At 45.9% G+C, this 144179-nt stretch overlaps 1 protein-coding gene and 1 non-coding gene across 2 annotated transcripts; both read right to left on the bottom strand.

The window, feature by feature from the left end:
* Nucleotides 1–39300: 39300 nt before the first annotated feature.
* Nucleotides 39301–135320, bottom strand: ZC3HC1 (zinc finger C3HC-type containing 1). The gene is made up of 10 exons (XM_085653628.1): nucleotides 135118–135320; nucleotides 124709–124820; nucleotides 123887–124037; nucleotides 119444–119527; nucleotides 105565–105692; nucleotides 103600–103757; nucleotides 81177–81426; nucleotides 48546–48764; nucleotides 41985–42194; nucleotides 39301–39838 (listed from the first exon to the last, which is right to left on the bottom strand). Exons 1-10 carry the CDS (start codon nucleotides 135252–135254, stop codon nucleotides 39770–39772), a joined length of 1518 nt encoding a protein of 505 aa, XP_085509754.1. The 5' UTR covers nucleotides 135255–135320; the 3' UTR covers nucleotides 39301–39769.
* Nucleotides 84413–84552, bottom strand: LOC146855723 (U4 spliceosomal RNA). Its single transcript, XR_014959039.1, has one exon. It is a non-coding gene; the product is annotated as a U4 spliceosomal RNA (small nuclear RNA).
* Nucleotides 135321–144179: the final 8859 nt, after the last annotated feature.

Below are 144179 nucleotides of genomic sequence, written 5' to 3'. Positions count from 1 at the left end.
TCAAAAACCAGTGAAGCAAAAAGCAAAGATTTGGGGTGACCATAGGATAGCAGACCCTACTCTCCTACACAACCCCCCCCCCCCCAAACGCAGGGACATTAAACTAGCCTTGACCAGTCTCGTCTTCATATCCTAAGTGGAAGTACCTGGAGAGACCATCTGCATTCCCATGGTCAGTACCTGGCCGGTGCTCCACTGTAAAGTCCATCCCCTGTAGGGAAATGGACCACCTAAGCAGTTTGGGGTTTTCACCCTTCATCTGATTTAGCCACAAGAGGGGCTTATGGTCGGTCTGAATCTTGAAGTGAGTGCCAAACAAGTATGGCCTCAGCTTCTTCAGGGCCCACACCACAGCAAAGGCCTCCCTCTCAATAGCTGACCAATTCTTCTCTCTGGGGGTCAACCTTCTGCTAATAAAAGCAATGGGTTGGTCTTGACCATCTACATTAAGTTGTGACAGCACAGCTCCCACACCCATTTCAGAAGCATCTGTTTGGACAATAAACTCTTTGGAGTAGTCAGGACTTTTCAGGATAGGTGCAGAGCACATGGCCTCCTTCAGGCCATCAAATGCCTTTTGACAGCTTACTGTCCACTGAACCTTTTTGGGCATCTTCTTGGATGTCAGATCATTAAGAGGAGTCACAATGGACCCATAGTTCTTAACAAACTTCCTGTAGTACCCAGTCAAGCCCAAGAAAGCTCGAACTTGAGTCTGGGTGGTTGGAGGAGACCAGTCCTTGATGGATTGTATCTTACTCTCCAGTGGTTGAACTTGGCCTCCACATACAAGGTGGCCCAAATACGCAACCTTACTCTGCCCTATCTGGCACTTAGTAGCCTTGATAGTGAGGCCTGCCCTTTGCAGAGCCTCAAGAGCCTTCTTCAGGTGGATCAGGTGATCCTCCCAGGTGGAGCTAAAGACAGCAATGTCATCAAGATATGCTGCGCAAAAGTCATCCAACCCAGTAAGGACTTGGTTCACCAGCCTTTGGAAGGTGGCAGGTGCATTCTTCAGACCAAAGGGCATCACCACAAACTGGTAGTGCCCACCTGGGGTTGAGAATGCTGTTTTGGCCTTAGACTCCTCAGCTAATCTGATTTGCCAATAGCCAGCTGTCAAGTCAAATGTGCTCAAAAACTTTGCAGAAGCTAGTTTGTCTATGAGCTCATCTGCCCTTGGAATAGGGTGTGCATCTGTCCTGGTGACAGCATTGAGACCCCTGTAGTCCACACAGAACCTCATCTCTCTCTTGCCATCTTTGGTGTGAGGTTTGGGGACTAGAACCACTGGGCTAGCCAAGGGGCTCTCTGAGGGTTCAATGACACCTAATTCCAGCATTGTATGTACCTCAGCCTTTATACAGTCCTTGACATGGTCAGGTTGTCTGTAGAGCTTGTTCTTTACAGGCGGACTGTCACCAGTGTCCACCACATGGGTACACCAGTCAGTTTGGCTAGGTATTAGGGAAAACAGATGTTGAAATGATTGTAGAACTTGTCTACATTCAGTCTGCTGATGGGCAGTGAGGTTGCCTCCAAGGGTCACTCCTTCAACTGAGCCATCTTCAGGGTTCTGAGACAACAGGTCTGGGAGAGGGCCACTCTCTTCCTCCTGTCCCTCATCTGTAGCCATGAGCAAGCCCATGTCTGCCCTGTCAACATATGCTTTTAACCTGTTAACATGGAGTACCCTGTGGGGACTCCTGGGAGTTCCTAGGTCCACCAAGTAGGTGACCTCTCCCTTCTTTTCCAGGATTGTATGGGGTCCAGACCATTTGTCTTGGAGTGCTGCTGGGGCCACTGGCTCCAACACCCATACCTTCTGTCCTGGCTGAAACTCAACCAAGACAGCCTTTTGGTCATGCCAAGCTTTCTGTAAGGCCTGGCTTGCCTCAAGGTTTTTGGATGCCTTCTCCATATACTCAGCCATCCTGGAGCGGAGACCAAGTACATAGTCCACTCTGTCTTGCTTAAGCTTTTTGAGAGGTAACTCCCATCCTTCCTTCACCAAACACAGTGGGCCTCTTACAGGGTGCCCAAACAACAATTCAAAGGGGCTGCAGCCAACTCCTTTTTGTGGGACCTCTCTGTAAGCAAACAGAAGGCAGGGTAGAAGGATGTCCCATCTTCGCCTGAGCTTTTCAGGTAATCCTTTGATCATACCCTTTAGGGTCTTGTTGAATCTCTCAACAAGCCCATTGCATTGTGGGTGATAAGGAGTGGTGAACTTGTAGTTGACACCACATTCCTTCCACATAGCTGTCAAGTATCCTGACATGAAGTTGGTACCTCTGTCAGAAACTACCTCCTTAGGAAACCCCACTCTGGAGAATACTCCCAGCAGGGCCCTGGCCACAACAGGTGCTGTAGTGGTCCTAAGGGGAATTGCCTCTGGATACCTGGTGGTATGATCCACTACCACCAGTATAAATCTGTGCCCAGATGCAGTGGGAGGATCCATGGGACCCACTATATCTATTCCCACTCTTTCAAAGGTGACCCCCACCACAGGTAGTGGTATTAGGTGGGCCTTTGTTGTGCCACCTGATTTGCCACTGGCTTGGCAGGTCACACAGGAGCGACAAAACTCCTTTGTATCTTCATTCATGTGAGGCCAGTGAAAGTGAGGGACAAGCCTGTCCCAAGTCTTGTTCTGGCCTAAGTGTCCTGCTAAAGAAATATCATGGGCCAAGGTAAGAAGGAAGCCCCTAAATTGCAGAGGTATAACCAACCTCCTGGTAGCACCAGGCTTGGGGTCTCTAGCCTCTGAATAAAGGAGCCCTTCATCCCAATACACTTTATGGGTACCTTGAGCATTCCCAGCAGCCTCAGCAGCAGCCAGCTGTCTGAGGGGTTCAAGAGAGGGACAGGATAACTGAGCCTGCCTCAAGTCAGCCCTTGAAGGTCCCCCTGTCCCCAGAAACTCAACCTGATCAGGTTCAAGCTCTTCAGGGACAGTTCCTTCAGGGTCCTCTAGATCAGCTTCCTGGGACGGCTGATCATCACTCTGAGGCAGGGGGGAAGGCACAGCCTTGACCCTCCTGTTCTTCTTCTTGGTAGGTGCTTGGTCCATTGTTCCAGGATCCAAGACCTGAGGTTCAGTGAGGCACTTTTTGGCCTGTGACCTGGTCACAGCAAGGACATGTGATGATATACCTAACATCTCTGCATGAGTCCTGTACTCCACTTCTGACCATAGAGAACTCTCTAGGTCATTGCCCAACAAACATTCTACTGGGAGATCTGCACTAACCACAACCCTTTTGAGGCCAGTTACCCCTCCCCATGAGAAGTTAACAACTGCCACACTATGTGAAGTAGTGGCATTGCTGGCATTGGTCACCAGGTAATTCTCACCTGGTATGTACTGTCCAGGGTCCACAAAGCCTGGTGTCACCATAGTGACACTGGCACATGTGTCCCTGTAGGCTTGAGCCACTTTTTCGTTAATTAAGGAGTCTGTCTGTACTTGCCCAGGTTACTGGGGCTCACAGTCAGGGACAAATCAATGTCCCCATCACAGATCAAGACTGCCTGTGTCAGGGTTCTGTCTAAGTCAGAATCTCCTTCAGTTCCCATAGTGATTCCCACTACACCCTTTGTCTGGGGACCAACACTGCTAACAGTAGTACTGGGAGCAGGTGCCTTAGGGGCAACAGTGTTGGGGGCTCCACCCTTCTTACAATCACTAGTCCAGTGAGTTGTATTCTTGCAATGATTGCACCAGGGTTTCTTTTGACCTTCTTTCTTCTTTCCCTTGGATTGTTGTTGGGACCCACCCTCCTTAGCAGTAGTTTGGGGCCCTGTTGAAGACTTCTGGTCTTTAGATTTCTGATCTCCACCCTTTTGGTCTGTTTTCTTCTGATCACCCCCTTGGCCCTGGTTCTGGTTCTTTTGCTTAACCCTGGTTCTGACCCATTTGTCTACCTTCTTTCCCAATTCTTGGGGAGAGGTCAGATCAGAGTCAACCAAGTGTTGATGCAGTTGCTGGTTTTGACAGTTATTTAAAATCTGTTCTCTCATCATCAAATTGTACAATCCTGTATAATCAGATACCTTACTTCCCAGCAACCAACCCTCCAAAGCCTTAGTGGCACATTCAACATATTCAGACCAGTCCTGAGTCTGTGTCTTCTGGGTGTCTCTGAACATTAACCTGTACTGCTCAGTGGTTAAGCCTAACCCATCAACTAGGACACTCTTCAGGACTCTGTAATTTCTGACATCCTCTTCTCTAGTAGTGAGGAGTCTGTCTCTGCCTCTTCCTTCAAAGGAGAGCCAGAGGATTGCTGCCCACTGGTCTTCAGGAACCTGCTGCACTTTGCAGGCTCTCTCAAGAGCAGTCATCCATTTGTGGACGTCATCCCCACTTTTGTAGGGGGGCACAACCTTAGACAGGTTCCTATTATCAAAGACCCTATCTTTGTCCTTAGGGACAATGCTGCCACCAGTGGGTATAGACCCACTCTCTCTAGGTTGCCTAGCTTTGTTCAGTTTCTCTTCCATCAGGGCTACTTCTAGCTCCTGCTTCCTGATCCTCAGCTGGGCTTCCTGCATTCTGGCCTCATGCTCCCTCCTCTGAGGGGTGGTCATCCTTTTCCTGGAGTGACCTTGAGAGCCTCTAGAGGCATGAGAAGCATTAGAGTCACCTGAGCGATTCCTTTGCCTCCCAAGCCCCTGGTTAAGTCCACTGGGAGATCCAATGGGATGATCCCATTGTCAGTCCCCAATAGCCTTAGTTTAGCTGGGCCAAGCATAACACTTGGCACTGGGCTAGTTCTCCCTTCATCCTCACTACTTTCCGTATCCTCACCACTTTCCTCCTCTGTAGTATGATTCTCATCTAAGGGATGGCTATTGGAAAGGGGTACTTCTGTAGCAACTTCAGAAGGGGGGCCTCCTGTTCCAGTCCCTAAGGGGCCTAACTGGGAAGCTTTCTTGAGCTCTCTCTGATTTTCATCATTTTGCAAGAGTTCTCTGAGCTCAGCAGAGGTAGGGTTCTTGGGCTGTTTAAGGCCTCTAAGAGTTGCCAAATGCCTGAGCTCATTCTGGTTAAGGGTAGCAAAGATGGATGGTGCCCTCTGGGGGTCACTCTCAACAGAGATAGGTACATTGGACCCCTCTGCCCCAGCCATTGCTCTTAAGTGTGGGTGGATGTGTTGCAATCTACCTACACTTGGGTTTACCTACTAAACCTATCTAGTAGTTGTAGTCAGGGTGTGCTACTCCCTTTGCTCTACAACAACTAAGTTCAGTAGAACTTATGTATATCTAATCTTGTTTTATATGTACCTACAGGTACCTATGTGATCTTTCAATTGGTAACCAAGAGATTACAATGGTAAAACACAGCAAGCTCAAATCCAACCGCTGCTCACCAATGTGAGAAGTTGGCCTGGTATATGATGCTCACTAGTTAAAGTGATCACCTTGTACCATGCCAAGCAACCCTTATGGTGTGGTTGTAAGTCAACCTTTTCGGACTAGCTGCCCTAGTGGTAGCGTAGGCTAAGCAGTCTTTGAGGCTAAACTCGTGAAGCGTGTTAAGCCAGCTGTTTTACCAAATGCAACCCCCTTTTATACCAATGAAAGGACACCACACAGATATATATTCAAAATATATATGTATTTATTTCTCAAAGTAACCCCTAGTCTCTTTATGAGCACAGGAGCACAAATCGTCAAACAAGATTACAGTAGAATACACAGAAGTTGCACTTTATATGGATAGGCCCTGGTGGCCGCTCAAACCATATACTAAAATAGTGGTATAAGTACCACGAACAGAAAAGGGAAAAGGCCTAGGGCCTCTAGAATCGCTGGGCCTACAAGGAGCTAACTTCAGTTAGTGACCAGGAGGTCCACGGGTGGCGCGTGCAGAGCAAATAGTCACACGCGTGCTCCCATAGGTTTCAATGGGTGCGTAAAAAGTACAAAGTTACTGCAAAAAGGATCTTCCGGATGGACTAGGAACTCAAGATTGGAAACACAGACACTAGAGATGATACTCTACACTTGGGCACCGGAGTGCCAACTTTACCTCACCCACAGGAAGCGGGTGCATAGGTTTTGAAGTGCGTCGGGTTTCTTCTATCTGTTCCGTGGAGCCTGTGGACAAAGATGCTGCAGGCGGTCGGTCCGGGAGAGATGCGGTGGATCCAAGAGTGGATTGGTGTTGTAGAAGACCTGTAAGCAGAGGGGACAGTGTTCACAGTCACTAGCCAGTGACCAGCGTGGCACCAGGTGGGTACCAGGCAATGTCGGGTGCAAACAGGAAGAAAGGTGTAGCTTGTCTCTGCAGCCACGTGGTCCCTGGAGGTCGACGACGTCCAGGAGTCGGTTCACGAGCTGTCCCACGCAGGCTCTCGCTGTCGGCGGTGTCGGCGACTTGATCGAAGCAACCAAGCCTTGGCAAAAGCAATTGTTGTGGAGAACAAGATAAGCTGATTGTTCTGACCAGCAAGGTCAGAGGGACTGCTCCTTTGGAGGGGAGCAAGGACCAGTCTGGAGCAACCAGACCAGCGGTGTATTTCTTGAAGTTCGTCGCCAAGATGGCTACTAGCCAGCGGGCCAGCAACCGGTTAGGCGCGTCGAGTGGCAAGATGCAGAAGGGCCCCACGTAGATCGTGGAGATGCTGGAGGGCTCACCTTTGGTGCAGATGCTGCTCGAGGGTTGGGCTTCTCAGATCCCAAAGCACAACTTGGAGGGAGCCTCGGTTGTTGCGCTTGCAGCTTGTCGTCGTCGTTCCAAGATGGCTGGCTCCACGTGCCTCCTCTTTTCAGGGACTGTGGATCGGGCGGTGAGAGGTCTGGAGGTCCAGGTCTTGTCAGTCTCTGGGCTCGGGCGGGAGGCGGCGGCAAAGCAGACGTTGATTCGCTGGATGGTGCTTGCGTTAGCAAGGTGGTCACTCCCTGACCACAGGGGAGATTTCCTTCAGTCTTCTGTGCAGCAGAATGTCGAAGTTCCCGTCTTCTTCTTAGTTTCAAGTTGATTCCAGGATGTCTGAAGTCTTAGGACACAGCTCCTTTAAGTGGATTCTAGGGGCCGGACTACCTGCTAGGTCCCTCCCTATGGGTGGGACCAGGAAGGGGGGTGGTTACACCCCCAATCCTTTGTCCAGCTCGCCCCAGGCCCGGGACTGGTGTGCCCCAGGACCGGATTGAACTGGCATATGCACCGAGGCTCCTTGTGAGCCACAGGCATGTCTGGTTTCTTTCAAGCCCTACCTGACCAATACACAAAATCCTGTCTGGGGTGGTGCACGCACCTTCCCTGGCAGGAAACCCTTTGTCCACACCTCCCAAGCTGGAAGGACTCCCAGCAGCAGGAGGGCAGACTTGTGTCTCTGGTGGCAGCATCCATTTTGTGGAGCTGAGGCTATGTCTGATTTTACCCGGGTTTCAGGTACTGTACATGTCGTGTCCCTCTAGAAGGGTGGAATGCTAACCCCGTCGCCAGAATTGGCGAGGGGTTAGTATTCCAATTCGTATGACACCTTACTCGACATGTTTTGATAAAGCCAAACCAAGGATAGCATTTAACCGCGAGGTTCATAATGCACTTAAGAGTATATGGTATGACGATATCTGGAAACAGTAGAAGGAAGTTGTTCCGACCACTGCAGACAGGCTCAGCTCATGCCAGAGCACCATCTCACATGGAACCAAGCACTCTGCCTTCAGGATTGTTAAGGCCTGCCATAGGAGTAACTTATAGGTTACCAGGTGTACCATTTAAGGTTAGGTATAGGTATACTACACCTAAGTAAGAGGTGATTACACCAACTTACCCCAGCTGAGTGATCAGCCAGTTGTGTCAAATTGTTAGGCCAAGCCTGGGGTGGCATAATACATGCTTCAGCCCCTGGCAGGCCTTGGGTACACCAATGCCCTGGGTACCTAGTGTACACTGGTACAGAGGCTGACAGGGTGATCCACTTCCAATTGGTTATGCACCTAGGGTGCATAGTTTTAATTTAGTAGAGAGAACAGCAGGCTGGGGGTCTGATTGGCAGGCCCACAGCCTCAATATGTCAAAAACCAGTGAAGCAAAAAGCAAAAATTTGGGGTGACCATAGGATAGCAGACCCTACTCTCCTACACGGGTCCACCCTGGACTGGAAAAAAGCATCCTGGGAACGGTTTCTGGGTATTACCCTTCATCAGCCAGGCTAGCTAGATTCCAGTGGCACAGTGAGCAAGGGACCCATGTCTGGGTATACCCATCCCACTTAGGGTGAAAAATGCTACGCGAACAAATGATGGACGGAAGGCTGAATAAATCATACATTCACCCCCAGTCAAGAGATCTGAGTTAAATCCATTGTTCTTTTGCTCACCCTGCCACCCCAGTTTAGACCCAGCCATACGCAAATCAGTCTTGACCCTGTGCCTCATGGGAACAGTCCAGACCAAACTGCCAAGCCGGATCCACCCTGGACTGGAAAAAAGCATCCTGGGACCGGTTTCTGGGTATTACCCTTCAACAGCCAGGCTAGCTTGAATCCAGTGGCTCAGTGGGACTGGGTCTGGAGAACATAGCCTGTGCATGCTGTATCTCCATGCAATAGCGGGAGATATCTAAGTGTGCATGACGGTTTGGCCATCCTAAAACAGCCAGCCAAACCACTCCTCCTGCTGCAAGAGGATGCCCTGCCCTGAAGACTCTGCTCCAGCTGCAGCTCCGTCATGTAAAATAATATGACAATAAATCGGCTTTACTATCGTTTTATTTGACATGTTTTTATCTGCAGGCTGTAGTGGGATGACGCTCCTCCGCCATAAGGATGGAGCGGTGGCTGGAAAGCAGGCAAATGTGAATTACAAACCACAAAGCCAATGGTAAGCAGTGGGTAGAATGCATTCCCAGGGAAGCTTTTTAAATGTCCCCAAGATGTTAGCAAACCAGACAGCTGAGCAGTCTGGTAGGCTTCGACCTAAAAATGTGTAGTGTGTGTGGGGAACACAGGGTAACCACAGTCCTGAAGAAAGAGTGGGTAAAGCACATTTATACTGTTGGCATGGGAAGCGTGTGTGTGTAGAGTTTCCACATTTCTCCTATCTATTTTTAGGTCTGGCCTTTGAAACAGCTATAGCTGTCTCACCAGACGATTGTGCTTTCAAAAACACAATATAGCGACAAAGAGGCGCTTTTGGTCAAAAGGTTTCATCCATCGGTCTATTATATTGTCATTCACATTTTGCTGCTGCACATCACAGAATACAGCATGGGAATATAGGTCAACCAACTTTACCCATAGGCTCTCTTCTTTGAGTGACCACACAATGCCTGTGTACATTGTTCACATCGGGCTAAAATTAGTTCCTGTCTCTTCAGAATGAAACCCAGTTTCATGTGTGCTTTTTCATTTTATTTCTTTTTTAATTAACAATTTAACAGAGCAGCAATTTATTTTACCTGCATTTTGGGTCCCCAGTTAAATGGTGATGTATTTTTTGTCTCCTTTTAAAGTTATGTAGTGCTTAAGTGAAATTGCGTTGTAGCGGTCTTTGAGTTGAATACATGGTTAGCTAGTGATTTATTTTTGTGCCCTTCACAAATAGTATATATCAAATTGAACGGCACAACCGACATTGCTTTTAAAATAAAAAACAATAGAAAAATTTCCATAACAGCGAATGTTTTTTACATTGTTAAAGTTTGGGAGGCCACATTTTCTTTTTCCCTTTTTGTAGCACATTCTGGCAATAAAAAAAAACTATTAAATTAATCATGACACCAGCCTGCGAAGGCTAGAACTATGGGCTAAGCCAATACCTTTTCTTGTAGGAAACTGCATAATATATTCAGTCAATAAAAAACAGTCCACGCTTTAGGCACATTAACTCTTTCTACACGAGTCTCTGCAGCAGTTATACTCCGTCGGTCATCCACTAACCACAGGAATGAGGGTGTTCTGCGGTCTTCAAACAAATGACTCCTGTGTCTGTAGGGCGCGTGCCCACACATCTGTGCTGCTGCCCGAGAAAGCCAGGCTTTGCCCGTTCTCGGAATCTTGGCGCTCTGCCAGGAAAGCTCCTGTTCTCGGTGACGTGTGTATTATCCGAGACCTATACTTTTACAAGGAGCGTATCACATAGTTATTGTCACCTGTCTTTCACTGCGTACGTTCTCCGAACATTTCTACAATGACTCATACATTGTTATACACACATTTCCATTATATCTCCATGGCAGTCACACAAGTTTCTCACATAGACACATTAGTTCTGTGTTTCGCACATGTTCTTCCGGTTTTTCTCCGAGTCGCCCAGGTCGCTCCCCTCCCAACATTGCTCACACTCCAAGTTTTGATTGAGGTGTGCAGGTGTCATTAATTACCCATCGCCCGGTCCGTCCAAACAACACTATTTTTAACCGTGATACACGCCTCAGCCTTCAGTGGAATCACTCGCTCCTCATTGTTTTGTGCGTCAGAAACACCACCACACCCGGAAAGAAATGTGCGACTCCGAACAGGTTTGAGGAACCAAGGTTCTTGAACAGCAACTCGCCTGCAAAATGGAGGATGCATTTACATCCCAAAGACCAAAGTAGACAAGCAGTTGTTTAAGTGCGGATGAAAAAAGTGGGAGGGGATTCTCTGAAGGGGCGTGCCTTGGCCTGCTGGCCTGAGAAGCATAACTAGGAATCCTATTCAAGAGGTCTGCTACATAGAGGCGAGGCTTAACACGCGTGAACTGCAATCCTGTGCGTCCCTTTGGGTACCAGCCGACCAGTATTTGTTGCCTCTCCGTGAGATTTCTGTTATTGTACCCAAATACTATGCACCTAAAACAAGCCAACCCTATTAGCTTTGCCAGTGCTTGTTGGCAGTTTTACATAAATAAGTACCCAACAATGATTTTGTTGTGGATCATTAGAGACGTTTCAGTTCTGAAATTGTGAGACAGTGAAGGGCTGTGGAAGGGGTAGTGTAAGAAATTGGGTTATTGGTTGAGGGCATAAGCAACAACCGCTATCCTTGTCAGGGTGAACAACAAAAGTCGTTAATCAACCTTTGCTTAACCCTCTGGTAGCCTGGCGCAAAGCAGTCGAGCTTAACTTACAAGCAATGTGTTAATTATAAAATAGTAATAAAGTAAAAACATAATGCAAGAAATATCTCAAACCAATGTAGAAAAATAGTGCTTTTTAATAAATAAAGTGATGCCAAAACGACAAACTAAACTGGATTTGTATAGCGCGGCTAATCACTCGTGTATTCAGGCACTGAGCATCCTGCTGCAGGGGGGCTCATTTGAACAGCCAGGTCTGGAGTTCTTTTCTTAATTCCAGCAGAGAGGATGTGGTTCAAAGGTGAAGAGGGAGTTCGTTCGCAGCGAGGTAGGAGGAGCGTACTCCACTTTTGCTGCGGCCAATGCAGGGTTGTAGGTTGGGTCCTGAGGTGAAGTGAGGAAGGCAGATTTTCTGGGTCCTTCAGGTGATGAAGGAGGCAAACCACTTGTGGGTGTCTCCTTGGATTCCCATGTTTGGAAGCCCTTTGATCAGGGGTTGGTGTGATACTGTGTCGAAAGCTGCTGTGAGGTCCAGGCGGATCAGGGCCACCGTTTTTCCTTGGTCAAGGAGGGTTCTCCAAAAATCCAATCAGTGGATCCGGAGATAGGCAATTAACATTTTTATAGTGAAAATAGTGCCTAAAAGCATAAAGCACTACTCGCCATCATCTGGTCATACTAGACATGGGGAAAGTCACAAGTTAAAGCCGACAGAGATGGAGTGTTGAAAAAGTTACTTTCTCAGAATACGGAGTGAAGAGTTCCATTCGTGGAGGAGACCTCAAGAAGCAGGTAGAGCGTTGCAGATGGTCATCACTGAAGCACAAAGAGTCCGTTGGGCATTGTGGATGGTCATTGCTTCGCATTGATGGTTACCGCAGGCTGTTGTTGTACCACAAAGTGCGACCATCATGTTGCTGGTCATGGCTGGAGGTCGCTATATGCGAATAGCATGTCCAACTGGCATTTTGTGTTGGAAATCGTCGTGGGCAGCAGAGTCTTGGGCCTAATATGCCCATTCGCAAGGAGCCCTAACTTCAGGATTCTCACCTTTTTTAGGGAAGGAATACACTCAGATGCCAGTCAAGGGTCCAGGATTAGGGGATGTACCTTTTGGGGATCAGGGACTCACTCGAGCAGTGGCCAGCAGGGCTGGGTCAGGTCCAGTTGCAGCAGATCCAGTTGCAGCAGCTCAGCTGGGCAGTTCCAGGGAGGCATCTGGGGCCTGCTGTGTCCCTGTGGCTTACTCAGGAGATTAGAAACCTGACCCTTGGAGTCACTCATTTTAGCCTGGGAGGAAGGTAAACAAGTCCAATCTACCTTCCCAGACAGCAAGGCAGCCCTCAAGCAGCAGGGCAGTCTTAACCTAATATATGGTTCCGGAAGGCTTGTCACCCTTCCACTGTCAATGCTCCAAACTGCCTAGGTTGACAAAAGGCACGGCAGGCCTGGGATCAGATTCCTTTGTGTGTGTGTGTAGGAGGCAAAACCCTTTGAAATGTAAGTTGGTCTGGGTACAGCTCCCCTCAGTCATCCTGCCAGGGTGGCTTACCCTGTCCACACTAAACCCGCCTTTGTGTTAATCTTTGGAAGCAATGCTCAAACCCCAAAAGCAGAGCCATACAGTCATGTGACCCAAAACACTGGCACAAGGCACACATGGTTAGGACAAGAAAATGCCAACTTTCTAAACGTGAGATAAATGACAGAATGCACTCCTATCCTTAGTTGCTTGTTTTCAAATGTAACGTGTAGTTGCGTGCGATCTGATTCCGTGATCCGTCCCCAACCACGGTATTTGTAGAAAATGACCCAAAAGGGCACGTGGATCACGCGCCAATCAGTCGCACTGTGGGAATTTAAAACCTCACACAAACTGCTGCACTTCTAATTTTTCAAATTTAATCAAATGTTGTAGACCAATACTGTAATTAAAACCTTCATCCAAAGTTCATCCAAAAGCTCAAAATCACTGCGAAGACAGCATAATTCACCAAAGTTCTTAATTTTATTATCATTTTCATATTACTTCTGCGTGCCCGACCAGGCTTTAACAGCGACACGTGACAGTGAATTAATCCAGAGTGGCCTCATGTGCTTACACCAATGCATTTCGGGCCGAGAGGCCCTTCATCAGGGGTAACTGCAAAGAAAAGAAAACATCTAAACCAGTTGCTCAAAGTACGTAATCTGCAAAATATAGTGTGAAAACTGCTAATTTCCCTTACGATCCACCCCAAAACATCCCGCCTCACTCCCTTGAGAAACCATGATTATGTACACATACTACCCCCAGCTAATTTAAATCCTCCAACAAAACAAAAAGTACTATAGCGATAATGACGTGCCGATAAATCAAACTCATATAAAAACACCCTTCCATGTATTACAAAAGATCACCATATATCTACCGTCCTGGAAACCCCTGTCCGCACCCCTAAGTTCCCCTGTGCTCAACCCAATAACTGCTCTTAATCACCCTTCCCTCAAAACGCAATGAAAGTCAGTGCCAGTTTACCTTGAAAACACGGCCAGCAGCCTGTTCTAGTGGCTACGCGCCCTTTCTGACTCATGAATGCGCGTTCCCTCGTCTTCCAGCACCACAAACTAAACACTCCCCTGTGTGATCCATCTATTTAACCTAGAGCAAAGAGGTGTGACCCATAAACTTTCTAAACGTGGCATTTTCAGAATTTTGACTTAAAATCCGACTTCACTATTAAAGGGGCTTTGAAATTACAATTCCTTTCAGTGTTAACAGTATATTTCTACCTGCTCCCATGCTAAAGTTATCACTTACTAAATGTAATAAGAGAATTCAATGTTAGTCAATGGGAGAGATAGCTCTTACAACAGTGGAAAAACGACTTTAGGAGTTTTTCACTGCCAGAACATGTAAAACTTAAGCACACACTACTTTTTAAATACAATGCACCCTGCCCTTAGGGCCTACTTAAATACAATGCACCCTGCCTTAGGGCCTACTTTAAGTGTGATTTAAAAGTATTAAAAGGAGGGCTTAGGCCTAGCAAATAGCACATTTTGCCAGGGCAAAATGACTGTTTAAAACTGCCTACATGCTCCAGTGACTGACCTGAGGCATATTTTAAAGGCTACTTTAGTGGGTGGCGCAATGAGTGCTGCAGGGCCACTAGTAGCATTTTATCTATGGTCCTGGACAAATGTAGTACTATTTACTAGGCATGTACAAGTGAATTAAATGTGCCAATTAGATGTAGGCCAATTTGATAATATTTGAAGGAGAGAGCACATCCAACAAAAACAAATACAGCAAGTAGGAAGAGTGAAGGCAAAATGTTTAGGGGAATAAAACGCCAAGGATGTCAGGTCTAAGAGGTAGTAATCTTTGGAGTTTCTCAATTACTCCTGTTCTTCCCTTTATACCGCTTTCCTCTGCAGTCTCTCTGTTCAACACTTATGGCCTTTTTCTCCTCACAAGTTTCTAAACTGTACATCTCACTCCTCATCTCTTCCTCTTCAGCACCATTATTTTCACTCTCTCCTGCATGTACTTTCTTGCCCCTCCTTCGCTTCACCACCCCCTGCACACACTCAAAAGCGTTGGGGCATGGCCAGAGAACCATGACTGACTCTGATCTAGCCTTATAAACCCATAGGAATCTCCCACTTGTTCCTGAAAGCCATACACTATTGATTCAAGATTCTTACTCTATGAAGTACCACGCAAGCCCAGGAGAGCCTGGAACCTTTTGAATGAACTTTTCAGTTTCAAGTTATCTATTTTCTGGAATTTTCATCCATATTTGTTTTTGCATTCTTTATTTAACTTTTTTCAAGTTTACAGATACAGAACATCTGTGGGGAACCCTGGCATTAATCGCACGAATTACACGCGTTGTGAATTAGGTACTAGAAATAATACAATGTGTATCTAAAAGCATAAGGGCAGGTTTAAAGGAAATGTATCAGAGCATATACCAGTTTTACCAACATTAAATATCAAATACCCAAATATTAATTCAAAAGACTCAGTGACTAACAGCTCCCACTGTAGGGTGATGATCAAGCTATCGATTACACTTCTATCCTCATTCTCTGTCCCCACCTCAGTCAGTGGTTTTGTGGCATCATCTAGATAAATCACAAACCAACTAGTAGGTCTCGTTAGCTTGTCCTTTCTTAGTTCCCCTTTTTTTGTTACATCCCCTTCGTCAAACTAGTTCTCTCAAGCTTAACGATGTTCGGTTACCCTTCTTATCTGAACCCTGTAACATTCCACTGCTTCTTCAGACATTCATTTTTAAGGTTGGCGAAAGGTTCCCATGTTTGGTCATACCATTACATTAAGTCATTCATCCTATAAACAATCTTTTCGCAATCTGCTATTTTGGACGGCTCTGAAAGCCAGAGCACCGTTCTCAGGGACTATCAGTTTCCTCCAGTACCTCAGAATGCATAGTTTTGCTGCTGCCAAACCAGTAGCTACCCATCTTCTCCTTTGTTTGGAGGGAACAACACTGTCAATCATGTCGTGTCACTGCCCCCACTCAAAGGGCTTGATTTCTGAATCAATTTTAAGGAATAGTGTGCTTGGTTTGGAGATGGGCAACATACCTATGACAGTCATAGCACGGGCAGTGATAATTTTAACGGCCTGCACTTTGTCCCGTAAGGGCAGCTGAAACCGTGTCCAATTCATCAAGTCAGGTTTAGTTTTAGCCATGAGGAGTTGAGTATTGTCTTCCACCATATGTGATAGTCTGTTCCTTGTTAAGTAGGATACCAAAGTATTTAATTCCCTTGCGGACCCACCGCATATTTCTGTCCATATTTGTCCACACATACCTTTCTCGTCTTATTGGACTTTCTCTGTATTGGTTAGTGGCTGTGCTTAATTTGAGCACTTGGTTGTAGGTAGGGCACATTGGCGCACATTTGTGGGGGCCAGCACTTATTTTTCCAGATCAGACTTTCACCAAGAGCAAAAGAGAACAAGCATTGGCACAGCGAAGAGATTTCGCATACACAGACGCAAGAGCTATTGGCTTTGCTGATGTCTTTTGGCAATCTTGTACAGCAACGTGGAATGGCAGGGCATACAATGGCGAGGAGTGGTATAGGGTGAAGTGGTGTAGGAGGCATTGGTTTAGAATGCAGTGGCGTTGAGTGTCAGGATGTAGAGTGGCGTAGAGTGGGGTATTTTGGAGTGGAATAGAGGGGCTTGGAGAGGCGTAGAGTGAAGTGGTGTAGAGAGGCACAGAGTAGAGCTGCATTGTGTGGAGTGGCATAGAGTGGTACTGTGTGGAGGGATGTAGAGTACAGTAATGTGGCGTACAGTGGAGTGGCACAGAGTGGTGTGGAGTGGCATTTAGTAAACTGGCATCGAGTGCAGGCTTAGAGTGCATTGACGTAGACTGCCTAGAAATAGAGTAGAGTGGCATAGAGAAGAGGGTAGTGACGCAGAGCACAGTGGTGTAGAGTGATGTTGAGTGGCATAGAGATAAGTGGCAATGAGTGGTGCAGAGTAAATTAGAGTAGCATAGAGTGCAGAGTGGCATAGAGTGCAGAGTACAGTAGAGTGGTATAGAGTGCAGCTGTGTAGAGTGTTGTAGAGTAGAGTGGCAGAGAGTGCATTGGCGTAGAGTAGAGTGCAGTGGCCTAGAGTAGAATGGTGTAGAGTGCAGTGGCGTAGAGTGGTGCAGAGTAGACTGCAGTGGCATAGCATAGAGTGTAGGGGCGTAAAGTGCAGTGGCGCAGAGTATATTGCAGTGGTATAGAGTGCAGGGGCATAGAGTGGTGTAGAGTAAAATGGCATAGAGTGCATTGGTGTAGAGTAGGGTTCTACAGAGTAGAGTTGTGCAGAGTAGATTACAGTGGTGTAAAATGCAGTGGCGTAGAGTGCAGCGGTGCAGAGTAGAATGGCATACGGTGAAGTACAGTGCAGTGGCATAGAGTGGCATAAAGTGCTGTAAAGTAGAGTGCAGTAGAGTGGTGCAGAGTACAGTACGGTAGAGTGGTGCAGAGTAGAGTAGCGTAGCGTAGAGAGCACTGGCCTAGAGTAGAGTTGTGTAGAGAAGTGTGCCGTACAGTGCAATGGCATAAAATACAGTGGCGTAGAGTGCAATGACAGAGTGGAGCAAGTAGAGTGGCATTAAGTGTAGTGTCGCAGAGCAGAGATCAGTGGCGTAGAGTGGTGCACCGGCCGCGGGGTTCTAAGCTAAACTTTGGGCCCTAAGACTAATTCATTTACAAATTAAGCATGGTTTAATGATCTGATAAAAAAATAGAGTTGCAACGAGTATAGTTCCATATTTATTTAACTGATACATGTACAAGTCTATGTACTCTCTGTTGCTGTGATTTATGTTGCTTTCTACATCACTTGTGTGCAGGCTTTCCCACGTCCACGACCTGTAAGAACAATACAGAGTAGAACATTGAAGTGTATTTTAGTTTTCAGCCAACTACTAAATAGTCAATTTTTGGCCAAAATCAAATATGAAGCCTTTCTGAATTGTGGATTTTTTAAATAACGTTTCAAACTTGATAAATACACTTCTTTGAAGTCTGCAGAATGTTAGGGTGTTTCCATCGTGGTAATGGGGTACGTACATATCTGCAGCCATTTAAGCCGCATTCGAAAATGTCACCTTTTTTTTTTTACTCTCCACGTTGTCAATATGTAGCACTATTGGTCGAGAAGTCATGACTGCCTTACGGAAAAGCACCCAAAAGAAGACCTCATTTTTGCTCTTCTTTACAATTTTAAAAAAGAAATATAGATGGGGATACCAATAGCTTTTCGTCTTTCTTAATGCATAAAAATCCGTAAAAATGAAAACCAGGAGCCCTAATTTTGAGTTACTTAGTTGGAATTAGGAACTATGCTGGTCTTGATGCCTTTGGGCTGGTCAGATTAATGGGTCATGTAATAAACAGCCTATGCGAGGGCAGATAAGTGGTCTGCGCAAGAAGCCAATAGACATGAGATTGCCTAAGGGGCAGCGCCCCAGTGTCTAGGGAATCAAGACACACAAGCTACGTTTTGTTATCACGAAGAACTTTAAGTTAGCTGCAATGAACCTAAAATGTGGAGCAGGCTACTTCAAAGGGCTCGAATTTATTGTGGAAGTGAATTTCGAACTGCTCTCCATACCACTCCTGATCCACACCCTGTAGGGTTGTTCCAAGATGTGGCCTCATGTTGAGATTTGCTGAATTCAGATACTCATCTTTAGCTGAATAATTTTGTATTTATCTATTCGATGCCAAATAACTTAGGAGAGAGTTCTTCAAACAATGATTACAAAACTCTTAATTTTTCAGCATTTCACAAATCAAAATCAAACTGCACATTTTTATACTTTCATATTTTTTGGTCTTTAAATCTTCAATTCCACAAGCTGCCCTGATAATAATAGAAACAATAAAAATGCGGAAACACAGAAGCACAAGCGTATTTTAAGCGCTTACAAGAAGTGTATTTATCAAGCTTGAAACGTTATTTAAAAAATCCACAATTCAGAAAGGCTTCATATTTAATTTTGGACAAAAATTGACTATTTAGTAGTTGTCTGAAAACTAAAATATACTTCAATGTTCTACTCTGTATTGTTCTTACAGGTCGTGGACATGGGAAAGCCTGCACACAAGTGATGTAGAAAGCAACATAAATCACAGCAACAGAGTACATAGATTATGGCAACACAATGTTAGCAGAAACTCCAGCCAACCATCTCATCCCCGTGCTACAGCGAGATTACAAACAAAAAATCCATTCGACGATGTTACAACAACTCTAAGATCTGCAACTGGCTCTCACCAACACAATCGACTGCCTAACTCAAAGCCATACACCAAAGAAGACCTCACTACCTAGCTAATATCTTGACACCTTCGGATGGCTCCAAATACTTCAGAAGCAAAATCACCCTACTACTAAAGCCGGCCAAGGAAAAAAAAAAAAAAAGACAAGCACACATCAGAACCCTCACAGGAGTGCCAACACGCCTCTCTACCAACTTACCTGAAACAGCAACGGAGACCTACTCTACTGTTGAAGGGGTTTACGAACGTTTATATTCAAGAGACACTTGCACTATATACTATTGAATCTTAGCACTTTCTACCGGGACAGAACCTGCAGCTTCACCCCCACCCACTATTCTTTCAATTCACTTATCTAAAACCTCCCTTCCCACCCCTATACCATTCTTAATGTGTAAGACTATCCAAACCTCTTGATGCAGTTGCTGTTAAATGTTTAGAACACATGCTTCTTTTTATGTTCGTTAAGATTGTAAATCACACTGTTTGTTGGTGCAATTGCACTATATAACAATTTCAGAATACTGCTTAAAATGGCTGTCCTGGATTAGCACAGATGCGTGGCCTTAGCAAGTGACGGGCCACAAAGGTGAAAGAAGTTGCCACCCCAGCGAGTTGCAAATTTAGACCCAAGGCACCCAGTTCACAATTGCGCCCAAGTGGGCTGGGAAAAAAAGTATTACCTTGCTGCGTTCCCTCATCATACCAATTGGTATGCAGAAATCATAAATAAGGAAATGCTGATTCGAAAAATATTCAACATATTCAGTTGGCCTGAAAACTGCAAATCCTGCCCATGTTGCGCATGGACTATAAAGCAATCCACCCACAAGCAGTTGCTAGCCTGAGGATGTTGCAGAAACATGGAAAAGGAAGGACAGCCTGTCCAACGCTCGCTTGTTTACAAGCAAAAATATTCACACAGTAATGTTTCGTAAATGTGTGGGGGTTAGACTAGGTAGCTGCTTTGCAGTTGTCAAGTATAGGAATATTACCCAAGAAAGCCATAGAAGCTCCTTTTCCCGTGGTGTGAGAGACTGGTAAAGGGTGTTTGGCTTTTGCATAGCAGTTCTGAAAGCATCTGACTAGCCAGCATGCTATACCTGCTTTAGACAGAGCACACCATTTGTGCAGCCTGGGGAAGGAAATAAAAAGTGACTGTCTTATAGAAGGGCTTTGTCCAATCAAGGTCATACATAACTGCTCTCTTGACATCTAATGTGTGAAGAGTTCATTCTGCTACTGATTCTGGATGTTGAAACAACACTGGAAGTTTTATGGTTTGATTGAGGTGAAAGCTAGTGACCACATTGGGTAGGAATTTGAAGTTTGTCCTGAGGAACTCTCTATCGTGGTGCACTTGGAAGGGTTCTCCTAGGGTAAGAACCCATATCTCACTAACAAGTCCTGAGGCAAGTGAGTGCTACCATAGAAGCCACTTTCCAGGAAAGACATGGTAAGGAACAACAGCGAAGAGGTACAAAAAAAAAAAGGGCAATTAGACTAGTGAGAACAATGTTGAGGTCCCACATATAAGCAGATGGCAACAGTGTTGGAATAATCACTTTGAGCCCTTCCATGAAGGCTTTGAGAACAAGCACCCTGAAAAGCAAAGTGTGCTGTCTGTTTGGAAGATAAGCAGTAGCCACAGCCAAGTGAAACCTGACAGAATTATAAGCAAGACCTGACTTCTGCAAATGAAGCAGGTAACGAACAATGTCTTGGACTGTTGCTTTGAGAGGATCAATGTGTTTAGACAGTAGCGTACAGTTTCTACTTGGCCGAATAGCATGCTCTGGTAATAGGTATGAGTACCTCTTTTACCTGGATTTGCGACGCCATTAGGGGACTGCCGGTGTGCTCTTTGCGTTCTACTTGCTCACTGGGTGCAGGTTTCTGCTGCTGTGAGATGCAGCCGCTAGGGCACTCCAACATCCACGACTTCCTGCGTAACTCTCACCTGATATGGATTAACTCTATTTAAAGGCTTCTGAGTCCTACTGTGTGGGGGACTTTTACCTGGATTTGCGACGCCATCAAGGGACTGCCGTGCTCCTGGTGTGCTCTCTCTGTGTTCTACTTGCTCCCTGGGTGCTGGTTTCTGCAGTGGGTGTGCCGCTGCAAGACGCAGCCGATGGGGCACTCCAACGCCCACAACCCCCAGTGTGACTCTCACCTGATCTGGATTAACCCTATTTAAAGGCTGTCGAGTCCCGCTGTGAGGGCTGCGCCTGGGCCAAGGGCGGGCCCGTCCACGCCAGTCAGCAACAGGAAGATGCAGGGTTGGGCCCCCCTCTTGGCTGGTTGTTTCGATACTCTTTTTTGTTCCCTTATGGCGTGGAAAACACTAAGTCCGTGGTGACCACTGCCAGCAGCCTTTCCGGTAAACTGCCTTTGTTTCTCAAAGCCTCCTTGACTTAGGCTCTTGGGGCAGTGGTGTTTTTTTTCATTTTTTTTTTTCACTTGGTTTTCCTTTGTTTGAGCTGATTTCCCTTGTCCCGGTCCCCCTTTGCCTTCTTGGGTTTCCTGGTTCTAAATTTCCAAAGGAGTTCATTGTTGATTAGGTTATCTAGCTAACCAGTCTCTGCCCATATTAGAACAAGGGGAAAAGGAAACACCAAAGCTCTACCTTAGCTAAGTCCCATTCAAAATCTTGTTTGTCTATTATGAATTACATTAGAGGGGCAATGGGAGCTATAGAGAAACAGATCCTGTGGAGAAGTGTGGCTCAATGGTTAGAGCGGCAGACCCTGATGCAGAGGTCTGGCCCCGGACCAGGGTTCAATTCCTGCCTCGGCGGCTCTTGGATTCAATTTCCCCGGACCTGATAATTCTCGCCTCGGTGCCTATTCTAATCATGGGTCCCACTGTGTAACTCTGGGCAATAGCTTGCTTAATCTCCACAACGGCCCCCACAGCACTAGGATGCCTGGCTTCACCTTGGGGGGTGTCCAGGAGTGGGCATCTCACAGGAAAACCAGGAAGGGTTCCACAGCGGTATGAATACAGCGCTACGAGACCTCTGGGTAGAAGTGCGCTATACAAGTACAAATACATTTACATCCTCAGTGTGGAGGAAACACTAACTACCTGCACCGAGGGGGGTCCAGATTTGATAAATTCAAGCTCAGCACCCTTAATCGCTGCTCAACCCAGCCCCCACCATGCTGTGGGTCTTGGCACACTCGACAAAGATAAGAGTATCCCGAACTCCACCTCAAACTCTCACCGCCAACTAAATGCCCAAAAAATCCCAGTAGTCGTATTGCTGATCCCACTGAGGCCCCGTGGGGTGGAACTTTACGGGCTAAAAAAAAAAAAAAAAGGCATGTGCGCCGAAGAAGGCAGCTCTCACTAAGCCACTTGGAGCCTGACTGCACCCCTGGACCACACCTCATTGGGGACTTCAGTACAGGTCCTGACAGACTTTGTTAAGGCTTCTTACTGACAGACTTAAAGCTATTGAATGTATTGTACTAACCTGTGTAGACCTACTGGGGACGATCAAAAACCACTTTCCTGTAGCCATTCAGCACAGGGGGAGGTTATAGAAGTGCCGCAAGATCACCCTAATAATAATATCGGTTTAAATTTTAGACAAACTGTTAACCTCCGATCACAGCCGACTGCCCAAAGGAATACCAATCTATCTAATCGTCTTCTGGTAAACCCAGCGTCCCAGACCCAACAAGCACCTGTCTGAGTAGTAAGTAAGTCTACCAGACGTCGCCTTACTCACAGACACTTGGACCAATTCCAACTCCGCCACTGACACTGCCACCGCCATTCCAGACGGATACAAGATCCAGAGGAAAGACTGCCCCAACCGCCCAGGAGGAGGACTAACCTTCGCACACAAGAGCTCCCTCCGACTCACGACCTCCAGCTCAAGCGACAGCCTTCCCACCACCTAACACCTCCATTTCCAGACCAGCCCCAGAACGACCCTAAGAGGCACCCTCACATACAGACCTCACCGACCTCGACCTGCATTCACCACCTCCATCGCCGACCTTATTGCACCCCACGCCATCGCCTTCATGGACTACATACTCATCAGAGACCTCAACTTCCACCTCGACAACCTCAACGACCACAACTCTGCCACCTTCCTGGACAACCTCGGACTGAAACAACTCATCACCACCCTCACCCACAAGGCTGGACACACCCTCGATCCCATCTTCGCAGGAGGTAACAACATCCACTTCAGCCACACCATGCAACCCCCAAGGACGGACCACCACTGCGTACACTTCCACGTCAACAAACTCACAGCACCCACACCCGCACCCCGCCCTCCTCGAAGAAACTGGAGCAAGATAACCAGGGAACAGCTCAACTCCACCCTCAGCCGCGACGCCTCCGCCACCTACACCAACGCCAACCTCGCAGCCAAGGAACTCCACAGATGGATCTCCAACTGCGCAGACGAGCATGCACCCCTACGTAACCCCAACAGATAGCGCCCCAGGAAGGCCACCTGGTTCACCGCCGACCTCCAAGCCTCCAGGAGCACCTGCAGACGTCTTGAGAAGAACTGGAGAAACAGCAAATCTCCGGAAGACCTGACAACCTACAAGAACACCATGACAGAATAGCACCAACGCATCAGATCCACCAAAAGGACCTTCATTCAGAACAAGATCTTTGGCAACTCCAGCAACTCAAAGGTATTTTTCAGCGTCATCCAGGAATTCACCAAACCTCCCAGCGAAACCACAGACATCACCCCCTCCCAGAACCTCTGCAACAAGCTGGGCTCCAACTTCCATCTGAAGATCAAGGGCCTATATGACAACTTCAACGACCGGACACCAGACTTCGAAACCAATGCATCCTCCAGCAACGCCAGCCAGCCAACCATCTCCTCCTGGACTCCAGTCCACACCGAAGACACCGCATCGACCGTGAAAGGCATCCACTCAGGAGCCCCCACAGACTCATGCCCCCACACATCTTTCACAGAGCCGCCGTCATCGCTCCGGAACTATGGCGCACCATTACACCACCTTCAAAACCGGCATCATTCTGGATGACTGGAAACGTGCAGAAGTCAGACCCCTACTCAAGAAGCCATCATCAGATCCCACAGACCGCAAGAACTACGACCCATCTCCCTCCTCCCCTTTGCGACCAAAGTCACCAAGAAGACAGTCAATGCCCAGCTAACTAAATTCATCGAAGAAAACGCCATCCTCGACCCCTCCCAATCCGGATTCCGCAGCAACCACAGCACGGAGACTGCTCTACTCGCTGCCACGGACAACGTCCGCACCCTCCTTGACCAAGGACACACCACAGCCCTGATCCTTCTCGACCTCTCTGCAGCCTTTGACACCATCTCCTACCGCACACTCACCGCCAGACTCCACGATGCTGGCATTCAGAGAATCGCCCTCAACTGGCTCCGCTCCTTCCTCGCTGGCAGAACCCAGTCAGACTCCCACTCTTCCTCTCTGAACCCACGGACATCAACTGTGGAGTACCCCAAGGATCGTCGCTCAGTCCCATGCTCTTCAACATCTACATGGCCCCCTCGCCACCATCTTAAGACAGCAGGGACTCAGCATAGTATCCTACGCCGACAACACCCATCTCATCTTCTCCCTCACCAAAGACCCCATCACCACCAGACTCAACTTCCAGGAAGGAATGAAAAACGTTGCATCCTGGATGAGCAGCAGCTGTCTGAAGCTCAACTTAGAGAAGACAGAGGCCCTCGTCCTATCCTCCTCTGCATGGGACAACTCCTGGGGGCACACCACCCTCGGCAACTCCCACCCCCCCACGGACCACGCCTGAAACCTCGGCATCGTACTCGACTCCTCCCTCTCCATGACCTGACAGGTCAACGCCGTCACCTCCACCTGCTTCAACACCCTCCACATCCTCCGAAAGACCTTCAAATGGATCACCACCGAATCAAGGAAGACTGTCACCTACGAACTCAACCAGCAGACTGGAATACGGAAAAGCCTTCTACACCGGGATCAACAAGTCGCTGCTCCACAAACTCCAGATCATACAGAACACCGCAGCCAGACTCTACCTCTGTATCCCTCGACACGAACACATCACCCAGCACCTGCGTAACCTCCACTGGATCCCCGTCGAGAAAGAAGTAATGTTCACGATACTCACCCACGCATACAAATGCCTCCACAACACCAGACTCCAATATCTCAACGATAGAATCTCGTTCCACGTACCCAAGAGAAACCTCCGATCCGCCGACCTCGCCGCCCCCGCGCATCCGCAGAGCAAGAACTGGTGGAAGAACCTTCTCCCACATCGCGGCCAAGACTTGGAACGAGCTGCCGATCAACATCAGGCGTGCCCTCACCCAGCACATCTTCAGGAAGACCCTCAAGACCTGGCTCTTTAACTGACCAGAGCTGCTCCCCCCCACCTTCCCCCAGCACCTTGCGCTTACAATTTCCCTGACTGATTGACATTGAGGGCTTCATCCCTCTCCCCTATTAACAAACACTCTAGGGGAATCGCCCCGAACCACTTTTTGTCCAAATACGATCGACTAGACCTTCCCCCAGCAGCGACCCCCTATGTGATCATTCTGGCCAATGTGCTGACTCTTCCCTTTCCTACCCAAGAACCCTGGGATTCTTTAAGAAATAAATCTCTCAACTGGCTAAATACAAGCGTGGGGTTAGGGGTAGCCCTCTTTGCAGACATTAAGATAGCTAGACAGGTGAAGTGGGTAGGCAGAGGTCCCAAACTCCTCCAGGGAGACTGCGTGGTGCTCTCCTTTAAAATCCCAGAATTGGTCAAAACCATACTAGGTGGAGCAAGCACAGCGTTTCTGAACCCAGACAAAATCACTGAACTACCCCTTGGGCTTTTCTACCAACCCCCTCCTCAAATCCCTATAAAATTCCATTCACTGACACAACCATTACTTCATCCATCAACATCTAACCTGAATTATGCCCGCCCTCTTATATACCCCATTTTGATTTCTAATAGGTTTGATTGTCTCTCCTCCCTTACCGGTGTGAACTGACTGAGGGTAGACCGCCAGAGTGGAGTGAACCTCAGTGTAACTCCCCCTATAACTCCCACCCATGCTATTAACCCCCCACCGAGAGATGATCGTCCAAGGATTTCTCAAATAGGTGTCAAGTCGGCTTCTCCGAGTGGCGAGGCAAATTTTGTCCATGCAACCCTAAGTGGACGTGCCATCACTCTCCTATGCTGGAATGTAGCAGGGCTTCACAGTAAGAACAATTTGTCAGAATGGTTAGACTTCACGACTGGTTTTAATATTATTTGCTTACAAGAAACTAGGGCGGTCGAGCCAATTCATCTCAATCGCTTCAAAACATGCCATTCCTTAGGCACTCCTTTGAGATATGGTAGGTCTAAAGGTGGCCTTTGCATTTATGTTTCCAATGTACTGGTTTCCTCCAAAATAGCTGCTAAGTCTACCAATTCATTTTACCAATTGGTGCCGCTTGTAGTCGGGACTTAGTGTTTTTTTTAGTACTGCCAGCACTTTGGATTTCCACCAGTTTCCCTGGAACTTTGCCTGTTTTGGGGCTGATTTGTGCTCACCTTGGGGCTGACCTGGAGACACCTACGCGAGCGGGACTGCGAGGACCAGCAGTCTTTGCGGCTCTCCATCTGCCGCACCTGGAGCCTCTTCCCGCTCTCGCCTCCTCCTATTTAGCTACGCCCTTATCCGTGTACCGCGGGACGCGAGCTGGCAAAGCCCGGGCCAAGGGCGAGCCCGTTTAAGCCCGTTCAAGGCCGGACCGGGCCATTCCTCTTTTGCCTGTGAAACCGTAGCTATATTTATGCGGTTGTAAATATTATTTATATAGCAAACTGTGGTATCAACCCTTGTGTTTGTCAAAAAATGTCTACACGTGAGAGCAGGAGTAAGGTTGCACTGGGAGGGCCCCAGCTTACAGGCACCTTAGACAGTTTCATAATACGGGCTAATTCTGTAATAGACCAAGGCATCAGCCTAATGGAACGGAGGGTGTCACAGGATCTAGCATTGGCCAAATGATCATCTATGGGCCATATTGCTAATGCTCGTACCCCAGAACACACTAATAGAGTGAATCTTATAGAGACACAAGCAGTTGTGCACAGTATGCCTAATCTATTAGTGCAACCACAAACACTGCTTCCAATTGACCCGCTTCCTCCAGCTATATTGGAAAATATTCCAGAAATTACAGTAGCCGAGATTCAAGAAGAAACAAATAGTAGACAATTGCGGGAGAGGCGGGAGGGTGCCATTTCGAAACGTAACCGAGCTAATATCACTGCCTCAGGTGGCAGAAAGCCCAAGGTAGCTAAAGCCCGGGGCGTCAGTGATATATCTAGCAAGCATGGGGGTGAACAAGGGCATGCCATGCAGAATGGCCAGGAAAAATTGCAATTAGTCACACTGACTGAAACCCTAGACCGAAGAGCTTTAGATGATACCGCAGATGGTAATTCAGGTATACTTGACGAAGTGGCCGGCCCTTTTTTAAACAACATGGGGAAGCTGCTTAAAACTCTTCTTACTCCCCTGGAAAACAGATTGCTAGATAATGAAAACAAGCTGTATGAGTTGGAAAAGAGCATAAGAACTCTGTATAGTGCCAGGGTGGAAAAAGTGCCTCTCAAAGATCCTCTGAGTATAGTACCGGAAGGAGAGGTAACAAACAAGCCTTCGCCATCGACACAAAGACCACATTCTAACCCCTCAAAGGACCCAGCAAGGAAACCGTTAGAAAACCCCCCCGTAACTAATGACCATCTCAGACAAGTAATGACTAGTCCTAATACCAAGTCCTCGACAGAGAGGACGATAAAAGGCGGTCTTAATATCAGTTTACCGCCAGAAGCTTGCCCATATGTAGTGGTATTGACAGGGGTTCCGGAATTGGGTAAATCAACTGAGGAACCTTTTAGGGCACTTAAAAACAAAGTATCACATTGGTTAAATACCAACCGACCCTTACCGCCAAATGCAATGAGTAAAATCTTAATGGTGCGTAGGGTGTCTTGGGTGGGATACAATAGGAAAACAACCGATGGGGACTGTGTGGTAGTGAACTTTAAGGACCCACAAGCGGTAAATGATATCTGCTCGTGGAGACCACAAAATAATAGGGCTGTCATAGAAACCAGCCCGCTCTCATACTTTTACTTCCCAGATGAGCGACCAGATTGCGGAGGGACTTGGACCAGGGCCAAACATCATGTGCGGGGAGGGATGGAATGTGGGAGCTATAGATGCATTAACAGCGGGAAAGGGGTACCTATAGCTAATAGGTTTCGCTGCCTAGATATGATAGATTGACTGCAGTTGCCCAGGGAAAACGTAATTGACATTAGTGAGGGGCCCCTTATGCGAAAGGCCATGATTAATAATGATTTTAAAGCAGGAAGGGACGAAATAGGAATCACTAATGATGATCTCGGCGGGGGCAAGTTAAGGATAGATCATGACCAGGGAGGTGTGACACTCGGCACTGTACAAGACCTGGATAGTCGAAGGTGGCCAGGGGGCTTAGAGGTATGCCCAGAATCTGTGTTATGCGGTACCAGCATAGGTGCGTGCCCCAATAGAATAGAGGGTAGGAGTCCCATCGGTGTGTCTTGTACAGAAATTACATGTAGGAAAGTTGACTCTCAAACTTTTGAGCAATCGTCTAATTGTAATAGCATAGTCACAAATATGAAATTGATATCTTGGAATATAGCTGGGCTAACCAAAAATTTGAGTGACCCTGAGTGGTCCAGCTATATCGAATCAAGTGAACTGTGCTTTTTCCAGGAAACATGGTCCCTTAACACTCATCATAGAGTAGGTTATAAGACATTTGGGATCAATGCAATACCTCCCGTAAGGGGCAGGGCCTCGGGAGGTCTTATTATCTGGGTAAAAGTTACCCTGAAAATTAAGATTGAAGTAATTGAGACTGACTCTATGGACATATTGGCACTAAAAGTTACCACACATGATGGGAATGTATTATATCTAATTAATGTTTATAACAGACCTTCTGCCCTATCAAAAGAATCAGTGACCCTGGGGAAATTGGACACTTTCCTAAACAGAATAGCAGACAAATATTCGGTAATAATAGCCGGGGGATTTGAACTGCAACTACGAGCCAATCTTAGGCTTGGGCGATGTATTTGAAGAAGAAGAGCATAAAACATTGGCTTGTTAGATAATATTGCTCCAGTATATTGTTCAGTTCTGGCTGTCCAAATAATGAGGTTGACTGCGGAGTTTGGCTTGAGGGCATGTAATGGCCGCCTCCCGGCAGATTTAGCAAAAAGCCCGACTTTTGTAAGGAATAGTTCAAAAAGCAACCTCGACTATATAATTGTTTCTTTAGATATTTGGCAATATATGACTGACTTTGAGGTAAAAGATAGGTCTGAGAGCGACCATCGTCCCCTGGACTTACTATTTAATCCTTGTATGCTTAATGGGGTTGGTCATAACAACAAAATAGACGTCCAAACTGGAACGAGCGATGTAATATTGGTTAGTAATAATAGGCGCTCTTTAAAATGGTCCTATATACTGGAGCACGGTGAAGTTTTAGCGGAAATTTATCTACTCTTAGTTAACACGTTTTCTTCTCATGCAAATATATCATTGGAGGTTGAAAATCCTACTAATTTTATTAATTTGCATAATGAGTTTTTTAAAACACTAAAATTATTGGTAACTAAAATGCCCCAAAAAAAGCATCAGAAGTTAAACAATCTATCCCATAGTAAGCCATGGTATGGCAAAATCTGTCGTCAAGCAAAAGCCAGTCTCCTGTTGGCAGTAAAGACTAAAACCCCAGTTGAAATCAGGTTAGCGAGAAAAGAATATAAGCAAACCCAGAAGATTGAGAGGAGAGCCTGGGAAGAAGCATGTTGGACTGACCTGCTGGTAGCGGCCCAGACAAAGGATAATGTCGGGTTTTGGAGACTGGTGGCGAACGGGAACCACGTAGGTAGAGTAGCAAAAGATGTATATCTTGATGAACTTACTTGGGTTAACCACTTCACTACCTTATTTAAAAAACCCGATTTGGTAACGGTTGTTGGTGAGGATGCCTAGTGGTTTATCCCTTGTGAAACAAAATTGGATTTTAGTCTAGAGGAAACAGAAATGGCCATTAATGCTGTTAAAAATGGCAAAGCGCCGGGCTTAGACAAAATTCCCGGCGACCTGTATAAACAAGAGCTGAACGTTTGGGCGCCTTATATAAACTATTTATGTAATACATTAGCATCTGGGGTTGACTTCCCTGATAGCTGGAGGGGTGCTGAAATTGTTTTAATTTTTAAAAAAGGGGATCGGTTTGATCCATTTAATTATCACCCGATCAGCCTAATGGATATTTAGCAAAAAATGTATTCCAGGCATATTTTAGCTAGGGTGAACCTGTGGATGGAAGACAATTCGGTACTTAGTAAGTTTCAATCAGGGTTTAGGAATAGAATAAGTACCGTAGATCAAGTTTTTAGACTCTGCTGCCTCTATTGGAAGTATGTGCACATAAGGAAGGGACATCTCTACGTCGCGTTTGTAGATCTTAGAGCGGCGTTTGATCTAGTTCCACAAGATCTCTTATGGGAATCTTTACATTCGCAAGGGTTACCAGCTTGCTTGCTGCAACAGATAATAAGGTTGCATGCAAAGAATTTCGCTAAGGTGCGATGGGGCCCAAATGGGGAACTTTCACAAAATATATCAATTGAGCGTGGGGTTCACCAGGGATGCGTGTTGGCCCCCACGCTATTCTCTTTGTTTGTGAATGATATCCCCAAATATTTGGCAGACTGCAATAACGATTCCCCTAAATTGAATGGTGAGAGGGTATCCGCGTTATTATTTGCGAATGATACAAATACTAATCTCTCAAGAACTTCTATATTCATTTCATCAGTATTGTACTAAAAAGGGACTAGAGATAAACGCGAAAAAAACCAAATGTATGGCCCTAAATCCCCATAAATCTCAGAAGGGAAACTTGGTACTAAATGGACAAAAATTAGAATCAGTTCAGAGCTTCATTTACTTGGGGGTTTCCCTTGATTCTAAATTTTCATGGAAAACCCAAGTAGAGAAGAGTAAACTGATGTTTACGCAGAACACCATACCCATCATAAAAATGCATGGTGCGAGCTCTTGCAAAGCAGTTTCGCCGGCACTGGAGATATTTAAGTGTAAGGCTCAGTCTGCTGCACTGTACGGGGCTGAAATTTGGGGACCAATGTCCAAGAATGCCTTCACAATGAATGAAAATACATTTTTGAGAAGTCTTGTGAGGATGCCAAATGGCACCCCTTTAGTACCACTAATGCTGGACTTAAATATCAAACGAACAGACCATTATACTATTTTGCGGCCCTTGACTTTTTGGGTGAGGCTTTGGTCTATACCAGAACTCATAGATTATAGGGATGGCTTAAAAGAAATAATGAGTCTGGATGTGCTAAACTCTAATGCCTGGCTCAAACATGTTCGTCTTTGGTTTACGAAAATTGGCTTGTCCAAGTTTTGGGACGAACCGGAAAGCCTACTTCAAAACGCAAAAAAACTGGTCAAGACTGCTTTTTGGGGCTATATGGAAAACACCACGATTAATGAGCATAGAGGAGGAACTTTGACAAACAATTTCTTGATCTTCAAGGATAGCCCCAGATTTGAGAGCTTCCTTGAGGAGATCGAACCACCCCTAGCTAAAAGTCAATTTATGAAATGGAGATATGGTAATCTTATGCATAATTCAACTCTGGCTAGATGGTCCAGGGAGGGCAAAATGACACAATGTTAAGTGACCTCTGTACTATGTGTCATGATAGTTCCAAGGAGGATGATCGCCACATAATTTTCTTCTGTCCGGTCTATTTGATAGCGAGGAGAAAATGGATTAAGCCTTTATGCAATCTTCTTGGTGTAAGAGCTTGTAAGGAGGCTCTGAGAATTATTAAATCAGATACCAGAAGAACGATTGCTTTTAGTATTAGTAGATTTCTTCTCTCAATATATTTTGTTCGCAAAAAGAGTGGTCTTAAATTGTAAGTTTGGATCATCAGGGAGTCTACTTGTAGTTAAATTCAATCCATTCCCCTGCTCATTTTTAATTTTTGTTGTAGTCTAGTTCAGTTTTAAACTTTGATATGATGTGTTTAATATTTTTATAAATGTTTTCGTTGTTTTATGATCCCCTTCTTTCTCCTCCAGCGCTGTATTGCTCACTTGTATCTGTTCTCTCACAAACAAAAAATGTATTGTGTTGGCTAATTCTATTATGTATAGTTGAATTGTGTATCTTTTCTGGCTCAAACTGTGCTGAAATAAAGATAAATAATAATAAATTGTCTCCATAAAACTCTCTGTGTCATCTTTGTTGGTATTAGTAAACTTCTATAATAACGCCCGAGACCTATAAATATTAATGTTCTATGTCAACTGGACATCAATTTGGAATTAACAACATCCAAGGAGTCAAGAGAGAAAATTATTTTATGGGGGGAGATTTTAACATTCAACTATGCCAGTTGCCAGCCAATAAAATGTGTGGCATGGTTACCCCCACAAATGATGATGTCACTCACTTTTCACACACAGAGTATGGAGAGAAACTCAATGAGTTCCTTTTTAAATAAGACCAGGGCTTTTGCAATGAATCTGGACATAGCCCAGTTGACGTACCTTGTACATTTAATGGTAGTGTGGGGAATAGCGTATTGACTGCCTGCTGTTCCCTAACCTCTATTTCGCCTTAGTCAATAAATTTACTCTACATGACTTTGCAATGAGCGATCACTTCCCCCAGAGTTTAGAGTTGGATAGTAACCTTGCTAAATATCAAGGGGTCTGTCATCACACCTCATCAGTTGAGAGTATTGAACTCTCTTGTTTAAATGGTTTCACTATGCGTTGGTCTATGGTTGATTCAACTAAATTTTTAGAAGAATTAATCCAACAACAGAGAAGGACTTTTGACACCTGCCTAGATGAGGAAGAAGCGGCTACTACCGTTATACAAGCATTCAATTTCATCACTGAGGAAATCCAAGCAGGGCTAACCTCCCATCAGAAGAGAGGATCTGTAAAAACTAAGGGCTGGTTTGATCATGCCTGTATTCAGGCTTATAAAAACCTGAAAACGGGCCCTAAATATTCTACCCAGGAACACCACTGAAGTACAAAAAGGTAGACTGGCGTACAGGCTTGCCCTAAAACACCAATAAAAAGGGTTTGAAAGAGGAGGCCTGGGAAAAAATGCATGAGGCTGGCCGTAATAACAATAACAAGGCATTTTGGAGCGTCATGAACTCCCCTTTCTTTAGGGATGACGACAAGCCGAGTTGAGATCGCAGTTACCGAAGAAGACTGACTAGCTCATTTTTCTAATTGATATGCCAGCACAACTGAGTGCGGTAGTAATTGCCCTATATCAGTGCCTGTGGTCGACTCTCTTACGCCCACACTCCCTCACCACTAGTTTGACCTCAATTTCACTCTGGATGAGGGCAATTCGGCGCTAAAATTGAGTAAAGGCGGTAAAGTACCGGGCCCAGACGGCATCCTGATTGATCTCTTTAGAGCTAATAGTGATTTCTGGGGCCCCCTCCTGACTCTTGTCCTTGTCTTGAATCTTGAGCCTGTTAAGAGTGCAGGATTCCCAAATTCCTGGTCGGAGGCCCATATTGTTGCAATATTCAAGAAAGGTGACCGAAATTGTCATGCCCATTACAGACCGATCTCCCGGTTAGACTCACTAGTTAAAGTGGTTGGTCGCATTCTTTTATGTATACTACAGGAGTGGGCTGATTGTAATAACATCATTTCGGACTTACAATATGGATTCCGGCCGGGAATTGGGACCACGGAGCAGGCTCTCAATCTGAACCTGCTGATAGGTAAATATGTACACATCAAGCGTGGTAACTTGTTCATGGCATTTTTTTATCTGTCCTCTGCGTTCGACTGCGTAGTTCATGATCAACTCTGGTCTGTTATGTTTTTTAATGGGAGCAGATATCACTGTAGTTAACTTTCTTCGATATCTATATTCAAATAGCACTGCAAGGGTCCGCTATGGTCTGACAGGTGAATGCACTTGACCTTTCAATATCCAAAAAGGGGTTCGACAAGGGTGCGTACTCACTCCATTTTTGTTTAATCTGTATATTAATAGCTTGGGTAGCACCCTTGTTAATAAATGTCTGACCTGCCGCAAGTTGGGCACCGGCCCATACCGGTTCTGCTTTATGCAGATGGTGCAGTGCTCATGGCTCGCACCCCGCTGGCCCTGCAGCGCCTCAACGAATTTGTTGACTATATGCAGAATCAGGGGTTACAAATTAATAATAGCAAAGTTTTTGTTATGAAAGCAGGCCAAAGAACAACAACCTAGGGATTGTATTTGATTGCGAGGGGAAGTAGAGAAGTGCTGTAAGTTCCAGAAGACTACAATTCGTTAAATCAATTATGGCCCTGTGCAATTTTTCAAGGAAACTAGGTATTAAACAGCCAAAAGAAACGTTAACCCTCTACAATGCTAAATGCCGCTCCATTGCGATGTATGATACTGAGCTGTGGGAATAGGTAAAAATTGAGTCTCTTCAGCTGTTCGAAAATGCTTATTTTAAAAATCTTCTTGCGCTTCCCAACAGCTGCTCCAATTTTATATGTCATTCTGAGTTGGGTGCATCATATTTAGCAGACTTGATAAAGGTTCACCCAGTTTTGCTTTGGCATAAAATGTGGTCATCGGACCATATGGAACTTAATTGTGTCATTGCCAAGGATTGTTGTGGTTCAGAGCATCCTCTAAAAATCCATTGCCTAAAGTTCATTAAGCAATTTACATCTGATATTGGCCACCCCGAATTTTATGACCATTCCAGAAACCTTGAGCAACAACACAAGGAAATTGATAAAGCTGGAATGGTTAACTCTACTGGAGGAACTGAGGTTGTCCGCTGAACTGGTTAAACCTACTATTTTCTATAACTAATTGATTTTGACTACCTTTTCTATGCAACCCTACCTAGTTAACGTTCTCAATGCTCAGCACAGATTTGTTCTGACATGCTTTAGGCTTGATATTTTCCATCGCCTGACGAGCTTTCCCAATACTAATAACTGGTCACGTGAACTAATGCACTGCCCCAGTGACAAGCTGGGAATACAATCAACCATGCATATATTGTTCTTTTGTAAATTTTACGCCGATTTGGGGAATTCTTTAACTAAGCCGTTAATTTAATTTCTAAATTTTAAGCAATGAAGACCGGCTTTTTTATACTTACAACTACTTCCAAATCTGTATATATGTATGGTTTTCGCATGATTTTTATAGGCTGTTATTTTTCTAAGGAATGGTTATCGGGTGAGCCGATCATTGATGCCTTATCTTAAAACTGTATCTGTATTTTTATCACCTTGTTTTTTAATCTATTTTATTCATTTTACTGTATTGCATTTTAGTATTTACGCTTTTATGATAAACTTTATTCGATTCACAGTGTATAATTTTTTTTAAAGAGTGCCTCTTTAAGAAAGGTCATGCATTCTGCAGGCAGGTTAAGGTACCCAAATGCTAGGACTTCAGGAGCCAAATAGCAAGACTGAGTTGTTATGGGTTGGGATGTCTGACAGCGCCTCGATTTTGGGAGAGAAGATCCAGGTGGTTGGAGTGACGGTACCTTGTGACTTGAAAAGACTTCTTCAAAGAAAAACAACTTGCACACATCCGAGCCCAACACAAGATGGCAAGAGTATGCACAGCATGTGTACCTAATCAACAGCTACACATGCCACACACACATTTATATACATAGTATACACACATACATATACACATACATACACACACACGTGTGTGTATATATATATATTTATAAATATACACATATATATATACATACATACATTCACACACATACATACATAGGTGACTTGCAATATCCTTATGTACGCTAGGGGGTACTTTATCCCATATAATATATAGTCACACCAACACCTTTGCCACAAACCACTTAAAACCTTGGTGCCTAGCTCTTTCATATGAAAGAGTGAGTAGGTTTGCAAACCTGAAAGAAAAAAAAGTCTGTAGTGCAAAATTAAACACATCATAAACCTGTTAGTTATTTGTTGCGAACAGATACTAGAAACAGTTCAATACAAGTCAGTTTGAAAAAAGAATTTTAAAAAAGCTGCACTAACTCAGAATGTGTAGAAACATGCAGAAATATTCTAGTTTTTCTCTAACTATATAAGAGTGCATTAAATAAACATGTTCTCCTTGCTTGCCATTATAAGCTAAAAATCTAAAAAAAAAAAAAAATGAATTTCAAAAGAACAAGAGCAACCCACATGTCCGTGCGAACTGGGTATTAAGTTAAATTTATAAAAATTGTTCACATGAAACTCATTTCAAAAAGCAATTATTTTAGTTCTCGCAGGAAAAGTCTGTGTAGATTTAATCCAAACAAAAAACTAAAAATGAATGAGTAGACCAGAACCTATCTGTCATGAATTTAATTTTGAAGACCTTGAAAAAAGACTTGGAAAAATACTTCTAAAGCCCAATCTATTTGCAGTCACATAGATCAGCTCAGCCGAGCCATTTAGTTTCATTATAATGCAAAAACATATAAACGTGCATACTGTTTCAGTGACTAGTGATACGAATTAAGTGACAGAAACCCCCCAAGTAAAGTAACCATAACCAAAGAAGTGACAATGACGTTACATCTTAAAAACAAGGGTTATTGGCATAAACAAGGACGTCAACCACTTTTGGATCTACACTGCCCCATCTGTCCCTTTGTGTCGCCACATCTCCTTCTTTCATCATGCTTTCAAGCAGCTCCAAATAGCAAAGATCTCGAGTAAGCTAGTACTGCCTTACATGAATATAAGTGTAGTCCCTTCTCTATCGAAACTAGTTTGTGTGCAGGATGACTGGCACCACCACTCCCATCCTCATTCTAGAGGCTCCGCGACCCACTCGTGCAGACTTGCTGGGTGGGTGGTGGGGGGTAGCAGAATCTATTGAGGAAGAAGTAGAATAAGTGAGGCAGGAATAGCCCAAGTCTCTAAGGAGGAGTTGGGAGTCAGTAGCCAACTCTGAGTATTGGGAACATTATATTTCTAAAGTCCTTTGTCACAATTGCTGTAGAGTGGTTGTCTCGAAAACGGGCCAAAGCACAACTTCCCCACTGGTCAGGGTCGTGTGCTATGCAAGAGGTGGCCGGTGTCCTGGGGTATTGGGGATCTTGGCACCCACGCGGTCCACGGTGCCCAAACTCGTTGAGCACACTCACTGGCCTCTGGAATGCGCTGGAAACCCACCTCAAGGGTGCTGGAAGTCGTCGAAATCCGTTGGAGCAGCGAGGTTCCAACCGGGTCACTTGCAGTGTTTCAGGTGCCTGCCAAGCAGGGGGATAACTCCTTTATCCCAAGGGAGATTTCTTCAGTCAGCTGGGCAGCAGCTCGTCGAAGGTCGGTTCTGTGAAGTTCCAAATTAATCTGAGGCTCTGGGGCCACGTTATTCACCTTTATCCCCAAGATTAGGGGAGTGTCCAGAGTAGTGTACACTAATGAGTGGTGAGGCGGGAAAGGGTGGCTACACCCTCTCCCCTTTGTGTGTTTCCCGCCTGGGCGAGGGGCAGGATGCCCCTGAACCGGTTCCAAGCGGTGTATGCAGAATTAGGTCTCTGCAGCTGCCTACGTGCAACTCTGAAAGGACATTTGGTGCACCCACCCTGTTCCAATCCACATTATCCTGTCTGGGGAGATGCTAGCACCTCCCTGCCACAGGAGCCCTATTGTCCAGCTGGCGAGGCTGGGGTTTTCCCCAGCAACAGCCAGCCAGGGTCGTGTAGGTGGCGGGCAGTAGCCATTTTGTGAAACTTGTGCACTTTTAAATTGGTGTCTAAATTCTACCGCTTTTCCCATATCGCCCTTCTAGCAAGGGGGAATCGTACCCTCATGCCCATGGCTGGACTGGGGGTATGATTCCTACATGTTTGACACCAAACACGATATGGTTCTGTGTAGCCATTCTCAAGTTATCGCGATATCGCAATAGACTTATAATGCGGTTAAGAGTATATGGTATGGCTACACTACAAACAACCCAGTAACGATTTTACGAAGGTTGCAGAGAGGCCCTACTCATGTAGGGGTCCCCCCTCACACATACCTCAGCACCCTGCCTTGTAGGATTACCAAGGCCTGCTATAGGGGTGACCTATGAGAGTATATGTGCTAGCACCCCCTTACCCAGACTACAGTAGTGGTCTGGTGGTGTCAGTTTGTATGGCTGTCCCAGGGTGGCACAATAAGTGCTGCAGCCCTGGTAGGCCTACTGGGGGACCCATGCCCTGGGTAGCTAGGGTACCATCTACAAGGGACTGGTAGGGCATGCCCAGCATCCAATTAGGTTTGTACCTAGAGTACTCACATCAGTTTTAGGGAGAAAGCAGATACGCTGGGGTCCTCGATAGCAGGATCCCAGCCAGACTAGTCAAAAACCACTCCAATACCAGGCAAAAAGTTGGGGGCAACCATTAGTCAGATTCCACTCTCCTACAGTGAGGCAGGAATAGCCTAAGTCTCTAAGGAGGAGTTGGGAGTCAGTAGCCAACTCTGAGTATTGGGAACATTATATTTCTACAGTCCTCTCTGAAAGTAGCGTGTTCCATACATTCTGCACGTTGGTCGGAGATGCGGTCATCCAACCGAAGGGCCAGCCAGTCGCCCACTGACTCTGAGAAAGAATGGAGCAATTCTTGGCTTGGCGTATGCCCTATTCAGGCGTGCATGTCTGTGTTATAATAAACCAAACAAAGTAAGGGTCTACTGCAGACCGACCTGAAGGGGTAATGGGGCGTGAAAGGAGAGGAGACTTCAAGGAAACACCCCAAACAAGAAACACAGCTACAGCATGGGGGCAGCTGCCAAGAAATGCACCTGATGGATTCCTCACTTGCAGTGCTGAGAGACTTAAAGCAAAAATAAGTTCATTCTCATAAAGGAGTGCCTCTCACAGGGAGGGCGGGGCCTTAGGAACCAAGGGAGGGCGGGGCCTTAGGAACCAGTGCAAGAATAAAGGAAGCACCAGGAAACAATAATCCCTGCATCCTTCCGATAAGCAGAGCTGAAAGGTTAGTGCGACAGGGAGTGGGCAGCACTCAGCCGAGCTTAAGCAGAAACTCACGCGTCGACTGTTTGAGAAACTTTTGCCAGCCTCTGTGCGGCTGCAGGCCTTTCCCAACCCGCTGAGAAGGAGAAATGGAAGGTTGGCAGTAAATACTTAACAACGGCATATGAAAAGACGAACAGAATACGCAGTTTGGAGAGACTCGTTACACAGAGACAGACGATTAAGAGAAAAAAAAGATCTGCAGTGGGCAAGCAGTTGAAAAACTTTAATAAATGAGACAATAAATACGTCGGCTGCGTAACTGTAAAATAATATTTATTACAAAAGAATTAATATGGAACATCACCAAAAAGACACGATACCCATAACACTGTGCCTGATGCGCCACGCTGTACAAAAGATGTCTGCCTCTGGCACAATGACCTTTGCCCACCTCGAGGTCAACATTTGAAGACAGTAGAGGCAAAACTGCCACACACCCTCCCCAAACCCACATTCCCACCTTGTCCGATCCTTTGAACCATGCACACTGAGAACGTCCCTTTAAAGGGTCATAGTTACATGAAAAGGTTTTCAGGAGGGCTTCCCAGACACGCATCCAGGGACACAAGTGGCTCTGGAGACCATCCACAAACCTGGTCATTGCTGGAGTAAGCAAGGACGGGCGAAGAGCTCACAAGTTTTTTTTTATTTAGATAGAGTACTAGGAGACAGAGTCTAATCTCCAGAAACTCCGAGTATTCTCAGATTTCTAAATCTGTTAAATTTCAAGAAGGGCACATCGCCTGCCACTGACGGAATATCCGAAACACCTTCCTGGACTTCTCGGGAACAGTCTGAAATAGGAACCGAAAAAAAAGAAGAAAATGATAGCGGGTCAGCATAAATGAAAACAAACATACAAGACTTTCATTGATGACACAAAACTATTTTACATACATACAAGAAATAATTTCATAATGCCCTTTCAACTGCTCAGTGATGCGCCCCATGGATACTTTCTTTCTGCATTATTTGGTTATGCTTCGGCACCGGGGGCGCCCCCCCTGCACTTTTGATCGTTTTGAAGCTCTTCAATATCCAGGACACAGGGATGGGACCAAGTGACATCCAGAGTCCAACCCAGCCCTCCTCCTTGTCCACCAAGAGTCCTCCAGCCCGGTGACAGGAAGCGGATTTTAACAGCTTAGCAGAAGACAACCCCTTGTTGCACAGGCAGCAGCATCCTTGGGGGTGGCGAGGACGTGTGTGCAGGGTTTGGCCGTTTATTTTGCATTGTTCTACCCTCCCCTCCTAACTCATGCTTCTTTTGCAGGCACTGAGGTGCACTCAATCAAATTATTTCAGGTCATGGCTGAAATGATGGCGGGGGGGGGCCTCCCCAAATGCCTTATGCCTGCTCAAATGAGTGAAAATGTACTATCATTTGACGTTGGCAAGAGGAAAGGGTACAGACCATCGTAAACCTAGCAGTCTGAGTCAACAAGCCCTTCCCCAGAGTGGGTCATGTGGCTTCTCTGGGTCCATTAACTGGGGAGAGCGAGGGTCAGGTACAAGTATGAGTTGGTCCTCTGGGCGTTTACAACTAAAGACACTTGGAGCAGTATTAAACACAGCCCCTCAGAGTCTCCTGTGCTGCCCAATGTAGGACGGTGGTAGAAAGTCAGTTATTCGAGTGGTCATTCACAGCTGGACACAGAAACGGAATCCTCAGGAAACTTCTCTCAGGAAATAGCTCATTCTAAGAACATGCATCTCTGCAAACACATTTATACAGCTTTGAGTGTGCCGTAACTTGCTTAGCACGTGGTAAAAAGTCACAGCGATAGCATCCTGAAAGGGGCTTCCTGTGGCGGGATACAAGACTTGAGGAACCACCACATCTAAACGACTAGTGAGGGGAAGCACAGCCAGTTCCTGCATGCCTGCATTTCTGCCGCCGAAGATACTCTTTAATCCTGCACTTTCAGCTAGCCGCAGAGTGAAAACACCACAAAAACTCTCCCTTTATGAGGTCCCACTCCTTAAGTGGACATTTAAGCAACATATGTGGCTGCCTGCAGCCGGTCACAGATCACACACGGCTCATCTGATGGCGCAGGGTAAAGGTGACCAGCCAGTCATTTCATTCCAATATCACTTGTTCCATCCTAAATGAGTGGAAGCGGGTGTGCTCAGACTGGTATTGAGTAGGCATGGGGAGTGCGTGTAGGGCAAGAAGTCATTCCTACCGCACACAAACCATTACTACTTGGGGGCTACGCAAGTTGATGCACTTGCAACTCCTCCAAAGGGGACACCAGTTCAGAGGTAAACAGACACACAAGCACCATCATGGACACAAAGACACCACCCAAGAAACATACAGAAAAAGAGACCACCAATGAAACAAAGGTAGGAAAATCAATAGAAAAACTACCCAAATAAAATAAAAAGAGGTAATCAATCAAACACAAGCACAGAAAAAGAGACCATCTACTGATCAAAAAAAATAGATCAGATAAACCTACCATCAAACAAAAAAAGACAAACACTAACACAGAGAATATAAGGGAAACAAACACGAAGAGGGTACATCAGAAAACCACAGGCAGAGAAGGAGTTCCTCTGATAAACAAAGGACACATTCAGAGAAATAGATCAGGAAAAAAACAACCATCAAAACATCTAAGAACTAGTCAAACCGAGAGACTCGGCATAGAAAATGAACACATGAGCGAAACACAGTCTCTGGCACGCAGCCTCGGACAGGCTCCGTCGTACACAGCGGATTAGCCGGAGGCTGAGCGCGAGCGGGATCTGCCGGAGATTCAGCCTGTGGAAGGTGAAAGGGGATCTGAGGCCACGTGGTTCTGTAAGTAGTAATCTCAGTGAGCCGTGCGGCTGCAGCTATATATAACAACCCACAGACCGAGGCTGCATTCGGAGTGTTTGACAGGGTAACCATCATGCTGAACACAAAGTCGGGAATCGGATTCTCACCGTCCTGTCTCTCTTCAAGGCGCCGTTGGCCTTACCGATGGCGAGCAGACCGGCCAGCACCTCCCGCCAGCCCGGCTCGGCTTTCCTGGAGGTTTGCTGCTGGTCACCATTCCCAACCTCACGTGTTTCCGCCTCTTGGGGCACGTTCACCCACGGACACCAGTCTCGATGTTGAGAAAGAGGGTCAAAGCACTGCCTGACAGACGTGTCCTGAGAAGCAGAAAGAGGGTGTTTTTAATAAGAAAAATCACGACAGCAAAGGAAATTATGCAAATCATGTGAGAAGTTGGAGATTTGGCCACTGAAAGCTCAAGAGGGTTGGTGCAAAGCCAGTCAGGTTAGGCTGAGCGTGGCCTACCCTATCTAATCCAACACACCCTCACCTGTCCTGGTATCTCAACGGCCCTTGACTCCCGTCTGTCTGTGTGGCGACTAGTGCGAGCAGAGGGCAGTGAGATCACCCTCGTCCCCGAAGATATAGCTCTGCCCCTGAAAACTTTAGTTGGGATGGCTTTCACACCAAGGCCTTGTAGGGAGTGGGGCCTACTTCATACCTGGGCAGGCGCGCAACGCCCATAGGGCGCAAGTTTAACCCCCCAATGAGAAGAACTGTAAGGCAGCTCTCCACCACCACAGAAGACCGTGACCATCAACAGATCTGTGGTAACCCAAAGCTCAGTACCTCACTTTTCTGGTCTCCCTGACGTGTGGCAGTGGATTTGGAGGACAGAGGATCATCTCACTAACCACTGTAAGACCCCATCCCTTATCTCTAGCTGTGACTCACGATGCCAATGGAAGAAAACCAGTAGGGGTCACCAGATGGGCTGCCATGGTGAACACCGGCCTAGTCCCAACCAGGAAGGAGTCTCTCTTAACAGTAGACGTGGATGGGGACACTCAAAGACTAACAGGAAGGGGACAAGGAATAAAGTTAAGAACCACCCAGGAAATATGGGGACTCAAAAGGGAAGGAGTAACAGGGATGGATCACTATAAAACCCCTACCTTCCCACCAGTTGTTGAGAAGACAGCAGTTTCTGAAGGATGATCTTACACATCACCTGCTATCTCCTTAGGGAAGTGTGACATACAGAGGCCTCAGAGGAGGGTGTGGGGACAATATGGTTGGCTTTGGGGATAAGACTGTTGTATCGATAAGATGTAGTTACTGATTACATTCTATCCCTTCTGGATTTCTATAAATACCATCCAGAGAAGGACTAATTCGGGCCTCAATAAGCAACAAGCTTCTCTTACAAGACTGGGACATGAGAAGAGGAAAAGAGACTTTAAGAAGGGGTATGAAGTAATGCTACATGTCCGAGCAACTTCACTACAATAAATCGAATAACACCTACTTAAATCCAGTGTTTCCTCAGCAGTCAGAAGCTCACATCCTGATAGTCTGCAAGATAGCTTAATGAGTTTACAGACATTCAGCAGAGAATTGTTACAAATGCGTGTAACAGATTCAATTTTTGGCATTACTGCCTGAACCTTTTAGACTAACGAAGGTGATAAAATAAATTCCAGGTAGTGGGTTTAACAGTACTATCATTAAACAGTAGCAGTTTTCAGTCTAATACACAAGATTAATAAATAGTTATTTTGTGATGAGTTTCTACAGTTGTCTGTCACACCTACACTGCTTCTGGAGTACAATAGTTTACTCTTTTTCGCCATGAACCCATCAATCAGCAATGTTAACCATATTAGATTGTCATCAATGTTGCAGCCTTTTTGAAAGCCTGTTTGGAAATAGGGAATTATTTGTTTTTCTATGGCCCAATTCTCTAGCTCCTATCGAGCATAGCCTTTCCACTCCAAATCTTGGAGTGCGAAGAGCCTGAAGTTCTCGGGGATTTTAAAGGTGCACTGTTTAGGTTGCAGCCTACCAGACTGCGCAGCTGTCTGGTTTGCTAAAGACATCTTGGGGACTTTCAGAAAGTTAACTTTGGTATGCATTCCACCTGTCACTTACCATTGGTTTTGTGGTTTGTAACTCACAACTTCTGGCTTTCCATTTGTTAGCTTTATGTGCTTTATGCTGTCCAGGTTCGGTTCGTCCCTCCCGTTGCCTGAACCGTGTTTACTGTATTCTTCCACAAACTCATTATCTGTAAACAGGCCTTTAAATCTTGTTCTCATCTTCTCACATTTGCTGGGCTTTCAAAAACAGGGGCCAAATGTCATGCTGAGTCTTCCAGGGAGCTTGGTGTTTATTTTACTTTTTCAGACTTCAAAGTGAATTTATGTGACAATCCTGCTGAGTACCCATGTATGACAAGAAGTGATGTTCTTTTTTTTTTTTCCTAGCACACAACTAAAAATGAACTGTGCTGATGTTTCTTACTATATCATAATTAGTACAAATGAAGCATATTTTCTATATAATTCTGAAGTGTGGTGACAACAAATAATTTGAATACGATAAAAACACATCAATACACTAGGTGATGGTATTTGCACACATTATCCTTTGTGTGCAGTAAAACTTTACTTGACACTACGCCACTCCACTCAATCTAACCCACTCAACGCCACCCCAGTCCAATCTATGCTACTCCAATATACTGCACTCCACTCAATTCTAACTCACTCTGTTCCTATCTAGCCCAGACTACCCCACTCCAATCTACCACACGCCAATCTACCCCAACCATCCGACTCCTATGTACCTCGATCTGACCCACTCCCCGACAATATATCTGAATCCTGTCCAACCTACTCTCCACTCGAATGTACCCCACTCCATTCTATATGACCCCACTCCAAACTCCACTGCAATCTATCCAGCTCTGCTCTTCTCCACTCTATTCTACTCCACTCCACTCCACTCTTCTTCACATCCCCCAAATCTACCCCACTCCACTCTAACCAAATCCATCCAACTTCACTCTACTCCACTCTACCCAAATCTGCCCCACTCCACCCCACTTGAATCTACCCCAATCTACCCTATTCCACTCCAATCTACCTCACACCATTTCTATTTACCTTACTCTAATCCACCCAATGTACCCCACCCTAATCTACCCCATTCTTTCCCAATCAATCTCCCTTTATCCCAATGTATCCAGATAAACCACTCAACCTCAATCTACCCCACTCCTCTCTACCCCAATCACTTCACTCTAATCTACCAAATGCCACTCAAATCTACCCCATTCCAGTCCAATCTACCCTAAACCAAACTACCCAACTCCAATCTACCCTATCCAATCTAACACACTCCAATTTACCATGCTCCTATCTACTCCGCTCCAACCCACCCCGCTCCAGTCTAGTCTACTCCACTTCACTCCAAACTACCCCAACATAATCCACCAAATCTACCCCCATATATCTCACTCCAATCTAACCCACTCTAATTAATCTAACCCACACCACCCCAATCTACCACATTCCCCTAGTCTATCCCACTTCACCACACTTCAATCTACTCTAAGTCAACTCACTCCACTTCATTCCAATCTAGCCCACTCCACTCCATTCTAACCCACTCCACCACACTCCTCCTCAATCTACCCTACTCCAAGCTACCCGCCCCAATCCACTCCACGGTAATCTACAATACTCTACCCCATCCCAATCTACCCCACTCCATCCTGCTGGAATCTACCCCACTCCACTCCAATCTACCCCAGTCCATTCCAATCTCCCCCGCTCAACTCTATCCCAATCTACCCACACCACTGTACCCCACTTCACTCCACTATCCACTAATCTAACCCACTCCAATATATCCCACTTTACTCTACCCCACTTTACTCTACCCCACTCTATCCCACTCCACTCTATCCCACTCCACTCTATCCCACTCCAGTACACACTACCCCAAACCATCCCATCCCACTAACTTTTAACCATGCCGAACAGCAGCCATATTGATGTACAACATGGCTAAAACACATTGCCAAAGCCAATAGCTCTTGCATAGGCGAGACCGACTGGCTTTACCGACGCGTGTTTATCTTTTCCAGGCAGTCACCCCAAACTCTTCTGACTAAATTCTTCCTTGTAAATGGTGTATCAATTAGGTTATCTGTACTTCAGGGCTTGAAAGGCTGTATTTTGAGCCAGGCATACCTTTTGGCTGTTGTGTATGTGCACATTTTTGCAGGGCAGATTTTAAGCCTTCATTTGAGGTTGCCTTTTCTACTTGAATGATTGTTTTATCCCTTTTTTTCAGGATTCTTCCAGGAGACATTGTATTGGTTCCTCTATTTACATGTTCCTTCTGACAGCATCTAGTCATTTGTGGTCTTTATCTCGAGGAGGACCAGTAGAGGCTGGTGCTTTTGCTCCTTTTCTAATTTTAGATACAATAAGCAATCTTCATTATAAAAGGGTAAATCATGTGGAGAAGATGGTTTAGATGGCTAAGTGTCCATCTCCACCTGGGAGAAGTCTGCAGCAAAGTTCAGCCATATGTCCTCATCAGTGAGTATTCTTGAACAAGCTGTTTAATGTCTTTCTCAAAATATAGGTTTTCCTCTTCCTGTGCCTGCTGTGGTTCAAATGATGCAGGTTGAGAATACTTTTCACCCTCCTGTACGGTTTCCTCTCCACTATACCCTATGCTACTCTAACCCAATCTACCCTCTCCACTCCAATATATCCCACCCTACTAGACTCTAGCCCACTCAAATCTACCTCACCCCAGTACACACTACCCAATTCATCCCACCCCACTCCACCTCAACTACCCCACTAACTTTTAACCATACTGAACAGCCTTCGGCTTAGGGGCATTGCTTACTCTTTTAGGCATTGATAGCTACGACATTGGGTGCAGAGCCACTCTTACTTCAAGGAGATAGGGATGTGCTTTTACCTTTAGATCTTGCTTGATCATGACTGCCCTTATTGATCTAAGCAGGAGCATGAAAGTTCGTCCACCCTGGTGTCGATTACCACAACGTAAAGGGCTTCTTTTTCTATTTGCTTCCCCTCGAGGGCAGAGTGTTTTTTTATTCTTCAGTGCAGATTATGTTTTTTACCCCTGACTCCAACAATCCCACAAGTGCCAAGAGGTTTTTCTTCCGAGGCATTGTAGGATTGGGCTTTTTCGGTGTCATGATATTTTTTTTTTGTCACAGACATGGTGTTTTGATTTGTTTCTGGTGCCGAATCTTCACGTCTGACTCTTACTGACCTCCATGAGCTTCTTCAGTTTCTCCTATCATATCAGAGTAGCCTCCTGAGGACAGACCCGGACCTTAAGGGAAAAATCTTAGGCCTGTGCTATAACAATGTGACCACATTTATTCCTGCTTTGTCTTTAAGTTCTTTGGTTGGATGGCACTCTCAACCCCTGCGGTCGAAATGTTTCAAGAAAAATAGATCTACTTTGGGTGTTGATTGGAATTGTGGTGACATTTTGTAGTTGGTGTTAACTCGTGGATGAACTCCGGTCCTTTGTGAAATCACTGTTGATTCTCAATGTCTTCTTTCAGCATCCTCGAAATCTTGAATTTCTTCTTCTCATGGTTCCTTGACCATGCTTTTTCTTTCTTCTGTCCTTGACTGTTTTAAAAAATAATTTCAACTTCACCTATGGTCGATGCCCACAAGAAAGACGTTTTAACTTTATAACCAGTGTCTGGGCCTAAGCACTAGATGCTGCAATAATAGGCAAAATGTATCTCTAAAGAGACTCACACTGTAAAGTCGCGGTGATTTAGAATTATTTTATACAATCCGAAAGAAATAGTTCTGAAAGGTTTAATAGTGTGAAATTTGAGTGGCCATTTAGAATGGAGCTATGTTTCATTAGGATGAGGGCTAAAGAGGTTGTGTAGGGTGAGGCTTACTGAAGTGGCTTTGTATAGTGAGGACTGTGTGTTTTCGGCTACATTGGATTTAACAGGAATGCACTAACTTTGTGAAATGGGCTGGGGTGGTTGACTGTAACAGAGATGTTATATAAGGCTGTAAGATGAAGGTTAAATTGCTTTTGTAGTACAAGAAATTGAGCTACTATTTTGTAGGGGGAAGGCTGGAGTTTAAAAAAAACAAAAAAAAAACAACTAGAGTGAATTTGTAGGCAGGAATGCCACTGCAGTCTCGCAGAAAGGAGAACAAAAGTAGTTTTGTAAGGACAATGGATAAGAGTGGATTTGTAGATAGAAGGACGATATAGGAACGAGGGCTGGAATGGTTTTGTAAGAGATATCGTGAGGTTTTATGCTTTGACTCCAAGTCAAACATAACTGCATTCCAACCACCAGAGGACACCTCATGCATCTTGCACGTAATAGTTGAGGTGAAGCCTCCTGTGCAGGAGGACTCAGTCAACTGAAGATGAGAATGACCAGCATCACCTTATCCTCTAGATTAAACCAGCAGATGGCCACACATTGATGGCAGAGAGAGACAGCTGGCAAGCCACTGCTATTTACTGCTCAGCATCTCATGCTTGCCACGGTAAGCACCTAGTTTTTAAAATCAGATTCGTTAACCTTAATTGTTTTTGAAGACACCTGCTAGTACACCATTACGTGTGATACTCCATTGAATTTGTGTGACAGTGCAGTGTATTAATGCAATACGTACGGAACTGCAAGAGGAGACCAATCGAGGTCGTTTGGCTCTGCGGAGAGGACTGGCTGGAACTTCCGAAGCCAGGCAGGTGCTGTCGCCATGCCCCATGCTCCGAGTCACAGGACGGGTCCTCACTGCATCTGAATCGCCCCTCTCCGTGGGGCTGGATCCATCCCAGCTGCGCATGCGCATGATTGATGGCGATGTGAGGGGTGACACGCTCTTGTCAGGCTATTGATGGGGTTACAGAGCAGAGCAAAAAGAAAAGCAAGGTAAGTGGGAGTGACAAGCTCATGCCACAGAGGAACATCACATACTTCAAAGCTACACAAGTGCTGAACCTACAACGTAAAAAAAACTTTAAAAAAAAAATTCTCTTAAAGAGGCCTTCAAGGACTTTTACGGCTTTAGTTTAGCTGTATATGCAAGTCACATTATTACCATAAAGGAATATACAAGGCTAGATTATTCTACCTGCTATGATTTTTCCCACAATTGCCCCTTCTTGCAATGTACCCATTTTTAAACTCGCCTAGTGCCAATTTGCCCCATATCACTTTGGGGTTTTATTTTGCCATAGGCTTCATCACCATCAACATAAGCATCTCAAGGCCTCAGAAAATAATAAATAATAGCAACTGTAATACAAATTCACAAACTGAAATAGAAGTAAAATACAACTTAGATAAAGGAGTCCCATAATAGGGAAGACCCGTTTAATAATAAACAAAATACAATTACAATGCATGCTTCACAATACTGAAGATGTTACAAACATTCATTGATAAAGTGATTTCTATTAGGCAAGTTAAAAAAAGAACACAGAAATAGGTGGCGGAAAGAAATTGAGGAAATTTAAAAAAAGAAAACTGTGCCATGTACAAAAGCCTTGGCTGATGCAGTAGTTTTAAAAGGAAAGATTCTAGGCGCTGCATTAAAGAAGACCCATCCATTGTTGGATGGTATGTTCTGGTCACGGTAAACAGACACTCCCAGATGATGAAAGATAATAAATATAAATAGAAAGTTCACATAGTTAACCATGCCCACAGTTTCTGAAGTACAACTCATTTTTTGTAAGCCAACCTAGTATCCTTAACCAAGTGTCCAGACTAAATGAAAGCAAAGGCAAACTCCAGAGTGCAGCATTTTAATGCTCCAAGCAAGAAGCACGTCACTATTTCATTAGTGGGATGGAAACAATGTGCCCAGATAAAGCTCTCCACTATTTTAAAGAAAGAACATCCCATTTACTACGCAGTACCCTAAACGAAGCAAACCGAATGCCATGACAAATGCAGTGAATACCTACGTACATATCAATGACCTAGACAAGCAGCTTTTAACCTGTGTGTCCAAGACGTCTACTCATGGGTTTACAACATTACAAAAATAAAAAAAAAGTTTGATAGATCAAAATTTCAACACACTCTGTAAAGGTGAATGAATTTGAAATTGTATTTTTTTTCTGTGGGAGTAGCACGAGTATAGCAAAATGAGGGATGTAGGTAGCGGCCAGAGCTGCAGACTCGGGAGCTAGGGATCCGGGTTTAAGTATTGGCATCGGTTAAACATCCTGCGATTCTGGGTAAATCACTTAATCTCCCCCTGGAAAGCATCTAGGTGATAAGCCGCGTTATATAAATCTACAGATTTAAATATAGAATGGAAGAATAATGACCTTAACTGGCCTGGTATGAGCCAACAAAAAGATGGTGTGCATTAGGAGCAAAAAAGACAATGTGCTATGCTAGCGTCTATATTATAGCTTAGTCTTTTAGAAATAAAAACACATTTTCAAAAGCTCCATACAACTATTAAAATGAGAATTTCTGTATATTTTATGGTCGGTGACTTTATTAAAATATTTCAAAATTTGAAGTATTCTTCATATCTTTTTGTGTATTGTTTTGAGGTTCAAATCGTAAAAATTGCTTTGGCCGGGCAGGGTCCCCGACTTCCAGTGGTGACGGAAATCAAAAAGTTTCTGCACCGCTGACCTAGACATTGAAGTCTACAATGGGAGCTCCAAACAGAGGCAGAAACTCATTCAAAGGTAGGACACATCAGGTGGTGAGAATGCTAGAAACATTCAAGCTGGCTCATTCTGGATATACAGAGTATTATTATTATGGTTACTGATATTAATATTATTTAGTACCTATAAGATTTCAAAGATTGTACATTGAACATAGAAGAGGTGAACAGATCAATGTGGTGGTAGTTAACGGACCAGCTATGGATTATTTATGCGGCTGTATGAACAACAATGGTGAAGGCAAACTACAATAAGCCAGATGTACTACGCTTGCATTTTGCGACTCACAAATTGCGTCGCTTTGAGACTCGCAATTTGCGACTCTCAAAATGCAATGTACAACAGTGTCTCAGACACTTTGCGATTCCCAATGGGGTTGCAAATTGCATGCCTCATCAATATTCATTAGGCACTCGCAATTCACGACCCTATTGGGAATGGCTAGGACTCACAGGGATGGTGGCCTGCTGGGGTCAGCAGACCAGGTCTAGGAAAAATGAAACTTTTCCGTTTCATTTTTTAAGGGCAGGCAGTGGTCCCTGGGACCACTGTCTGCTCTTAAAAAATATTTTCGCACCTATTCACAAAGGGGAAGGGGTCCCTGAGGGGACCCTTTCCCGTTTGCAAATGGTTTAACACTTACTTGAAGTAGGTGGTAAACTGTGTGTTTTGCGACTGCAAATGCGGTCACAAACAATGGTACATACCACTTGAACGCGCTATTAGGAAGGGATGCCCTTGGCACACCCCTTCCTAATAGCAAGTCGCAAACGCTATTTTTCAAGTCTGTGACACGCAAAAAAGCGTTGGTACATACCACCAGCGTTTTTTGCAGTCACAAAAGAGTTGAATACCCTTTTGCGACTGCAAAAAACAGTCGTACATCTGGCCCTCAGTCAACACCGTAATAGAGCACACAGGCATGACTACATATACTGTGATGAATGAGTAATGTCTTTTCCAATCGGGAAACATCCGTTGAAATAATCTGCTATATTTAAATAAATTAAATTAGTGATGAACGCGAAGTATGTAAAATAACCACCAGAAACAGGCATGAAATTATATTTTCTAAGTGGTTTGCTAAGGCAATACGCTATCATACATGGCTAGGGCTTTACAAAAAGGTTCCTGGAGCTCTTTTGGACAAATCATATATATTATTTTACAGCATTTAGTAAATCGCACCCTGACCCAATGGGTCTTGCAGTGGTAATAATACACCACCAATAGTAGTTTAAAAGTAGGATGTCATTAAATCACAGTACCACAACATGAAAGAGAAAAAGGAAACCAAGAAGAATCAGCCATCGGAAAGCAAGTGTGAAAAGATGGGTTCCCAGAGATTATCAGAATCTGAGTAGAGTGGGAATGGATTCCTCGTCGTGGCATCACACACCCAGAGCTTCGAGTCTGTTTGTACAGGCTTTGGCTAGGGGGACATCCTATCGAAATTCTACTTAGTGACTCCCAGAGCAGAGCAGTTGTTTCAAGTTCCTTTTGTACAGAATGACTAGCTAAAAGCGAGCTACTTCATTGCTTAGTTCACAATTACGTTAAAGTATGTAGAATAGATGACTTGCGGAGAATGATTTGACGCCACAGTCACACTTGATACCTGGTTCTTTTTTTTTTTTTTTTTTAAATAGACTTTATTCGGATTTCACAACCATCCATAAAAGCACATAAACAAACATTTAAAAATATACACATCAAAAACTACAATTTTGGGCCGTCAGACATTACATATAGAAATATAATTTATAAAAAGACAGCAATGAAAACACAAAACCAACTAACTGGGCTGTGCAAAATAAGCCATCGTACAGCAATAAATGGGGTTATACTTAAGAAATTGGCTCATAAATTTGTAATAATAAGACTGAAAAATGTATTAAAATCCGGCAAGACATGTTTTAAAGTGCAAAGTGAATATTTAAACAGAACTAATCAATCTTCAACGACCTGCGTGAGCATACAATGGCTTTAAGAAAGCTACTAACTCTAAAAATTAATTCATCAGATCCTAGCATTAAAAAGTGTCTAAAGGCAAGGTTGTGGCTGAGCAAATCATATTTCTTGCAGTATGGTATTAGATAATGTCTTGTGAATTTCATATAAAATCCACAGCCGAAGATAAAATGGGGCATACTCTGGGTTCCACCGCGGTCACAAGGACAATGTAGATTTTCCAAATTTTTATTATAACCCAGTGGAAAGCAGATGAGATTTATAATGCTCCTGTCCCTGAATCTAAATAATAAACATCTGGTCCATCTACCCAGTTTTTTACATAAATAAGGCTGGGGGGACTTCGGGGATTCAGTATGAGATTCCTGGATTGATAAATAGTCGACTGTGGATTGTTTCACAAAAACTGCTCTTTCCCTTTCATTCTGGAAATGCTGATAGAGTGCTCTTCTCACCAAATTTTTATGAGAGGCGTCAATCCTATCCGGATATGTGAACAGGTAACCGTAATTGACGCTCTTAAGGCTGCTCTCTACCGCATTAATCCATGGGATTAGGGCTACATTATCACTTTTCAGACAGTCTAAAATAATCTCACGAGTCAATGAGGCTGCCGAGTTTTGCCATATCCTTAACCAAAATAATGCAGGTCTCGCTCTAATAAAATCCTCAACATATTTTAATTTTAATTCATTGTGACATACAAAGGTCGGTGCACTAATAACTCCCCCCAGGATTTTTCGACAGAATCTGTTCTCTTCGCTCTGTATTGGTTTACAATTTGAAAACCCCCAAACTTCTGCACCATATGTGCCAGTTGGGAGACATTGGGTGCGATAAATTTGCAATAGGCTAAGAACCACATCAGCCTGGCGCGGTTGGCGTAGGGAGGTGATAGAATTAATCGATTTTGAAAGTTTATTTCTCCCCATCGCCACGTGTGGTTGCCACGAACCACTATTAGAGAATAAGAGACCCAGATAGGGGAAAGTGCATGTGCTTTTTAAAATGTTTGGACCTATCACAATCTTCGGGATTTTATAATTTTTAGGTCCGCAAGTCATGATAAACGATTTGTTAAAATTAGTGCACAGCCCAAGATCGGACATATAATTAACGAATCCCGTTATTAAAATACGCAGAGCATTCGGGGTGCGGCCCATAAGGACCGCGTCATCAGCGTAGAGTAACGCCGGGATAGGTTTCTTATTAATAATTGGAACGTCCTTTGTCGAATTGCACAGGGAGTGAGTTAATTCATTGATGTATAAGATAAAAAGCAAGGGGGCCAAGACACAGCCCTGTCTTACCCCCTTGCCAATTAAAATCTCATTTGAAACCTCACCATCATTATTTAAACGAACTCGGGCTTTCAAGTTACGATGAAGATTGGCCAAAAAGTGAACTAGGGGTTCGTCTAAACCATAATTTAAAAGAATGGACCACAAGCGAGAGCGATTAACGAAATCAAACGCTGAACTTAGGTCCATAAAGCCAAAATACAGAGGAGATCGTTTAGCTCTCGTATATTTGGCCATTATGAGGTTAAGGTTTAGACATTGTTCCACCGTCCCAAGCTTGCTCCGAAAGCCAAGCTGGCAACGGTGGATGATGGAGTTTTCGTCTGCCCAAGTGCTTATTTTGTCAAACAAGACCCTACCAAGGACCTTCAGGGTGTTGTCGATCAAAGATATTGGACGATAACACCCCGGGTCCATCCTATTTCCCTTTTTAAAAATAGGCACAATGGTACTACAAGACCATGTGGGAGGGATAGTTTCCTTACCTAAATTATTAAAAAGATTACAAAGTAGGGGGGCCCAAAACCATGTATTTGATTTTATCTGGTCGATGGACAAACCATCCGGGCCGGGGGCCTTGTTACCAGCACTATTTGCGATGGCTTCCTCCACCTCCTCTAGTGTAATGACTACGGTATCATCTGGGAAAGTGTCCTCAGAAGAATTCCCAGCTGTAGCATAGAGCTTAGAAAAATGGCTGACCCATGAATCACCTGTGATATTACAATTTATCGGGGTGATGTTACTACCCAGGGCTCTCAAACTTTTTACTTCTTTCCAGAAGCCGGTAGTGTCTTTTAGGGCAGTTGTTTTAGTGAGATTATCCCAATGGCTTATTAGGAGCTCTTCAGTTCTGGTTTTTAAAACCTGTTTATATTTAAAACGTAATGAACTGACAAGGGAAATATCTCGGGGTTTAGCTTCAAGAGCTTTCCTAAGTTCTCTATTAGCCCTGGAACAATTGGTATCAAACCATCTTTGAGTGTTTATATTATGTTCTATTACCGGTCTAGAAATAGCCCTTTTTATTACTGCACATAGATCACAAAAGGATCTAGTAATATCAGGGCCACCAAATGTTAGGCAGTTGGAAACCAAAAGGGGATTGTTCTTAATTACATTGGTTAAGATCTCTCGGTTATTAATCCCTCTCCAGATGATTCTTAGTCTATCAGTGGATACATTAATATTTTGGACTCCGACCTCACATCGACCTACAGGCTTTTTAATAGATTTAAGATGAATTACTAGTGGTAGATGGTCACTGTATGGGCTACTAACAACCTTAGATTTAATTAACACTTCACTAAGGGGGGGAAGAGGTAAACATATAATCAATCGTGGTTGAAGAACCACGACCAATATACGTGGGGGCCGGTGCCTTTCCCTCATTAATTCCAGAATGGCCCATGACATCATCTAGATCCCTACTTTGTAAAAGATCCAACAATTCCGAGCCTCGTCTACAAGGCGGAGATGTAGTATAAATATGAGCATTAAAGTCTCCGCCAACACAAATACCATCGAATAAACCATATTTTTCACCATCCACAACATCATCGATAAACTTAAACAATTCTAGAAAGGTGGGGTTAGGATGGTTGACAAAATCATTATTATAAAAATTTATAAAACAAATCTTTAACCTTGCAACATATTTAACAGCTACCAGATTTTTACTAACTACATTTAGAGGTTCAATTTTCGTATCCTTAGAAATTTTTGCCCAGATAGATAGGCCGCCACTTGGCCGTCCCGAAGCAGGGGTTGGTACAATAAAATTGTGGCAAAAGAAACCCTCCAACAATTGGGTAGATGTACACCATGTTTCCTGTAACATTACCACATCAAAGTTACTTATCCAGGTAACCCATTCTTTGATTTTCATCTTACCTGGGAGCCCTGCAATATTCCAACTAATGACGCTTAAAGTGTCAGTTGATGGACTAATGGTAGAGGAAGTAGGAATAATGGGACAGTCTGAGCAAGCTACATGTGGTAGGACTAATCTATCTGGACAAGGTTTATTGGTGCGTGTAGAGTTAACCGTATCCATAGGCACTGTGCTGACAACCTTATCCACTGTAGTGGGAGGTGTTAATGGTTGTCAGTCTAAACTTTCTAAGTCCGATAAGGCAGAGAATCTATTAGCTATAGGGATGGTATAAGAGGCTGTCTGGATTGGTCTGTGGGGGGGCCTATAAAAATAGCCCAAAGGGTGAAGGCTTATTGTAGTGGATATACTGGCATAGATGTTACGTGTGTCCATAAAATATTTCACAAAGTTCGGATGTCTAAAGTTAATCACTATACAATCCCCGCTAATATTTTTCTGTTGTGGCCCCACCCAACTTACCCTACGAGTTAGTATGATTTCATTTGATATGTTCCATCTTGCCCCTTTATGTTTTGTCAGCCAATTAATGCATTTATTATGTAGTTGTACCCATGACTCACTTTGGCCTTCTTTTAGAGCAGGTACACCAGCTAACACTAAAACATATGGGCAAGATTCTGGGGGTAAGTTGAGGAACTGCCCTAGATTATTAGCAGATCTGTTACTTACTGATGGGCCTCCGCCAGTACTTATGTCTTCCAAAGTAATACCTATCCTATCTGTTCGGGAGGCTAGCGGGGTCTTGGCATCCGGGATAGAGGTACCAGTTACTATTCCTTCTGGACCAGGGGGGTCATGATCAGGGCCCATGGACAATGTAGGTAAAATGTTAGCAGAGGTACTGTTAGGTGACACAATTTTATCAACAGTAAGACCTTGCATATTTACACGGCTGGAATCAATGGCAACATTCTGATTCCCCTCCCTCAGATCCTTACATAAAGTTTCTAATTTACTCATAATTTTGTCACCACGAACAACGTCTAAGCTAATAGATCCTTTCCTTTTTATTTCCTCTTTTTTAACAAGGTTTTCGATTTTGTCCAGTCTCTTAAAAACAGTATTAAATTGTTTGACTATTTGAATTTCGACTTGTTTAAAAATAGTATCAACAATTGTTTCTATCAGGTTGCCATTGAATTTGGGTAAAGAGTTTTGATCAGTGGCCTCAGTCTGGGTACTGACTGTATTAGCGCTACTCTCCTTGGATAACATAGAGACTCTACAAATACTTTTGTCCGCAGTTGGAGGCTCTAATCTTCGTGTGAGAGTAGTAAGTCTCTCAGATCCTTCGTCCAATGGAGATGAGGAGAGTAGTGAATCCTCAATGGCACTTAATGTTACTATTTCACAATCTTTGGCTTTATCTTTATTCCACAAACTCTGTGGCGTTGGTTGATTTCTACATCGACCTAGTTGTTTTCTTTTATTTACTATACATTTCACTGGGCCTCTCTAACGTTTCTCTCTTGCGATTTTGTTGGAGCGTGGCGTTTTGTCTAGTACTGGCTCCACTTGGCAATCTGTTACAACGATAGTCCGCGAACTTGATTTTCCAGTGGTCATACTTAGAGTGTCCACGTTACTATTTGTTTTAACAACTGTTACTATGGGGGAGAGGGGGAGGTCCGGGTTGGATAAAGCCTTAGGTGATTGTGAACATGGCACAGTAGTAATAGTAGTGGTGGGGAATCCAAAAGACATTCTTCGTTCAGTGTCAGCGATCTCATTTGTAACCATAGTGAGAGCATTAGCCAACAGTGCATCTATTGATGTGGACGAATCAACAGGGGCGGCAGTAACATTGCATGTAGTTTTGGTAGTACGTTTGCCCATGGTTAGAGTAGTTACCTGTTTCGTATGTGGACTCAAGGGGGATGGCCCTGCCCGGCCTCTTCCGTCCACTGAGGGCCACAGAGGGCCCGCCCTTTGCCCGGGCTTAGCCCGGCGCCGACCCGCGCGCGATCCCGCGTCGCGGGGGCTCTCGCTGTCTTTATGCGCCTTCAGCGCGCTCAATTTCCGTGGGCGGGTTCCACCCGCAAAGGTTGCTGGGAGCGGTAGTCTCCCTGCACACAGCGGCCGTGTTGATGGGAGCTACGGCGGCGGCAGGGAGACGCTGGTGTGGGCGCCCTCACAAGGAGCAGGTAAGCAGTGTGGCGAGTGACAGCAGGCTGAAACGAATACCTGGTTCATTTACAAACATTATAGGACCTTAGAGATTTAAAAAAACTGCGCCCTATTTGGTTTCCTAGACAGTGCACCATACGTCACACCGGAAGGACCTAGCAAAAGATTGTTTATTCTTATCAGGGGATGCCAGAGAGGATCGGAGGATGAGTTAAAACATTATAAGTAACATACATTTAATTCCTGGCCAATGGTTTATGACATTTTATCTAGAAGGCATCTTCTTAGGGGAAATGTGTCCAGACATTTTGTCTTCATTCGTTGGCATTCAGATGCAATTCAGAGGATGATATAAATTTCTTCTGCAAAAACTGTATGCTTTTTTTGGCTGTAGGCTCATGGAACTTTAAGCAAATAGAAGCTTCCTAATAACTGCCAGAGGTTTGGTGATCTTATTATCAAAGACACCAAGGCAGCAGCCATAGCAGTATCTACTTTGGAATCATTCAGGAGTGGTTGAGACGTAGTTGTACTGGCAAAGCAGACTTGCTCCAATCATTTAAAATATGTGCGGGGGCTTTTTTTGGGGTGTATCTAGGTAAAGAACAAGATGAGGTGCAGGAACACCACAGAGTCTTGTCTCTTTCTCACCATTTGTGGAGCAGGAGCTACATGTGCCCTAGCATCTCTCCATATGTCTCAGTCCTGGTAGCCATAATATAGGCATACATCCCTGTTAGCCACTGGTCTTGTGTTATTAGTAGACACCGGTTGCGCGTACTTTGTTGTTTTTAGGCTGCAAAAGGATCGGTCAATGAATTTTGCAAAGGTGCAAGAAGTTGTGTAACCAGACAGGTCATGATCCTATAAAACCAGCAGCGTTCCAGAAATGTGGATGGCCTTTCTGGGACACAACTGAACTGCAGGTCATCCTTAAAAGGGAGGGGCAATGTTGTTCTTCATGTCGGATCTCGGTAGAACCGGACCGCGGCTGCTCCGCATGATGCAGGTCTTTGGGGAGACGTCCGGGCTATACATGAACCCGAGGAAATCCACCCTGTGGGTGCTGGGCGGTCGAGACATACAGGGTGAGTGGACGGCGTCTCTGCGGATTGCAGCCGGAGGGCTGCAATATCTGGGGGTCTTTCTGACTGACGTACCGACGGTCGCCTGGGAGCGCAATGTGGTGCCGGTATGGGAGAAAGTATGTCGGGATGTTAAGCTCTGGGCGCGTATGCCTCTCACTATTTGTGGCCGCTCTGCCATCTTTAAGATGGTGGCGCTGCCTCGACTTCTCTACCAGCTCCAAAACCACCCCTATGAGATTCCTCTCAGTTGGTTTCGGAAGGTCAATGCGGTGCTGAGTCACTTTTTGTGGGAAGGGGGTTTGGCCAGGGTGTCGCTGAAGGTTTGCTTTTTGTCCGTGTATGATGGGGGACTGGCTACCTCCGATATCTTATCCTATTATTACGCCTCCCATTTATTGGTCCTCAACGAATGGTGGTATGGAGATAGGGGGGACCCGGCGTATGCGGTGGAGAGGCGCCTCATGGACCCACATACAGTACATACCCTACTCTACGCGTCTGCGTTGCGAGAGGCACTGCCACCAGTCACCCAAGTGGTGTTTCGGGTGTGGAGCCGGGCTCTACGTCATATTGGCTGGTGGGGTAGGCTTACCCGGGATACCCCGTTGTGGCAGAACGGGCTGCTCCCTTCGTTGGTGACCCTCTCTGGTTTTAGGGACTGGGACAGGATTGGTATCTCTGCGTTGGGATCGGTGGTTCAGGGCTGTGTGATGAAATCCTTTGAGGTCTTACAGCATGAGTATCAAATGCCACAGACGCAGTTCTTTAGATACCTCCAACTGCGCCACGCCCTCGCCCCTAGACTGGAGGGTCTTCAATCTATCCCTGAATGCAGTCCCCTTGAGGCTCAGGTGCTTGTGGGGGATCTCCAGGAGAAGAAAGTTTCTAAAATATATCGGTCCCAGGTGATTCATAGTGCCCCGTCCCTGCAGGGTCTGCGTCAACGGTGGGAGACGGTTGTCGGGCCATTGGACGAGACGGATTGGAGGGAGGCGCTGGCCTCCCCTCGTGAGGCTAGTATAGCGATCCGCCTGCGTCTCGTCCAATTTCGGTATTTGCACAGGACCCATTACACGCGACAGCGGCTGTGGCGGGCGGGCCTTATTGCCTCCTGTGACGGGGCGGAGAATGTAGCCGACGAAGTGACGATTCCCTGGAGACTCTGTTCCTTCGGAGACCTTATGCCCCCTTCTCGCCCCTTACAGACACCCGGCGTACCCCGTGCAGCAGAGGAATGGTATCAATACCCTTCCTTAACTGGGACACAAGAAAAGGAACACGGTACCTTTAACACAGCCTATTTGGACGACGAGACCCCGCCCCCTGCTGACGTAACGAAGGGAAGGACTACGAATCCAGAGGAATCCCGGAAGAGGACGGACGGCGTTTCCCAGGAGGCAGAAGACGAGTTGGAGTGGAGACGGGAGAAGAAGCGTGAGTGGGAGTGGAGAAGAAGAGAGAGCGTAGCTGTAGACGAGGAGGCGAGAGGCGAGGAGATCAGCAAGCCAGGAGGCCAACGACACCTCGAGCTGCCCCGCCACGTTCCCACGGGAGGAGCGTGGCTAGAACAGGTACAGGGCCGGGTAGCGGGCTGGGTGGGGAGGAGGACACCGCCTACGCTCTGAGCACCCGAGTTAGTGTAAATAGAGAGTGTACCGATCATCCCCCTCCCTTCACTGAGCACTACCCCTTTGTCCACGTGTTGGAGCTCAAAAGCACTCACGCACTTGGTTTCCCTCACCCCCGGTCCCTTTTGCCTACCGTAACGGACGATTGTCCTAACCCTTGGTTTTCTTCCCCTTCCTTTCTGGGTAACCCGCTGAGGACGCCCGATACCTCCAGATCTGGAACCCCTGAGGGACGAACTTCTCAGCAAGCAGAGGGTGGTGACGAAACCAGCCCCATAGTCTCAGCCTGGAGTCTTACCGAAGAAGCAAGACAGCCTCCCCATCTTCAACAAACTCTCGTTGGACGGCCCGTCAAAAGAAAGTGTGGCACAAAATAAAACCCGCTTTACCGCATCCTGGTCTGGTAGTCGACTCTGTCCCTGATACCCCGCCACACCTCCCCGGACTGCCTTAGGTGTGGGTGAGAGGTGGGGTCTTTGGTGCACACGGTCTGGCACTGCCCTGCAGTGTATCGGTTTTGGGGGAGAGTGTTAGGGTGCTTATCAGAAGTGTTGGGCTGGGATCTCCCTGTAGACCCCAGATTGGCGTTGCTCCATGTTATGGCAGATATTGGGGGTAAGATTTATAAGCGCCACTTGCTGCTACTGGGCCTAACGACAGCCAAGCGGGCTCTAGCCCGGGCGTGGAAGGCCCCGGTGGCTCCCTCTCTCAATGTTTGGAAACAAGGTTTGGATTGCAATATGGGTCTGGAGTTACCGATCTTTAGGGTGCGTGGGTGTCCTCGGAAACACTTCAAGATCTGGAAGCGGTGGGCAGATTATAGGGGCATTTTCCTTGCACCGGTCCCTATGGATGGAGATTTGGGGCCACCTTGAATGCCAAGCGTGGCACTGAGTACTAATTGCATAGAGATGGTTCTGGTGGTGTCTGGCTGGGGTGCAGTCCGGGGCAGGGGGTTGGGTTTTGGGAAGGTGGGGGGGGGGGGGGGAGCGGGTTTCTTGATCGATGATGTTTGAATAGCTCTCCATTGTTCCTCTATATGACAAAATGTCAAGAGCTGTTGCTATTTACTATGTGTCAGTTCCCCTGGTTTGTCAGGGGCCTGCAGCCCTTGCCTTCTTGATTAATAAAAAGTGTTGTTAAAAAAAAAAAAGGGAGGGGCAAGGCTTTAGGTGCGCTTTAACCCTGTGAAGTCAACTCACCTGGTGCTGGGCTGCAAGCCCCAATTACTCCAATGTGTGGCAGGATAAACTATTAATTCAATCTTTTTGTATACCTGGGCTTTCAGAGACTCTTGAATTAATAACAGATCTCTGCACAACTGTGGCAAGTACTGTATGAATTTTTAGCCATGTATTTGTATTTTGGATTTATAGAGCACAAAAATCATCCCAAGGGATATCACCGAGCTAGGAAAGCTATAACCTGAAATTAGGGTGGACTGATATCCAGACATCTGAGAACAGGGGGACCTAGACAAAAGGCTGCAGAGTATCAGCAATTACATCCTAGGGAACAGCAATGTTCTCAGCTTCTTCCTAAATGGCACTGGCTATCAGCAAACCTGAATTGGAGGATGAAAACCTTTGTTTGAGCCTGTGCTTGTAATATTAGCCAGCTACACTAATTCTATTTTTCCTGGTTTCACTCACTAAGGTGAAAGCTTGACGTTTCTTGCATCAAGAGAAGGCCCACGGCTGGTCAGGTTTTTAGGTCTCGCCTAGGCAGCGCGCATGCACCGCTCTACGAGATGACCTTTAGAAATTGGTCTGCTCCTTTTCCCCCACAATCGTGCTTGTGCTGGCATCCACCTTGCGGGAGCGAGCAGCGGCGCGCATTTAATTGAAAACATATGGTTCTCGCGCCGCCGTTCCTCGCTCCTGCAAGGCGGAGCCCAGCACAAGCACGAGTGCTTCAATTTCCAGCAGGCAGACACAGCACACCTCCCCCACTTGGGATCAGCTTACTTCTTTTTTCTTTTCATTCCCACCCTGCTCTGTTTCGCTCTCTCTATAATTTTGCATCATTACAACTCCAAAAGGTACCATGCATGCGAAATTTAGCTCCTACAACTTCATTCCTCTCCAGAATGAATGTGTACTGTTTTAAAAGATGGTAAATGTTGGCCACATTACATGTTTGCAGGATATGCAGATTTTAGTGTTAAATGTAATTTTATTTTTTCTTCTTGGCCTACTGCTCCGGGGTGGGCGCCTGTGGGGGGTGATGCGCAGGGGCTGTTGACATATTTTTCAAGGTTGAGGCCAGCCCGGGCCTCCCATACACCGAAATCCCGGCGCTCTGCGCGATCAGACTCAAAAACACAGATTTACCACTTGTTGGTAAGTCCGATGTAAACTGGAAGCAATAATCTTATGAAAACAGCGATGGATTCTGCCCTTCCAGTCGACCCTGTTCGCATGGGAAGCCCGCTGTTCCGGTATCCTCGGCTCACTGCCTCAGAATACCAACAAAAACATGCCCGGCTGCTGGCACATCTCTCCCACCCAGGATTTTGGGGACCTGGCTGCACGTCCTCCTCCAGCGGCCGAAGCGCTTGGCTTGTTGCCTTCCGCGTACACTAGTTACATATACTTACGCCTCTGCAAAGCACTGGTTGGTTCAATTTCCAGGCCGGAGCCAGCAGGTCAGGAAACTATGCTCAGCCGGTGCAGGCTATTATGGGAACAAATGCTTGCGAGTCGTCTCCAATTCCCAATTGTGTGTGTGTGCCACTGAAAGACGCTCGCCCGGATTTTTATCCCAGGGCACGCCTGCACCAAGGCGGCCTCTGGCGGTGGCCGACGGGAACTACCGCCTCCACTGACACAGGATGCCCTTCGCCTCACCGGTTATTAAAATATTAATTATTGAATGTTGCGAACGTGAATTATGGATACGTACAACCAATAAACAGGCTTTGTTTACGGTAACGTTAGAAGGAGGTATGTACTTTTAAGGGGGGAAGTGTGTGGGAACGCACGGTGCTGCTAATGCACTGGCGAGCTCGGACTTCGGAGGAAGTTTGCGGTTTTGCAGTGAAATGTTTAGAACTGTGGTAAGTTCCTGAAACTCCAGACAAACCATTCAAGCCAGTCTCTCCGCAGCAAAACTTTATTTGTAGTGGAACGTGGATACTTCTGCTCAGCCCGAAAAATAGCTAACCAGTATTTCATGTTTAATAAAGTCACAAAGAGATGGCTTGTCAGCCTTATTAGGGGGTGCCCAGAACAGAAAAGTTCGAGAAAAGATGCCAGCACACAAGCATTGGCATAGCCAATAGGTCTCGCCTTTGGGACCTTATAAGTGTTTAGTTATCCCGCACAATATCCTTGGTGAAACAACATCAAGTGTTGCATGGCTAAATACTTATAAGGACCCAAAGGCGAGACCTATTGGCTATGCCAATGCTTGTTATGATTAGGACCTAAGCAGTCTGTGACCATCCCTGCAGGTGTCTGGCAATCTAGAGTTGTAGAAACGTAACCTGAAATGTCAGGCCAGCGAAATACAATAACATCAAGATTTAGCAGTAACTGCAGTCACCAAAAAATGAGACTGAATTCACTGGCTGTACCATTTACCACTAATCGAGATTCTGAAACGTATTTCTTACGGAAACTTTGTTAGCAACTGAAAAAAGTAATCAGAACCTCCAATGACAATTCCAACAGTAAAACATAAAACTCTAGAAGTTAAGGAAAAAACGTTCTCAAGCCCGATAGTCCTATTCTTTAGCTGTTAATACCGTGCCTCATCATTATAGGTCATCTCATCCTATTGCTATCCGCTGGAATATTCCTACAGGTCCAGAGTAATTGTAGAACATATTCAAAGAGTTTTAAAGCGCATTAAAAATGCAAGTAAACTTTCTTTTTAAAATAAATCAAAAGCACACGCACAGGTAAAGTTCCATTGGAAACTACGACACTGGTGTTTAAGGTCACCATTCTTCAAGCCTAATTACATGCTAATATGATATTACATTAGTCCCGGCTGCGTAGGTTAAAGTAATTGCAGAATGCTTACACTTTTGATTAAAATTCTATTGAAAAAATAAATCTCAAACAAACAAATCAACGCACAGCAAATTTACTTTAAAAAAAAAAAAAAATGAAATGTTCGGCATAATCTAACTACCTAGAGGTGCAATTTCAAGTGCGGTTATCAAGCCGAGCTGGTTGCGGAAATCACATTATTACATTGTGCTACTGTGCTCCAGTTATTTCAATGTAAAGAAGTTAATTCAAGTTAACATTTGATTCGTCCGAAATGTATCAAAATATACATTTTTCCAATTATATAGTTATAGGCCCTGTTGGAGCAACACACAAGTTTAGAATTCTGCAGTAGTGGCTAGGACGTGGTTGTACTATCAAAGCAGATTTGTCCAATTATTTTAAATATGTGCTGGGGCTCCAAAGTAAAAGTTGCAAAACACTTGTCAGCCTCTTCTCTTTCGTAACCGAAAAATAAAAGCATCATGGAGGATAACAACATGGAGATGCATGCCCTAAAGGGCAACATGGCCTTCTGGCAGACACTGCCCATCTCGTTGATGAGCCACATCGCGCGGACTACGATGATTATGCTGCTATTACTGCTCTATTATTTTGCCAATCTGTTAATATGGATCATGCCCACATGGTTCAAAGAACTAAACGCAACCCTTTGAGATTTCATCTGTGGTGCACAACACCACAGAGTAAATTTAGATGTCTAAAGGTAGCCATAACTGATAAAGGACTTGAAGCACCCAACTTTGAGTTATTACGTTGCTTCCCAGATGCAGTGACCATCCCAGTGGCTCGATGGGCGTAAATCAGCGAGCAAATATGGGAGGAGAGGATCACACTAATTGTTCATATCATGCATTGCAAGTCAAAATACCAACAGATGCCTATTTTAAGTGGCGGTCAAATTTCGGCAGCACTGCACCTTCAAAACTAGAAACTTTCTCATGTACACCCCAACTATTCTTGAGGGCCTGCTTCAACCATGGTCGTGAGAACAGGATACTTACATACTTGAGCAAACGCACGATTGTTGATCATAGTGGATTGCTACACGTAGGATACATTTCTATCCATGGTTGGAAGAAGAACTGCATGTGCCCACAAGCACAATTTCTAACTTATGGCAAACTCAGAAATGTCATTAAAGAGATTTAGAATCACCAATGCACGAAACACTGAAACTTCTTTTTTACGAGGGAGAATGGAAGTAAACTGAAATCCTGGTTCTACAAGTCATTTATACATATGACCACACAGACTATGCAAACAGCTGAAGACCGGTGGGAACAATGCAGAGGTTCTCATGGACAAGGAATAGGACATGACAAGAGTTCATGCAAAGAATCTCTAGGAACGTGAGACTTTAGTATGTACAATTAAATTATCTCTTCACTACCTATCTCGCACTAAGATGCTTAGACTTAATGATGGGGGTAGAAACGCACAGTTGTCCAAAATGTATTACAAGGGATAATGACTTTTCGCACATGGTATGGCATTGCAAGATTCTAAGGTAGAAATAGGAGCAGATAATTGTCCAACTGAATAAAGTGGTAAATAGAGGCCTTAGCCGTACTCATGAAATATGCCTACTGGCTTGTTTCCCAAGACCCATGGCAAGCCGACCCAGTTCTAAATTCATAAACCTGGTCCTTGCGCTGGCCAAGAGGTGCCTTACCATGTATTGGAAGACAACGGAGGGACCTGCAATCGCATGTTGGAAGAGAGATGTCAGTAAATGGGCAAATTAAGAGCACGCCTTATTAAAGAGGGGTAATGACAGGGATTTCGGAATACCCCATAGTGGAACTATGGAACGCGATCATCACAGCGTTCGAACATCCTGAAAGTATCGTAAATGATGAGCCCGCCCACCTGATAGCAACGCTGATCAAAACACCATAAAACTGAACTCAGACACAACAAACAGAAATAGCTGTTCAATTAGTGCCACACACTACGCAAAATGAACAGGTAAACAGGCAGAGACAGTTTTTTTAAATGATGTTTTGAGACAGCATTGTTTTGGTATTGTTTTAAAAAAAATAATCTGAAGATACCAACTCAGTTCTTTTTTTTTTGTTTATACAATTTTATTGGGCTTTCCATTTTACAAATTACGTTCAACATCAACGTCATTTTCAGACTGCAGAAAATGGATTACATTATATCTCTAAAGAGTGTCCATTTAGGATTGTGTCCGTGTTTGGGTGGATTAGCTGTTGCGTTGTCTTAATGGGAATGTAGTGAGTCAGTGTGCATGGTCTTCGTTTCGAGGGCTAGCTATTGGTCTCATCTTCGATTGGTGGAAGGAATGGGTACGACTCGTGAACTAGGGATTGAACTGGGGATGGGTTATTGCGGGTAGGGATGTGGGGTGGGCAAGTTGGGAGGCTCATTTGTGTTTGAAGGGTTGGGGTCCGGTAACCCCATCACAGTGGGCGATTTCGTGGGTGAATGGACGGGTGTCTCCAGGCGTCTGAAATTTTGAAGGAGTGTTGCCTACTCCATGGAGATGCAGCAGCTCCGTATGCCGCGTGCCTCCTCGAATCTAATTGAGTATTTTTCTGCTGTGCCCCATTTAATTACTGCACCTCTACAGGCTGTTAGCGGGGGCCCCGCGGGCACGCACCAATGCATTGCGATGCATCGCTTTGCTAGGATGAGGTTTAGCGATACAAATCATATTTCTACTTTGCAGTCTTTCCTACATCGTGATATCCCTAGTGCACTTGCCTCCCATATGTCGATGCCGGTGAGTCCTGTGGCCTCCTGTAGTGTGCTGTGTATTACCGCGCAGTAGGAATGTAGGTTGGGGCAGTTCCAGAACATATGTTGAGATATTCATTGGGAAGCTGGCATTGTGGACAGAGAAATTGTGTTGTAGAATAAAAGCGTTGGAATTTCGCCAACATTAAATATGCGTGGTGTAATATATTCAATGGTATGTTTTTGAAGCGTGGGTTACGTGACACTTTCTTGGGATGTTATAACGCGGTTTGCCATTCCTTGTCATGCAGTGCACGCCCAAATTCCTCCTCCCATTTCAGCCTAGGTCGTATTGAGCGGTACGGCCATGAGTTTCTGGATAGCCCTGTATATCCATGTGGTGAGGTGGCAGCCTGTGCCCATGGTTAGAATAATGTGGTGTATCGGGTGTGTTGCGGGTTATCCTCCAGATAAGATCCCAGGTCTGTTTACAGTCCGAGACTAGTAGTCTATGTAAGAGAAATTGTCCATGTGGGAGCCCACTCTCTTCTACTAGGCGGTCAAACGGTAGGAGTTGTCTGCCCGCAAATCGAGACTCTACCTCCATAAGTGAGTGTTTCGTCCATACTCATAGGTCTCGGGTAGTACAATGACTGCTGCCCCAGGGTAAGCCCGCCAGTGGCAGTAACAGAGTGTAAAGTGGTGTGTCGCTGGGATAGGCTGTGAATTCGTAGCATACAGGACCTGCCTACCGCCATTTCAATGGAGTAGGTCGGGTGCCTGGTAGGAGTACACAGTGTATCGCAGGGATCATTAGTGGCCCAGAGTCTTTACCTGTCAACTCCAGATGGCGTCCCGCTGTCCAGTGCTTGCAGTCCAACAGCCACTGGAGTTGTGCTGCAAGGAAGTAAGCTTCGAAAGATGGGGTGCCCAATCCCCCATGGTCCAGTGGTAGCTGTAATGTTATTAGGTCTACCCTTCGATGTCCTGTTCATATTAGGGAGACCAGTAGGGAATTGGGTTCCCGAAAAAAGGATTGTGGAGGGATTACTGGCACGTTTGCAAAGTGATAGAGGAGGCGGGGCACCACTAACATTTTTGCTAAGGCTATTCTTCCTATTGGGGCCAGGGGTAAGGCCGGCCAGAAGTTGATTTGGATGCGTATGCTCGTCAATACCCTATGGTGGTTGCCTTCGTATAGGTCCCTAGGGGAAGGATAGAGTCTGACTCCTAAGTATCGTGGGGCTTCCTTGCTCCAAGCCAGTCTGACTGATCCAATATGGATCTCTCATGGGGAAAGGTAAACGAAGGGGGTATATGGTGGATTTTGCCCAGTTGGCTTTTAACCCCGCTGCTTGCGCAAAGTTGTCTAGTAAAAGTTATTCAGTAATAGCACTCCCTAGCACAGTTACATTTGGCGCTCTTCGCCCAAAATACAAATAATAAATGCTTGCATTCTCAATAAATGGTCCACTGTCTATGTATATTCGTCTTTATTCATTTATAATGAATTTCCCAGCAAATAATAAAAATCAAGCCAACACGCGTTTCGTCTGTACCACAATGCGTATTCAGACTTTTTCTAGGCGAGTGCGTAGATCAAAGCACGTCACAGTGATCATATAATGGTCAAGATCCCAGATTGCACAAAAATCTGGAGTAGAAGAACACGGTCACGTGGGGACCGACCAATTTAGGTCAATTATTCAGACGAAAGCCTTTATATCAATTCTGTAAAACCACAAGCAATGGCCGGTAGTATCTTCGGTCCTTCAGTAATCACAAATAGGCAAAAACCCAAACGAGTCGAGTGTCAGGTGCGTGTCATGTCTCACAAAGAAATAAACGAAATTATCCAGTCCTCACGTAAAACCGCATAATGGGCAGCCCAACCATGATAAGCTGGCTCCCTGGTAGCAGTTTTTGCTCCACAAAAGCAGTGCGCCAAGAAGATGAATATACATCGACAATGGACAATTTATTGAGAATGCAAGCATTTATCATTTGTATTGAAGAGCGCCAAATGTAACTGTGCTAGGGAGTGCGATTACCGAATAACTTTTACTTGTACATGCAGGTTTTTTGACCTGTTATTAGCACTGTTGGGTAATCAGTGCCATCAGTTTACACAGCACCCCAATTTCAGAAATTATTAAGCGCTAATAATCTTTGTTAATATTGACTGACATCATCTACTTGAAGTGCGGCTCATCCCTGTTGAGGGATTGCTATTACCCTCCACATTTAATTCAAAGTCGTCTAGTGTTGTCCATAGGGGTGCTGGACTCATTGCGATATCCCGTATGTATATCAATAAGTCGTCAGCGTAGGTGGACACGCTGTGAGTGATGCCTGCTAGTGGGATAGCCCAATTCTCACCCCCCTCCGTGAAGCCTAATGGCTCTATTGCAAAGGCAAAGAGGTGGGGGGATAGTGGGCATGCCAGACGTGTACCACGGGCCATGTTTTTCGCCTGAAAGAAGTCTTTGTAGTCACGAGGTAGGCGACTCCTCCTTAGGTCGGTAGTGCGCATGGGCATCGACTATCTTCAGATGCACTAGCCCGGTGCCGGACATCTTCGGAGAACAGGTTGGCTCTCCTCAGCACAGCGCCGAACAAGAGGAATAAATCTCTGTGTCTGAAGCGGACGACTCCGACATGGAGGAAGAAACTCACTTACTCCAGGTCAACGAACTTTAAGTAACAAGCCCCAAGTCACCGAAAAACACATGAAGGCTCCGGTACTACCTTCGCCCTCGGGCCTAGGGAAACACCAAAAACATGGTTCAGATGCCCCGCCCTCCGGCCCGGCTATGAAACCAAAAGTCAAAGCCTCCGGCTCGGGATCGAGCCGTCCCCACGGTACCGAAACTCCATCTCCGGCACCGAAAACCAAATCCAAGCATGGATCCGATGCTTCGATACCGGCAACGAAGTCATCTTCGGCACCAAAGTCATCTTCGGCACTGAAAGACTCCAACCTGAAATCTCATAAACCAAAGATTTCGGAACTGGCAATGACTAAGCCCAAATCTTCGAAGCCGAAACCCAAAGATAAGCCTTTGGATCCAAAACCTAAAGACAAACCTTCGGAACCGAAAGTTACAAAAGACAAACATCCGGAGCATAAACAACATGCACCAAATTATTGGGAACCGAAAAAACAGACTACCCATAAAATACTGTACTGCTCGATTTTCCCGGCCTTATTGTGTTGAAGGGTGATTAATGTGACTTCAGTCTCTTTTCATCCAAGTCTAAGGGTTAGAGTAGTGTATAGAGCCTATTTACTAGGCACTTCGACATGATCCTGTGTTCTTCCCCATAGATCAGGGTTTGCACACATATCCTAGGGGATAGATTTGTTAGTATTAGGGGTAATCTGTTCTGTAGTGAGGGTATTTCATGGAGCCGTGCTGAATTCAGGCCTGGTAGGCCTTAAACGGGAGAGACTCCATCTTTCCTCCTGCTCTGGCAGCTTGGGATGCTTCTAGGTCATAGGCAGTGTTTTAGTTAGGAGGTGTTATTCGCTTGGAGAGAACCGGTTCAGGCCGGCCCTTATCGAAGGATTGTATTTTTCTTCATGCCGAAGACACTACATCAGGCCGGCCGGCTGGGAACGTGTCCTTGGCACGGGGAGGTACAAGAATTTGGTGGGCGGCAGGTTACGGGCTGGAATTTTCCATGAGAAAATGCACATCTATATTAGTGAAAGTCTGAGGCAGACACTGGCACTTGCTTTTAGTTCGTAGGCGGCACCTGGCCGTTAGCAGTAAAGCTACTACTTATTCCAGGGAAGACAGATGACAAACTTGAAGGTGGAGAAAAACCGAGAGATAGATATTCTTCTAACAGAATAGCCAAAGAGAAAAGAGAGTAGCCGATGAGGAAGAGGTCCCAGTGACTCGGAGAAGGAGAAGGGAGTAGATCCGTGACTGCGGAGGTGTGACTTCCAGGCGAAGCCGAGGCACAGCCGAGAAGGGAACCTAGATGACCATTGAGTGCAGGCTACATACGACCAAGGTGATGTCAACCCCTTTATTATTAGAGTGTACAACTTAATCTATCGCTTTTCTTTGCAGGTCATATGTAATATGTATTATGTTCTGTGAGTGTGTATGTAGTGACTAAATAAAGTATCCAGTTTGTAGTGAATCAACATGTACTGCGTGTTCTTGTATAAGAGGGTAGCCTATTCTTCTAGTCAGTTGTGACTTGATATGAACAGATGTTAATCCTGATCAGGTAAGTGGTAACTGAATAAGGGAGAAAGGAGCCCCTCGAACTGGGGAACAGGTTGTGCTCAACTAGCAGTCTTTGTGTGATCTGATACATAGTAACACTGGTTCCCTTGTTGTATGTCATGGTAATTATAGGATGAACTTGTGAAGGCTGCCGTCTGGGCAGGAAGTCCTGGGTCCGTTTGGGACCGCGAGGCTGAGGCTGCCGTCTGGGTAGGAAGTCCTGGGTCCGTTTGGGACCGCGAGGCTAAGGCTGCCGTCTGGGCAGGAAGTCCTGGGTCCGTTTGGGACCGCGAGGCTGAGGCTGCCGTCTGGGCAGGAAGTCCTGGGTCCGTTTGGGACCGCGAGGCTGAGGCTGCCGTCTGGGTAGGAAGTCCTGGGTCCATTTGGGACCGCGAGGCTAAGGCTGCCGTCTGGGCAGGAAGTCCTGGGTCCGTTTGGGACCGCGAGGCTGAGGCTGCCGTCTGGGCAGGAAGTCCTGGGTCCGTTTGGGACCGCGAGGCTGAGGCTGCCGTCTGGGTAGGAAGTCCTGGGTCCGTTTGGGACCGCGAGGCTAAGGCTGCCGTCTGGGCAGGAAGTCCTGGGTCCATTTGGGACCGCGAGGCCGCCACTTGTATTATAAGAGGTCTTGATATATATATACATATATATATATATATATGAGTAGGAATTCCCTGTCCTTAGGTGGTATGTATATATGTGGTTTCTTAGGTATGAATAGGCCCTAGGGAGGGGGTAACGTTCTGGCTGGGTTAGAGAGGCTCTGTTGAGCGGGTTCTATCTGATCCGAAAACCCAAGCAGAACAAATACCCTCTGAAACACCCAAAGAGAAGGAATTACCACCTCAAGAACTTCCTTTACAAGAACCAATGGATCCCAAGCAAAAGAAACTGCATATTGATCCAACAACTGGACATCTTGTAGCAACCCTTCCTAAGAAACGAAAACAGGACATTTCAGAGGAACACCATATACCTCCCAAAAAGAGGAAGGACATTGGTACTAACCCCTCTCCTCTTTACATACCTCCCACTCCTCCACCTATTGATCCTAACTTACTAATATCGCCATATAACTCACCACCACCTCATTTCTCCCCTGACCCACAAGGGGCTAATGACACAGATGACGATACTGATAGGGATGGAGACAACCACAGGATGAGGATAATGACCATCACACCAAACCGCTAGACCCAGATCCATGGGACAACTATGATAAAGACCCAGACAATATATAATGATCCAGACCTATATCCCTCCAGACCATCACCACCCGAGGAGAATATAGGATTCACACAGCTTATCAATAGGGCTGCTCTATATCATGGAGTAGAATCACACACTGACCCATTAGAAGAGGATTTCCTCATGGAAACTTTCGCTCCATCCCAAAATTCTACTAATACATTGCCAATGTTAAAAGGCATGCTAAAGCATACTAATGAAGTATTCAAGGACCCAGTCAGAGCACGAATACTTACCCCAAGAGTTGATAAAAAATATAAAGCTGCTCCTACGAACCCAGTTTATATTAGAGGTCAAGTCCCCCTGGACTTCCTTGTTGTATCTAATGCCCGCAAGCGAGCAAATTCACAAGCCACAGGCGCCGCACCTCCTCCTGATAAGGAGTCAAAGCTTATAGACGCGTCAGGCAAACGAATTGCGTCACAAGCCGCTAATAGTTGGCGTATTGCCAATGCTCAAGCCCTCCTAGCACGATATGACAGAACGCATTATGATAAACTAGAAAAGCTGATACAGCATTTACCAGATCAATACAAGGGTAAAGCCAATGACCTCATTCAAGAGGGTAAATTAATTACAAACACCTCTATAAAATGAAGAAAGATACAGAAACTGCCAAATCTATGGGAGTCCGACAACTACCCTCTAACAGAGGCTCCTTTCATCGCTCCTTTTATAGGGGCGGCTCCAAAACAATGTCATCAGAGAATACCTCCTCTAATTACAAAAACCAAAATCAACCGTCCTCCTCCCAGGGGTACTATCGAGGAGGATATAGAGGAAACACCAATAGGGGAAGAGGCAAAAATAATTCCACATGCACTTCCCCTGCAACCAAGCAGTGACTTCACCCTGCTACCCTCGACCATTCCACTCCTTTCGGGGAGCGCCCATCACAGTTTCTACCTGTCTGATATTCTATTACAACAGACAAGTGGGTAAAACAAATTATCCAGTATGGTTATTGCCTGGAACTCACTGGTACTCCACCAAACATTCCTCCCAGAGAACGCCCAATGTCCTCAGAACATCTCACTCTTCTCAAACAAGAAGTTCTCTCCCCGTTACAGAAACATGCAATAGAACCAGGCCCTTTGCCTCATCAAGGCACAGTAGTGTATTCACTATACTTTTTAATACCAAAAAAGGACGGCTCCCTCAGACCAATACTAGACCTCAGGCCATTAAATCTATACATTCAGTCAGACCATTTCCATATGGTCACTCTCCAACAGGTACTCCCACTACTCCAACAAGGCGTCTTCCTATCCACTCGCGATTTAAAGGCCGCCTACTTTCACATTCCCATTCACCCCTCTCACAGGAAATACCTCAGGTTTGTGATAAGCGGACAACACTACCAATTCAAAGTCCTCCCATTCGGAGTAACCACAGCACCCAAAGTCTTCACCAAGTGCCTCGCAGTAGTGGCGGCTCCCTTACGAAGACAACATATTCACGTTTTCCCTTACCTGGACGACTGGCTCATAAAAGCCAAGTCACACAGCAGCTGTGTTCAACACACGTACAAAACAATACAGTTGCTGCACGATGTGGGATTCACAGTCAACCTCTCCAAATCCCATCTCCAACCATCCACAACACAACAATATCTAGGAGCTACAATAAACACTTCAAAAACTCTAGCATATCCCAACCCAGTCAGAATAAGCACCATGCAAGCCCTCATATCAAAATTTACACCCCAACACTTATTACCAGCTCAAGTGTTCATGCAGTTAATCGGGATGATGGCTTCTTGCATTCTCATAGTCCCTTACGCAAGATCCCAGATGCGTCCCTTACAGGAGTGCTTGGCACGTCAGTGGAACCAGGCTCAAGGTCAGCTAACAGATCTGGCGCTGGTGGACAGCCGCACACAACGCTCTCTGCAGTGGTGGAACACTCAGAACCTTTCCAAAGGGCGGTAGTTCCTCGACCTGGTTCCACAGATAGTGCTCACAACAGACGCATGGCTCACCGGCTGGGGAGCTTCTCTTCAAAATCATACTTTTCAGGGCCTATGGACCCCTCAACAAAAACAATTCCACATAAATTATCTGGAATTCCTAGCGATCTTCCTAGCACTGAAACCATTTCAACTCCACCTCATAAGCAAAGCTGTCCTGATCTGTACAGACAACATGACAGCAATCTATTACATACAGACACGGGGGGAGGGGGGAGGACACACTCTGCAGCTTTCACACCTAGATCAAAGCATACGGAGATGGGCCATTCCGCAAAACATATACCTCCTTGCAGAACACTTCCCAGGAGTACACAATCAGATTGCAGATCTGCTCAGTCGTCAAAAACAGCAGATCCACGAATGGGAACTTCATCCTCAAGTTCTGCTTCCAGTCTTTCAAATCTGGGGCTACCCAGAAATAGACCTGTTCGACACACACCAAAACACAAAATGTTCAAGCTCCGCATCCAGGTATCCACACCCATTGTCCAAAGGCAATGCGCTATGGATGAACTGTTCAGACAAAATTGCTTACGCTTTTCCGCCTCTCACACTCATTCCGCTAGTGGTTCGGAGGCTCAAACAGCATTCCCTCAGAATGATCCAGGTGGCACAAACATGGGCCCGACAACCATGGTTCACAACCCTCTTGGAACACTAAGTAGTTCCTCATCAAAAGCTACGTCTCTCACCCAAGCTTCTCACTCAGAACCATGGAGAGATAAAGCATCCATATCCCAGTAAACTCAACCTTGCGATCTGGCTCCTGAAATCTTAGTGTTTGGCTACCTCAATCTCCCGCCAGACTGCATGATCATCATTAAACAGGCTAGGCATCCTACCACTAGAGCTTGCTATGCTGCTAAATGGAAAAGATTTGTAATTTACTGTACAAATAACAAAATCAACACACTAGATGCTTCTATTCAAAACATCATGTTACCTCTTGCATCTACAACAATGTAACCTAGCCTATACATCCATTCGACTACATCTTGCAGCAATAGCAGCCTATCTCCAAAACAGACATTTGTCTTTGTTTAGAGTACCAGCTATCAAAGCATTTATGGAAGGACTCAAAAGAATAATCCCACCTAGAGTTCCACCCTCACCAATATGGAACTTAAATGTGGTCCTTACCAGACTCATGGGTCCCCCATTTGAACCTCTGCATAAATGCGAATTACAATTTCTCACCTGGAAAGTAGCTTTCCTGGTCGCAATCACCTCTCTCAGAAGAGTCAGTGAACTCCAGGCATTAACCATACAAGAACCATTTTTGCAAATTCATCATAACAAAGTGGTTTTTAGGACTAACCCAAGATTTCTACCTAAAGTAGTGTCTCCTTTCCACCTTAACCAGCCTTTGGAACTCCCAATGTTTTTCCCTCTACCAGACTCAGTAGCAGAACGAGCTCTTCATACGCTAGATGTAAAAAGAGCAATACTTTACTACATTGAAAGAACACACTCTTTTAGAAAGACTAAACAACATTTTGTAGCTTTCTCCCCACCTCATAAAGGAAATCCTATTTCAAAAACAGGGATTGCAAGGTGGTTTGTTAAATGTATCCAAACATGCTACGCTAAAGCTAAACGCACATTAACCATTCCCCCTAGAGCGCACTCCACACGTAAACTAGGGGCATCTATGGCATTCTTAGGGAACATTCCCCTAGATGACATCTGCAAAGCAGCAACTAGGTCTACACCATACACGTTCACAAAGCACTATTGTGTAGACGTGCAAGCAAAGCAACAAGCTAACGTGAGCCAGGCTGTATTAAGAACACTTTTTCAAACCACTGCAACAGATACAGGTAGCCACAGGTAAGGAGGTAACTGCTGTATAGTCTATGCACAAGTAAACAATGTACAGCTCATATGCCTCGAATGGAAAATTCTACTTACCAGTATGTATCTGTTCTTGGCATGTAGAGCTGTAGATTCATAAACGCCCAACTGCCTCCCCGGATACTGTTCCAGTACTATCTTACTTAGATACATTACACATGGACATCCTTTGCTATTTCTTACTAACTCCATCACAACCCTCCATGGCAAAACGTTCTGAAGATGGAGTCGATGCCCATGCGCACTATAGTCCTAAGGAGGAGTCACCTACCTCGTGACTACAAAGACTTCTGCCAGGACAAAAACAAAGTGCAAACATCCGAGCCCAACACCAGATGGCGATCTATGTACAAGTATACAAATATACAGCTCTACATGCCAAGAACAGATGCATACTGGTAATTAGCATTTTCCATGTATCTCACTGGCAATGTTGTAAAATATGGATATGGTGGATAAAAGCAAAACTAAACAGTCCAATGGATAAAGACTAGGTGAAAGTCCCCCTTAGTAAGTCTATATTTCTTAAAATATTTGTACCAAAAATGAAGGACTTGGCTACTGGCAATTATAAAATCACTCACATAAATAGGCTGCCAAATCCTGATAGCTGATTTGTTCAAATAGGACAATTACTGCAGTACCTTCTTATTTCTGGGTTACAGTTCATAAGTGAAAAGTTCTATGAAAATACTGTCGGAGCCTGACATTTATTCACTTCTTCACACCAAACAGTAGGTACATTTTAAAACCAATAAGATGCATCTTTTGTAATCGTCGAGCAGTTTAAATCAGTGGCACAATTGGTATAGAGTACAATTTCTTAGCCCTAAACATGGAACTGATGCAGGTTTTGTGGGGAATCATTGAAATATCCTACAGAGGATTCAAGACTGTTAATTCAAAGGTCTTTGCCGAATATATAATAATCCACAAGGCAGTTTAACAGTGTGAACACAAAATTCACTTTTGGAAGCAGCTCAACTCCCCAGTTCGATGGTTTGTCTGGTGCAAGGATGATAAATGATATTGCCCTTAGTTAGGTTATTACAGTTTTGACAATTTCGGTACAGTAATGTGCATACTTTCAGTTTGATTCCATGACTGCCCTATGTTTATATTCGTACCATTTGGCTTAGGAATTAAAGTTTATAGATTACTGAAGCACGTGTATTTTAAGAGTTTTTTCCTTTAAATAGATCAGGTAGTTTTGTAACACTTTGGAGGATGCCTTATTGTCTGGTAACAGATTATATAATAATTCAGTTGAATGCTACTGAAGATAGAGACAAACATAAGTCAGACAGATGTGTTTTTTTCCAGGCTGTCAAGAAAGCCTTCCTCGACAGTCTTAATTTATTTACCAGAGCTTGTTTAGAGTATTATTTTGGGTATCCTCTGCTGCAAATGTTTTCACACATTATTATACAGTCTTTGTGGCATTGATGGTCTAATAATGCGATGCATCTTAACTTTGGGTGTTGAGAATAAGCTAAATGTCACTTACATGATGGAGGATGAAAACATGCAAAATGCAGATTATTATTTTGGTCTGTGTCTTAAGCATTTCAAATGTATTAATTTGGATTCTTACTTTCTTAATTGTATATGCAGGTAGTGTATCTTATCTTTGTGGCAAGTCAAAGAAAATGTAATCCTGTCACGATATTCATTCAAGGCTTTTACTCTCTGCTCAAGTAACTGATGGATGTTTGTCCACAGAATAAAGCGGTCTTCTACAGTACAGTTTGAAATATCACAGTTTTCTGCTGTGTTAAATATATTGATCAAATTCATACATTAACAAATCCATGTAACATAGGGTAATGCTGGACATCATGGGTCATCGTAATAATAATAGAATCCTGGGTTTTATTAGAAACATTTATTGGTTAACTCCATCCTTTCAATTAATTATTAACATCCCTAAAAGATGACTAATTCTCTGGACATTCATTGTCCTCAAAGTTCTGTTAGGAGGTCCGTGGATGATACCAGATGTTTCTCCCAATACATGGGAAGATCTTGGTCGATTACAAATAAAATCAAGAAATCAATGATTAAGAACTGATGTTAGGATAGAACAGCAAGTAGTAACCCCATAAACAATGCGAGGCGAGATTAATGATAATACTGTGCATTATCTGAAGAGATTTGTGAGGACTCTTGCTTTGGCATTAGGACCTGCAAAAAAAAAAAAGTGTGCATTGTCTTTCATGTGACCGCACAAGAAAGATTATAAATGGGGACGTTTCTTAAAAGAGCTTTGCAAGAGTCTTAACTCTTGCAGAGTTAATCTTGCCCCCAGTGTTACATTCTATAAAGGTGGTATCTTGACAATTCGGTTTTAGTTTTTGTTCAGTTTAAACAAGGACTGGCCTTAATTGGCTGATCAGCAAAAAATCTAGGTACAAAGCAGTTTAGTTGACCTGAAAGTCATGTCTAACTGTGTGGTAAAAAAAGACATACAAGTTTGGCCATTAACTTGACTATGAAAAACCACAAAGACTCAAATGTGTAAAAATCTCAAGTAATTTTTTAGGCCAGTGTTAAGGTACTCAAAAAAGTAATTACCAAGACAAGCATTTTTGCTGTTTAGTGCATTAGCTCAAAAGGGAGACTCTAAACTTGCAATGACTACATTTAATTCTTAGATTTAGGAAAATCTCCAGAGCTAGATTTTCCAAAAACATTCTATGATGGTGCTATAGATAAGGAACTCCGCTACGATTTCTTCTAAAAAGCCGTAATGACGCACAAATTAATTCTTAATCACAAACATTCAGAAAGGCAAGAGATTGTGCCTTTGAAAGGTTGAGTTATTGGCTGTGTCAATGCTTGTGTGCACTGGCAAATGGTAATTCATTTTGCGACGATGCGTGCATATGCATGCAGCTGCATGGGGGGCCATCTTGGAATGAGTTTACTAATAAAGAAAAGCTATTCCGAGATATGCATCATGAAGCTTGGCTGCTATTTTAGCATTTTCAGTGTACTGTTCCAGCATGGCTGATGACCATTTTGGAATGGTAAATTAAAATGTCTTCGAAGTGTACTGTTAGAATTGATAATAGGAAGAAAACAACCTTGCACCAAAATGCAACAATTAGGACCCGGTGGGGAGGGGCAGGGGGCACAGACGAGAACCAGGAATACCAAGGAGCAATGGATGGGGAAGGGAGCAGCACAGCTGTAATTAGAAGCCGTCGGGTGCTCGCACAAGCAAGGTAGTGTATTAAACCCTAAAACTGATACACTTCAACTTTAAGATCTTTTTTAACTTTAGGCCTCTTTTTAAACAAAAGATAAGAAAGTGGATACGGTGGCAATGTAAAGAAAAACCTCTGTGTGTCTTCGGAAAAACCTGTTCGACCTTCCATTCTTAGACAGAATTGCACAGCAACTGTTCACTTTGAAGCTTTAAACAAGCACAAATGTCAGTAGAAAACAGTGCACCTATGTCCACTTTCCTGGCTTCCCCAAGTATGTGGTGGGTTCTGTATGAAGCAAACACAAGGAGATGATGGACGGAGCGCTGAAACTTTTCAGACACTCATCCCCAGTCACAGATCTGGGTTGAATCCATCATCGTTCTTTAGCTCACTTCGCCACCCCAATTCAGACTAAGTCATATGCAAATCAGTCTTGACGCTGTTCCTCCTGGGAACAGTCCAGCCCGAACTGCCAAGCCAGGTCTTCCTGGGTCCGGTGTCGGGGTAACAACCCATATCAGCCAGGCTAGCTTGAATCCAGTAACAAAGTGAGCATGGGACCCACGTCTGGGCATATTGTTTATGAATTCAGCAAGATTGCTATAATGGAGAAACCCGATTACAACAAAGTAACTTGTCTTTTCCATCACTGGCGATATTCATGAATGCGGTCTCTCCTTGTTATATGCAGAAATTAAGTAAGTCTTAAGAGACAAATGTGGCAATGTCCATCATTCAGTGTTACCCTTCACAGAGAGCCCAACTGACGTCAATGGAGTTTTCTCACCTTAACTCTGTACCTTATGGCTTAACTACTTCCAAGGTTCTTGTGTTCAGTGTCATGTGCCCAGTTGACAATACCCTAAATAAACATGACCCAGTGAGCTTGGCTTTCCCTACAATACAGCTGGAAGCTCTCTGAATGCATATCGCCTGTCTTAAGATGGTCTTTCCCTACATTGCAGTTGGTATATTTTATGATATAAACATGGTTCCTCAAGTTCTTGCCTTTCTTTCGCATGGGTTTAGTGTTTTGCAGTCAGAAAAAGGTCAACAGGAGTAGACATACAATGCTTCCATGCCCATTATAGACAACACGTCTCTTGCCGCTTTACAGTTTGAGACCAAAGGCCGGATGTAGATCTTGGTGGACGAATTACTTTGTCACAACGGGAACGGATATCCCGTCTGCTTAACTATAAATCTCATAGGATAGAATGGGATTTGTAGTTCGGTGGACGGGATATCCGCCACCGTTGCGATGGAATAACCCGTCCGCCTAGATCTAAATCAAGCCCTAAGTGAACACATTCATCTCAGAGAGCATTTTAATGACTATACCTGATCAGAACCGGGCGAATGTTGGTTGTCTCGGTTGCGCGTGCTCATCCGGCGTGGAGAAACGAGCACCAAGGAAGGGCGCTGATCAGAGCGCCCCTCGACAGGTGTGACAGGTGTACTAGTCTGTCCAAGCGATGTGTCCAGGTCCACAGTGCCTGTGGACTCAATCTGCTGGAAACTCCACAGCCCCACTTTGCGGATGCAACGAGAACAGGTGATGATGGATAGATGAATAGACCCCGAAGATGGGCTGTTCAGAGGGGGAGAGAAAGGACCAGTCAGAAACAGAGTGCCAGACATACTCATCAGGATCCCTCAAGGTGATGCCAATTAGTCTTCCGACCTTTCAAACTTTAATTTATGACAAGATTAACACTAAGCAAGATGGGTTAAATCCGACCTCGCCTCTATTTATTGTGCTAAAATGGACATGGAATGCTGCCGAAGTAATAGCATTGTATATTCAGTGTTCAGGGGCATTTACTTCGGTTTCTGAAAATAAAGGATATAGATGGCACCAGTCACACATTTATAAATACTGCATACACGTTTAATGCTTGTGAAATGTAACAATATAGAAAATAATAATCCTTAAATACATGGAGTAAACGCGTAATGTATATGGTTCCTCCCAACAGTGCCCTGCCACTGTCTTCTAACTATGATTTGCAGGGACAGCGTCAGTGTCTGTGCCCACGGTCTCATATCCATACAATCCTTGGACACCATGGCCCGATTAGGAGTTGTTTGGAATAGGGGTGACTTTTTCTGGAAGTGATAATTGGCATTACTGTATGGCGAGATATTCAAAGTATGCAGTAAATGCCTCCTATTGTGAGATTTCAACATGGAAATTAGGCACTAAATGGGGAATTGGTGCTGAACACCACAAATTCTGCTAGCTATGCTTTTTTTCCCCATGAAACATTTCAGTAGGTTTAACCTGGCAAAATCTGTAAGGGGAAAAACAGCAAGGAGGTGGCAAGTATGGCATTACTTAGAATTAAGTTACCTGCCCAAATAGGCATTTAGACAGTGGTCCGAATTTAGGGCCAAATGTACTTAGATTTGGTCACAAAATACTGGTCGCAATTTGGGACCAGCTTTTTCAAGACTAATGGGGTAATTTTTTAACCAATCTATGTACTAAAAGGTCAGTTAGAAAATTACCGATTTCTGGTGGGTCATAATTGGACCTACCACCAGGGCCAGACTGGGAACCGAAACAGGCCCTAGCAAAGAGCTCAGCCGGCCTGGGGAATGGGGGTGGAGGAGGCAGGGGGTACAAGTGGAAAGCTTTGAGCCGCTTTTGTTGCAGGGGGCAAAACCGACCCCAGTAACAACAAGCATCGGCATAGCCAATAGGTCTCGCCTTTGGGAACTTATAAGTGTTTAGCCAGAGATATTGACTTTACCTATGTCTTTAAGCTGTGCTGTACAGAAGTGTGCAGCATGCTGAAAAGTTATAATAAAGAAGTGTCAGAAGCATTTTTGTTACCTTAGATATGACCAAAAAAGCATTATGTACAACTAAACGACCATATTAAAAAAGTATTAAAAATAACGTCTTGAGGTTTTTTTGTCCTTTCAGTGCTGGCAACTTGTATCTGCCTGACCCAGTGGTTGCTTGTTGCGTTTTGTTTTTGTTATGGGGGGCATAAATAACAGGAGGGTGACGGTCAGTCAGTGAGAGTGAGAGAGTCAGTCAGTCATTGAGAGAGTGAGAGTCAGTGAGAGAGTGAGTCAGTCAGTGAGAGTGAATGAGAGTGAATGAGAGTGAATGAGAGTGAGAGAGTGAGTCAGTCAGTGAGTGACTGAGAGTGAGAGAGTGAGTAAGTCAGTGAGTGAAAGAGAGTGAGTCAGTGAGCTAGTCAGTCAGTGAGCTAGTCAGTCAGTGAGCTAGTCAGTCAGTGAGCTAGTCAGTCAGTCTTTAAGCGAGAGTCAGTCTTTAAGCGAGAGTCAGTCTTTAAGCGAGAGTCAGTCTTTAAGCGAGAGTCAGTCTTTAAGCGAGAGTCAGTCTTTAAGCGAGAGTCAGTCTTTAAGCGAGAGTCAGTCTTTAAGCGAGAGTCAGTCTTTAAGCGAGAGTCAGTCTTTAAGCGAGAGTCAGTCTTTAAGCGAGAGTCAGTCTTTAAGCGAGAGTCAGTCTTTAAGCGAGAGTCAGTCTTTAAGCGAGAGTCAGTCTTTAAGCGAGAGTCAGTCTTTAAGCGAGAGTCAGTCTTTAAGCGAGAGTCAGTCTTTAAGCGAGAGTCAGTCTTTAAGCGAGAGTCAGTCTTTAAGCGAGAGTCAGTCTTTAAGCGAGAGTCAGTCTTTAAGCGAGAGTCAGTCTTTAAGCGAGAGTCAGTCTTTAAGCGAGAGTCAGTCTTTTAGCGAGAGTCAGTCTTTTAGCGAGAGTCAGTCTTTTAGCGAGAGTCAGTCAGTGAGAGAGAGTCAGTCAGTGAGAGAGAGTCAGTCAGTGAGAGAGAGTCAGTCAGTGAGAGAGAGTCAGTCAGTGAGAGAGAGTCAGTCAGTGAGAGAGAGTCAGTCAGTGAGAGAGAGTCAGTCAGTGAGAGAGAGTCAGTCAGTGAGAGAGAGTCAGTCAGTGAGAAAGTCCGTGAGAGAGAGTCCGCGAAAGAGAGAGCGAGTCAGTGAGAGAGAGTCAGTCAGTGAGAGAGCGTCAGAGAGAGAGAGAAAGTGTCAGTCAGCAAGAGAGAGTCAGTCAGTCAGCGAGAGAGTGAGTCAGTCAGTCAGTGAGTGAGAGAGAGTGAGTCAGTCAGTGAGAGAGTGAGTCAGTCAGTGAGAGAGTCAGTCAGTCAGTCAGTGAGAGAGAGACAGTCAGTGAGAGTTTGTCACTCAGTGAGAAATTGGGAGTCTGCGAGAGGGAGTGTCTGTGAGAGGGAGTGTCTGTAGGAGTCTGTGAGAGAGAGTGTCTGTGAGAGAGTGTGTGAGTAACCCCGGGGGTTGGTGATAGCGGCGCACAGCTACCGGTGGTGTCCGGTGCTGTTGGCTACTGAGAAGAGAGGGCTCTACCGCCGGCTATTGGCCACCTCTGGTGCCAAAAGGTGGGAGGTCACAAATTCTGCCTTGAAGTGCTAACTCAGAGGTGTAAATAATACATTACGCTACAAAGTATTAATTTGTAGAAGCTTGATTTAAAAACATATGAATAACTTCTAACATACTGGTATAATATCAGTAATCTGTGAAAAAACTCAGAACGATTTATTTAGGTTTTCTCTGTTTTAGACAAGGATTATCAGCCTCTTTGGAGAGCATCAAAAATTGCCATGTCGACTATATTTCAAGTCGTCACAGCGAGGTATTGGGTAAAGTTTTCAATAGGCAATAATCATGCCTCGGTTACACCTCATTAGCTACGATACTGCCACTGCGCTAAGCTAAAGAAACAAATGTCATTCGAGGTACCCACCGGAGATGAAACTCAGGACACCTACAGCGAGCAAAAGTCGTCTACACACATCACCCAGAGACAGACAACAATAATTCTTACTGCGATCTGGAATACGCTGAACTGTACTCTATTACCTGTAAGCCTCATAAAAAGGACGTGATGTGCGCAGAGGATTCTGGGGGCTCATATGCTAATTAGCATTTCCTGGTATGTTGGTACAGCGGACGTGTCCACGCCTTGAACTTGAATTCCTCAGGTGCAATTATAAGGACTCTTCAGGAGAGTGAGTGGGGTGCTTATTGCTCCCTCAAGGCAGGCGAGGTTTACGTTAGGAAGGCTTGCTCTAGACTCGGCCAGCGAAGCCGGTATAAAGGATCGGAAGGTAAGCTGCTCTCAAACTTGGGACATCTTACAGCCGCTCTGAAGTAAATGTAGGTATGTGACAAACCATCAAGGTGCAGCCCAGACTGTTTAGTTCAAGGCTCGCCGGGGTGAGCGGACTCCGGGTGTAGAACCTCTCTCCTTAATACTATGCTTCATGGGAGAGGAAAGAGTAGTTGGACAGACTAAAACAAATACAACCACTGAATAGAAAGCAACAAAAAGCCAATAGAGAGCACTGGGCAGAGTTGCTTTCTGACCAGCTACCGACATTCCCCCAATAAGCCTTTGGCAACCAGACAGCAGCGCTATAAATACAATTACATGGCAAGCCGGCGAGCTTGGAGCAGTACGAAGTTCTAGTTTCTTCAAGGACAGCGGCGCTACTTGCTACACGCATTGCTTAATTGGTTTTTAGTCACAAAGTCCATTGAAAACTGGCCTGACCTGGGCGGCAATCAACGGGATACCAAGATACTAGATCTCGGAGACCACTGAATAAAAAGCAGCAAATTCAGGTCACCGATTCCAGAGTGCTTGGTAAAGATGTCTGCGACATCACAAATGTCACAATCAGTAGGGTATACAGTCATTATACTCACTCATCCACCCACTGAATTTGTTACGCATAGATGAAGCACATCTGCTCCAACCGAGCAAAGCACTATCGACCACACCCAACAGAGGAAAAACCTCTGCACTTCTCCAGTGACCCATAGAAGCAAAAACTCTACAATTATCCCCTAAAATTAAACGCAGTTTACCTTCATACTAATCTACATAATCATTTCTAAACGGACAGATTGAACACACTCTCTACTAATCTCACACAAACATAAGATACAACGGAATGTTGGTTTTTACAGCTCGCCAATAAAGGAGTCCAAATACCACGGAAATTGTACTAGTGGTACACAAACAAAAACATAACATAAATTGGTGAAAAAAAGTAAATATTTCAATGGAATGTGGTAAACCAAAAAAAAATAATAAAGCAAATGTTTATTTAGATTTTTGCAAAGGCTGCAAACAAAATAAACTTTGCACACCATTAGTTTCTACTTTTCCTTCATTCTAATCCAGTTGGCCTTTCGCTTGCCTTTTGCTCCCGGGTTCTATCCTCTCCCTTCCAGAGTTCCGCCTCTCCCTTCGACCCACACCGTTATGCTTTTCGAACATTCTCCATCTGCTGCCTCTACTTCCACGAATGAGTGTGACACTAACTGTCCCAAAACATGCTTTTCTTGGTGTGATTATGTACAGATATTCGACATAAAGCGTGAATTACACCAACTGTCCAACGGAAGGCTTTACCCTTTCAGCCTCCCTTCCCTCTTCTTACAACTCGCCATGGGAGGCGGTAGGAGCAGATGGATAAGAAACGTAAGCTTTCTGCCCACTGTACATTGTCCATTTCCGAAATGCACAAGCGAACGGGGGGGGGGGGGCAGGCAGGGGGAGATGAGGACACACACTAAGAGCACACATGGGAATCTGGTCTCCTGCACTAGGCACGGAGCAGGAACCCCGTTCTAGCAGAGGAAGCCAGAGAAAGGCAGTTAATGCTGCAAGTGTGTGTGTGTGTATGCGCACTGGAAGGAAGGGGTTGTGTGTGTGGGGGTAAGTGATTACAGACCACCCACCCCAAAATGAAGCGCTTAGAACAGCGGTATAAGAGACAGACAGACAAGGCTGCAGGGACCAGCGTGGGGCTCCTGCATAGACGTTTCGTTGACGATCACTAACCAGGGTCTTGAGGTACCCACGGGAGATGAAACTCAGGACACCTACAGCGAGCAAAAGTCACCTAAACACATCCCCCAGAGACAGACAATAATTCTTACTGCGAACTGGAATACTCTGAACTGTACTCTATTTCCTGTAAGCCTAAAAAACAAGCGCTCGGCATTGCCTTTGAAAGTTTGAAAGCCTCGCCTGCTAAGAGGTTTCTTATCTTTATGGGGCCGTGTGTTTGGCCCCATAAAGATAAGAAACCTTTTACCACACACGTAAGTCAAGCGAGCCAGTCCAACTGGGACGGCACTAAAAGAGAAAAGTGTACGTCACTGGCAGCTCTTTTCCAATGGCTGGCCACCGTTTAGCATAAGCGGTGACGCCAGCCAATGGAAAAGAGGGGCGGGGCTTAACCCCGCTAGTGAAAGCTACCCTAAATCATTAAATCTCGCCAGCGAGACTGCGCATGTCTGCGCAGCCTACGCCAGGTGAGACCTAAAGACGGCCCCCTAAGGGTCTAAACCCAGCATCCAACACTGGCAGCCCACCGGGGAAACACACTGTGCCCGCTACGGCCAGTCCGGCCCTGCCTACCACATGAATAATAATGAGGCAGGTTGCAAATTGCAGCCCACTAGAAATCGCAGTCATCACAAGGATGCTGGCCTGCTGCGGTCTGCAGACCAACATGTCTGTGATTGCTTTTAAATAAAGCAATAAGAAAAATTGCAACCAGTTTCCCTTAAAGGAAAACGGGAGGCGTTCGGAAAAAGTAATAAATAAAAAGGGTACGTTTAATTTTTTACGAGTTGGAAGTGGTCCATGGGACTACCCCTACTTTTAGAATAGTTTTTTGCCAAAATTCACGAAGAGGAAGGAGTTATTTTCCCGTTTGCGAATGACTTACCACCTCCTTTGAGGATATGGTAAAAAATTAATGTTTTGCAACTGGAATTTGGATGAAAAACATTAATACATACCAATCAGATTCAGTATTTGGAAGGGACACTCAAACACGCCTCTTCCAAATATTGAATCTGTATTTGGTCACAAACCTGAATTCAGATTAAGTAACCTGTTACCAAATCTCAATTTAGTTTTGTACATAAGACAAGGCATTTTTGAGTCTCAAAAGGCCCAATTCTGGAGGGGCGTGGCTTAGCGGGCCGACATGGCGGACGTGTGCTAGCCAGCTCCGTCCAGCCCAACGTAAATCCGACGTTTATCCTGGCTCCCTCGGACCCTCTCTAAGTCCTGGAGGGAGCATGGCAGCACCAGTCATCGGAGAGGGCAGATGGTACGCGGCGGTGGCGACCGGTGTAGCGGAGCGCTGAAGCCGGCGCGCGCGCGAGGTGCGGCCTGCTGTTTGGAGGCAGAGCCGGGGACTCGATTCTGCTGCACCCGAGAGGCGACGCGAGCCGCGAGGCGGCCCCTGTGAGCCTGTGACGGCGGCTTGCGGTGCAGACGGCCCAGTGGCGGCGGCGATTTTCGCGGGGCAGGGCGGCCCCGGGGACTGCATAGAAGGCACCGGTGAGGGGCTAAGGGGAGGAGGGGTGCCCAGGAGCGAGGCCGGTCTCTGAGGCCCCGGGCGCGGGGGGCCCCCTTCCCGGACATTTGGCGGCTGCAGTGCGGCGGTGGCAGCGAGGAGAGCGGGCACCCCTCTTGGACTGATACTTGTGCTGAGGGATCGGCGGCTGCATCGGGCTGCGGCAGTGGGGCTAGGGAGGCCCCACGGGAGCTACCTGGTTGCTCCTTGCTCCTCGGGGTCCCGGGGTGAGGTCGGAGATCGGGCCCTGTGGTACCACAGCCTTGGGGGAGCCCTGGGCTACTGCAGAGATTCGCCAGGTAGGGAGTATGTTCCATCGGGGGCGCCCCGTGATGGGCCAGTGGCAAAAGCAAGACCAGGAGGGACAGCTCGGCCGCAGGGAGAGGACGGCGGATCTTGAGGGACCTTCGCTGCTGTGTGAGCCCTTGGCGTGAACGCAGGTTGGTTGGCCTGTATTGGTGCAAGTTCACCCGCTTTGACTGTGGCGGCGGGGCCTGTGATTGGCGGCTGCACCGGGTCGCGCCCCTTGGGACCGGGAGCGAGCAGTTGGGGGTCCGGAGGACGGCGTCACTGGCGGGGCCACGCAGCCTTGGTGCTCGACGACTTTGACGGGCGGATTGGTGTGGGGTCGGTTTGTGGGCTGAGGCTCACACCGGTGGATTGCGGGCCCCGGGACAGGGGTGCTTTCCCGCCTCTCTCCCTTCCTTCATTCCCTCCTTTCCTTGGGCGCGGGCAACGGATCTACCTACGGTGTGCCGGCACAGGGGAGGCTCTGGTGCCGGCGTCCAGTCTACCTTGGCCTGAAGGTGCGGAGAGTCCACTGAAAGCTGTCATGACGAGAGATAAGGGTGGTGGTGGATTCGCGAAGCATGGGCGTATAGACAAGTTCACTGGCCCGGGGGCGACGGGTGGGGCCGCTGGGGCTTCTCAGGATGCCGTACCAGACAACACAGCCCTGTTGGTGGCGATCACCCAATCCCGGGATATGCTAGATGCAAAAATTGGCGCAGTGGGTGCGGACGTTATGTTACTGCGCCAAGATCTTCAGGACGCGGTGTCCCGCATCACGGAGGCAGACACCCGCATATCAGGGGTGGAAGATGACGTTGGGATTCTCAAGCAGAAGGTGGCGGGATTGAAGAGCATCCATAAGGGTTTGGCGCTCCGGGTCGAGGATGCGGAGGGGTGGGCCCGGAGGAACAACCTGCGCTTTGTTGGCTTCCCGGAGGGGTGTGAGAATGGCAACATGGAGCGTTTCCTTACGCAGTGGTTGGAGAGGTGGCTTCCGCCTGATGCGCTCTCCCGGTGCTTCGTCGTGGAGCGGGCTCACAGAGCACTTCTACAGAAACCCCCGGTGGGGGCTCGTCCAAGACCGGTGATAGCGAGACTATTGAATTACCTTGACCGAGACACTGTGCTGAAGCAGGCCCGCGCCAAAGAACATTTGCTCTATAATAATCAACGTATCCTGGTGTTCCCGGATTATACACGACTCGTGCAGCAGCAATGCCAATCGTTCATGGCGGCGAAGGCCAGACAGAGACCTTAATCTCCCGTATGCTCTCCTATTCCCTGCCCGCTTGCGAGTGGTCTTTCAATCCCGCACCCACTTCTTTGATTCTCCGGAAGAGGTCTTTAAGTGGACCGACGAAACTGTGCGGGTGAGTACGCCACCTGGGCTGCAGTCAGACTCATCCTTAAGTGAGAGGCCGTCAAGGAATGCTCGTGGGCAGCGCCGGAGGTGTGATAGAAGATCGCGATCCCAGAGGTGCTCTGTTTCCCGTGGAGCCCCGGCCCGGGAGGACCCTGCCTCCCAGCCCCAGACATTGGATCCTTGATGCCTGTGAATAGGATGGTGCCGGGGTGCTTCCTTAATTGGACTATGTGACTATTTGCATTAATGGGTCTGAAGGGAGCCCCTAGGAGGGCTGAATCCCAACCTGTTCAGGGTTTGTGGGGGGTGGGCCTGGGTGACATGGGCTGCAAGTTGGGGATCCATTGGCGGGTGCGGACCGTGCCCCCCTGTTGGGGGCCTGGAGTCAACCCCGCCGCGACAGGTACTTCAGTGTTTTTGAGGTATGGGGAGGGGGGTTTGTTATGGGGAAGGGGTTTGGTTAGGGGTTTGAGTTGCGCTTTTACACTGTGCCCATCTGGTCATACACACCCGTGGTTGGGACCTCATATCCGTGCTATATCAAGGCTTGTCGCCCCATGGCTAGTGGGAACGTAGAGGCTGGGATGTCCCCAGGCACCCTCGCATTGTTAGTTGGAATGTGCGAGGGGTTCTGGACAAAATTAAGAGAGGTGCAGTCCTGCGTCAGGGTCGGAGCTGACATCCTCCTCTTGCAGGAAACTCATCTGATGGGCTCCAAGGCCCTGTGCCTGCAGCGTTATGGCTTCCAGCAGGTCTTTCACGCTGGGTTCATGCAGGGTTCTAGGGGAGTGGCGGTCTTCATACATAGTAGGGTCCCATACGTGCATGCGCAACAGTGGCTGGACCCGCAGGGGCGGTACCTGTTTCTTCGGGGCAAGATTGGGGAGGATTCTATTTTGCTCTGCTGTGTCTACGCCCCTTCCCCCTTACAATGGTCCTTGGTGGAGAGGTTGCTCACCTTGTGGGCGGCCATGCCGGACGTGGCTGCAGTGGTGGGTGGAGATTGGAATGATGTTATGGATGTGGGTAGGGACAGGGCAGGAGGGAGTCTGGGTGGCACTCATCCCACGAAATTGCATTCTTTGGTTGGGGACCTCGATTGGGTCGGCACCTGGCGACACGTACATGGAGATAGGAGGGAATATACATACCTCTCAGCGGTTCATAAGTCTTTCTCTCGGTTAGATTATGTTTTCGTACCCCGGGCAATGGCAACGCGAGTAATGTCCGCGGGGATCCTTCCTAGGGGGCTGTCAGACCACTCACCGGTATTCGGGGCGCTGCGGTTAGGTAAGGGGCGGCAACCATTTCGCTGGCGACTAGCAGTGTGGAACTTGCAGAACGCTGACTACGAGAGGTGTATGAGGGAGGCGATTGCGTACTACTTTGTCGCTAATGCGGGGTCGACCCCCGGTGCAGTAATACTTTGGGAGGCGTTGAAGCCCACTCTACGAGGGGTGGACATTGCATGGTGCGTGGCGGCCCGTAGAAAGCATCGAGATGAGTTGGTTAGGGCCGAGTCAGAAGTGGAAGGCTTGAGCGTCGGAGCCGGGGGGGCGGGTGGCGGACCGGAGGTGCGACAGCTACTGCTGGCGCGGCAGTCCTATGCCTCTCTCCTTATGGATGAGGCTCGCCAAGTATGGCTTGCGACGCGCAGCAGAATTTATCAATGGGGCGACAAGTTGAGCAAGATGCTGCATCGGCTCTGCCAGGGTGTTTTTGCTCCCCAGGTCCTCCCGGGGGTGCTAGATGAGAAGGGAGCGCCGATCATTGACCCTATGACCATAGCGGAGAGTTTCGCCGCCTACTACGCGGATTTATACGCCCCTAGGGAGAGCCTACCGGAGGCAACTGTAGTCAAGTTCATTGAGCATCTCCTGCCCAGAGCAGTGTCTGACGAGACGCGCCAAAAGCTGGAGCTCTCCCTCTCGGAGGAGGAACTGAGTAAGGCCCTAGGTGAGCTCAATTCGGGGAAGGCACCGGGACCCAATGGGTTCCCCAGCGAGTTCTATCGCCGATACAACTTACAACTAGCATCTTATTATCGGGCGGCGGTGGAGGAGGCCAGGGAGGTCGGTCAGCTCCCACCGGACTGGCAACACACAGAGGTGGTGGTGTTCCATAAACCTGGTCGGCCCCCGGAACAACATGCTTTATACCGCCCTATTTCCCTCCTCAATGTTGAGGCCAAGGTTTTGGCCAAGGCCCTGGCTAATCGCCTCCTGCCTCACATTTCGGCTTTGGTCCACCTGGACCAGACCCGGTTCATGCCCCAAAGGGCAACGCGACACTACATAAGGCGGGCACACGTAGCACTGGCAGCGGTCCGACAGACGGGGGAGCCAGCGGCGCTCCTACTGGCGGACATGGACAGGGCATTTGATTCACTGAGCTGGGTTTATCTGTTCGCCCTCCTTCGCCGGATTAATCTCGGCCCTCGGTTCCTGTCGTATGTGATGCTCTTGTATACCGAATTGACAGCCTCGGTCCGCGTGGTGGGAGCGGTCTCGTCCAGCTTCCCCATTCGACGTTGTACTAGACAGGGGTGCCCCCTGTCGCCCTATCTCTTCGCCCTCGCCATGGAGCCGTTGGCGGCTTGGGTGCGTATAGATGCACAGTTGAAGGGATTTGAGTGGGCCCCTGGCCTATGGGACAGGATAGCATTATATGTGGATGATGTCCTCTTCTTTTTAACAGCATTGGACAGGTCGGGCCGCGCATAATGGAGATAATGCAAATTTTCGGGGAAACGTCCGGGCTGTATATGAACCCCCGCAAGTCCACGGGTACTCGGGTGAGAGTGGGAGCATGGGCATCTGCGCTACAGGTAGCGGAAGGAGGACTTAAATACCTGGGAGTTTTCCTGTCGGAGGTGCCGGCGATATCGTGGGAGCGGAACGTGGCACCGGTGTGGGAGCGCGTCCATGGAGATATCACGACTTGGTCCCGTATGCCGCTGACCATATATGGTAGATCGGCGATCTTCAAGATGGTTGCGCTCCCCCGCTTGCTCTATCAATTACAGAATCACCCGTACCCGATCACGCCTCGCTGGTTCCGACTGGTGAATTCGGTGTTGGGCCGGTTCCTTTGGGGGCAAGGGGCAGTGCGTGTGGCGTTGCGCACGTGCTTTCTCTCTACCTACTGTGGAGGTCTGCCGACCTCAGATATGCTTTCCTACTACCAGGCCTCACACCTGTTAGTCCTCAACGAGTGGTGGTATGGGGACCGGGGGGACCCGGCTTATGCGTTGGAGCGGCACCTAATGGGGCGTTACACTCTCCACACAATCCTCTACTCTGCGACGCTGCGGAGTGCGCTGACGCCGGTGTCCAAGGTAGTCTTCCAGATCTGGCAGCAGTCTCCAAGAAGAATGGGGTGGTGGAATACACTAACGGGGGAAACTCCGCTGTGGCACAATGGACGCCTGCCAGAACTGGCGGCACTACAAGGTTTTAGCGGATGGGATGCCATCGGCATTTCCACCCTGGGTGACGTGATGCGGAATGGGTCCCTTAAATCGTTCCGGAATCTGCAGGAAGAATTTTGCATGCCTCGAACACAGTTCTACCGGTACCTCCAGCTCCGTCATGCGCTTTCCCCCAGCCTGGAGGGTCTCGCCTCCATCCCAGAGTTTAGCCCGTTGGAGGCGAAGGTCTTCATGGGTGATCTCGTAACCAAAAAGATCTCGCGGATATATCAGTCCCTGGTCACCCACAGTGTGCCTACATTGGACAAGCTACGGAAGGTGTGGGAGGAGGACGTGGGTACGTTGGAGGAAGAGGATTGGAGGGAGGCCCTGGCCGCCTCTCGGGGAGCGGCCATAGCGATGCGCCTCCGCCTCATCCAATTCAAGTACCTCCACCGGATTTACTATACTCAGGTTCGACTGGCCTTTCGGTAATGTTTGCTGCTCTGGTCCTTAAATAAATAAAAAGCGAAAGTAAGTAACACAGAGCTCTTTACGTCAGACCACAGGATGAGAGGAGAGGCTCGTGATGGAGAAAATAAATGGCCAGCTACCTACTAAGGCATGAGAGGTGCCGGGCGAATGCTGTCAATGGATGTTGGAAAGTCAACAGGAGGAAGGTGAGCTCCCCACGGAGAGGCAGACGGGGAGGTGTGAGAGGGAGCAAGCAAGTGAGAGAGTAACGGAGATAGGAGTACACGCAGAGATAGAAGGGGAGTAGCAAAAACAGTAATATCACCGAAAGGGAGGGACTGAAAGAGACAGGCAGAGCGACAGAACCGATTGGATAGCAACAGGGATGTAATTAACAATCAGAGGAGCTAACAGGAATATAGGGAGAGTAACAGTGAGGGCAATGCTTGAAATGGGAAAAATAGAAGTGCAGGTACTCTGTAGCAGAGTATCTGCTTGTTTCTGAGAAGTGCTGGTACTCTCTAATTAAAAGTATTTTGTATCTCCGAGAAGTGAGGATAATAATAAAAAAGTGCCGGTACTCAGTACCACACAGTATTGGCCCATTTAAAGCACTAAGTGAGGAGACAACAAAGTACTGAAAGACAGTAACAGAGAGGAGTAATCACAAGAGCATAGAGGAGGCGTGGGGGGGTGGCTAGAAGAGACAGCGAGGGAGTAAGAGACAGTAACAAGCATTTGCAATGCAATAGGTCTCGCAGTTACGAGAGTTTCAGCTATTGGCATTGTAAATAACAATGCCTTTTATTTATGTTTTTAAAACAAAAACAAAAATAAAAGGCATTATTATTTGCAATGTCAATAGCTCAAACACGTGTAAATGCGAGACCTATTGCATTGCAAATGCTTGTTATTTTATGGAAATGGGTAAGTGGGTTACTGTTTTTAAGAAAGAGATGCTTTTGTTAATGGCAGTTCATAAATTGTAATCCTTCTAATATAGCACTTTGGGGTCTGAAGGACATGTGGCTCCTACACCTTGTAACCCGCACTGTCTTATGCAACACATCCTTTATATTGATGTACACACATATGATTTATTGTCAATGTATAATCTGTACATGTGATGTAAAGCACTTTGACACCCTGCATTGGGATGAGTGGTGCTAAAGTGCTATACAAGAAATAGGATTTGAAAATTGGTATTGAAATTCTTATATGTGTAAATACTGGGGCGACCAACAGATCTGACATTCTTACAGGGTATGCATATCACGTATATACAGTATGCATATCACGTATATACAGGGACTGAACAAAGTCAAAAGTGTTCCTCTCTTAAATACCTGTGAAGTGATGAGATGTGAGCCTTTGTTTCCCCTGCATTGCATCTAGGGGTGAGGCTCCCGATAGCTCCCAGCCAGGATACTCCAACAAAAAAGAGGCCTCATGTCCCCTTAACTCTAGCTTTTGTTACGGGCAAAGCTGGAATCTGATAAACCTCTTTCCCGCCTGCATGTGGCAGCTCAGAACCAAAGCAGACAATGTGCAGGCACTGCTGAAAGTGTCCCAGTGTCAGAAAATTACACCGGGACAAGTTCAGCATATGTGAATGCCAGAGAAGTAGGAAAGGAATGTGGCACTCCTCTGAAAGTGGCCAGTTTTGCAGCAGGGTAGATGGTGTCTACCTGCGTCTACCCTCGACTCGAGCCCTACCTGGATGGAACTGGATTACCAACTGATAGCCCAGCTCAGCTGACTACATCAAATAGGAGGGTGGGGCAGGTGCTGGGGAGAAGCCTTTCAGAGCAATTGTCATTGTGTACATGAGCACCATTTCCCCACCACAACGTTCTATGTTTGTGTGGGTTGAAACATTGCATGATTGACAATGAATGTATGTGTGTGTGTAATAAAATAGGTGATGTTCCACGCTGAAACGCGGCTGGACTGCCGGGGAGGAAGCGGAGTAGTGGCCAGCTGCCACGCCGAGTGGGTGCTCGGGGGGCCGTACTTCCCTTTGCTGCGAGCTGTGTGGGGTCTGCTTCGACCTGCTTGGACTACCGGGGGAGCCGTGGAGCGGAGGGCTCCCCCCTGAACCCGGCGATTCAAGTGTGGGCCCGGTGGGATCGGGCCGGGGCCCGTCTGGTGAGCGGTCCCCCTGGGGGGCTCCCGCTGGCGGCCACCTGGAGGAGACGTCGCCCCACTGACCTCCCTGCTGGCTGTGTGTCCCCGGATGAGGAGAGTGCGGCAGCGGCCTGAGAGAGCAGAGGCGTGGGTGGAAGCGTCCTGCAGCTGGGTGCGCTGCTCCATAGCTGGACACTCCGACCCGGTGAGCGCCTGCCTGTATCTGCCCCCTCCCCACGCTTGGCTCGGACTGGGAAGAGGGGCCTGCCCGGGGACCGGCTATTCCCGGTTGTTGGGAAGCGCTGTGGGGGGCCGCACCGGTGGTGGAGACGGGGGGCCTGGCAGCGTGTTGCACCGAGCTATACTTGAACGGCCCAAGATGCCCCACAAGACCCGGGGGGGCAGGCCCGGTGGGGACGGTCCACAGCGGGGTGCCACCCCTTCAACGCCGCCTGGAGCTAGTGCCCCTCCCAAGCAAAATGACGATGAAGCGCCTGCCACCAAGGCCTTTATGCTGGAGCTGTTAAACGCCATCAAGGAGGATATCACCAGCCTCCGCTCTCAGCTGGCTTCTGACCTCCGGGAGGTGCGCCGGGATGTGGATGGTATTGGGGAGAGGGTGGCCACCCTGGAGGAGCATGACTTGGGACTCACCGGCGACATCCATCAACTCCAACAGGATGTTCTTCGGCTCACGGAGCAGAACCTGGACCTCCAGGCCCACGCGGAGAACTTAGAGAACAGGTCCCGACAGAACAATATTCGCATTCGAGCGGTGCCGTGGGATGGAGAGGCTGGGGACCTGCGGGGCTATGTGGAGGGCCTGTTCTTGCAGATCTTGGGAGAGGATGATATCCGCGAAGTCCGGATGTACAGGGTACATCGCGTGGGGTTGCCGAGAGGGTCAGGGGCTCCTCCCCCCGACATCCTGGTCTGCGTCCACGATTACCAGCTAAGGAGCGCATTCTTCGGAAGGCGCGTGGGATTCCGTCGCTGCTGTACCGGGACCACCATCCCCAGCGGTTTCAGGATCTGGCGGCGTCAACGCTACAGAAGCGACGTGACTTCCGTCCCGTGACATCCTTCTTGCGGGACCAGAATGTCTCCTATTCGTGGGGTCACCCGTTTCGGCTTATTTTCCGGTGGCGGAACAGGTTGGTTCAGGTCCGCTCTCTGCAGGCTGCCAAGGAGCTCCTGGGATTAGATGACGGGTCCCCTCCGCTGGGAGCTGGGGTCTCGCCGGCGGGGCGACGTCGACGCTCCTCCTCTTGGCAGAGAGTTGGGCGCTCTTCCGCTGCGGGTCGGCCGGACCCTGAGACCAGCGTTCATGAGCGAGGTGCCGCGGTTGCTTCGGTGGCGACTGTGACGGAGGCTGCCTTGCAGGTCTCTTCTTCGGCTGCCTAACCACTTGGGAGGCCTTTGCTTGCTTGACGCCGGAGGGCCGCCCTCCTTTCAGGTACCACTGGGAATTGATGTACTTTGTGGGGAGACACCCTGGGCCTGTTCCCTGGAGGGGTGTGATCGGGGACCCTGCTCCATGGACTTGGGGGATAACCACAGTGGTCCCGGCTTTGGGGTTGCTGGCTTTTTTTCTCTTTCTTTTTTGTCTTCGGTGGGGTCCTAGTTGGGGTGGTCCTGGGAGAGGGAGGGTTGGGGAGGGACCAGTGGTGGCGGCTGGGGGTGGCGTGTGCGGGCTGTGTGTGGACTGTTTGTTCCGCAGGGGTTAGGGGGGTGGACCTGGGGTGAGTACCTGTACGCGATCTGAGTCCGGGCGGGGGGGTGAGGGGCTGAATTGGCTAGGGTCCTTGTTCTATTTGCTGCGGCGGAGCGCGAGGCGACGTCTGGTTGCTGGGTCTGGGGAGACACAAGATGACTTGGGATACGACCTGGAGTCTCCGTGCGCTGTGAGTCGGGTGCGGCTGTCCTGGGGTGCGTTGCCGACCCTCACTGGGGGAGGGAGGCCTGAACGCGCTGGGGGACGGGTGAGGGAGCTGTGGTGTGAGTGGTCTGGCGGAGACGGGAGAGGGGAGTTATGTAGGATGCCTGTTACCCTAGGTACTTTGAATGTGAAGGGGCTGAACTCTCCCCAGAAAGTCTGGAAATACATCCTGGATCACCACCTGGATGTGGTGGGACTTCAGGAGACACACCTGACCCGGAGAGACGAGTCCCACCTCAAACATAGGCAATTCCCCCTTATTTATAGGTCTTCGGTGGCGTCGAAACACAGGGGAGTGGCCCTGATGTTCCGTTCGACCCTTCAGTTTCAGCCGTTGGGGGTGCGTGGCGATAAGGAGGGCAGATGGCTCATTGTTAAAGGAGTACTCCTCGGCAGGACTTGCACGTTCCTGGTGTTGTATGCCCCTAACGCTGGGCAAAATAGGTTTCTCCTGGAATTGTTGCGCTCGGTGGAGGACTTTGTGGAGGGCGGCCTCTTCATAATGGGCGATTTCAATTTGGTCTGGGATAGGGACTTGGACTGTTCTCATCAGCGGAGAGCCGAGACCGGCCTCTTTTCTGAGGAGACACGTCAGCGGTTTGAGGAGCTGGTCCTGTTGGACGGGTGGCGTTCTCTGCACCCCCTCTCTCGTGATTACACCTTCTTTTCTCATGTGCACCACTCTTACTCCCGACTCGACCATGTTTTTTATAGCCAGTCCCTCCAGGGGTCTCAGAGGGAAGCAAAGATTTTTCCTCTCTCCGTCTCTGATCATAGCCTGTTGGCGCTGGGCCTCCAGTGGGCTCCGGAGGGGACTGCGCCGCGACGATGGTACTTTCCGGCGTCCCTGGTGCGGGACGAGTCTTCCTGCAATGACCTCCGTAAGGCGATTCGGGAATTCTTTGAGCTCAACCCGGTGCAGGACACCTCGATCTTCACTACCTGGGACGCCTTTAAGGCGTCGATTCGGGGCAGCTGCTTGGCCCTTAATGCAGCGCTCAATAGGCTGCGGAGGGCGGAACGGGAAGCGCTGGAGCGGGAGCTCTCAACGCTGGAGCAGGCGCATAAGGCCAATCCGTCCAGGCAAACGCTGCGCTCCCTTACTGCTCTCAGGGGCAAGCTCCGGGCCCACTATAACAACAGGGCAGAGTTCACTCTCCTGAAGCTCCGCCATCTCTGTTACTCCCAGGAGAACAAGGTGGGGAGGCACTTAGCCCGCCAACTACGCCATAAACGGGAGAAGGAGTACATAGGGGGCATGAGGGACGCCGCCGGCTTGCTGCAGCACAACGACGCGATCAAGGCAGACCTCTTCGGGGACTTTTATGCGACGTTGTACTTGGGGGACGCCCTGCACCCCGCTGCCCAGGAGGACTACCTACGCGCTCTTCCTCTCCCCCGAGTGTCTACCGAATGGAATTACCTGCTCTCTGCCCCCATTACTAGGGAGGAAGTGTTGGGAGCCATTAAATCTCTGAAGCCCCACAAGGCGCCTGGCGCGGACGGGTTCACGGCCCTTTTCTAGCAGACCTTTGCTGTGGATGTCTGAGTTCCTGGTCCGCCTGTATAATGAAATGGCCGACGCGGGGGTGTCCTCGGTCTCCATGGCGGAAGCGGTCATCTCGGTGATCCCTAAACCTGGCAAAGATCCCTCTGTTTGTTCGTCATTCCGGCCGATAGCCTTTCTCAACCTCGATGCTAAACTTTACTCTTCCATTCTAGCGTCGCGCTTACAAGACCTGATGCCGGCGTTAATTCACCCTGACCAATCGGGTTTCATCAAGGGGCGGCAAACTCATGATAACACTAGACGGGTGGTCCACCTTATTGAGATGGCCAACCGGTTTAACATCCCGGCGGTGTTGATTGGCCTGGATGCCGAGAAGGCATTTGACCGGGTGGACTGGCAGTTCCTGTTCCGGACTCTTCAAGCCTTTGGATTCTCGGACAGGTTTGTGACCATGCTTAAAGACAACTATAGCGGCCCCCGGTCTAGAGTCGCGGTGAATGGGTACTTGTCCCCCTTCTTCTCGCATTCGCGGGGCACGCGGCAGGGTTGCCCTCTCTTCCCCTTGTTGTTTGCCCTGAGTATCGAGCCCCTAGTAATGGCAATCCGGGAACACCCGGATATCCGGGGACTGACCTTCACGGGGGAGCAACACAAGATTTCTTTGTTTGCGGACAAAGTCCTCCTGTCCCTTGCGGATCCGGCGCACTCCATCCCCCATGTGCGGAGGGCCCTGGCACACTTTGAGGAGGTGGCAGGGTTTCGGGTCAATTACGGCAAATCTTATATCCTCAATCTCACGCTCTCGTCGGCGGAGGTGGACCGTCTTCGACCGCTCTCGCCCCTACCGTGGTCCCACTCTTCCCTATTGTATCTAGGGGTTCGCTTGACCCCCACGGTTAGTAGGCTGTACTCCGCCAACTTCCCCCCGCTCTTGGCGACTATCCAAACTGATTTGCAGCGATGGAAGCCATTGTTTATCTCCTGGCTGGGCAGGATCCATGCGATCAAGATGACGCTCCTACCGAAGCTCTTATATTTATTTCAGGCTCTCCCTATTGTCCTCGACGGGAATTTCTTTCGCCGCATAACGACTCTCATGCTTCGCTTCGTGTGGCAGGGGGGCCGGGCTCGTTTTTCCTTTGCCACTCTTCGGCGACCGCGGACGGAAGGGGGGGGGGGGGCCTCCCTGACATGCATCTCTACTATAAGGCAGCGCAACTGAGGGTCTTGGTGGAGTGGACCCAACCCCTTTCGGAGAAGCATTGGCTCCACATGGATAGGAGTGTGGCGGGTCGCACGATCTGGGACCTGGTGTGGAAGCCTAGGGGGGATAGGCCCAAGAATGCTTACATTAGCACCCCTACCAGCACCACCCTTAAGGTCTGGGACTCGGTTTCAGGAGACGAGCGATGGACTACTTTCCCATCGCCCTTCACTCCCATACATTTCAACCCGGCCTTTCCGCCTGCACTTCGGGAGGGCCCTTTTGATGCCTGGAGGGAGGGAGGCTGCCTAGCCCTCATGAATCTGTTCCATGGCAATGCCCCGCTGACTTTCCCGAATTGTGGGCGGGACTATGGGATTGCCGAGACGGAGCAGTTCCACCACGCTCAGTTGCTCCACTGGGCCCTATCTCCGTGGGTTCGAGAAGTGGCAACTCGACCACCCACCCCCTTTGAGGCCTTTCTTTCTCGCACCACGACCATGCGCGGGGCCATCTCTTTCATCTATAGCCACCTCCTGACCACCGCGGTCTCGCTAGGCCACGATATATGGGTCATTGGGAGGACCTCCTTGGGCGTGACATCACGAATGAGGAGTGGTCCCATCTGTGGCGGGACTTGACCAGACATAACCACTCGATGGAACTTCGAGAGGCGCATATTAAAACTATGATGGATTGGTACCTCCCCCCTGCCAAGCTCCATCGCATCTTCCCCGGCTCCTCAGACAGATGTTGGAGGGGATGTGGCTTGTTGGGGGACTTCCGCCATATCTGGTGGGACTGCCCGGTCATCCGCCCCTATTGGGAAGAGACCCCTTTTTCCCGGTTTTCATTTTAGTTTTTTTTGGGTTACCGCGTGTGTTTTTTTTTTCCCCTTTCCCTTGTTTTATACCTCAATAAAAAACACCTTTGAGAAAAAAAAATAGGTGATGTTGGTATATGTGGGACAGTTATTGTGAGTGTGATATCAGAAACAAAAAAGGCCAGACTTGGTTTTACCAGTTCTTGTACAAAATTTTAATGTGGTGGTCAGGGATCTCATAAGCGAGCTGCACTCTCTTGCTTTCTGCAATTTGGTGGCTGCTATGACAACGTTTTCTGGGGCTGCTTTTGCTACACAGCTCAACGCTGGCCTCAGAGCCAGATTGACCAGTTATCCCATCAGGCATTTTCCCGGGGGGCTGGATCCAGTGAAGGCTGGTTTTTGAGAGTGGAAAACTGCTGTCTATTTCTCCAGCTCCTGGGGATTAATGGAAGCAGAAAAAACTAAAATGAGTGTCAGACAGACAGACCGACAAACAAGAATGGTTTGGGTACTTTTGCATGGACTACTTTTGGTACCCAGTACGGCCCTGCCTTGTCTGTTAGTGTGTCACAACCAGCCAGAGTGACTGATCTGGGAATATACGGACTGGCACAGCTGTCGCAATGCTAGGCAAGTCTGTTCTTTCACACATTTTGATGCATCCCGTGTGCATGTTGCCCTAGAGTGACCAACAGGAAAAGTAGCACGCAGGCAGGCTGGGTCATTCATGGCTGGAGCGCTGCACTGGACACTGGTGAGCAACGTCAGAGTCCACAACCAAACAGCAGCAAGTTCCATGTCTTCCCCTCTGCTCCTTGAATCGTGCAAGCAGGAAATTAGAACATCTAATCTCGTGGCTGTGGGAGTTTGGAGCTGGTCTTCGGCGTAGGTGCTGCACAAGGGCCAGCCCACACGTTTTCTTTACGCACACAGTGGAGTGTGCTGGTTACAACTGTAACGAGTCTGAGGAGGCTGAAGGGGTCACGCAGAGGGTGATGCTGGTGCTGCGCGGTGCTCGCGGGACGTGGGAGTGAGAAGTTCCAGGGATGAAGGACGCCGCCATACAAGAGTCATCCAGGCGCAGAGAGCGAAGCTCCGAGCATTCCCAACACCATTGCACACAGCTGGAAACTAGGCACGAGTCACAACATTATTGTGTGCTGGTGACCTGGGTGGACTGTGGGGGGGGGGGGGGGGAAACTGGTCAACAGCAGGGACAGTTCAGGGGCGCTCACTTTGGTCTGTGAGAGATAAAGAAAATATAACGCGTTTACTTTCTTACTTGCTTGTAGTGATGTTGCACTGCTACACGTTCTGCTTGCTGAGTATTTTGCTGTGTCTTTTTTTCATGGGAACCTGCTTTGCTGTTCCCAAAATGTGGCTGATTTTTGAGCCCGCAGTCTCAGAGTTCACGCGCGCTGAAAGAGACGCCGTGAGCGTGCATCTCGGCTGTCCAGGCGCACGCTGAAAGGGACACCGTGAGCGTGAACATGGGCTGTCCGGGCGCCGTGAGCGTGCACCTCCCTGTCCCCCTTCGGCCACCAAACCGACGACTATAGGTCTCGCCAAGGTGAACGGCGCATGCGCTGCGTCGCTAGGCGAGACCTAAAAAGCAGCATACAGATGGAGTAACAGAGGTAAAGTAGTCTGACAGAGGGGGAGGTGACTGGCAGACAGGAGAGACATTCCAAGTGAAAGAGTAACTGAGTAATATAATCACAAGTACCTGCTCTCTGTAAGGTTTTTTGTATTTTATTATCCTTTTCTGAGTAGAACTCAAGATTCCCTTAAGCACGTAATGCTAGTTCCTACGATTTAGCGAACGCATTTAATTGGGTTGGCCATAACCCTTTTAACAGGTTTGTCATGCCCCTTTTGGAGACCCCCGCAGTTGTTTCACCCCACTTAAAGCTCTGATGCGAACTGGGATTGTGCTATTCACATAACGAATGCTCACTTTAACTAGATGATCAGACCTACTGTTAACAACAGACAACGGTAAAGAACACTAATCACCAGAAGCATCCAAAGAATATTCTAACACAAACTACAATTTAGGGCTTGAACACCCTATGCAAAGTCCCACAGCAATGTACCACTAATGCCAAAATATCAAACTCTACTGGGTGTTTTAGATAACTCAGAGCTTATCAGGCCAGGCCAGTAGCAATATGGTGGTTTCAACGGTCAGGGCCAAAACAAAGTTCAGAACAAATTCTTTATACACTGACCTATAGCTCCAGCCACAAAGGGCCAAAATGCAGGCCACAACGTGAACTTGCAGAGCTTCTGCTGTAAACTTCACACCAGCCTTGGTCTCATCAGCTTTCTTTTCCAGCTCCACTTCTATCAAGTGTAAGAGTAGGCTCACAGTATCTTCTGTCAATGCCTGGAAAGCACAAAAGGAGATTAGACAGATGCAAAAGACAGTCAAAGCCCTGCCTGAAAAGGAGATACGGGTGCTGGCGATGGCAAAAGTGGGAAAAGGGTGTGTAGGAAAGACAGCACCACAATCCACCTCTGTCCAATTTGTTCAATCTCTGTATGGAAACTGCTTGCACCATCTAAGCCTTACTTCAGAACGCCCCTGCTTCTCCTATTGTTCGCATCAACCTGCTGAAACCTTATTTGTGTTGCACTTATTCGGTCATCATAATATATAAAGCAGGATTTAGGGGCACTGCACTGAACGTTCTGGAGAAAACCATCACACACAAAATAAGTCTTGCAACAATTACAAATGCTGATACAACCGAGTTCTAGTGGTGGACGCATCAGTGGGAGGATTACATCTGGGAATGCTCTGGGGAGTATACACAGAGTGCCCTTCAGATGACAGCTAGGAAGTTATGTTATAGGTCCGATGGGCACAGTGGCACAACTTGGTATTGAAAATCCTTGGGGTATGACATATAACAAAAGCTTCAAGCAGCTTGATAAATGGGACATTCAACGGGGTAGAGATTAGGCAAACACTCTTGGGAAGAGATTGCTCTTCAGCAGGTTCTTAAAGCAAAGAAGTGATAGACCTATGTGAGCTGTTATGGTGAGTAGTTCTAGAGGGTTGGGGCACAGAATACAAGTATTTAGCCTAAAAATAAAGAGTATTTCAGCGGCGTGGGTGGGTGGGGACATTAGGTTTTTGTCGGACTAGATTATACATTTCGTGGTCTAGAGAGAGGAGATTGAATTTGATATATAGTTGGGGCAAAGGATTCTTGAGTAAAGTTCTAGCAACCGGAGTATACATCGTGAACTCTTTGAAATTAAGATAAGTGCCTTTCCACATCATGTACATCTGCAACAGCTGACATTGGAGAACTCTGGCTGCAACGTTTTGGAACACCTAGTCTAGCTTTAGAAAGGAGGCAGTCACACTTTCAAAATGATAGATTCAATAGTGCAATTTAGAAAAGGTTAGGACTTATAAGGCAGTCCTGAAATCAGCATTGATTTGTTACCTCAAGGGGAAGGGAGCTCTCTGACTCGTCATCAGTTGTTAGCACTTTCTCTTGGCAACTTCACTGACTCCTGTACATAAAGCAATTTTCGATAGTGACCAAAGTTTCTTATTACTATGACAAACACATTCGTTCGTCCACAAACTCACCTTCCCTCTGCTTTCGATTCGCCACAGAATCCCCTTAACTAAAGCAGCTGTGATTTATAGATTCTACTACTGCAATCACACTTTTAGTGGCTGGCCAAGCAAGGAGCACGCCAAGATTCAGCTCACAGCTCAGCTTTTAATTTTATTTTTACAGTGGTACTACGTTGTGCCAGCTACAAAATATCTACACTCGTTTCCTATCATGGAAAAAATTAAATTAAAGGTTCTTTACATTACCCATAAGGCTATCCAGTGGCGCACTGCAAAATAGCCATCTAAGACCCTCAAGCTCTGGCACTCCAGAAATCTGTTGAATCCTCTGCCTGAACTGCATACTCACCAATCATCCTTGAACCAGAATGATCTGTTGCCTTTCAAGTGCCCAAGAAGAGCCAGCTTTTTCCACCAAGACACTGGCTTCAATGTTTCCTTGTCCATTCATCCAAAGCCTTGTCATTGTTTTACATTTCATCAGTGAGCAGGGGGAACTGAACCACTAGTTGAAACTGTAGGAAAACGTTTGACGCAATCGATGTGAAGGTGTAAGAAAACTGCAAAACTAAAATTGCTGGCTGTTGTAGCTCACCATGTTTTTCAGGTCCTCTGGCTTCAGGAACGGCAGCTGCAATGCCAGCTGGCACAAACTCTGGAACCGGTCTATGAAACTGGCGAGAAGGACCTGGGGCTCATTTACCAGAAGGACCCAAAAGCGTTCTAAACAGAAATAGAAAATGTAAATAAACCCCTGTAAGACAGAAAAAAGTACAAACAGCAAGCTAGACTCTCCAAGGATGCAAAATCAGGCAACAAAAGCACATCATTTAAATTAACAATGGTGCTACCTACAAGTGTACATATCGCTTGCTGATCGGTTTCTCTCTGCTTAGATCCTAGCAGTTCAACGCAATTATACTTCTGCAATTGAAAGAGTGAAGGCCCCTGATCTCTGCAGAGAGCCTCTTAGTCCGCCAAGAAATGTGATCTACACCTGTGAAATCCCATAATCATAATTTACTTATTGGCTTCTGTCCAACTAAAAATACTATGAAAATCATAGAAAATACAAAAAGCCAAGATCGTTGACACTTAATTAAAATAACATGGTACTACATATAGACATAGCAGTCAATTACACCGACAGAAACTGCTATGTGCTTTACAGCATCTCCAATACCACAGAGTAAACCAGAACGTCAAAAGCAAATAAACCCCTCTTACCACAAATGTGAATTCTTACTTAAGGCATTGGTTCTAGTTCACAAAATCAAAACTCACAAATATTGAGGCTAGTTACACTGTTTCTCTTCGGGAGACAGAGGAAAAGTGCATCTTTCAAAAAGATACTGGTGTCACTTTATAAGATTGGGAACCAACTGGCTCCTATGGAGAGGCTTGAGCCTGGAGCAATAGAGGGGCACACGCAAAGGGTTTACTCTGTCACTCCCACCATTCCTTAATTATAATTTAAATCGATGTATGTGGCTTTCATTTTTCTACTTTCACCCTAACCGGCACACTGGAAACGGCTAGGACAAAGTAAACCGTTCATAAAAGGAGGCCTTCATACTTTAAAGTATTTCATAGTCTGTGCTATTGATGAAATTAAACTTCAGTGAAAAAATTAAATAACAGAGTGAGACGCAAGTTTTAATTCAAACTTATTAGTTCACAGTTTTGTCCATAAAGCATCATTAACTATCAGACATCCTATTTTGTCTTTTAATCCAGCTGTCCTTGCGGACAGAGCAGATACCAGCCAAAATGCAAGATGAAGGAGAGGGAAAGATTGGGGTAGATTCAAAGTGATGTACCATGGTGATATGGCCTTGGGAAAGTCAGCCATAGGAATCTACCCGAAGTAATCCTGTACAAGGAAGAGGGAAACTAATATCTGGGGCAGTCTGTAATCAAGCGAACAACGCAGAGCTTCTAAAGGAAGTGGAGCCCAGAACCTAGAAACTTTGTCAGCCTTTTGTTCTGAGCACTAGCTAGGGACTTAGGAATGCCCTAAAGGCAATCCTGTCAGCATTCATGTGAAACCCATCCTCCATTTTCAGCTCTTCTATTCTCAATTTACTGCAGACCTTCCCAGAGTCCCTTAACCAATATGCCCATAGTCACCTGAATGAGCCACGTCTTCCCTTCGAGTTATTCCCACATGGAGATGATAGCCCCGCCTCACCTCTCCCAGTGCTGGAACTCCGTTTCCAGCCTGAAGGTTGCTCAAACAATGTCTAGGATGGCTCTGAACATCAAGTTTCAGTTCTCAAGAACCCCATTTGAGAACTGCATTTCAAAAGAAATAACACTTTGTGTTGTTAACTGTGCCTTTCCTTTCCCGGATGGCTTATCCCTACTAAATGGCCACTATTGACACCAACACTGCTCCCAAAAGTAAACTCATTGTGCTTCCAAGGAGTCTCTTTAAAAGTCAGACTAGGATGTACAGTTCCGTTTCTAAAACAGAGCTACTGTGCAAACCAGTTCTAACCCAGTTTTACCTTCGGCACGCCTTATCTAGCAGACATGATCTAGTCACAGATTCCTTACCTTTGAATTTCCAAGGGATCGGACTGGATCCGGAAGATTTTTCTTCAAGCAATATCCTTGCACGCCAGTAGGTGGTGTCGGTCGGCTCCGCGAGACGTCATCGGCATCGTCTCCGCCATTGTGATGTCTGAGTCCCCTACATAGGCACCACGTCGGTGTGCTGACGTCATTCACTTTTCACAACTTTTCACGCCAGAAGTGCAGAGCCATGAAGTGCAGTGACACTGGTGTGTCTCTAAACAACTAAGTTAGAACAACCAGGGTTTGGACTCATAATCAGTAAGGCAGAGCCCTACATTTGAACAATAAACAACAAAATGCCAATACTGATTTCTACTATAGGATAGCACGAAGACCCTAGTACTTTTTGAGGACCAGAAAGTAGTGGGAATAACAACCACAGCCTGCTTCTGGCCCCAGAACCCCCTCCATGGCTCCCTTGGCCAGGAGAGCCAAGACTTCCTCCTGAAGCAAAGTCAGGTGATCCTTTGTTAGCCGGTTGTAAGTTGGAGGCATAGAAGGAGGGGCAGCCTCAAAGGGGAGGGAGTAGCCCCTTTGGACTATTTGAAGAACCCACCTGTTCGAAGTGATGTTTTGCCAGTGGTGGTGGTGATGGCTGATCCTGCCACCAACTGGCCACCCATGATCTTGAAGGTCTGGGAGGCGGAGGTTGAGCCAGAGCCAGGCATGGTGTCGAACAGCCACTGTAGAAAAAATCGTTCTGCCCAGCAAGTCGGTTTTGTCAAGACCACAACAAATAGTGAATTCTGCCGCATCTCTCCCGTCTGATACCGCTTGGGAGAGGATAGCCCGGGCCTCCTCCGGGACCAGTGGCAGCACTTGCGCAACCATTTCCCACATGGAGTGGGAGTAACTACCCAATGGGCATGCAGTGTTCTCCCACTGCAATGCAAGGCTGGCGGAAGAATACATTTTTTTATCCAAACCATCCAGCCTCTTGGATTCCCTGTCTGAGGTGCGGAAGGGAACGCGCCCTGTGACAGAGGCTTGGACCACCAAGCTCTCGGGATAGGGTGGTTGGTGAGGAAATTTCGATCGCCAGGTTCAGTGAAATGGAAGCAGGCAATTGTCCTATTCACAGGAGCCCATGTGCTGAGCTTCTAGCAGGATCCCAGCAGAAAATCAGTCAAGGCCTCGTTGAAGCAGGGGTTCCAAGGAGGAGACACCCAGCTGCAGGTCCTCTGTCAAGATGTTCGTCTTGACTGCCACAGAAGGGAGCTGAAGGTCCAGGACCTCAGCTGCCTTTCTCTCCACCATAGCATATGAAGCTCCCTCCTCTGTGGCCACAGTAGGGGGTGAACGCAGACAAAATCTGGAGAGGTATCCAGTCCACTAGCCTCACCCAATTCCTCATACTAATCCAGTCCGTGCTCAGGCTCGTCTTGCAAAGGGCCCAGCATCCCCTCCCAATCTTCCTCCATTGCTAGCTCTTCAGAATAATGCTGAGGAACTGACCTTGAGCCCAAGGGTTTTGTCAGAATCGGAAGAGGACGATTCGGCTCCGGGTCTTAGGGGAAAAGAATGGGGCTGGTACTGCCGCTCTTGCCAACGGGGCTGGTGCGGGGGAAGGTCACAGTGGCACAACCATCATCAGTCCGGATCTGTCACCAGATCCATGGAGGGGGTCATCTGCACCGGAGTACGATGTAGCCCCCTCTGAGCCTCCGGGGCCCAAAGGCGTGCCGGTACGGTCAGCTTGCCCAAATATGAGGCATATGGCATCATAAAATTCTTTGAGCTGGATGGGGGTTGGTCCATCTCCTGAGAAGGCGGGGAAACATGGAGCCGACCCACGCGCTGGTTGAGTGAAACGAGGCCTAGATCGCTGAGACTCATCTGTCACATCGGTCAACGGACGGGGAGAAGTTGAAGTACACTTTGAGTGGAAGGACGAAGACTTAGGGCTCCTGGAGCGGTGCCCAGACCTTCCTCTTGACCAGGACCATGAACGAGACCTCTGGGGCAACCAACACAGTGCCAAACACCAGCCAGCAAGCAGCTTTATGGACTGCACCCTAAAAGCTTTCGGAGCCATGGCTCGGCAGTCAGAGCACGACTAAGTCGAGTGCACGCTTCAGGCACCAAAGAAAAAACAAATGTGGATCCGTAACCGACATGGCATGGTGGCAGGCACCACATGGTTGGAATCCAAAAGTCAGAAAAACCTACACACCCAAAAATATTTGAAAAAATGTTTAAAAAAGCCTATCAAAAATTGGTAGAGGTTAGCTCTCTTCATGGATCTGGCGAGGAAAGAAAAGAACGGACAGGACATCATCGTGCCGGGGTGGTACCTATATAGGTGACCCGGAGCCGACCGACGCCACCTACTGGCACGCTAGCGTATTACACAATGAAAAATCTTCCTGATCCAGTCTGATGTCTGGGAAATTCAAAGGTAAGAAATCTGCGGCTAGATATCTCTATCAGATAGTGCTATCAAGGCATCTATTTTGGATCGACAAAGATTGCTTTGATAATTTGTCACTTGTTAGTGTATGTCAATATTGCTTTAGGCCTTTTCAATATGTTTTTAGGCCTCTTCAGTTTGAAGTCAGACTGATTCAATCTTTGTCTTGACCCCGCGACACTGTTTTTACATTGACATGTTTTTTAACATTGACATTTCGTATGTATAATTTTGTGAATTTGGAGATGTGGGGTATTTTTTCACTATGGGGCAGCATTTCCTTACTTTTTGTTGTAGCCAACAATTATGTTTTCACAAAAAGGCTTCCTTTAATTAAAAAATTTTGAACCCCGTTTAATTTGGGCCATTATAACAGGAATATAAACAACCGTCAAACAATCTCTTGTTAAGATTAGAGGTGATACTCATCTGACGTGCGTCACGCCACCTCATCCTCGTGCACACTATGTGCACCCTGGGGAATCTGTTTAGCTGCTTACTCTTGTTCACGTTACCAGCCTCTGATTCATTCAGGCCCGGCACGCATCTGGAAACAGTAAGTACAATGATTATCGGCAAGGCTCCATCTTACTACGCCTTGCCATTCTGTTTTGCCCTCATTTCATTGCTTTTTTTTTTTTTTAAGATAATACACATCCCATGACAGCATTAATGGACCTTGCGCGAGTTTGCCCAGTTTCTAAAATCACAATAATTTGTAAACTTTTCACTTCATAACTCTAAAATTGTATTTTATATACCTAGATTTACCAGTTTTATAGCTATTCGTTCCCCGAGGGATTTAATGGACGGGCAGCAGTGAAGGAAATGTATTGCGTTGCAGTTCAAAAGTAGATACTGAATATCATTAAGCATGTTGTACATGGTAACTGTGCCGCTTGGTTACATTTCTTTTGCTGTTTCCATTTAGCTAATTCCCCAACAAGTGTCAATGAATGAGCTCCACAGTGGTGTCAATGTTTATAGTTAGTTGTAGTCACTAGAGGTTCCTGTACGACCTAATGTAATTGCCAGTTTTTCTACTAAGAAAGAGAGGCCCAATGCTTTTCTCCCACATTGTGGACATTCCCAGGGATTTCCAATGCAACATTTAGAATTCACTTCACATTTTTGTAGCGTTCATGTTCAAAAGGAGATGCTATATTGTACTAGCTTTCTGTACATAGTAATCGGCGGTCCGAGCCACCCGCTTATTTTTCTTTTTGATATTTTTAAATCAGTGAATTCTCAAACTGTAGCATGAGCACTGTCCATGGTTAGTTACCATATGAGGATACTCGTACGATTTCATGCATGTAAAAATGCTAATTTCTTATCTTCTGTAGGTATATTTAATTTTTATGAGAGGTCTGCACTTTGCCTTTTTCCCTACAGTGTTGACCCTTCTAACCTAAGGGTTATTCATGTTTGTTTTGTTCTCTTTTTAATTATTACAGCCGATACATCAATAGTCTAACGCGTTGTGAACTCAACGCACTTCTAATCCTTTACCTTTTTCAGACAGACCCTTACCCTTTTGGTAAGTGAGGTTCAGAATAATTCTTCTGTTTTTCTACTATTCAGTGACAATGTAAAAGATCATAACCACACATCTTCTCTCCCTACAGCTTGTTATCTTTTAGAAAAAGCCGGATGAGGTAGACATCTAGTTACATACTCCCTAGGATTGTAGGACTATTGCCACAATTCCTCTGGTATGTCAAAAGAAAATCACTCATTTTCACAATACACCTTTCTTGAAATGCAGCATCAAGGATACTTGCGCATGATTCTTCTCTTTAGGTGTCCCCTTTAATCTTCTGTTCTGATGATGACCCTTTTCTGATTTATTTGCCATTGCAGGTCGAAGCGTAGACAATTTTCAAATGTGGACTGTTTTTTAATTTTATTCTGGATTGCGGCACTCGCAATACGAAGCTCGTAAATAGCATTGCATTATTCCCGTCAGTCGCATGAATAAATTGTATATAGCACCAGCGCACTATTTATTCATTGTATCACTTTTCACTGCGCATCACCAAATAGGAGCACCATGGCCTGGTATTTGATTTAACCGAAAGGTGGTCTTCATTTTTGAAACAATTTATTTGAAATGAAAATAAATACATTAAATGCATAAACAAACTTTACTTGTAAGAAGGGTTTGTTAAGAGACTATTGCCATGGAAGAGAAGGGCTACACTTCCCCAATAAGGACCATTTGTGTTATTATTTTTAGTTCACTCACCAACATGTCTGGCAAGAAGCACAATTCTAAGGGGTGAACAGAAAGCACTTGAGGCTCCCTAACACGATGAGCTGAAGAAATGGCAACCAAGAAAACTGTTTTAAGGATTAGAAATCTTAACTGACAACTGTGCTGGGGCTGAAACAGAGTTCCCATAAGAAATGCTAAACCAGGTTGAGACCCCATTGGGGCATCATGAATGATACTGGTGAACACATGCTTGTCAAACCTTCCAGAGATTTCACAACCACCAGCGATTTGAACAGGATGGGTGGATATGGTAAAAAGGAACACCAACAAGGCAGAGAGGTATCCCTTAACTGTAGCTACTTCACAGACATGTTAAGCAAAGGGCAGTGGAAACTGTACTACATTGGATAGGGTTGCTTTGAGAGGATCAACCCCCAAGTCAGCGCACAAAGAAGTACATTTGTTCCAGCTCCCTCAATAAACCGCTTTGGTAGTGGGATGATATGTGTAAAGATCCGTGTCTAACACCTCAGGTAGAAGTTGAAAGGTGCTCAGATTGCCCTACTCAATCTCCGCGCATGAAGGTGTAGAATTTGAAGATTAGGGTGCAGGATATGCCCTTCCATTGACAGAACAGATTCACTCTGAGTAACTGAGGAAGAAGGGCCAGCCAGGGGCAATGAGGAATTACTTGGGCCTGATCATGGCAAAACTTCCTCAGAACTTGAGAAAATCAAATATATGTGAGGAAACACAGTCAAGCGGAAACTTCCACATCAACTGAAACGTGTCCCCCGCTGCACACCACTATAGATACTAGAGGACACAGAATTTTAGGCAATTGTTATTCTGAGGGTCAAATAGATCCACTGGAAGTATGCTGCAAAGGACAAAATGATCCTGGACTACCTCCAGGTGACGGCATCACTAGAGGTCGGTGAGATAATATTGACAGAGCCATCAGTCCAACAGTGTTGATAAACCCAGGTCCAGAGCATCAGGGCTTCTTGACAGAGAATCCGAGACCCCCAAACCTCCCTGTTAGTTCAGGAACCACATTGCAGTCATGCGGACAGTCAAGATCTGGACCAATGGACCTCGAATGGAAGGAGGAAAGCCTTGACCACCAACCCGATAGCCCTCGATTCCAGCAGATAGATGTAAAATTTCTGCTCTTCTGGAAACCAGAGACTTCTGATCACCAGGTCCTCCTGCCCACCCAACCTGAAAGTGAAAGCATCTGTCACTTCTGTAGGGGGGCAGGGAAGAGTCATTCTTTAATCAGGCTGTCCTCTTTTCCCTGCCAGATCAACTCTGCCGTAGCATTCCTGGAGATAACAATGGATTCCGTCAAGCTTCTGATGTTAGAAGCACTGCCTGAGAAGTCACCACTGAAGAGCCCTCGTGTGCCAGTTGGCATATGACCAGTAGAATGTAAGAAGCCAACAGAGCGAGTAGTAGTTGGAGCTTCAGGACCGGTACAAGCTCTCCCCCTTGAAATATTGGAACCATGTGTTGAATGCTGCGGGTCCTTTGTGAAGAAGGGAAGGCTTGAAGCTTGATGGTATCCAGTCTAGTACAATGAACAAGAGTCTTTGGAAAACCTCTAGGTGAGCTCTGGATCGACTGATCAAAAACCTCAAGCCAAACATCAATGAAGTTGTCAAGAGGAGATTATGGGGCACCAGCTCAGGTGAACTGGCCTTGATGAGCCAGCTGTCTCGGTATGAGAATGAGGTGATCCCGCTCTCATCTAAAATGGGCTACCACCAATGCCCTTGTGAAGGACCCGAGGTGCTGTGGTCAATCCAAAGGTACTGTAAACCCGTAATGGGTAGAACCCACCACAAAGCACAAGTACTTCCTGTGGGTCAGCAACATTAGAAAATGAAAGAACGTGCCTGTAGGTCTATTGACACCCTCCAGGCACCAGTCAGTCAGTGGTAAAACCTGACTCAGAGATAGCACACTGAACTTGTCTTTTCATAGAAACCAATTCAGGTAGCGGGACAGACGAAGACTGCTGCCTTTCTGGGACACCAGGAAGTATTGAGAGTAGCACCCCTGCCAAACTTCCTGCTCTGGCACTACCTCCACTGCCCTTTTCTGCAACAGGACCGACATTTCCTACTGCAGGATCCGCTGATGTTGCCAAGGAGGGCATCAGGGAGGATGCTGGAGAAAGGGTAGGGTTTACCACTTCTCCATAATCTATTACTTTTCTTCCTCAGCATGGCGTTTTACTTCACAAGCAAACTATTACTGCACCTCTGGTGGTGCTGGAGAAGACGAAGAGAGAGGTAGGTGGAAGCTTCTCTGCATTCCTTCTTTAGTGGTGAACGAAAGAGTTCTGCTGCTGCTGGCCTTGCACTTGGGCTTGATGCGGCTTCTAAGAGCCTCTGGGAAAGGGGTGTGGGTTTCCAAAAGACTTGAAAAGAACCAGCCAATTTTTGAAAGACTAGTGACCTGCTGCACCCAGTTGTATGTGATTTCAGAGAAAAACAATCTCATGGAATACCATTATTGAGAAAACATTTAATCTAAACAATTTAATGGAAATTTTCATAATCAATGGCATTTACCCTTTTTCTATAAATCAATTAATATAATGTCTTTTTGGTCAAAATTGGCTTTTGAACGCTAATTTTTAAGTGTAAATGCAATGGTTGCTGATTTTACTTTCAGAAACAGCTTTGTTGGGGAAAATTATTTCAGTGCTTTACTTCAGGGGACATTACTTTTTATTTATATATTTTACATTGTCAAACAATTACTTCTGATGCTTTTAATTTGCTGACCCATCACCGCCAGTAAGCACCAGCCATAGTTGACCCCTCACAACACCTAAATAGCATAAATCCATGCCCCCTAAAACTCTGGGCCTTGAAAAATCTACTCGCCCACTCACTATGGAAAGTCAGATTTTATCAGGTCGAGCTATATTTAGGATATACTCGTCCATTCTGGGGAGGTGACTAAGAACAGGTGTTCTGTTCAGTCAGAAAGTGAAGGAGCAATAAATATGCCTTTAAATATGGTTATATATCTTGTCACATTTGCTCTGTGTCAAGAGAAAGAGGTCAGAAGTCAGTTTACAATTACTTTTCCTTCTCTGACTGCGGAGTTCCAGGATTTTGTAAAGTGAACTGTCTGACCCTCTGTACAAAGTATGAAATGAAAGGCTGTAGGGTATCAGGTTTTCCTAACACACACTCAAATAGTTAATAAGTCAATTATACAAATATTTCAAAATAAATTTCAGTAGTTGTGAAAGCCCACTTTTGTGTGATGAAAAAAATATTTTAATAGGATGAAAAACAAATCAGAACACTTTACTTGGTGAGGTGCAAATGATAAATCTGCAAAGCAGTGGGAAGGGGTTTGACCATTTATTGGAACCGTCTGTAAATGACAGTGCGCTACCTCATCATGCTTCAGTAATCTAGTTAATGAAAGTGAGTGTTTAAACATGAACTGTTGGCAATGCTATAAGTAAACTATGAGGCAAGTCAGTGATCAAGTGTACCCTGTGTGGGGGCCAGATTCTGATTACACATGGAGCAAACATTTAGTCTATTCAATCAAACAAGAGTTTTGTTTTGTACAGCGGAAATACTTAACTCACATATCTGAAGGTGTAATCATGTGAGAATAAAGAAAAAGACTCTGTAAACTAAAATATTTGCCAATGATCACACAATTTCAGACCAGTTTACGGGTCATTTACATTACAATTAGGTCGAGTAGATTATTCAAGTTACACGACCTGCGGGTCTAGTAACTTTTTTTAATGATTCTTCTAGGCCTGAACCCGTCACACCTAAACTACAACTCAACCATGAAGCCTAAAAGTCCCTTCTACCTCAAAAATCTACCATCCCTGAACCATACAATTACTCACTACCCCTACCTCCCCTCATTCCTGAACCCTAAAAAACTCCTTTCTATGCCTAGCACATCAGCACACTGAAACATCACCCATCCCTAAAAACCCATCACCACCAGAAACTCCACCCCATTCTGAACCCTAAAAGCTCTTCACCACCCCATTATCAACCCATAATTGGACCTTAAAAACCTTCACCAGCACTCAACTCCACCTATCCATGAACCCCAAAACCCCTCAACACCCTTACACTTCACCCATTCCTGACACCTAAAAACTCACACACCTAAAACACCACTCATCTGTTAACCCTAAAAAACACTTTGTGCCCACATGGCAAAAATTCTTGACCCCTAAAAACCCCTCCTCACCCTAAACATTACCCATCCGTGAACCCAAAAACCCCACAGTAGTCCTAAACTCTACGCAAGTTTCATGCAATTTTTGATTTTTCCTTGAAATGTTTCCTTTAATTTCCAAATAGTTTGCATTTCTTAAAATAGTCTTTCCTTAAAATTGGTTTAGCTTGCTCCAATGTGGTTTCCAGTTTTCATTTTCCATTAATTCACAAACATAAGCTGTGCCCTGCCTTCTTTAAATTGTTCCAGGGTTGCATTTGGTTTTGGGCTAAATAGATGTTCTCCATTGCAATCCATGAGCTTGTTTTGAAAGTCAGCAGAGAACCCAGTGTATTGAGGCCTGGTGTGTCGTCTTGTGACAGACAAGCCCATGGCACTGGCCACAAAATAGACAGTGTCCAGGAAAGCCTTTATAATGTGCCTGGATGTACAATGACCATCTTTTACAAACTCCATGAGGTACAATATTTAGGTGGTCAGGAAGGTTCGGCGCTAGTAAAGCTACCATATCCCAAAGGGCATGCATGAATTGATTAAGGAGATAAGCCATGTTTATGGATCGGAGGGCAAGTCTTCCTGAAGAAAAAGACTTCTTCCTCAAGGCCTCCAGAGTTTTGGACTCCCCATCTGGAGGGTGTGTAGGGAAGGCTCCATTGTACGTTTGGAGGTGGAAGAGTTTTGAACAACTAAACTCTCTGGGGATGGATGTAAAGAAAGGAAGGACGGATCCCCAGGGGCTGGCCTGTATCAGCGAGGAATGGACTGCCGGAGATGATGACTGCTTTGACTAGGGCTCTTTGATGGGCTCTATCAATGCTTCATTAAAGAGAAGCAACCGTTCACTAGCAGAAAGTCATCAGTAAAACGTCCATGAGGATGTTGGGGTGCTGCAGCACAGTACGCAATAGCAGCTCAAGAAGCACAGTAGGCAATGGAAGCTCAAGGAGCACAGTAGGCAATGGAAGCTCAAGGAGCACAGTAGGCAATGGAAGCTCAAGAAGCACAGTAGGCAATAGCAGCTCAAGAAGCTCTGCAACTTTAACATAGAATGAAAAGAAGCCACTTCAGGCAGAGCATAACCTGGAGAAGGATCCACATCAATGTCTGGGGAGTTATCCAGACTACTTGTCTCCTAAAGGGCCAGGGTATTGGAAGATGGGTCATCATCATCGATCATCTGAGTCCATAGCAGTGTGAAAGGACTGCCAGGACTGTTCTTCAGAAGGACATGATGGACCTGGTCAGGGCAAGGGTCTTTTGGCCCCTAATAGAATCTAAAATGTAGATTGAAGTGTTTTGGTGTCGGCACAGACGATGATTTAGTTGACGGCACCAGAACTGAGTGTTCCTGCACTGGAGAATCAGCTGGAATTGATTATCGGGCAGAGGTCAGCACCAGAGTAGTCCTGGCAACAGTCTATGTGGGTCTGATATCTGAAGCGACGTCGGCTTGAGCTGTGTGTTAGATAGGAAAGAATTGGGGCTGGATCAGAAAGGACCTACAAGACGCTAAAGGCAGTGATGCTTAAGACCAAAAGGTCCATCAACCAGTCCCATATCCATCATGGCTTGTATGAAACCAGACTGATCCACTCCTGGCACTGGATACTTCAGGTAAAGGAGTACTAATGCTGGCTGTGGCAGGGAAGGTGGTGGAGTTTGAGGTGGAGGAGACTGCTCTGTATCTGGAATTACCAAAGACAATGCAGGGGATATCGCCACCAACTCAGCCCTGGGGTCGATTGAGCCAGAAGTGTTTTACTTGTACTCGGATTTGGGTGAGGAAGATGACTTAGACGGGGACTTCAACCTTGCTCGTGACTTCGACCGTGACCTGGATGATTGACGACTCAGACTACTTTTTTCAGATTGAGCCATAAAAAGTTTGGCTCGACGTTCCATTATGGGCTTGGGTTGAATTTATCAACGGAGGTCGCACAACAATGAGTCATGCTTTGAGCTGAGGCACTGGGGAGAGTTGTCGTGCAGGTCCGTGAGGGACAAGTGACCATCACATTGGCGACAAGGTTGAAAGCTTGAGCTTTTTGGCGTAAACACTATTCCAACTGCACCAGAAAAGAAAACAGTTTGGAAACAGAAACATCACTGACAGGATGGACAGTGAAGCTCTAGAACACACTGAACTTTGTAGAAAAAATAGAACTAATGTTAGTGCGCAGGTTCTGTTGCTATATAGCCCAAATGACATCATAATAACAGTACGCCCGACGTCGAAATGGAGAAGCCACCTACCAGCATCAGAGAGATATTACAGAAGTTTACCTGATACAGTCCTGTTCCTGGAATTTTTAAATGTGAGGAATCTGCAGATAGGCGTATCAATCAGAAATTAGGCTTCTGCTCAAAAACCTGTCCTACTCATGGAAAATGTAGCATTAACTACACAGCGACAAACACATTTCTACAACTGTCCACAGTGGCAACATACTTTTGCTTCATACCTAGCATGGCCCACTTTTATACATTAATCTCCTAATGATGTGGTCTTGGAAAGCACACTTTATAGCAGACTTAGCAAATATGTATAGCAAATATGTAAATGTAGGTTTTGCTACATAGCACAGTACTTTTGTTTGCCATGAGTCAACACAGTAGCATCCAATTATAGTTAAATCAAAGCAGAATGGTGCTCTCTGGAGCCACGCGCTTTTGTCATATCTGTGGGTGATGCAAGTACACACAATAGTAAATATATTACTTTAACGTCCATGCCACTTGTATAACTTTGTTAATCAACTGGGACTGAGCACTGTGACACTGCACTGTATGGGGATGTCACAATGCACAGAGCTATAATACCAGTAAAGTCAATGTAAATGGAGAATATCAGGAGTGACCCCGCAAAGAAAGGCACATTTCCTACAACCGCTTTGGCACTATATCCAAACTCTACAATTTTAGCTTGCACCATGGCAGTCATCTAACGAACAGGGGTGAGAAAGAAACATGCCCAGTAACCAAGCCTGGAAGAGATGTATGATCAATCTGAGGCAGACATACCTGGGCAAGGGCTGTCAGGCCAGAAACAAAACCGCTCATGTGACGTCCGCAAAGCAGTCTGAAGCTCTGTACACTTCTCTGTATCTAAAAACATGTAGACAATTGGATTAGCATGTGTGAAGCCCAACAGATGCTCATATGCAATAGTTATCAGAATGTTTACTGCCGAACAAGGGATGTTTAGAAAGATGTCTAAAGTTACATCTACACCATGTGACTCCAACCCATTCTATCCACCCTTTTTAAATTTAAATATCTGCACCCAACAACATGTCCCATCAAGGGAAGCTACACAGTATGTAAGGGAAATTTAAGAAATAGATTTGGTACTAAGAAAGATATAGGGTTGGTAACCTCTAGGTCAGTGGTCATCCACAGCACCCTCATGTTTTTATGTTTACATACTCTAGGGAGGGGCAGTGCTAATGTTCAGGATGCAGGTGTCATGGCAGTACAGCAGACAGAGTCCTCTCTAATGACTATGTACTGGGCAAAAGATGCTCATTAAGTTGCTTGTTTAAGACATTGCCCCATAGAAAACATAATGGGATGATGGGAGCCCAGTGACTATTACCTGTGTGAATCAGTAAAATAAATCTCACAAAGAAAGTAAGTACTGGGCAATGAAGGAGGGCTGGACGGCAGGGGTCCATTTGATTAATTTGTGCTCCAGCCTCAAAGTCATTTGAATGCCCTCATCCCGTGTGGCAATTTTCAGGCTGATTATGTTTTCTTAACTTGGTTAATAATCCTGATTCTGAGAATGTGCATATTCTTAGTGGGATCTCAACCGTATTCATTATTGCCATTTGCATGCTCAAACATATTCTGAATATTCATGATCTACTGCCAGCATGCAGTTGACATGCTAACCATCCTCATATCCTAGATCAGAGATTACTTGGGTTCAGATATTGCTTTAACTATTTTGGTGGTAGGGGACCTAAGGCATGAGGTGAGAGTGTTGATTTTAAATGATGCTTGTCACATGAGGAAAGGGGTTGTATCTTTTATTGTTCACAATCTCCTCCAGCTGTTTTTCCATCCATTTTTTTTTATATAAGACTGGAGTGTATTTTGACTTCCGTTTCTCTGTCTTCACTTCGATTTTAATTTTTTTTTTTTTAAGTTTGCCGTCTTAGTCTTTTGTTGCTTTTGAAAAACGCATCTCAATACGTATTTACAGCACAAAAACTCTTGCACTTTCATTACTAGGATATATTGTCGGGTTTTCTGAAACATTTAATGTCCTAGACAACCTTGAAAATCTTGGTATTGTTTAGAAGCATAATAATGGTGCAATCAGGTCATAAAGCAACAGTCATTTTTGCTTCCAAATTATAGTACTCTCTTTGCTCCACTATTCCTCTTGTCGAAACTGATTTAAGTCCAAGTTAGTTTTGGTAGAAAAAAATGTAATTGTATAGCGAACCAATTGAGAGTTAGCTTACTTTGAGACATTTGTCAATTTTGCCTCTCAACAGTGAATCTGTAAAATACTCTGTGGTTCCCTTAGTTGCACAAGAATCAGTCGATACCAAATCTGTACTTGCGATAGCTGAAACACTCACAGGCATCAATACTTACATGAAGTCAAACAACATGTAAGCTGCAAATACAGACATAAGAAGCTGCTCTAGATAATCTCCAGTTTATGATGATCACAATCAGGCTCTTCATTCTCCTAATTTGGCTATGAAACTATTTTCCGTTGTGGATAACTGCCTCTGGAGCTACATACCAATGTACATACTTCTCTTCTGTTGAGCTTTATTTCTAGTAGGGAATCTGCTTTTTCTGCATGGTCATCCGCCCAGATTTTTCTTCTTTGTTGGATGTAATATTTTTGCTGGCTGTAGAACTCTGTGCACTTTACGCCTACTAACCAGAGGTTAGTATCGAGAAACTCCTAATTGACATATTTAAGTTACCTATAAGTCTCTAGTATGTAGTAGAAATTGTACCAAGGGTGTGTAAGTTCAATGTCACAAGTGGACTGCAGCACCCACTGAGCCGTCCACTACAGTGACAGTGTAAACATGACCGCAGGCCTACTCTTTGCTCTTTGGCTGAGCAGTTTTAAACTTCAAATTCGACCTGTCAAAATAACCCCTTCTGACATCCCTAAACCTTTCTTTTATTATTTATAACTCACTCCTAAGTAGGCCTTATTTCCTTTAAGGTAGGGTGCATGGAATTTAAAAGTAGGACATGGAAAAGTTTAATGTTAGACATGTCCTTGCTGTGAAAAGGCGCAAAAAGCTATGTTCACGGTAGCAAGGCTGGCTGTTCCATAGGAAATTATGGTGATGCAACAATAAACACTAATACCGCATCTCGTGAATGGGACTAGCTATAAAAATAATTAAACAACTAAATCCAATTCAAAAGATGAATTCAGACTTTTACTAAATACATTTTACAGAAAAATAACTTTTCAAAACTTACCTTTTCCCTGCATGAGGTTCCTGGAGGCTAACAAGAATGTTGTTCTCCCACTTCTGCCAGCCAATAATTAGCATTTGAATAGCCCCCTTGATGGGTGTGAAATGCCTCCCAGGAGGAAACAACAGGTAGACCTGAATGGGCAGAGATGACCACTCTACGCCTGACAGGATATAGAAGGCCAGGCTGTGAGCTTCCTTTTTGACATTCAAGTGTCAAATGCTGCTTGAAATTAAATCCTGTTTGGCAGGTCTGATGGAGTTTTTTCATAGAACACTTGGGAGGCACTTCAAAGAGGCCTGCCTCACATAGGCAACTGTCAGCTAACACCTAGGAAGAGCCCTTCCTTTGTCTCCTCCGGCCATCCAGGTTATAATCACAGTGGGCGTCTTTCAAACATTCGTATGTCAAAGTCTAGGTGTACATATAACATTTCGGGTGTACTTCAAATGAGGGAAGCAGATGTCAAAAATTAATTTTCAGTATCCACTGTCTGGTTGATGTAAACTCTACTTTTTGTTCTATCAGACTTCTCTCTTCACATTTATTAGGAGAACCGTTGCTGCTTCAATCTGGATTTTGGTATTAAGTGTCAGAGTACACTAGTACTACCATAGTACACTCCCTACACACATCCCCAGCCCTCAGATCCCAAGTCTAGTGCGGCCGAAGACTTTTGCTATCTTGAAAATGCCCAAAGTGGGTAGAGTTAGGCCCAGGAACCTCTATACCATTGGTTTTCAGTTTTATTTTTTAAAACAATGTAATCTAAGACCTGCCCTGACTGCCTCTGTTCAAAATATAGCTCTTTGGCCTTTCAAGTTGGATGCTTTTGTTTTCCTGTGCTTTGGGTTTTGGGGCTGTTTTTACCTCTACGCCTAAAAAGCACTAGTAAAGCAACAATGTTTTCTCATCTAGACTATGGTAACTCTTCAGATGGGTCTTCTGAACCTTATGTCTTAGGGCCATCATAGTCAAGTATGTGACAATTTGGTTTATTGTGAGAAAGCATTGTTTCAAATCTAATTAAAATATTATTTCATGTTATTAGTAAAATGTATACTTTGCAATCTCTGCATTGATCTGGAGGATGTTTCTTCTATTATCCGGGACTTTGAGTCAGGAATGCTACTCCTGTCTTGCTGAAGCTCTCATTTGACTACCTGCAAGTTCATAATGATTTCAATACCCGACTTCTTTGCTCCCAATTAGAATAAACTCAATAAGTTACTTGATTTACCCAGCTTTTCATACTGGTACCAGGCCCCCCGATTGGGTGACAGTTAGTGAAATGTTTATTAAATTTAATGTCTTCTGCTCCCGAGAAATGTAAGATAACTGTCTAGGGTGCTATAAGTAAGAGATGCCAAAATTCACCAGCAAGCATAAAATAATGTACCACTGTTACAAGTGGGTTAATGCTACAAAATGCCATTTCTCCTAGGGCTCCAAAATTCCGTAACAGAGGCTGCCAAACGCCATGGCCAGTGAAGACGCAACAGACTTACCATGGCCAATTCCTGTAGCCCAGACAACTTTATGTAATTTAATAGCACTCACGCCCTAAGTGACACAAACTGATCGTCACTCTGGGAGTCTGTGCCCACCTCACTTGCACCAGGTCTTAGTGGAGTGGCCAAGAGTTAGGAAGGCAGAGATAAATCCTACTGCAACTGTACACAAGCGGTGTGCTTAAGTTGGAAGGCACCATTTCTGGCATGAGCTGCTAGAACATAACATCTATCAAGGAATAGATACAAATGACCAAGCAACAGATTCTTCCAATCAAATTTAGTGAAATGCCCTCTTAAGGAAATCTTCCCAACTTGAAAGCTACCAATCTGATTTCAAATAGGCCCACTGATCATTTGGATTATAAATAAATAAACGATCACCCTTGAGCTGGATAATATTAATGCCAGCTATTTAGCATGCTACGAATCCAGAAGCAATGACACCAAGCACAATGTGAAAACAAGTAATCATATTTATACATACAGTTGCTGAAATCGAATGTTGGATGCAGGGTCATGCAAAGTAAGGCCTGGCAGCTGGAGCACTTCAGCATGTCACTTTCAACATTGGTCCAACCATACTGGGCGCATGCCAAGGGTGACAGCTCATGAGGCTTTCCAGCCCACTTCAGGGAGTGCAAGAGTCAAGGAGAAGGCTCTTCATACATTAGTTCATCATCATTTGAACTGATATGAGAAGATGCGATCTACACTGTTATCATTCCTATTACTATTCCTCCATCGCCAAAGACAAGACAGTACACAGCATAGAACACAACCATCTCACCATAGATTAAAAGAACATGAAGTATGCGGAGGATAGGTAGACACCTCTTCAGTGCTGGATCAAGTACAGACACATGACCAGAGTAGGACAGAACTACAGTGACAGTGGATGGTGAGGAAACAAAACCAGTAGCTACTCCAGAACTACTAATGTGTGCAGATGCAAAAGTTGGGAATATTTGGTACAAAGCAGACACACTACACAGAAATCACCAGTGGAGTGGAGAACTTATAAGTGGTGGGTTATTAGATAGATAAGTTGAGCAAGTGTATTACTCCAAATTCCGAAAGCTCTAGATAGAAAAGGATATGGTGTAGGGGAGGTCACGACAAGAGTACGGGAGAGAAGATGGGACAGCCAGTAGGATGTGTGAACATGGTAGTCGCAAGGACAAAATACGGTTAATGAGTGTTGTACGATGATAGATTTGATAACGAAATGTGTTATGAGGATGAAGCCTGTATTGCTAAAGGTGTACATTTCTTTCAATAAAAATTGTTTAAAAAAGAAAAAGGATATGGTGAAGCTTTCTAATCGGCTGAAGAACGCTTCCTTGCTGGATGTCTCACAGGAAAGTGCATCGACTTGACAGGATCGATTGGATGCTTCAGACTGGTCACAAGCTTCCTTCCTAAAATTCAAAGTGAAACAGAAACAAAGTGGTATCTCCTATGCTGAATCCACAGCTCATTGCACTTTTTGTTGTATTTCCAGCAAGAATACTTTTAAAACGAGATGTATTTTGGAAGTGGAAAACAGAAACATGAATAATTAATCAAAATACTTAATACAAACAGATCGTTGTGGGCATACAACATAAACATCATTCTCAATTTCTCTTCTGGATGGCTGGATTGATCTCAAAGGTAGTTATTTTTTTTCATTTCAAATTATCTTTATTAATTTTCTGTAGAATCATAACAGGAGCTGGTAACATGGTAGAGTACCACAATGTACATGACATGGTATTTCGACTGATCGTAAAGCATTTACTGGCAATAGATGTTCATCCTGACAATGAAATGACCTCTTAGTCACCAGCTCAAGAAAGGATGGAAAGATAGAATGAGTAAAGGAAAGAGGAAAGGAAAACCAGAAAGGGAAGAGAAAAGAGAGAAGAGACTGTCCAGCGCCCCGAGCCCCATACTTAACATAGCATAATACAGTAAGTATCCGGCAAGCACAATTTTCATAAATGCAAAGCCCACATAGGAATTATCGTTCAAAATAAAGAGTTCATGGCGGCTTATGAGAAGCAAAGTATTCGTCCAGGGAAGACCATATACTCCTCGTTGAGGATCTCAAAGGTAGTTATAATACCACAGACTATCTGTAAGAGAAAATCCTCACTACAACACTAGATTTATTTTTAGCAGATCCTTTTTTTCAATACTGCTCTCAAAACGAGAAGAAGAAAAAAAACAAATAGTCTATGTGTAGTAAGAGCTTAAAAGGTACTCTCCAGAGTAACCTTTGGTGTCCCTAGAGGTCAAACCCTGGGGGCCAGCCAATCTTTAGTATGGAGTGCCAGCGACAAAGCCATAGTCTTCAGCCGATTTCACCCTGAAACAACTGCTGCCTACAGCCTCTTTAAGAAATACTCCCCTGCAGCCAGCTGAGCTTTAGCCAACAAGGCAGTCAATTCAAACACAGTGCACCCTGGCTCAAATAAACAAATTGCAACATGTACAAAGATTAATTTGAAGAAGATCCATGAATGTGCATTGAGGTTTGCAAGTGTTTAACACAGAGCCTTCCATGGGTATGCCATGATTTCTGCTACACCATTTAACAAAGTTTTTCTTTGATTACACAATGGATGGTGAACAGAAGCACAAAAAGTAGAAGTATCACGAAATGCCTGATCACGTTGCAACCACTCATGTGAGTTTAAGACTGAAAAAGGAAGGGTTGTCAGTTGCTGTTTCTCAGGATTTTGGATCGGAAGGCATTAAACGGCGGCCATAACGTTGGCGTGTGTGTGTATATAAACAGAGAGGTGGTAGCAACTTTGCTCTGTAGTTATAGTTAGGGTTACCAGGGATAGGAATTTCTCAGATTTTTTACCATCAATAACTTTGCATCCGTTTGCCGAATCCCCACAAATCATTCCAGATCCATTCCTTTTTCTACATTGGCAAAATATGGAAAGTTTCATGGCAACTCGTCAAAGGAGAGCAAAGATGCGTTTGGGCATCAAAGCATTTTTCCATAGACGTTGTACTCAAGAACAGTAGCCAAACACCCGGTTACATTTCGATGAAATTGGCAGGATTACATTTTACGGTGTGCAGATGATCCTTTTGGGTACTGCAGGTAAGTAGGGGAATTATTTTTTTTTAAGTGATAAGGAATTTTAAATTACTGATCTGTGTACTTTCGCAAGGTTTTGCTGGATTTCACAGAAGTACTGCGGTACATAGCGATGAAAAGTCATTATCTGATCGGCAAACGACAATTTACAAAAGTTAAAGGCAGCCATGTATTTTTAGGTACAATTTGGCTGTTTTCTGCCCTTAAATATAGGTAAGATATTTTTCCCCTACCGATTACCACTTTATTAAAATGGTAATGGGTAGGGACAAATATTTATAAGGATATATCTTTTTGTTTTTTAAAACATGTACGGAGTACTACAGTAGGCTATATTTATGGCCTACTCACCCTTCTGACGAGCTGACAAACATATGTTCTGTTCACTCACAAAGTGAAGGTGCATTAAAGACACCTTTATATCTTGATTTTATCTTGTCACATTTATTCTGTGTTCAGAGACAGAGGTCAAAAGTCAGTTTACATCTACAATTACTTTTCTTTCTCTGACTGCAAAGTTCGAGGATTTGATAAACTTACTGTCTGACAAACGTGCTGTACAAAAAGTGTTAAATGAAAGGCTGTAGGACGTCATGTTTTATTCTAACACATTTAAATAGCTAAAAAGGGAACTGTACAAGCATTTCAAAATAATTTCAGTAGTTATGAAAATTGTTCTGTAATTCTGTGTGATGAAAATATATATTTTATTGGATTAAAATAAATCAGAACACTTTATTTGGTGATGTGCAAATGATGTGCTGAAACCCAATTTCCTCAGATTATTGTTTATACACTATATAGTTGCATAAGTAAAAGTACATGTTAGTGGGAACGTTTTCGGCAATTTCACTTAAAAATGTGCTGTCTGTAAATGACAGTTCACTACCATTTTATGCTTTAATAATATATTTATAAAAAGTGTGTTTTTAAAGATTAACTGAGAAACATTCATGCCAGTGCCCCGGTTGCAATGCTATTAGAGAACTAAGAGGCAAGCCCGGGGTCATGTGTAACCTATATGTGAGCTAGGTTCTTATTATGCATGGAGAAAAGGTTTAGTCTATTGAATCAAACCAAATAGCTTTTTTTGTACAGCATGAATGCTGAACTCACATTTTGGAAAGTGCTCTCAAGAGATGATGAAAAAAAGGTGTCTCTGCAAAATAATATATTTGCTTAGGAGGACATAATGAAACCAGTTTATGGTTCAAGTACATTACAGTTCGGTCAAGTAGATTATTCAAATTACTAAACCTTCAGGTCTAGTAATATTGTTATGATTTTTGGAGGCCTGAACAAGTAACTAGAAATCCCACTGTCAGAGGAAGAGAAAGCAAAACTCATGGTTAACTATGTAAGAGCTAGGTCTTTAGGTTAGAATTATGAGTAGCAGGAATATGGAGGATCGATGAAGAGGACATACCTTCTGGATTTCAAAAAGTGCTCTCATTTGAGTAGTTACAGTTAGAAAGTCTTTACAGAGAACACATGCGTTAAGGAGATGGACAAAGAGTAAAAGAAATAGAGAGGCGTGGCCAGCAAGTATGGCCATGTGGATGCGTTCTGCTTAGACTCTGCTAGTCACCCTGCAGATGGGAGCCTTTCCGCATGCGCCTACCACTGAAACGATTCAAAATGTAGAGCGGGGTTGAGCGGAACACAGCAAGGACATTCACTGTAGTCCGAGGATCAAGGGAAGCTGGAGTGGTGTGGCCAGCCCGGGGAAAATGTCGGCCGCACCATGAGCCCTGGAGCGGATTCTGGCAAAGGTAGGGGCACTCGCGTGCGGCAGTGGCCCCGTGGACCCTGTACGATAGAAGGCATCGGACTGGCCATTCCTTCTGTGCAGGGGGATCAGGAGTTGCACTGACGCCTCAGTCCTGATTGCAGCCTCGCAGAGGAGTGTGGGCTTTATGATGACCTGAGAGAGAGGCACCCTGCACACAGTACCTAGCAGCCTCGTGACCGGTTTCAGCTAACGGGGCGAGGTCTAGAAGTAGAGCCCTGCCTACCAGATAAGCAGCAGATCATTTTTGTTTTCTCTTTTTTTCTGTCTTAGTGTGGGCAGAAGTAATCTGCTGGGCTTGGCAAACTACATATTTAAACGCCTGACCCTAAGATAGTGCCCAAGTGAGGCTGGAGATGAGAGATGATGGTCACTTGGGCAGGGACTGATTACTGAGAGTGGGTTGGAAGGGGATGATGGAGAACTTCTCTCTTCTCATTCCTTGAGTGGTCAGGAATTACAAGTAATCTTTACCTTAAAGCCCATTATTGTATCTGTGCAAATTACCCACACCTCATTTCATATACCACAACCTCTGCGTTAAAATTCATACCCTGCATTATAACAATACATAACCTTCGGTAGCTCATCTATTAAAATGCCAACCGATGCATGGGTTTACCTACTCACATCCCTGCTAAAGATCACATCTAACTCCTATTAATGGAACCTACCACATAATATATGGAGTAAACCATGGTGTGGTTTTCTCAAGATCACAAAATTAATTCCAGTAACCAACAATAAACAAACAAAATAAATAAATAAATACAACCCTGGGTTCCATAGCAGCGTGCTGCCTGGTGTAAAGCACTACAACACCTTGACTGGGAAGTAAGTGCTATATAAATGCAATTGCAATACAAATTCCATACACAACCCACCCTAATAGTAATATTATAAGGCTCAGAAGTTGGACAATCAACTGCAGTTCATACAGTTTATTGCATTATATAATTACCTTGTACTGATTGACACTCTTACATTCACACAAGACAAAACAGCTAAGGAGCTTGGCCATCACCCAATACTGTACCAGTCCAAAGAAAATAAACCACACATCAACTGAAAATGCATTGAATAACTGAATTGATCTGCCACATGCCGCTGGACAATGGAGGATTTTAGTTTAGCCCCCCACTCAAGGTGCCAACTAGCTGCATACTATGACTTCTTAAAATCTCACAATGGCAATCAGATATAGGACATAATTAAAGTCCATCCCTGCATATCTAGCCGCCATTTCTCCCTTCAACCTATGGCTTCTCAGGACCATTAACTTTAAACAGAATATCTCATAATACACAATCCAGTGCAGTAACCAGTTCAGTGGACTACGAACATTACAAATACCCTCTAGAGATACCTGTAGAGCTGCTCAAAGCTACCAGCTTACCAAAAACCATAAACTGCGCACGTCTCTCACACTTCTTCATCCATCACACTGTAATGCACCGAATCCCATTACACAATCACTGCCTCCAGTTGTCTTTACACATGACACAGAAATACTTCCCACACAGAATCAAAAATAAAGACAACACACTTCCAACTACACACCTACATGGTGTAGGCAAGCGCCTCAGTGCCCCACATAGGAGTAAGTAAGTGCTGTATAAATGTTACAATAAAATACTAACTGTCTATGTCAGAGATGTTACAAAAATACTTTCCAAGAAGTCTAGTGTCATATTAAATGTGTGAACTCCGGAAGAAAAACTAAGTAAACCAAAGCAATGTCTCTTCCGGAGGCAGGCAAAACTTCCTTATATGCACAACAATCTCAAAACATAGGTTCCAGTAGGGTCACGGGTTCAGTCTTATTCTTACTACTTCTCAAATAGGCACAGAGGCACCAAATGCATTTCTTGTCGTCACTAATGCTGCAGCCTTAAAAGACTTTAGAAACTAAATGTGTTAGTTTGAGGTACAGTTGGGTTTGTTATTTTCTCCCTGGGGATTCTGTGCATGTTTATTCATTACATGGAAAACAAGCATTTGCAATGCAATAGGTCTCTGACCATGAAGTCAGAAGAACAAATGGACAGTTATATCTGCTTGGCAAGTAAACAATGCAGCGCAATCAGAAAAATGAAATTTTTAAATTAAAAAATAACACTACAACTCTAGAAACGTGGAGGTGAAGTTTAATTTTCTCGCCACTTAAATAAGTTAATTAGATTTCACATCTGGTCAGACAGCTCTACAAAAGGTCAGTTAATTATGCTGTAATTCTGCTGCATTTTCTTTCACGCTGTGCTCACTGTCAACACAGGAGGCCAATAACGGACACTTTAAAGATGGTGGACGAAGAGCCAAAAAGAAGTGAAGGGAACAGGTCTTCGAATCCTTTACTCATATCCTGGTAGTACTGCAACAACAAACGGGACTTCATTTTGAACAAATCATACTAAGCACTGTAAAGGTTTATGCCAAGTGTTTCAAAGATTTGTAAACAGCGCAGAGGAGATTCTGTGCAGAGCGCATGCACTCCCTGCCTCCTAGGCAACAACTCATCTCAGACGTCATGCGGTGCGGATATCTAGTTTTCATGTATAGAAGTGCTTGAACACGTCATCGTGCTTTCAGAGGCGTGATATACTGAGGGCACTCACGGTCACAAAAACACTGATTGATTGGACCTTACAAAAGTGCCTATTTTGAAAGCTGGCCGATAATTGCGTTCTACCGCTGTTTATAGGTAAACACCCGCCTGTGGGTTGCAGTCGTCTTCCTGTATTAAAGGTGAAGAATATCAGACCGGTGGCACCGCTGCTTCGGAGTAGTGGGGGTGGAGTCAGGGGGTGTCATGTGAGTCTGGGAACACAGCAGTATCAAAGGGCACAGAGCGCGTCTGATACAATTAAAGTAAAAGCGCTGTATGCCGCGCAGAGCGTGTCCGATACAATGAAAGTAAAAGCGCTGTATGCCGCGCTGTTAAACAGCATTAAATCAATCTTTGTAAAGTTCAAAACAAAAGCTCGGCCACCACTTTAAATATTTAGCACGGTGTGCACGCTATCGTGAAAACAATGAACAAAAGAAGCCCGGCGGAGCGTGGCGCACGTGCTTGGCGGGGGAGCGTATTCCAGGCGGGGGAGCGGACCCTTTGAAGTACGATGCCAAACGGATTGCATGGCGGCACGATGCACGTGATTGTGCGCGTGCTCGCCTTGCAATCCACTTTTGGGAGCACTTTTAAATGCCCCTTACTAGAGTCTTGCATAGCAATTGCGTAAACGCAATAGCTAGGCGAGACCTAAAAAGGGATTGAAGTGGGGTCACCACTTGTCAAACTCTTTGGTGTTGAAAGAGAATTTGGCTATCTGATGTCACGTCTGTAAGCAACAACACAAGATGATTTTTGTTAAATGTTTGTAACTCATACAAGTTGTAAGAGCTGAGACACAAACAATTCTTGTTAGCTAGAAAATCCCTAAACCACTACAGAGGTGGGTATCCAGAAATGAAATCCAGTATTTTTAAAGCGCAAACAATTACCCGAGGGTATCAAGGCGCTGAGGGCCGTAGGGAAGATTAAGTGAGTTATTGCCCATAGTCACATGGTGATGGGCGAACCTGCCGCCGGCGATCGAACCATGAGCCCCTGTGTTCTGGAGTCAGCCGCCCTGGCCGCTGCACCACATCTCTTCCCTATGTATAGTTTATATGTTAGTGATCAGAGTATTTAATGTAAGTGTGTACACATAAATTAATGTGAAAACAAACAGCAGATTTTGCTCTTTTTTCATTTTTTAACAGCACAGCAAATAATGGTTACTCGCCTTTGTGGTATTTAATAATCGGTCTCTAAAAGATGGAATTCCGAGCCACCCGATTAGATTCAACCCTCTAACTATTATGTTATGTGTAATTCTCTGCAGGAATTTAATAAGCTATCTTACTACAACATTCCCAGTTAAAGCTTTTGTGATTTTACTGAAGATGTGCATTAAGATCAGCCACTCTACATGTGACATATATGTGCATACTAAGCAAACACAAGGAGATGATGGACGGAGTGCTGAAACTTTTCAGACATTCACCACCAGTCACAGATCTGGGTTGAATCCATCATCATTCTTTAGCTCACTTCGCCACCTCAGTTCAGACCCAGCTACATGCAAATCAGTCTTGACCCTGTGCCACATGGGAACAGTCCAGCCCGAACTGCAAAGCCAGGTCTTCCCTGAACCCGAAACAAGCATCCTGGAACCGATTTCTGTGCAACACCCTTCATCAGCCAGGCTACCTGGAATCCAGTGGCAGAGTGAGCAAGGGACCCACGTCTGGGCATACCCTGCCAACTAAGGGCAAACAAAGCAAATGCAAGGAGATGATGGACGGAGTGCTGAAACTTTTCAGACACTTACCCCCAGTCACAGATCTGGGTTGAATCCATCATCATTCTTTAGCTCACTTCGCCACCTCAGTTCAGACCCAGCTACATGCAAATCAGTCTTGACCCTGTGCCTCATGGGAAAGTATGTGCATACTGACGTAAAGCTATTATAATTCAAACACATTTTCTATGATGTGTAGAAGTCCGTTTTTCTGGCTTAGGCTAACTAGGTCTCAGTTAGGCCCTGATGCCATCATGTTTAAAATGGATGCCGAATCATGGTGTTCAGTCTGTGTGTATATTTCACTCCGACACGAAAACAAAGATGTGGTTTATTTATTTCTGCATGACACTGTTCTCAAAGGGCTTGCTTATTGAAGCCGAAATTGCAACATAGTTTCAAGGCCTTCCGCTCGTACACTGAACTGCATTCATTCACAATAGTGTTCTGTTGTTTATATAACTAGTTTGTTCTGGCATCTCCAGATGACATTAGGTCAGAAGTAGTAAATCAATATACATGTAGTGGGTTACTGCTTAGGTGATACGGCTGTGTGACATTTTATAATGTAATATTGCAATTTACTGGTGAAATGATCATACCATGCTGAAATTCCAATTTCTGTACATTTTCCTATGGAAGCAAACTGCATATAAACCTCTAAAGCTGTGAGTGAGACACTCTTCTAGTTTTGATGTCTGATTTCTTGCTGATTTTGCTGCACATTTGAGGCTTCGCATTTTCTGATACTGCATCTACATTTATTATACCTTGTATTATGTCTTTTGAATCTTGTACTAAACCTTCATGGTTGATCTAAATTTCTGATCTCCAACTCCCTTTTTAAGTCAATCCTTTCTTATGGACTGTATATTTTTTTAAATGCTGCTTAGACTCTGGTCTCTTGTGACACATTGCATCATACCTTTGAGATTAACACCATCCCCAATCCACCCAATGTCTTGGCGTGCCTCTGAGATATGAAATTCTGAAGGGCCCCCCGTCCCCACATCCCAATACTTCAAAACACATGCATATCCTTATTAGTTATCATTGACATAACGTTGGTTACTCAACCTGAGTATAGGATGTAACATACTGTGCAAATATAAAGTAGTCTCATTATTTTCGTTTTAGATTTTATTTGTTTTTATATGCATGTGGCTTGAAATGGCTCAAAATCATTAAAAATGCCATTATGACACATAGGTTTTTTATAGGTTACATATTTCATATTTGATATTCTTGCAGCATATCTTCTAACTAAGAGAAAATGATTTGATCTCTTAATTGCATCTCAGTGGAGAGCACCAGTCCGTCTTCACTTTCTAACTGCATTCATAGATGTAGACTAGTCTGTTACTCGATTTATCATGATTAGATCACCATCAATGAATGTTTAACAATGCTCTGCAGTGCACCTCACTCATAGAACCATGACACCAGCTGGGTCAGCAAACCATGATATTTGGTTTTGAGGACATTAACAGAAAAAACAGTTGTCCCAAGACGCACATTCCAATTTAAGTTAAAATTTGTCTGAATCAGAACATTAAAATGGAGCAGGAAAGAGCTGTGATATGCCTTTCTACGTTACAGGCAAAAGCAGAGGTCACATAACTTATGAAGGTTAAGGTTTAAAGTTGCATGCTGTAATGTGAAGGAATTAGCAGAACATAGGCGATCGGAGCGCATACAGAGTGGCCATGTCAGTGCAAAAATTGAGAATTAGTGTTTAAGAAGAAAGGACGGAGAGGTTTGTTTGCAGATATTAGTAATCTCACAAAATAATTACTCCAATAAAGAAAAGTGCACAGCAGTGCTCGCAGAGCTGCGAGCCCCTTAGCCTGCAGGGAGCAGCGCGCACAGCGCCACTGCTTCTCACACTAATCATGATATGGTGCATTATAGTAGCGCTCTGCATTGACAGCTGAGCAGCGCAATAATGCGTGACTAATGCATTCAGTGCGGTGATGCGGATCACCACACTGAAATCCTTTAGACTAACGCCTGATACTTGGCAGAACTGTGTCACACCACCCCTTACTAAAGGTATTACTTGATACAACTATTTTCCCTGGCTACTCGGTGGTTCGATGTCATTGGACGCCACCACTAGCCACCCCTGGATTTTAAACCAACAGCAGTTTAACAGCTTGGCTAAAACCCGCAAAGCAGCGTGCAAATGTTTAAAAACAAAGTAATGGCTGGTGATGCCGAGTCACTAGACAGCTACCTGCTTCCCAAAACCATCATCCCAATTTCAAGTTTCTTCCTCACTAACACAATTTATTGTACTGCCTCGCAGCCATTTCGTAGTGCTAGCCAGTCTCAGGCTCAATTTTTAGATCGATCTGCAGGCTGAAACCTGCTTTCCATAATGCCTCCACGCTGTTGAACTTGTTTAAGCATAACATTTATACTGTAACATAACCCTTCTAAGAACTGTTCCCTTCCTCCTGCATAGAACCCAGTGCATTCACCTCTCTGCAAAGCCTGACTGTTCGAACGCGATCCCCTCGCTGATGAGCTCGCGAATTTTCTGCGGGGTCACCACGGGAGACGTCAACTGTCCATTCGAATTTTCATTTTTCCCTCCAGCAGTACTGGACAGCGCCATCTTGAGCGTATCTTGTACACCCCAGGTTCAGCCACAAACCCAAAGACGCCACAATTCACTTCCGGCGTCACAAAAGTTCAACTTTGTAGAAACAGAAGAAAGACTAGAAAAACACTAGCAAAATAGTTACATGTACGTTACCGTATATGCACTCACTAACCCTGACGAGGCGTTGTGGGAGATTCCGGGATGATTATAAAGTCAAACAATGATATCATTTAATCGTTATCCCTCTTAGAAAGGCAAATTAAACTAACCTCTACTATTTGTTGTAAACTGTATTGTATCCCATTTGCATTTATATAGCGCTGTCTAAATAGCAGGAGGCGTTGATTCAGTGGTAATTAAGAATTAAATTGACAGGAGTTAGGTGTTATTACTAGAGCAAGTTAATGTATGTGGAACAAGCATTTGCAACGCAATAGGTCTCGCATTCACGCGAGTTGCTTTTATTTATGTTTTGGGTTTTAAAAACATAAATAAAAGGCATTGTCATTTACAATAATACTAATAGCTTAAACTCTCCCACATGCCAGACCTATTGCATTGCAATAAGGGACCCTTCTCGACTGCTTGTTAGATTGTAAATACCAGAGGCAGAAACCGTGTGTTAAGTAACGACACGGGCAAGATTTCCAGGATTTATTCAGGTATAAGATGCACCTACCACCGGAACGGTCCAGCCGCAGAGAATGCAACACCAACAGTGGCATTGGAAAGGTTCCCAGCAACGGAGCGGCCACGCTCGAGAATGCGGGCAGAATACAAAGATAAACATTGCAATCACGAGTCTCGTGGGTGCACGCAACTCGTGAGGAAACCAATACATTGCATAAAACATTACATTGCACTTACAACATCTTCCCCCTTAAGAAGAAAGAGAAAAGAAATTAAAAAACGTTACATACAAGCGCTGGTGTGGTGCAACTGTTAGGTTGCATAAATAAATTGAATATGCACAATAAGGTTGTTATTCCAAAGCAAAATCTCGTAACCTACACGAAATTTGTTTAAGGCGTGTGGACATTTTAAGGCATGTTTCAGATGACACGTTATGATCAATGGCTTGTGATTGAGTTGCATATGTGGTAATTGGTGCGGGAATAGAGCTGGAGCTAGACTCTTTTACATGAGGTAAGTCAAACCAATCGCAAAGATCATTTTCTGTGGCAGAGTGCTTACTTAAAACATCAGCCTGAGAAGAAGATACTTCAACAAGAGCCCTCTTGTTCCACCATCCCTTGTTGTCAAGAAAAGCGGAACCCTTGCTCACTTGTGCTACTAAGGTTGGTGGAGAGAATTTGGAAATGCCTTTGGCCACTTTTCTATGGTTCTTAATGAGGACCCAGTCCTCCTTTTACAAAGGTTGGTCAACGGAATGTTTACCAGTGTCAAATCGTGCTTTCATAGAAAATTGTTTAGCCTTTTCCTGTTCTTGCAGCAAAGTGGCATCAAGGGTGTAATTGGAATTTTGCTTATTTTTCTTAAGCAACCAGCTAGGATTGAAATGCGAGAGTACTCTTCTTTTCCTGAGAAGAGTGAAAGGTGCAAGGCCGTAGCAGAGTGTGGGGTAGTGTTGTATGCCCACACCTTGTTGTGTATAAAAGCCAAAGGGTCTTGTCTGGTGGAGGTTGCAGTTTGTATTTCTTCCTTTATGATTCGATTGCCTCTTCTACCAAACCATTGGAGGAAGGTGAATACAATACAACCTTGATGTGAGAAATATCATGCATTTCGAGGAAGGAACACATTTTTTGTGAGACAAAATGAGTTCCGTTGTCAGTCACAATGATTTTTGGAAAACCTTCAACATCAAATATGGTTTAAAAAAAATCAATGGCATTTTCTGTTTATGCGCTATTACAGAAGCCATAGTAAAGCCACTTAGGGTAGTAGTCAACTAGTAAAATCAAATAATTATTTACACTTGGTAACATATCATAGGGACCTGAAAAGTCTAATCCCACTTTATCCCATGGGCTCTCGGGAAGAGGAACGGGATGAAGTGGGGTGGAAAGGGTTTTCCAGAGTTTGTCTGATAGTCAGCATTCTGTACAATTGACAAACATTTTTCTGACTTGTGCATCTATAGAGGGCCACTAATAGAACTGTTTAATGCATTGGCCTGTCTTGATAACACCCAAGTGACCTTGATGTGCTGAATGGATGATTGAATTGCGCCAGGATTCAGATGGAACAAACAAGTCATGGCATAAAATCATCTCATTGACTAAGGAAAGTTCATCAGATAAATTGGCAAAAGCTCTTAATACATGTGATAAAATTCTACGTTCTGGCCATTTGTTTACAATAATAACCTTGACCTTTGAAAGTGTGACGTCATTAAGATAAGGTGGATTCTATTCATGTTCAGAAATGGGAGAGCATTCAGCAATAGCATCGACAACTGCGACTACACACTCAACATCATCATCAATTTCATGTGTTTCATTTAAGGACATCCTTGACAAACTGTCTGCCCTGAAATTGTTACCACCATTTTTATGACAAAATGGAACTCATTGAGTTTTAAGAGTAGGCGAACTAGTATGGCGGAGGCATTATTGGAAGTGCTACTAGAGAGCATGTGCATGAGTGGCTTGTGGTCTGTGTAGATCTCGAATTCGCGACCCCAAATGTATGTTTTCAAATTGTAAATGGCCAAAACACAAGCTAGGGCCTCACGTTCAATGGTGCTGTACCTAGTTTCAGCAGACTGAAGTACTCTGGAGGCAAAGGCGACGGTGTGTTCCTTGCCTGCTACCCATTGACTTAACACAGCACCTAAATTAGAAAGACTGGCATCAACACTAAGGAAACACTTGAACCCGTCCAAGAATGGGTGTAAGGCGAGGGGCATGGCCAACAACATGGCCGGGTAGCTGCGCTGTCCGCGAGCTCCGCTGGCCCCGCTCGTGATCTAGTATGTCATCCTGACTCTCGACGCCTGAAAACTCAACTAATCCTTACCGGAGGGTATTGGTGACCGAAGGCAGGCAGGGCGGCATCCAACGAGGCGCCCTTCACCCTGTGGCGGTGCCCTTGTCCGTGTGGTGCGCGGAGCATCGCTCTTCACAATGGCGGCCAGCCAGGAGTGACTCGAGTCGGGCGCCGGATCTGGGGCACTTGCGATTGAGACTGTACCGAGGAGCCTGGCGGTTTGCTGCAGAGGGTGGCTTTCTGTGGCGTGGCGATGTATTCCTCGTCTGTGCAGAGGCGATCCACGGACCGTGCTGACGACCCTCGGAGGGGGCGCGCAGGCACCATAAGCTGCTTTGGGGGAGGCACGTGAGTAGAGCTTTGAACCCCCCCTCGCCCCCTCGTACGGATCTTGCTGAGGCCTGGACAACGGGAAGGCGTGCTCCAGTGACTGCTCGACCGGTGGGTGCATATCGCCCCTGCCGGCTTCTTTGGTGTGCTAGTTGCGGCCTCAACCCTGGCCTTGTGGATCTACGGCCCTCGTGTGGATGGGCCACCCCTAATGGCTGTGCTTGAGGAAACTGTCCAGGGGGTAGACTCTGGAGGAGGTCTGCATTGCGGCTGGCGCTGCGGGGGCTTCCGCTTACGCCCCCCGGGTAGATCTGCATCCCTACATCTGTGCCTACTGGACTGTGGAGCGCGGAGGCCGCCAAACTAAGAGCCTCGGGCGTACGGTGCCAAGTTGGGCGCTATAGAGGACACTCCTGTGCATTTTTAACTGCTGTTCACTGTGGGCCTCCTACTTGCTATCTGGGCTGCGATGACCTCTGATGCCCTGCACGAAGCGTTGCTCCTGGCTGAGACATATCCTGGTGCAGTGTGGTGAGCAGGCCTGAGCCCAGTGTGAAAGGGGACCTGGTGGACTGACGTGCATGTCTAGCTGACCTGGCCTGCGACGGCGCACCCCTATTGTTGCACTACACCTCCAGGGGAGCATACCAGGAAAGTTGACCGACTACAAGGCAAGCCTGCAGCTGTTTGACGGGGCAGCCCTGTGCGACCTTCCGTGGCTGAGACGCAGTGACTCCACTGCTGGTGGAGGTGAACGTCACAGGAATGAGAAGTGATATGCGTGTGGGTTCCGTCAACAGTTCAACTAATACGGCAAAAGATAAAGAGCCCAAAACTTCAAAGCAGGGCAAGTTGGACCGCTTCACCAAAGTGGTTCCTGTGCCGGGAGGAGCGGAGGGGAATCCGACCCCCCTCCCAGACACTGACACTATCCTACAGGCGATTCATGCATCCTGAGAAAGCTTAGAAGCTAAGATGGCTGAAATACGGCCTGAAGTTACATTCCTGCGTCAAGATTTGCGCAATGTCTCGGAGAGGGTTATGGAAGCAGATCAACGAGTTTCAGACCTGGGGGACACCTTATGAAACACCTGTAAAGAAGTGGCGGGGCTGCTGGCTACAATAATGGAGGTGGTATGGAGAGTCGACGATGCCGAAAACAGGGCTCGTAGAAATAACCTCCGATTTATAGGTTTTCTGGAAAATGCGGAACGTTCCATCCCTGGACATTTCCTCCTGACATTTCTCAAAGACGTTCTCCCAGAAACGCAGTTTTCATCCTGTTTTGTTATAGAAAGAGCACACAGAATGCCTGCTATCAGACCGCAGCTGGGCGCTCCCCCAAGGACACTGATAGCCGGGTTCTTGAACTTCCAAGATAGAGACCTAATTCTAAGGGAACTGGGCAAAAAGGGAGAGATCCAATATGAAAATGTCAGAGTGATGGTGTTTCCTGACTATTCCCGAGATGTGCAAAAACTGCGACGCACCTTTGATCCCATCAAAGTAAAACTGAGAGCTCTCGGAATTCAGTATATTTTATTGTTTCCTGCAAAACTGAAAGTTATTTTCCACAATAATACACACTTCTTTCAGACGCCCAAGGAGACTTGGTCCTGGATTGAGGAACGACCTCAACTGAGGCGCGGGTCGCCTGCAGCACCTGTTTCACTCACGGATAAACGACCGGGCCCCAGCCAGGAGCGACCCAAGGAGAAGCGGAGGAGACGAACAGTCAAACACCGGCTTCCACCATGACCACACCGGGAAAGTCCCTGAGGCCCCAGGAACAGAAAATCAGTATATCAGAGACGGATGATGATACTGCTCAGGACTGCATGTCTCACGCCTCTAGGAGATCCAGTGACAACGGAGAATCTGATCAGTCAGACCGCCAGGCATCTCTGGATGCAAGCAGAGAACACCCTCTTCTGAAAAGCATACAACGGCTGGAAGTCTCGGCCCCGGACGATCCGGGTGGGCACCCTCCATGCCCACAACTTCACAATAATGGCGAAGAGGAATGACGAACTGCGGCCAGACGCCCACTTAGAGATGCTGTAAGACTTCCACGGCCTAGCGGAGATTTGTGACTGTCAACACGCTAGAGGGAAGTATACAGTATATTGTTGTTGCTGCATTGTAGTATTGTTTAAGGGGGACAGGGAGGGCTACAGACCTCTTAGTAGACTACCTGTGCCAAAGTTGTCATGATGACGAATTGGTGGACGGCTCGGGTGTCTGAAGAGTGTAGGGTGAGGGGTATGTTAAATGTGGCCGATTGCTGTGAGATGTGGCTGTTACATGGGGGGGACTGTTTTTTATGGTTTGTTTACATGGGTGCCGAGACTGGAGGGGACGGAATGGACAGGGATGTTCCTTAGGGAGGTAGTTGGATAGAGGGTGACTTGCTGGGAGAGTTGCAATGGCTGAGGAAAGATTTACGGCTTTGATGTGAAATATCAATGGGTTAGACAGTAAAATTAAGCGAGGCCTGGTTTCCACTTATCTTAAAAGACTTAAACCTGACATAATATTCTTACAGGAGACCCACCTGTTGGGTTTGAGCTGTTCTTTCCTGGGTAGAAGACAGGGTTCGAGAGGGTTAGCGATTCTTATTAAAAAGTCTCCCCCCCCCCTTTCGTGTCACTCGCCAATGGGTGGACCCAGAAGGGACCTATGTAGCGGTGCAGGGCAGTTGGCACCATAAACAGTTTTTTCTTGCAAGTGTCTACTCTCCTCCATGACTACGACAACGCACACTGGACAGACTTACAGAGCTCTTACTGAGTTCTGGGTCAGCTACACATATTATAGGGGGTGATTTTAATGATGTAATTGGGTCCGCGTTAGATCGCACCCACATATGGCCAGGATCCCATTGCCCTACGACATTGGCGCAGTTCCAAACAAGCCTCGGATTGACCGATCTGTGGCGCCGACACCATCCAACTACACAGGCTTATTCCTATTTCTCTGGGGCTCACATGGTGTTCTCGAGATTGGGCTACCTATTTGCTCCAGCGGGGGAGGTTTTGAGGGTGGAGAGAATAGAATACTTGGCTAGGGGCATCTCTGATCATTCACCACTTCTGTTGACAGTGGGAGAGAGGGGTGGTAACCAGGTAGAAGTTTGGAGATTGAGCCCTTGGGTCTTGAAAGACGACAAGGTTGCGCACGAGCTCAAGGTGGAGTTGGAACTGTATTTTAAAGAAAACGCCAGCTCTGTACAATCTGCTGCCACTTTATGGGAGGCCTACAAGACGGTACTCAGGGATAGGGCACAGAATATTATAGCCCACAAAAAGAAACGTGAAGCCCAAGAACTTGCTGCCCTTGAATGCACACTGCTACGTCTAGAAAGGGAGAATACGAATACACCACATAGCCATACATTGTGTCAGCTTGAAGTAACGAGACAAGAGTACCAGGCATTAGCAACTTGAGAGGTGCAGGCCCAACAGCTGGCAGTCCAACATTGCTTATACAAAACAGGGGACAGGGCAGGCAAACTACTGGCATGGCTGGGTAGGAAGGAACTGGAGGCAAGATGGGTATTGTCTATCCGGGAACACTGAACTACATACATCACACCTGTGGATATCGCAGGGGCCTTTGCCAGATACTACAGGGACCGCTATTCAGCTAAGCCACAGGCGAGTGTGGAGAAATCACCCTTTACTTGGACAGGATTACGTTGCCCTCACTCTCCGGGAGGATAGGGACAGACTTGAGGACGATTTAACTCTCAAGGAGGTAACGGAGGCCATCGGCCGCCAAAAGTCAGAGAAAACCCCGGGCCCGAATGGACTTCCGGGTGAATTTTTTAAATTGAATAGTGGTCTACTGGCCCCACACTTACTGAGGATGTATCAGACGGCCAAGGTACACAGAAGTTTATCACAAGACCTCCGGACGGCCTCTGTAGATGTAATCCACAAACCAGGGAAGCCACCGGAGGACAGCGGGTCCTATCGGCCCATATCACTGCTCAACATTGAAACAAAGATTCTGGCCACTATTCTTGCATTGCGCCTTCTAACAGTAATTTCCCCTTCTGGCCCATAGAGACCAATCCGGTTTTATGCCTAAACGTGCCATCCGATTTAACTTAAGGTGCCTGGCTAATTGGATGGACACGATACAGGGACGAGATACCTCCCATCTGCTCCTCTCGCTCGACGCTGAGAAGGCGTTTGATACCATTCATTGGCCCTTTATGAGATCCGTCCTAGAAAAATGTGGATTTGGCCCTAAGTTTCGGGAGTGGTTGACGCTTCTGTACAGTGTGCCTGAGGCCAGAGTTCGAGTTAATGGATTATTGTCATACAGCTGGCAGATTCAACGTGGCACTCGGCAAGGCTGTCCCTTGTCTCCCCTATTATTTGCCCTCATACTGGAGCCCCTGGCTTGTGTTGTTCGATCGAGCCAAGGATTAGGTGGCTTTATAGATGATTCCCGACTCCTAGAGCCCGAACGTATATAGCTGTACACTGATGACATTTTGCTATACATTACTGTTAGATTTGGGGGTCTCTAGTTGGCAGAGGTAGGTACCTTTGACCAAGTAGGGGCCCTTGTGTCTAGTCAGGGTAAGGGGGTACACCCCCTTGGTATCTTGGCACGAGCAGACAGGCTTATCTCAGAGGCAGTGTGTAAATCATTTGTGAACACATACAGTAACCCAGTGACAACACTACAGATGGACATCACTCAAGTTGTAGTATAAAAATAAGTATTCTTTATATAGTTTTAACACAAGACCATAAACGACAAAAATCCACAATACTGTACTTAAAATGGTAGAATTAGCTTAGTTCTCTTTAGATGTTAAAATGCGACACTTTGAGTTCAAAGTACCTGTGTTGCAGGGAAGGTGATGCGTCGGTTCCTTACAAGCAGGAATGGTGATGCATGGGTATCTTACTGTGCTTCCGTGGCGATGCGGCCTGAAACGCCGTGATGCGATGAAGATCCGGTGCAATGAAACAAAGATGGCGTCTTCTTCTTGATGCGACACGATGCGTGCACGCCCGACGGCCACACAGCGACTCAACGATTCTTCTGAGCCACGACAGGCCCTGCGACATGCTTCTCCGGTGATGCGAGACGCTTCGGCGATGCGATGAGACAGCTGCAGCGGTGACACCCTTCTTCAGTGATGCGACGGCTGCGGTGGCGACACTCTTCTCCGGTGATGTGAGACGCTTCTGCGATGCAATGCGACAGCTGCGGCGACAACACCCTTCTTCAGTGATGTAACGACAGCGGCTGTGGCGGCGACATGCTTCTCCGGTTACGCGAGACGCTTCTGTGATGCGATGCAACAGCTACAGCGGCAACACCCTTCTTCAGTGATGCGACGACAGCGGCTGCTGCGGCAACACGCTTCTTGTTCGTGAGTCGCGCTTCCAGCTTCTTGCGACACGCAGTCCCTCAAAAAGCCCAACACAGGAGGCAAGCTATTTCTCAAGCCCTTGGAGATCCTTCACAAGTTGAATAAAGTACACACAAAGTTCCTTTCTCCTCTCTTAGGTAGTCAGGCAACCACTGCAGGCCAATCCCTCAAGCTTAGGGATAGTCTCTCCTCAGTCTCTCTGGTTCCTCTCCTCAGCAAAGGTTTCTTCTTGTTTCCCAAGAGTGATCTAAAGTTCT

Source organism: Triturus cristatus, chromosome 4_1 (assembly GCF_964204655.1).
Source record: "Triturus cristatus chromosome 4_1, aTriCri1.1, whole genome shotgun sequence".
Taxonomy (NCBI): Eukaryota; Metazoa; Chordata; class Amphibia; order Caudata; family Salamandridae; genus Triturus; species Triturus cristatus.
Note: the sequence above shows the minus strand (reverse complement) of the source record. Positions and strands in the feature narration are given on the sequence as shown.

What these genes read in the sequence shown, in the direction of transcription:
- ZC3HC1 (XM_085653628.1), bottom strand. Translation starts at nt 135,254, where the DNA reads ATGGCGCTGTCCAGTACTGCTGGAGGGAAAAATGAAAATTCGAATGGA. An exon ending in CAGTCAGGCTTTGCAGAGAG is followed by an intron (nt 124,821 to 135,117) that starts GTGAATGCACTG and finishes TTTGAATTTTAG; the next exon opens with GAAGGAAGCTTGTGACCAGT. An exon ending in TGGTCTCCTCTTGCAGTTCC is followed by an intron (nt 42,195 to 48,545) that starts GTACGTATTGCA and finishes TCTGCTTCTCAG; the next exon opens with GACACGTCTGTCAGGCAGTG.